The following is a 144,179-nucleotide window of genomic DNA, read 5'->3' as shown; positions in this document are numbered from 1 at the left end:
TAACATATGTTGAAAGGCACTTTATGAAGTGCCATGACTGTGATCCAAGATCACTACAGGCCTTTGTCATGGAACAGATCAAGATGGGTTTGAGAGGAGGAGATCTCCATCAGGAGCTCAAGAGGGAATCAAAGAGAATTCTCCTTATGGATTGTTTAGCTCTTATCTGATACAGGGCAACTCAGTTATGATATAATCACGATAAACATTTGACATTCTTATGATTCATATGAATACACTAATAAAAACTGTGTTTCATTTATCAAAGGTGATTGCTAGATATGGAAAGCAATTGTTATACAGAAAGGTAATTACTTGCAAACTAATAGATTAGAATGTATAATAGATATTTACTAATGGCATCATTTGGCATTACATATAGGTAATTATAAACTCCACATATCATTGTGTTCTCATTTTTTACACAACTTATGCACTTTCATTTTTGGGCTTTTATTACATTTTATTTTTGCTATCCACTCCATTGAACTCATCTGTGTCAGCAGTGTTTCACAGTCCTGATTTACAGCTCGATCTTGCTCCAGCACCTTCCCTTGTACTGTGTTGCTCTCTAGCTCCAACTCTACACAGTCCACATCTGGTATTATACCATCCTCTACTCTGCACTGCCAATCTGTTATACTGGTGACGGTTGGTACTGCATCCTGTTGCAAACTCCATATACCTGCTAAATTTGGTCCTGGTGCATCCTGCATCCCAGTTGCCATAGAGATCTCACCTCAACATCTCATTGCGTAGTCCTCTGTGGTGCCCACTTACCTGAATTAAGTTACCACTACTCGAGATTAAGCCCTGGGGACAACCGAGCACCGGCAAACACATCTGGTTCTATAGGAAAGGAGGTTGCTAAAGATGAAGCTCTCATCAACGACAGGTTCTGGTAACTGGTAGGGTGACTTGTGACAAAGTAAAAATATTTATATTGTGACTATTGTATCGCTGGAAATAGTGTTGATGAATGTGTGCTTTATTCCTGTACATGTCCGATACATCATTTTTGTATTAGCTTCTCAAGTCTTGTTTTTGGGATAAATAAGAATGTTTAGAGAGCTATGTTTATATTTGGATCAAAACTCTCAAAATTCATATCATGTATAGCTCTGTTTAAATTCAAGCCAAAATTTCATTTCAGAAGTTAATTTTTTTTTTATTATAGAAAAGTTTTATTTAGATTTATGCCTTATTTTAGTTTTTATAGTATCATAAACAAATCCGTTTAATATTGAGTTCAAGCCTCGTTTTGGAGCTCAACATAGCTGTAAGTATTAGCTCTGCCATATTCCAGCCCACGTCTCGTTTTAGTGCTTGAGGTCTTTATGTTTTAGCCCTGTTTCCATCTAAGTCCAAGCCTCGGTTTGGAGCTGAATGTGTTTGCGTGTATTAGTTTTCTTTTATTTAAGTCCAAGCCTCGTTTTGGTATTTATATGCATTAAATCTGGTTCTAAATCCAAACCTCATTTTTGACTCCATCTAAAAGAATGCAGCCTCACTTTGAATTTCCTTCAAGCCTCATTGTGAGTTAAGCGACGACTTCCGTACAGGATCTTTGTCTCCACGGCGGCACTTTATTGGCTGCTATACACTTTAAAAAGTCAGACAATTAGTAACATTGAGAAAGACTCAAATCTGAGGAGTCAAAACGCGTTGGTCACTGTGGTGATTCCTCGCTGACCAGGACGTTCACTTGGTTGGTGATTGGAAGGAGAATTCCGGGACTAATTTCAGCTTTACCTTCCTCCGTGTCTATTCATGTGAGCTTTGTGGTAGGGTCATCCACCCTATATTTATGTAGATGGTACCTATTTGTGCACCAGTTTTTATCTATATGGAATGTGAGTGTATTTTTAAATATTTGGTATCGGTGTAATAAAGAATAATGCAGTAGATATTTTTAGGTCTTTTTTCACATTTCCATATTGGGAGCTATATACTGAAAGAAGACTCTATGAAGATCAATGTAGAGAATACAACGCAATTAAACAAGAAGCTTTTAAGGAAGCACATTATATAAGGGGGTTACCCCATTCACCTACACGTGGTTCACTGGTTTCCAGAGACAACTGCACCACTAGGAACTGAACACCAGTTATTGTACAAGAAAAATCGTTAGTCTTTGGACTTTAATGCTCTTCTGGGTGGAGGATATTTAAGTGTGAACATACTACACTATGTGTTATATAATATCCAGCTGGGGAAGTGTTGCTTTATGAAGACTTCCACTGGTCTCTTAACCTACATATACTTGTGAGCGTCCAAGCACGTATATAATATATAATAATTATATATATATATATAATTATTTATATTATTTCACACCAAACCACATATACTATGTGTACCAGATAAATATAAATTATTTTGCTTATCTGTACAGGTTGGCTCAATATTGCTTGTCTAGTTCACACAATACATAGATATAAAGAATGAGAAATCCCATATAGTATATTTTCATAAAAACAAATTTATTGAATAATATAAAAATTGCACATTCACAAAAAATAAAAGAATCAAAGTCTTATCTGTAATCAAGGTGTAATTATACCAGTACTCACTGTCATTAGTCACCACCAGGGGCAGGCTGGGCTGGGGGGCACCTGCCCACCGGGCCGGTCACATAATGGGCTACCTTGGGCTGGATCACTTAGCCACTAGCCTTTTTTTCCCCTTTAAAATGGTCCTAATAGGCTGTTGAATCGAGGTTTCCCCCAGGGCTAAAATTTGCCACCCCTCCCCTGATCACCACTCAGTGGAGTCAGAAAACAAAAGATTGAATTACTGGTGGTTCAATTCCAATATTGGATACAGAGAAAGTTTGAGAAATATATCACATGTAATGACCTCAACACGTTTCGTCTACTAGAGACTTTATCAGGAGAACAAATTCACCTATATGTGCATTTATTACTTATACTATAACTGGTGGCCATTTTGCACATGCACAGTTCATATTCTTCAGTGCGCTTGCGCGGCTTGAGAATTAAGTGCAGATCGTTCGTGATTGCACCAAGTAAACACCTAGGAATGCCTCACATTACCTGTAAAATATATCAGAAACAGAGGCAGAGGATCTAAGAGACCTCATATATGTGGCTTAACAATTTCTTACAAGTGGCAGCCATAACAATTCCGTGCACGGCACCAGTTAGCTTATTGTGATGCACACCTGTCTCGTTCGCAAATTAGATAAGGGCAACATAACCAATATACACAGCCACAACATTAAAACCACCTGCCTAATATTGTGTAGGTCCCCCTCCCCTTGTGCCAACAAAACTGTTTTGACCATGCGAGGCATGGACTCCACAAGACCTGTGAAGGTGTCCTGTGGTATGTGGCACCAAGACGTTAGCAGATCCTTTAAGTACTGTAAGTTGTAAGGTGGGGCTTCCAAGGCTTGGACTTATTCTTACAGCATATTCCACAGATGCTCGAATGGACTGAGATCTAGGGAATTTGGAGGCCAAGTCAACACCTTGAACTCTTTGTCATGTCCCTCAACCCATTCCTGAACACTTTTTGCAATGTGGCAGGGTGCATTATCCTTTTGAAACATGTTACTACATTCAGGGAATACCGCTGCCATGGAGGGGTGTACTTGGTCTGCAACAAAGCTTAGGTAGGTGGTATGTGTCAAAGTAACACCCACATGAATGCCAGGACCCAATGTTTCCCAGTAGATTATAATCTAGAGTATCACAATGCCTCCACCGGCTTGCCTTCTTCCCATTGTACATCCTGGTGACTTCTCTTCCCCATATTAAACGATGCACACGCACCTGGCCGTCCACGATGTAAAAGAAAATGCGATTCATCAGACAAGGCCACCCTCTTCTATTGCTCCATGGTCCAGTTCTAGCGCTCACTTGCCCATTGTAGGATTTTTTGGTGGTGGATCATCATGAGCTCTCTAACCGTTCTGTGGCTACACAGCCCCATAGGCAGCAACCTTCGATCCACTGTGTGTTCTGACACCTTGCTATCATAGCCAGCATTACCTTTTTCAGAAATTTGTGCTATAGTAACTCTTCTATGGGATCGGACCAGCCAGGCTAGCCTATGCTCCTCATGCGCTTGGGTGCCCATGACCCTGTCGTTGGTTCACCGGTTGTCCTTTCTTGGACTACTTTTGGTAGGTACTAACCACTGCATACCGCAAACACTCCACAAGATCTGTCGTTTTGGAGATGCTCTGACCCAGTCATCTAGCCATCACAATTTGACTCTTGTCAAAGTCGCTCAGATCCTTACGCATACCCATTCTTCCTGCTTCCAACACATCAACTTCAAAAACTAAGTGTTGACTTGTTGTCTAATATATCCCACCACTTAACAGGTGCCATTATAACGAGATAATAACTGTTATTCACTTCACTTGTCAGCGATATTAATATTGTGGACGACTGGACTATATATATGTATTATATATACACACACACACGGATCAATTGTTTAATTTACATTAACAGTTAACTGATTTCACAATATTTGGAGAATTGCGGAAAACTTGTTTCATTTCCAATTGCTTTTGTCTTGTGTGAAATTTTTGATGTTCAACAAGTTTAAATTTCTGTGTAAAACATTTCCAACATTCAGAACATTTAAGGTTTCTCACCTGTGTGACTTCTCTGATGTTTAACAAGATTTGATTTCTCTGCAAAACATTTCCCACACTCAGAACATGTAAACGGTTTCTCACCTGTGTGAGTTCTCTGATGTCTTATAAGGTTTGGTTTATTTATAAACCATTTTTCACACTCCGAGCAAGGAAATAGTTTCTCACCTGTGTGAGTTCTCTGATGTTCAACAAGTTTAAATTTTTGTGCAAAACATTTCCAACATTCAGAACATTTATAAGGTTTCTCACCTGTGTGACTTCTCTGATGTTTAACAAGAGATGATTTATGTATAAAACATTTCCCACATTCAGAACATGGAAATGGTTTCTCACCTGTGTGAATTCTCTGATGTTTATCAAGATTTGATTTCTGTGTAAAACATTTCCCACACTCAGAACATGTAAACGGTTTCTCACCTGTGTGAGTTCTCTGATGTAAAACTAGATTTGATTTCTCTGCAAAACATTTCCCACACTCAGAACATGTAAATGATTTCTCACCTGTGTGAGTTGTCTGATGTCTTATAAGGTTTGGTTTATTTATAAACCATTTTTCACACTCCGAGCAAGGAAATAGTTTCTCACCTGTGTGAGTTCTCTGATGTTTAACAAGATTTGATTTACGTGTAAAACATTTCCCACATTCAGAACATGGAAATAGTTTCTCGCTTGTGTGACTTATCTGATGTTTATGAAGAGATGACTTAACCACAAAGCATTTCCCACCCTCAGGACATAGAAATATTTTATCATCTGTATGAGCTGTACTATGTGTAACAATATCTATGTTATCAGGAGAACATTTCTCATGATTAGAGACATCAGATGGTTTATCTGGATGTATAATTAGGGTAGTGGGGCTTCCTCCTGGGGAACCATGTGTGATGTTATCATCTTCTATTTCAAAATCTGTAGTAAAAATAAATTTTCCCTCTGAGATATTCCTGTGTTTGCATCCATCTGTTGGAAATAAAATAAATGTATGAAAATAAGACTTTGTATTTCACATTGATTGACATATTATAAAGACCAACATTTTCATACTATGAGTAAGTTGAAATGTCCAGCTGTTTAATTTCAATTTGTAAACTACAAACATTTCTTCACTATTAGAAAACTGCATTACAAGCACATTGCATAAACCCAGCCACAGTGACACGTAAATTACATCCAACTTGGACAATTCCAGCCAAAATGTGGACATTGGAGAGTAACATCTCCTAAGCATACCCATAGCCCAGCCAGCCTCCTACAACAGGAAGACTCATTAGCCAGGAAGCCTCATTGTCTAACTAGACTCTGCCATCACACGCAAACACTGGAGCTTCAAAAGTAGAGTACAGATAGGTTAAATGAGCAGCGAGTCCTGGATATGGGTTTACACTACTCTTGGTCTCACATCCTTGCACAGAACAGGACAGTATCAGAATAGAGTAAGACAATGGAGTAGGGCAGAGATGGGCAATAGAACAAAGTAAAGTATAAGAACAAAGCATGGAACAGAGTCAGATCAGAAAAATAAAGAACAACTGTCCAGAGCATCCAAGCACAAAGATTGGAGAGAAACTATTATGCAATGATGGGTGTATGTGTGAGAATGGGGAGATTGTGTGAAGAGAAGTTTGTGATGGGGTGTATGTGATCTTAGAGGGAGGAAGATAATCTCATGTTCTGCATTAGTATTACAGTGATAATATACAACGGAGGATCAAATATTCATGGTAATGTCACATGTGGTAATACAGGGAGATGGTTATGGATAATGTCACAGCAGGAAGTGTACAGGACATTCATGTGTAATTTCATGGAGTCAGACTGATGTCCCATGAGATAAACCAGACAGTGTGAGGAGGAGACTGGTCAGATCTCTGGGCTGGGAGCACACAATGATATGATGTGAGGAGACTGGTCAGATCTGTGGGCTGGTAGCACACAATTATATGATGTGAGGAGGAGACTGGTCAAGTCACTGGGCTGGTAGCACACAATGATATGATGTGAGGAGGAGACTGGTCAGATCTGTGGGCTGGGAGCACACAATGATATGATGTGAGGGGGAGACTGGTTAGATCTCTGGGCTGGTAGCACACAATGATATGATGTGAGTAGGAGACTGGTCAGATCTCTGGGCTAGTAGCACACAATGATATGATGTGAGGAGGAGACTGGTCAGATCTGTGGGCTGGGAGCACACAATGATATGATGTGAGGAGGAGACTGGTCAGATCTGTGGGCTGGGAGCACACAATGATATGATGTGAGGAGAAGACTGGTCAGATCTGTGGGCTGGTAGCACACAATGATATGATGTGAGGAGGAGACTGGTTAGATCTCTGGGCTGGGAGCACACAATGATATGATGTGAGGAGGAGACTGGTCAGATCTCTGGGCTGGTAGCACACAATGATATGATGTGAGGAGGAGACTGGTCAGATCTCTGGGCTGGGAGCACACAATGATATGATGTGAGGAGGAGAAGGGTCAGATCTGTGGGCTGGGAGCACACAATGATATGATGTGAGGAGGAGAGCAGAAGTCTACTAGGGACTGATGGCTCCTGACTACCCACTGGGCAAATACTTTTTTTTCATTAGTTTTTACTGACAGAGGAGGGTGTAGAGTAAAAGATTGTTTTAGTGTCTGAATAAGCAAAATATGTGACTCTTTTCTGTAATAAGTGTGTATTACTCACCTGTGCTGATATCTGTAGGGATTTCCTCCTCCTTACACTGCTGATCACCCCTCATATCCGTCTCTGTCTTTCCTTCTATAACTTCCACTTTAATATCTGTCAGGACATCGCCCTAAATAGTTCACAAAATAATACAAAAATATCATAATTAATAATCTGTGTGTAGAAGATCCACACCACTTTTTTACAGATCACATAATGAAAGGAAATTTTGGAATTTGGTGAGATCCTAAAATCTACCTGATACTGCTGTGGGATAATGAGATTTACCTGTGTACAATCTTGTAAATAAAGAGGACGGAGATATCTCTCTGGGGTATTTTTGTTACTGGATCCATCTGCAGGAAACACTGACTGATTACATTGCTTATATATGAGTACCAGATAATGTGTGTATCTAGATGGCCCTTAAGTCTCCTCTTACCTAGTGATGTGAGGGGCCGGGGATTCTCCATCTTCACGTCCTCGTACAGACCCTTGGGCCCTTCTAAATTCTCCAACTCATCCCGACACTGTATAGGAACCTGACATACACAATGACACAGTCATCATCCAGACACATGCCCTAATATTACTGTATTATGTCCCATTCCCAGCAGTCACCTCTCCGGTCACCAGCTGAACGATTTGTTTGGTCAATTCAAGGATCTTCTGGCCATTGATTTCTTCACGTATCAGTGATTGAGGTTCAGGCACCGTGATGGGGATCTGGGTTGTGCTCAATACTCCTGAAACACGGGGGCGGCTCTTGGGTGTCACTGTGTAATCCTGCGTATTGAGTGAGACATCAAAATAAATGAAGTGAAATGATCCATCTATTTAGAATTTTATTATTGGTTAATTGTGCAAAACAACCAAAAATGTTCTATTTTATAAATACGATCCAAAGCCTCTATGTAACTGTTTCCCAAATACAGGAAAGTGAAGTGTATATAGCATTTACTTCTCCTGCAGCTTCAGACAGTGAGCCCACCTATCAGAGTCCTCTATCTACAGCCGGCCCCCACGGATCCATCTTCTGCTTTGAACAAATTAGTGCAACCAGCAAAATGAGTTTAAAGTGGGGGTTAATAATAGACAGGCGACTCAGAATGGCCGACCTATGGAAGATAGTAGGTGAGGTAAGTGCAGATATAAAGAAGATAACAATTGTTTATTTATATTTTGTAGCTCTTTGGGCCGGTCCGTGGCCTCCGAGATAATTCTTTAATAAAGCTCTGCCTTAATCCCTCCCCGTTGCCTCATTTTCAAAGTAGGGGCTGTGCAGCCTATTGCTACAATGCACACCATCCTACGTCCTCTATTATGGCCTCCCCCTCCCCCACACATACTGCGGTGGGACCACTTCATATGCACTGAGGCCACGCTGTGATCTTCCTGGACATCCTATGGCAAGTAATATTTCAGAAACTACAGGTACACACACTAGACCAACACACACTGGGGACGCATACACTGCTAGACACTGGGCACGCATACACTGGTTCAGTACTGGGCACACATATATACGGCTAGACACTGGGCACGCATATACGGCTAGACACTGGGCACGCATACACTGCTAGACACTGGGCACGCATATACGGCTAGACACTGGGCACGCATACACTTGTTCAGTACTGGGCACGCATACACTGCTAGACACTGGGCACGCATACACTTGTTCAGTACTGGGCACGCATACACTGCTAGACACTGGGCACGCATATACGGCTAGACACTGGGCACGCATACACTGCTAGACACTGGGCACGCATATACGGCTAGACACTGGGCACGCATATACGGCTAGACACTGGGCACGCATATACGGCTAGACACTGGGCACGCATATACGGCTAGACACTGGGCACGCATATACGGCTAGACACTGGGCACGCATATACGGATAGACACTGGGCATGCATACACTTGTTCAGTACTGGGCACACACATACAGGGACAGACACACTGAGCACATATACACTGGTACAGACAATGGGATACATACACAGGGACAGACACTCCGGGCGCAAACACACAAGGACAGACACTCCGGGCGCAAACACTCAGGGACAGACACTCCGGGCGCAAACACACAGGGACAGACACTCTGCATTGTATGGCGGACACAAGGATGCTCTCGGCATTGTATGGCGGACACAAGGATGCTCTCGGCATTGTATGGCGGACACAAGGATGCTCTCGGCATTGTATGGCGGACACAAGCATGCTCTCTGCATTATATGGCGGACACAAGCATGCTCTCGGCATTTTATGGCGGACACAAGCATGCTCTCGGCATTGTATGGCGGACACAAGCATGCTCTCGGCATTGTATGGCGGACAAAAGCATGCTCTCGGCATTGTATGGCGGACACAAGGATGCTCTCTGCATTATATGGCGGACACAAGCATGCTCTCGGCATTTTATGGTGGACACAAGAATGCTCTCGGCATTGTATGGCGGACACAAGCATGCTCTCGGCATTGTGTGGCGGACACAAGAATGCTCTCGGCATTATATGGCAGACACAAGCATGCTCTCGGCATTGTGTGGCGGACACAAGCATGCTCTCGGCATTGTATGGCGGACACAAGAATGCTCTCGGCATTATATGGCAGACACAAGCATGCTCTCGGCATTATGTGGCGGACACAAGCATGCTTTCGGCATTGTAGGGCAGACACAAGAATGCTCTCTGCAATGCATAGCGGTCAAATGATCATGTAGAACAGTTATAAACCTTGCAATACATTTTGTATGGTGCATCCATGGGAGTATTTTCATTTAATTAAAAAATATATATATTTTTTTCATTGTTCATGCTAGTGTGGTTACAAGTAATCAGTTTTATTTAAAAGTATGTGTTATTTATCTTTAAAATCCCACCCAAACCCCAAGAAGAGGTACAGAGGGCACTTGGTGGGGTAGAGGGCTTTGGGAGGGTGGAAGGGCACACGCTACCATGGTTGGGACACCCTAAAGATTTGCGTACAGATGGGCAGAGGCAATCTGTTTAATGCTTTAATTTATACTTTTAGGGAGACTTCTAAACCTTTGGTAGACCCAACTACTAATAAATGAATGCTAAACCCGGGAACTCCCTGCTGCTGGATTCAGCTGCTCCACTTACATAACCAATGTGTGTCCTCCATCCACTGGTGTGCTGACTGCTTGTGGTAGCTCCGCCTACCAGTGCAATGGTTTGTGTGTTAGCGCTGCCATGTGTGACAGGACTCCACCTACCATTGCGTATTGCTTTTGTCTTGCCTAAATCAATGTGGCTAGGGCTAACGGTGTGCTAACTCAGCCTACTATTGGCCCCGCCTACCATTTATTGGTCCCTAATACATGAGGCCACTTTCAGAATTTTTCCCAGGGCCACTTTAAGTTCCCAACCCATCCCTGCCCAGAATCCCTACCTCTCCAGTCATGTCCCCGTTTTATTTATAACATTAGGTATGATGTCACTGTAACATTCCCAGAATCCCTCACCTCTCCAGTCATGTCCCCGTTTTATTTATAACATTAGGTATGATGTCACTGTGACATTCCCAGAATCCCTCACCTCTCCAGTCATGTCCCCGTTTTATTTATAACAGTAGGTATGATGTCACTGTAACATTCCCAGAATCCCTCACCTCTCCAGTCATGTCCCCGTTTTATTTATAACATTAGGTATGATGTCACTGTAACATTCCCAGAATCCCTCACCTCTCCAGTCATGTCCCCGTTTTATTTATAACATTAGGTATGATGTCACTGTAACATTCCCAGAATCCCTACCTCTCCAGTCATGTCCCCGTTTTATTTATAACATTAGCTATGATGTCACTGTGACATTCCCAGAATCCCTCACCTCTCCAGTCATGTCCCCGTTTTATTTATAACATTAGCTATGATGTCACTGTGACATTCCCAGAATCCCTCACCTCTCCAGTCATGTCCCCGTTTTATTTATAACATTAGGTATGATGTCACTGTGACATTCCCAGAATCCCTCACCTCTCCAGTCATGTCCCCGTTTTATTTATAACATTAGGTATGATGTCACTGTAACATTCCCAGAATCCCTCACCTCTCCAGTCATGTCCCCGTTTTATTTATAACATTAGGTATGATGTCACTGTAACATTCCCAGAATCCCTCACCTCTGCAGTCATGTCCCCGTTGTATTTATAACATTAGGTATGATGTCACTGTAACATTCCCAGAATCCCTCACCTCTCCAGTCATGTCCCCGTTGTATTTATAACATTAGGTATGATGTCACTGTAACATTCCCAGAATCCCTACCTCTCCAGTCATGTCCCCGTTTTATTTATAACATTAGGTATGATGTCACTGTAACATTCCCAGAATCCCTCACCTCTCCAGTCATGTCCCCGTTGTATTTATAACATTAGGTATGATGTCACTGTAACATTCCCAGAATCCCTACCTCTCCAGTCATGTCCCCGTTTTATTTATAACATTAGGTATGATGTCACTGTAACATTCCCAGAATCCCTCACCTCTCCAGTCATGTCCCCGTTGTATTTATAACATTAGGTATGATGTCACTGTGACATTCCCAGAATCCCTCACCTCTCCAGTCATGTCCCCGTTTTATTTATAACATTAGGTATGATGTCACTGTAACATTCCCAGAATCCCTACCTCTCCAGTCATGTCCCCGTTTTATTTATAACATTAGGTATGATGTCACTGTAACATTCCCAGAATCCCTCACCTCTCCAGTCATGTCCCCGTTTTATTTATAACATTAGGTATGATGTCACTGTAACATTCCCAGAATCCCTCACCTCTGCAGTCATGTCCCCGTTGTATTTATAACATTAGGTATGATGTCACTGTAACATTCCCAGAATCCCTACCTCTCCAGTCATGTCCCCGTTTTATTTATAACATTAGGTATGATGTCACTGTAACATTCCCAGAATCCCTCACCTCTCCAGTCATGTCCCCGTTGTATTTATAACATTAGGTATGATGTCACTGTAACATTCCCAGAATCCCTACCTCTCCAGTCATGTCCCCGTTTTATTTATAACATTAGGTATGATGTCACTGTAACATTCCCAGAATCCCTCACCTCTCCAGTCATGTCCCCGTTGTATTTATAACATTAGGTATGATGTCACTGTGACATTCCCAGAATCCCTCACCTCTCCAGTCATGTCCCCGTTTTATTTATAACATTAGGTATGATGTCACTGTGACATTCCCAGAATCCCTCACCTCTCCAGTCATGTCCCCGTTTTATTTATAACATTAGGTATGATGTCACTGTGACATTCCCAGAATCCCTCACCTCTCCAGTCATGTCCCCGTTTTATTTATAACATTAGGTATGATGTCACTGTGACATTCCCAGAATCCCTCACCTCTCCAGTCATGTCCCCGTTTTATTTATAACATTAGGTATGATGTCACTGTAACATTCCCAGAATCCCTCACCTCTCCAGTCATGTCCCCGTTTTATTTATAACATTAGGTATGATGTCACTGTAACATTCCCAGAATCCCTCACCTCTCCAGTCATGTCCCCGTTTTATTTATAACATTAGGTATGATGTCACTGTAACATTCCCAGAATTCCTCACCTCTCCAGTCATGTCCCCGTTTTATTTATAACATTAGGTATGATGTCACTATAACATTCCCAGAATCCCTCACCTCTCCAGTCAGCAGGTAGATGATCTCCAGGGTGAGATTTAATATCCTCTCACTCCTGTCCTTGTCCATCCTCAGGGAATCAGTGAATGATACAGAACAGGTTTCACCTTCATTTGACTTCTAGTAAAAGATCCTCTGATTTCTCACAGCTCAGCTGTCTAGGAATAAATATAACAATAATTATAAACATCACAGAACAGACATTTCACATAATTAGAAGCACTGAGGGCCTCATGTAGAGTTGGTTTTTTTGGTGCATTTCTTTGTGTAAAATACGTATTTCTGTACCTCATATGCACACAAATATGTGTAAGAGTAAGTCCCTATGTAGAGTGAGACATCTTATACTTACCATCCTGTACGCTTAGATAGGCTGAGCAAGGAAGGGAAGGGGGGAATGCACGCGCAGGTCAAGTACAGTAAGTGCATGTCGCATAATCTGTGTAGCATGTAGAGGTGGAAACACCAGCAGATAAGCCTGGAGGCAGCTTAACTAAGGATCTGGAGTTCACAGGACAACGGGAGCTAGCACTCCCCCACCACGGACATTAAGCGCGTCAACAACATGGCACCAAAACAAAGTGTGTTAATTGACATTGTGACTAACTTCAGAGATAAACGGTAAAGATACTAAGACATTTGTGTATAATCTCTAAGTAGACTAATCCATGAACATTGCAGATAGTTATACTGAACCTAACATCATTCTTATGTACTGTGGCTGCATCATCTGTTTAAGGAGCTTGGCTGTTGCGTTATGCAACTAATCATATATAAATTAACCTGAACACATTATAAAGACCTTATATTGTTATTTACTCGTCATTACAAACTGACTGTTTTGTGAGGCACAGTGGTAGAACGGTCCCCCCAGAGGGGTACACAACCGGTTGGTTTCATCCACTTAGCCCTGACCCAAAGATTATCTTGACAACAAAGCCAGAAACAGGGCTCTATATTCCAATATAACCACTATAAAAGCCAAGGGGCTGATTCATTAAGGAATGTAAATGCTGATATGTGCCGTATTTTGCATTAACTTGCACCGCGCCTGCCCAGAAATGGACTATTCACCAGTGAACACAAGTACAACTAATTCATCATTGATCACAAGGACACTTCAGGTAACCTAAGTTTTCATAGGTGGAACACAGAAGGAAGTCTCATTCAAGCTTTGGGCATCTCTAAGATACGTGTCTTTCAGTCGCACCATTTGCACCAGCTGCAGGGCAGGTGTAAGTGCACAGTGATAGTGATGATGGTCACATATGTTTGCTGCTAGAACATGTGTTTGCAATCAAGAGTTACCGTAAAAATGCATTTTTAAAAACCGCACATTAAGTTTGTTTTGTGTTCCGTAATGAATGAGGCCGACAGTGTTTAATAACCCAAACCTAGAAACAAGGTACAGGAGTTGTAATCACATCACTGGATACCATCCTTTCAAAAAGATTTCAAAGCCTTCATCACCCTACTAAGGCAACATAACATCAAATACGGGATGTACACACCCAGATCTCCCATCGAGGCCCAAGACCTCCTTCTTAAATTGGAAATTGCAACAGAGAAAGATCACCTACCCCAAAGACCCCCAAAAATGACTCCACAACATCTGCCCAAGGCGGAATGGGCCTCTGGGACTTGAGTAAGCATAAAGTGTCCTTCTCAAAATTGAAGGCAGATGTGGCCTCCTGGAGGTATTTCATCATCTACTGGTTGGGCAGGATCACAAGAGTCAAAATTAGTATTAGCCCTAAATGGTGGTTCCCCTCTCCCTGCTAAACAACGTCCATAAAGCCTATGTTCATATCATCTGGAACAAGAGGCCAACATCCTGAAGGAACCTATCACTAGAGGAGAAAGTGGATAAAATAAAGTACTATCTGGCTTTTAAACATTTCCGAAGTGGCTGAATCGTATGCCCACAGAGGCACATCCTCCTCGCTAGACATCGAATCCGGCTACCTAAACTGGCCTGACCTGACCCCACGTTTAGCAAAGGCTTCCAAATCTGCTACCAACTTTAAAATTCTCAACTAAACTCTGGGACTCATATTTGTTGAAACTGAACATCACCTCCCTATGAATTGTCTCTGGGGTAATTCTGCTTTCCGGCTGGGGACATCTATGGCCAAGTTTACTAACGACCTCTAAGCTGACCTTAAATTTCCCACTGACTTCAATCAGAGGTGGCTGTCCCTTGCTGACCTCTAAAAGAGTCACTCTCTCACATTCTAAACGCATTTGAATACCTTCAAATTTCTTGTACTCCCTACCTCCAACCCACACGCTTTGCGACCTCACTCCATTTGAAAGCATTTTCAGACCCCAGCCCACATGCAAGTGAATGAGATTCCAGATTGATGTCATTCCACTTGGCACTGCCCAACCTATGTGAACCCAGTACGAGGCGGAGTGGGAGAGGGATCTTGTCGCCCCACCACCAGATGAGGAGGCCTGGGAGGACACCAGTGACACTACAAATGATAGTAAGCACTGGCGCCCATGAATTTGATGGCGCTTGTAGTACTACAAGCACCAGCATGGAAAACACTCATAGGCTGTCAGTGCATGCTGACACTTATTAACTATCTTGGATGCCAGGCCTTTCATTACCTCCCTTCCATCTTATTCTTTCCCACCACAGCGCTGTCTGTCAATGCTACCTCCAATATCTCTCCCTCCTGACTGAATCAAGAAATAACCCCTCTCTACACATTAACTCTATTTACTATCCTGTTTTCACTCACTATTATTCTCTTGCTCCAACAACCCTATACTCAGTCATTTACACTTCAATCTCTATGCTTGAACTCTATTCTCTTTCCTTTGCTGCCTGTTGACCCTCTCCGTTCTCCTTTTCAGTCAATCCTTGCATCATCACCAGGCTTCTGTACGGTGCTAAATTCAACTGTGTCTGCTATATAAAAAAAACCTGAAATGACCGTGCAACAGTTTATATTGTCATGTGCAAGTTCCGGTGGAGGGGAGGGGGGGGCACAGGGAGAGAGACGCTGAAGGAGGGGAGGGGGACAGAGAGAGAGACACGCGGAAGGAGGGGGACACAGGGAGAGACGCTGAAGGAGGGGAGGGGGACAAAGAGAGAGAGAGAGACGCTGAAAGAGGGAGACACAGGGAGAGACGCTGAAGGAGGGGAGGGGGACACAGAGAGAGAGAGATGCTGAAAGAGGGGGACACAGAGAGAGAGAGACGCTGAAGGAGGGGGACACAGAGAGAGAGATGCTGAAGGAGGGGAGGGGGACACAGAGAGAGAGATGCTGAAGGAGGGGAGGGGGACACAGAGAGAGAGAGAGAGACGCTGAAGGAGGGGGACACATGAAGAGAGACGCTGAAGGAGAGGAGGGGGACAGAGAGAGAGAGAGATGCTGAAGGAGGGGAGGGGGACACAGAGAGAGAGAGACGCTGAAGGAGGGGGACACATGAAGAGAGAGACGCTGGAGGGGAGGGGGACACAGAGAGAGAAAGACGCTAAAGGAGGAGGACACAGGCAGAGACGCTGAAGGAGGGGAGGGGGACTCAGTGTGTGATACAGAGTGATATGGTGAAGGAGCGCAGTAATATGATGAAAGGGCACAATGTGAAGGGGTCTAAATAAATCTTACGTCATTTTGACCCAACCACTTAAAAAACGGGACTACCTGGTAATTATTTTGGCTATGGGGTGCCTTGGAAAAATGATGGTGACCCTAAGGGTGCCTCGAACTGAGAAAGTTTGGGAACCACTGCCCTAGTCTGTGTGTGTATATTAGGGAATTTAAACTGTAAGCCCCAATGGGGCAGGGACTGATGTGAGTGAGTTCTCTGTACAGCGCTGCGGAATTAGTGGCGCTATATAAATAAATGGTAATAATAATAAATTAATAATAATGTTAGTGGTACTTGGCGTGGGGGTGGTTGGGTAGGAGGTGATAGTAGGGGGGGGGGGCTGTGGGGTAATGGAGGGGTGGAAGGAGGGGGATTTGGGCTAGTCATGGTGTGTGAGCCCCTCTGTGGTGTATGGGGTGTAGCTGGTGTGGATATCCAGTCTCTCACAGCTCTGCCATTACAATAACCAGCTCTGCTATTACTAACAGCCCTCTGCTGACTGCAGCACGGAGCCCAATGAGGATTATGCAGCAGCTGATGCGGGAGCTCACACCACATGTATGAAGTCCTGATCGCTGGGAGGCTGCACATAAACAGGGGGTAATGGCCTCTATGGAGGTAATTCCCGCTGTCTGGTGCAGAAGGAGTAATATATTATTATAGGAAGAAATTACCTCCGACTTACACAGGTCCCGGATGTAGATGTTCCTTATAGATGATTGATGGCAGCTCTCCAGGTACTAACATGGCGTCTGAGAGACCATGTGACCACGCCCCCTGTGCAGCGTCACTAGTTCGTTATCTGTAACACCAATATTGTGTGTGGGAGACTAAGGGAAAATGGCCGCCGCTATTCTGCATTAAGGACAATACACTAACATACTGTTGTACTCTAGTAAATAATTGTTACGTGCTAGATCAGCGAGAGCTAACCTGTGACACTCCAGGTGTTGTGAAACTACAAGTCCCGGCATGCTTTGCCAGTAGATAACTAGCTGATAGCTGGCAGAACATGCTGGGACTTGTAGTTTCCTGGAGTGTCACAGGTTAGCCATCACTGTGCTAGATAAATGTCTTGCAGGAATATATTTGTACAAGATTAGTGTACTATAAAGATACTTGGAATTTGCTTATCTGAACACGCTCTAGAGGTCATCCAAGGTGTCTGGCAGATTCTTGTTGCATAAAAACACACATGGGGGAAATAACCATATAGTGTAGTCATTTTTAAACATGGGAGTTTCTCCCCTTCCAGAGTAAAGTATTTGTTTTCCTCTTAGAAGCCCTTGGTGTAACCACATAAAATAAACTATGTGGATTATCAGGTCCAGGGATCCGCCTGTAGATGTTTTTCACCTGCTCCAGGTGGTTGTACTCTGTATTTTCCCCCCAATATATGAGGGGATTCCAGCATTGTGTTGACCTGTGAGAGGGGGATATGTGGATGTTCAGAAGACTGGATGTATAAAGGCTATTTTAAGATAGGTTTTAGTAAGTGTAAGCACAAAATGGTGTTGGTCGCTGAAAACACTTTCTGAGCCGGTCAATATTTGAGAGTTAGAAGAATCACTGTCTGACTTTTTTTTATTACTTATTTTATAATATAAACTGCATTTTAGGTCTTAACAGCTGTACATTCTGTGGATCACTTGCAGCTCTGTGACACTAGATGGCGCCAGAGCCATTAAAGTGTGTAGAAAAGAGTGAGTCATTATAATCTCATATGCTGCAGGGGCTGTATGATATAGCTACTAGATCAGGGGTACGCAACCTGCGGCTCTCCAGGTGTTTGTGAAACTACAAATCCCAGCATGCCTTGCCACCGATCTGCTGGTTATCTACTGGCAAAGCATGCTGGGACTTGTAGTTTCACAAACACCTGGAGGGCTGCAGGTTGCCTACACCTGTACTAGATAGTACTTCATTCATTAGTGTGGCTGCTAAATTACATGAGGCTGCTGTCGTCTATTCACATGACTTTCTCATCATCTCCATTTGGACTGCAGCCAGAAAGGATTTTTATATGGGAAAATAACAGAAGTTTATATTTCATTTCACTTAATTTAATTGAATTTAATTTGCATTTGTGTTTTTATTTAATTATATTGTATATAGTAAATATGACTTGTGTATTTGACAATTTATTGTATGATTATATTGTGTACAAGGAGGGTAATGATTAGGGCAGTGATTTTAGCCTACTATCCAGGAATTTCCGGGAGGCTTCCGAATTTCGGGCAGTCCTCCGGGATTACTGGAAGAGTAGGCAAACCTCCCAGATCTTAGATTCACGGCATTGAATATCGGGGGTTGGGCTTAAGCTATTCATTGCTGTGAATTTCGGCATTTTATAGTGGGGACGGAGCTATGGTGACACAAAGACGTCACCACGCCCCCTCCTAACCCTGTCGCATGACCTGTTCTCCCGGAGGACAGAGTCAGAATGTTGGCAGGTATGATTTTAGCATTTACTGCTAACACCGTCAAGTCATTTCCCTATGTTTCCCCATGCTACACTTGCTGTTGACGTAAACCTATGCGCATATGTTAATGTTGTAGAGCTCCGGCTGAACGTATGCACATGTGTTTTTCGTGGATGCATCTGTTCCTACTAACATTCGAGTCGCAGCTCTACATGAGCCCCTGTATATTTAGTTTAGTGCAGTGGCGGATCCAGAGGGGGGCGATACCTTTACATGGCGGCCGAGAGGGACAGTCAAAACGAAGGAGGGGGCGAGGACCACCAATCAGAGTGCATGAGGGGTGTGGCTATGCTCACCCCCCACCACCTCCTAAAATAAGTCTAGGTCTGCCACAAAGTGGAGTTGCACACACAAAAAGGGTGTGACAATGCGACATAGGGTATATGGTCATGTCACAGGGGGTATTTACATGCCATGTTCCCCAGAGACATACTTAGCGCTTCATATATGCTAGGCCTTCCCCAACTACCCAGCAATGGTGGCAAAGGCGGCGACCCGGTGGTGTATTGGCGGGATGGTGTAAAGTAAGAGAAGTATTAGACTACGAGGACATGAACTGACACTGGGGGGAAGTAGGTTCAGAGGAAATGTGAGGAAAACTACTTCACAGAAAGGGTAGTAGATAAGTGGAATAACCTCCCATCAGAGGTGGTAGAGGATAATACAGTAGAGCAATTTAAACAGGCTTGGGATAGACATAAGGATATCCTTCCAGCAAAAAAAAAAAATAGATCTCGTATCTTAGGAAAGCAGGATATAATCATACTTGCCTACTTTTGAAGGCAGCTGTCCGGGAGGGGGTCCGCCGAGGGGGGCGTGGCCATGCACGGTGCACCGTTAGGCTCCGCCCCTGCCAATTTAAGATAATCACAGAAGGGGCGGGGCCACGATTGCGCGATTAGCCCCGCCCCCACCATAGGTGACAGCTGGATCCGGGATTTTTGTCTGCTCTCTCGGGAGTCCGGGAGAACTCCCAAAAATTTGTGAGTCTCCCAGACATTCCCGGGAGAGTAGGCAACAGGGCCGGACTGGCCATCTGGCACTTCTGGCATTTGCCAGAAGGGCCGATGGCTGTATGGGCCGGTACGGTCCCTGCGCTCCCAGTCCCGCAATTTTTTATTTATTTATTTTTATTTATTTATTTTTTATAAAACTTCCGCGCGATGACGTCACATCGCGCCGACGCAGCCGCCCAGGAGCCTTCGGTAAGTTGGTGCACTGTTTTTCTTTGTAATCCGTCCAGGGGATAGTGACAGGTACTGCGGAGGGGGGCTGTCCTGCACAGGAGAAGTGATGTCTGCAGGGGGAAGACAATGTCTGCAGGGGGAAGGGGGGGGGGGGTGAGTGACAATGTATGCATGGGAAAGGGGGGATGAGTGACAATGTATGCATGGGAAAGGGGGGGGTGAGTGACAATGTATGCATGGGAAAGGGGGGGGGGTGAGTGACAATATATGCATGGGAAAGGGGGGGTGAGTGACAATGTATGCATGTGAAAGGGGGGTGAGTGACAATGTATGCATGCATGGGAAAGGGGGGGATGAGTGGCAATGTATGCATGGGAAAGGGGGGATGAGTGACAATGTATGCATGGGAAGGGGGGCGGGGTGAGTGACAATGTATGCATGGGAAAGGGGGGTGAGTGACAATGTATGCATGGGAAAGGGGGGTGAGACAATGTATGCATGCATGGGAAAGGGGGGATGAGTGACAATGTATGCATGTGAAAGGGGGGATGAGTGACAATGTATGCATGTGAAAGGGGGGTGAGTGACAATGTATGCATGGGAAAGGGGGGTGAGTGACAATGTATGCATGGGAAAGGGGGGTGAGTGACAATGTATGCATGGGAAAGGGGGGATGAGTGACAATGTATGCATGTGAAAGGGGGGTGAGTGACAATGTATGCATGGGAAAGGGGGGGGTGAGTGACAATGTATGCATGGGAAAGGGGGGTGAGTGACAATGTATGCATAGGAAAGGGGGGTGAGTGACAATGTATGCAGGGGGAAGGGGGGTGAGTGACAATATATGCATGGGAAAGGGGGGGGTGAGTGACAATGTATGCAGGGGGAAGGGGGGGGTGAGTGACAATGTATGCAGGGGGAAGGGGGGTTGAGTGACAATGTATGCATGGGAAAGGGGGGATGAGTGACAATGTATGCATGGGAAAGGGGGGGGGTGAGTGACAATGTATGCATGGGAAAGGGGGGGGGTGAGTGACAATGTATGCATGGGAAAGGGGGGATGAGTGACAATGTATGCATGGGAAAGGGGGGGGGGTGAGTGACAATGTATGCATGGGAAAGGGGGGTTGAGGGACAATGTATGCATGTGAAAGGGGGGTGAGTGACAATGTATGCATGCATGGGAAAGGGGGGATGAGTGGCAATGTATGCATGGGAAAGGGGGGATGAGTGACAATGTATGCATGGGAAGGGGGGCGGGGTTAGTGACAATGTATGCATGGGAAAGGGGGGTGAGTGACAATGTATGCATGGGAAAGGGGGGTGAGTGACAATGTATGCATGGGAAAGGGGGGTAAGACAATGTATGCATGCATGGGAAAGGGGGGATGAGTGACAATGTATGCATGTGAAAGGGGGGATGAGTGACAATGTATGCATGTGAAAGGGGGGTGAGTGACAATGTATGAATGGGAAAGGGGGGGGTGAGTGACAATGTATGCATGGGAAAGGGGGGTGAGTGACAATGTATGCATGGGAAAGGGGGGTGAGTGACAATGTATGCATGGGAAAGGGGGGATGAGTGACAATGTATGCATGGGAAAGGGGGGGGGGTGAGTGACAATGTATGCATGGGAAAGGGGGGGGTGAGTGACAATGTATGCATGTGAAAGGGGGGATGAGTGACAATGTATGCATGTGAAAGGGGGGTGAGTGACAATGTATGCATGGGAAAGGGGGGGGGTGAGTGACAATGTATGCATGGGAAAGGGGGGTGAGTGACAATGTATGCATGGGAAAGGGGGGATGAGTGACAATGTATGCATGGGAAAGGGGGGGGGGTGAGTGACAATGTATGCATGGGAAAGGGGGGTGAGTGACAATGTATGCATAGGAAAGGGGGGTGAGTGACAATGTATGCATGGGAAAGGGGGGTGAGTGACAATGTATGCATGGGAAAGGGGGGTGAGTGACAATGTATGCATGGGAAAGGGGGGATGAGTGACAATGTATGCATGGGAAAGGGGGGGGGGTGAGTGACAATGTATGCATGGGAAAGGGGGGGGTGAGTGACAATGTATGCATGTGAAAGGGGGGTGAGTGACAATGTATGCAGGGGGAAGGGGGGTGAGTGACAATATATGCATGGGAAAGGGGGGGGGGGTGAGTGACAATGTATGCAGGGGGAAGGGGGGGTGAGTGACAATGTATGCATGGGAAAGGGGGGTGAGTGACAATGTATGCAGGGGGAAGGGGGGTGAGTGACAATATATGCATGGGAAAGGGGGGGGGGGTGAGTGACAATGTATGCAGGGGGAAGGGGGGTGAGTGACAATGTATGCAGGGGGAAGGGGGGTGAGTGACAATATATGCATGGGAAAGGGGGGGGGTGAGTGACAATGTATGCAGGGGGAAGGCGGGGTGAGTGACAATGTATGCAGGGGGAAGGGGGGGGTGAGTGACAATGTATGCAGGGGGAAGGGGGGGTGAGTGACAATGTATGCAGGGGGAAGGGGGGGTGAGTGACAATGTCTGCAGGGGGAAGGTGGGGGGCAAAAAAATATACCATTTTGACTTATTGGCTTAAATCAAAGTCACATAGATTTCACATTTTCCTAGAATTCACACGATTTGTAGAATTGAAGGGGATAGTCACCAATTGTGTTTATTCGGTATGCCACAGCCCCCCTCTGTGGACAGCCGCCTCTACAATAGCACCTAAAAACGCCACCTGAGGCAAAGTTACCTTATCTTTCATTATCACAGGCACTCACCCACGATGGAGGACATTTTATGAATACGTCGACAGGGTAACTGCAAGAAAAGCTGGTATTGCCCATAGCAACCAATCACATCTTTCCTCTCATGTTGTAACCTGTAGAAGAAAAGTGACAGTGAGGATTTGATTGGTTGCTATCAGTAACACCACCTTTTCTACACAGCTACTTGGCGTTTTCATAAATGCCTGTATATAATGCACAGTTAGCAATCTTGAAGTTACAAAACCAGCTCCCTCTCCCTTTTTTGCAATTATTTAATTATTGTACATTTACTTCCCACAGTATATATATATATATATATATATATATATATATATATATATATATATATATTTATATAGCTAGAGGGAAAACATTTGAATTCATTCTGTATTTAATAAAGCCTGTGGGAATCTACACGGTTAAACTCGCCCACCCCAAGTTCTCACCCCAAACTCCTCCCGTCCCATTAGTGTGTCCACAATCACTGTTTAAAACACATGTACGTTTTGCCAAATTGCATCCTTTGTAGAGTTTCCTTGTCAAAACTTCCTGTAAATTCTCAGTTCCAACACTTTTCCTGCACCCCTCCTCCCAGCCCCAGATAGCGAACAGCCTCTCTCTCTCCCCTAGTCATTTCTCAACTGGAGTCTAAACTTGTGTCCTGTATCACTGCCCCAGGATTTTATCAAGGGAGCTCACAATCTTTTCCATCTTCAGCCTTACTGAGGGAAATTCACCTTGCAGAGTGCAGGAATCTGTCTCCCCTGGCAAGGTTCATGGTCCCTAAACCCAACGTGCTCAACCAAGAAGACAGCCTGCAGAAACGTGAGTGCTGATCAATCTTACAACCTGCTTTGATGAAGGTATCGTGAGACAGGATGACTGTTTCTTAACTTCAAGCAAAGGATTCTGGGTAATACCTGATACAGGTGAACAGCTATCTATGAGTTATATAGAAAACAAAAACTTAAAGTGTTTAATTAATATCTGAAGTGCTAGATACATGAGACGATAACCGTTAAGAAAAGAATTATAATTCAGAAGAAGAAAGGTGTGGTAGAGGCTTGGAATAGATTCCCAGCGGATTTATTGAAAACAAATGAAGCAAGAATAGGCATAATCTATAGGGAAAGGTACAGAAATGTCTATACATGTTTGTGTTGGAAAACAAGCTGCCATTGTCTTGTGACTTTCCTCTGTGCTCCGACCAATCACCAATAAGTTGATAGCATTGTCTGTAGGTACCTCGGTCTCTGTTTTTTAACCAATGAATCTGATGAGATTTAATGGCAAAGAAACATACAATGCAACGTAACTCATGAGATTAATCGCCCACAGTAAACAATTAATACATCTTGGGCTAGATTTATTAAACTGCCGGTTTGAAAAAGTGGAGATGTTGCCTATAGCAACCAATCAGATTCTAGCTGTCATTTTGTAGAATGCACTAAATAAATGATAGCTAGAATCTGATTGGTTGCTATAGGCAACATCTCCACTTTTTCAAACCCGCAGTTTAGTAAATATACCCCCTTGTGTTCTGTGTTTCAATCTTTACTGCTCAGAATCGCACGAAATCTCCTAAATGAGTAATGAATCCCTCAACACATTAAACCCTATGGAAGAGATTATTTGCCTGAATTTCATGCAAGGTAATTAAATTGCGGCATCGCCAGGTTGCTGGGGATGATCAGGCAAAAGAGGTATTAAAAAATCACAGGTCACATAGGAAACAATACGTTACAACAATACAGAGATTAAAGCAACTAAAAATCACTGCTTATTGAGAACTGATTGCTTATTACTATTAATAATTAGCTGATAGTGCTGTCTATAGACCCGAGCATGCTGCAGATCCATTAAGTGAATATACCTAGATCATTTTATATATATATATATATATATATATATATATATATATATATATATATATATGTATGTGTGTATATATATATATTAGTTCAGCTTTATCGTTGGATTTTGATAATTGGACCTCTTTATTTTGTGAGATTTGTTTATATTTTGCAAGGCTTTTCCTATCAAACGTTTTGCAGTTCTGTGATATTTAATAAGATGCCATTAAGCTCCGCCCCCTTTTAAGGCCAATCCCTGCTCCTCTCGAATCAAAGTGCAGGAAACAAGAATATGCTAATCACCCTGCTTTATATGCATTGCACCATTACTATGAATTGATTCATAAATGCCCCCCCCCCATTGTGTTTCCTACCACTTCTCCACTTCATTCTTCGCTCCTTCTTCCTAATTACTGCAGCCAGAGATTATTCCCCCCACAACACACCCAGGAGAGGGGCCTAAATAGTGTCATCACCACCCTTGTATTCATCCCCATGGCACAAACACAACTGTGGGGCAGCTTTCTTTTCCCTCAATTAAAAAAAAAAGAAAGAAAGATATAATAGCACATCATTAAATAAATAGAACATTATTATATATAATATAACAGAGTGGGAAAAACATTCTAAAATGTTTAATTTATGTGTTAAAAAGTAATACCCTTATAGTATAATAATACACCTCTTTGAAATATTAGACTATTAAATTCACCTTGAAGTTTGGTGCCTTATAAAGGGCCCTATATGCTTATATTTCACATTAGGGGATGTATATTATCCGATATAAAGGGGCCTATGTATCATTATCATTAGTGCTTTCAACACTGTTGACCACCCTCTTCCTCCCCTTCACTCCCACTATCTGTTGGGGTCCCACGAGGCCCTGTTCTTGGCCCATTACTTATCTCACTGTACAACTCTTCTCCTGGGGAACTAATTCGCTCTTTTGGCCTCCGATACCACCTCTACGCTGATGGCACCAACATCTACTTGCCCTCCACTCACCTCTCCTCTTCCGTACTATCTTGTGTAACCAACTGTCTAAACATGTCCAAAACTGAGCTTATTATCTCCCCTCCTGCCAGAATCACCAGTTTCCCTCAAATCTCCCTCACTGTATATAAGACCACAATTTCCTCAGTCTCCCAAGCCCGCTGCCTTGGTGTCACACTTGACACCACCTTCTGGTTTATTCCTCACATCCAGTTTCTCTTCCAGTGCTGTCCCCTACACCTTAGAAACATTGCCAGAATACACACTTTTCTTACCCAAGATGCTACCAAAACTCTTATCCATTCTCTCATCATCTCCCGTCTTGACTACTTGATCTCCTCCTATCTGGCATTCCCGACACCCATATATCAACACTTCAATCCATCTTCTTTTGTCACAGTTCCACATCTGTTACACCACATTGCAAATCCCTACACTGGCTACCAGTTTCCTCCAGAATCAAATGACTCACCCTTACCTACAAAGCCCCCAACAATACTACCTCTTCATACATCTCAAATCTCATATCAAAATACTCTCCCTCCTGCCCTCTTAGATCTACCTCTGACCTGCGCCTTGTCTCATCTCTGGTAACCACTTCTCACTTCCACCTACAAGACTTCTCCCGTGCTGCTCCCCACTTATGGAATTCCCTACCACGACCCACAGCCTTCAAATCTTTAGACGTTCTTTGGAAAACCGTCACTTAGCCTCCTGCCCACTTAAATCTACCTATGAACAACGTCTTGCCTCATCTTTGGTATCCACCTCTCACTCCCGTGCCAATATCCACTTATGGAATTCCCTAACGCAACTGATCAGACTCACCCACAGCCTTCAAATCTTTAGACGTTCTTTGGAAACCCGTCACTTAGCCTCCTGCCCACTTAAATCTACCTATGAACAACGTCTTGCCTCATCTCTGGTATCCACCTCTCACTCCCGTGCCAATATCCACTTATGGAATTCCCTAACGCAACTGATCAGACTCACCCACAGCCTTAAATCTTTAGACGCTCTCTGAAAACCCATCTCTTGGGAACTTCCCCTGATACCACATATGTAACCCACACTAAAGCCCCCTCATAACTGCCCCAATCTCCACTCTGAGCCACACTCGCTCCTCTTGTTTCAGCTGTGCCCTCTTCCATTTAGAGTGTAAGCTCTCCAATGAGCAGGGTCCTCCATACCCTTTGTTTTCATGTCTGCATTCACAGTATTTTGTTAACATTGTACGTCCTTGTTTTATGTATGCTCTGTTTTCGCCACTGTCTGGCACTACGGTTCCTTTCAAAGCTGCGATATTAATAATTATTTGCAAAACAATGGGAGAACATTAGTTGGCGCCAATGGTAAACCCATTAGTATATTGAGAAGCCCTTTCACCAGTGAAAACGCCCAATTTTTGCCTGCAAAATGGCATTTCATGCTGTAATAATTAGGCCCTATAGTATATAATTTGCATGGAGTTTCTTTATAATATCGATTGCAATATATATTACATCTGCACAATGTCACATTAATTGCAACAGCCAAGACAGCTTTGTAGGATGAACAGCAGCTGAACAAGTGTGGAGGAGTTACTGGTTGGATTTCTCTGGCTGGGCACTGTGACCATAAACAAAACTGCGCACTTCCTGAGCAGCGTGTGGTGCGACAAACCCGTCTACATTAGACGTGGACCTGGGCGATGACAGCTGCACTCACTTACACTGAGCGATAGGAGAAGGGACAGAGTGACCTAGAAGTGCACGTAGAGCACCGTTATTAAGATGAGTGCTGCACAATATATTGTAGAGATTCATTTATTTTCCGTCATGGTTTTGCAAGGATCTATTTACCATATAGTGGGCAGCACGGTGGCTCAGTGGTTAGCACTTCTGCCTCACAGCGCTGTTGTCATGAGTTCAATTCCCGACCATGGTCTTATCTGTGTGGAGTTTGTATGTTCTCCCCGTGTTTGGGTGGGTTTCCTCCGGGTGCTCCGATTTCCTCCCATAATCCAAAAAAACATACTGGTAGGTTAATTGGCTGCTATCAAAATTGACCCTTGTCTGTGTGTGTATATGTTAGGGAATTAGACTGTAAGCTCCAATGGGGCAGGGACTGATGTGAATGAGTTCTCTGTACAGCGCTGCGGAATCAGTGGCGCTATATAAATAAATGGTGATGATGATATAGTCAAACTAGACACATGCCCGTGGCAGCGATGTTCCGGTTTCAGATCGGTAATGATGTTAAAGGGGTAGGAATTTCTCACCCGGGTCATATTTTTCTGTAAGCTACATAAGTTCTATCACAGTAAATGTCGCAATGTGTTTTGGGGGGGTCCTACCCCTAATGTGTTTTTTTTGGGGGGAGGGGTCCTACCCCTAATGTGTTGGGGTTTTTTTTTTTTTGGGGGGGGGGGGTCCTACCCCTTTCATCTCATTTACTTTCTTAATATTCTCTTTATCCTCTTTTTGATCTTTCTCAACAATTTAGTTATTCCTTGTAAAGATAACAGAGGGGGTGTTGTTGGTGAAAGGGACGTATTTGGGGATCACAGTTACTATTGAGGGTATAATCACATACAAAGTCCAGGACAACAATGTAAATACCAATTATCCCTATTCCCAGGTTGTCAGGAGTTGTCTGTGGAATTTTATATCTCTGGACATTTTCCCTCTTTTTACATATTTGCCAAAGGTACAGCACAATCCCTTTTATTCTGTATATCGAATGCCGTATCTCTTGCCCCAGCTACAGGGCTAGTCTAAGTCCTGATCAGTAGTGATGACAGCCTTGTATGCATGCTATAACATATGTTTGCAATCAGGAGCAACTCTAATAATGTATTGTTCAATAGACATTAAGATCATCCTAATATATGATGAATCAGGCTCTGAGATACCAAGGAGTAGATGTATCACAAACTTTCTAAAAAGGACAAGTGGAGGTGTCGCCCATAGCAACCAATCAGATCCTAGCTATCATTTACCTAGTACAGTCTAGAAAATGGTAGCTAGAATCTGATTGGTTGCTATGGGAAACACCTTCACTTCTCCTTCTTTAGAATGTTCTAAAACGCAGACATGTGCGTACACTGTAGTCTGTTCGATTGTTAACACACGGCAAGTAAAGTTTCGGCAGTTCGCACTTACACCCAGATTCAAATGGAAACGCATCTTGAGATCCGCTTGGATTTGAATACAGTCGGTACTCCGCTCAAGTTTTGCGCTATTTTTTAAAACGTAGCTTGTGTGCAAATTGTTTCCGAGCGGGAATCAGGCTCTAGGTGGGTACAGGAGCACCCAGGCAAAAACCAAGGTATTTTCCAGTGCTAGTCGGGTGTGCTTTCCAAATTTCCACCAGTCTGTAAGCAACATATTATTCACTTTAATAGCCATGTCAACAGTGACATGCAACGTCTAGTAGTTCATAATAAAGCTACATTAGGTTTTCAGATAGTCTGCTGGCATCTTCCTCCAGCGCTTAATGTTCTCATCAAATTAAATTTACTCTGGAAAAACATGAACCCAGTTTCCCATAAGCACTTTACATGTGAAGGGCAGCTTTAAATGTTTTCCCATAACCCCTTCTGACATGGTGACAGTGATCTCTGAGAATACAGTTTGTGATCTATTTTATCGAGGGCAAAAGTGTGACTTTGAGTCACCAACGATTACACAGGAGTCTAACAATGAAGTGTGAGAGGTTTTGGTGACGTCCTATAAGGACACCAGACCTTACTTCTTCTGTCGCTGTCCCCGGTCACAGTACACGGTATCAGCTCACAGCAGAAGAGGAAGTCAGATGTGACATTTATTAACTGCCTCTTATATGCAGAGTAAGATGCTGATATCAGGCACGTTAAACCTCGGCCCAAACAAGTATAATATTAGCACAAAATGAAGAAAGAACAAAAACGACCAAGCAAAATTAAAATAAAGGTATTTTATTAAATCATTTTGGGCTAAACAGCTCTATTTAATAGCGTAGTCCGAACCTTGAGCTTTGTCCTCACAGAGCGTTGGAAACACTTTGCTTAACGCATTTCATAGCTTCCCTGTAGCGTAGTGTAAGCTTGAATGAGAATTCCCATAGGAGTCTGTTGTAGCGCTTCTGAACGCTCAGCGAAATTGATGCAAAGTGAAAGCTTGTTAGAAAGTCTGTGGGACTAATTCATCAAGGCGATATCTGCCGGTATTCAGCGTATCGTCCGCAAAATCGGAAACGTCCGTGAACACAGCAAGCACAAAAGACTCTGAGCATTGCAGTTACTAGTTTGTCTGCCATATCTCTTGCTCCAGCTACAGGGCTAGTCTAAGTCCTGATCAGTAGTGATGACAGTCTGGTATGCATGCTATAACATGTGTTTGCAATCACGTTCAACTGTAAAAACTATATTTTATGCTCAATAGACATTAACATCATTATAAATTTAAAAACGCTTTTTTTTAAATACTGTTTTAACATCACTGCCTTTATTATTATTATCAGATGACAATAACGCAGCAAGATTTTTTTATTTTTTGGTGTGTTCCTTTGCCAATTTATAATCCACATAGGTATTGGACGCATCCCGCTGCATTCGGTATAGTAGAGCACAGCCAGTGGCGGATCCAGGGGGGGGGGCGATCGGGGCGATCGCCCCCCCCTAGCAGGGGCTTGCTGCCGGCGGCTGCACACTATGTGCAGATCCGTTCAGCAGAGAGAGTTAGGGAGAGAGTCCTGCCCAACTGCTCTGATTGACACAATCAGAGCAGCCGGGCAGGACTCTCTCCTTAACTCTCTCTGCTGAACGGATCTGCACATAGTGTGCAGCCGTCAGCAGCCTTAGGTGTCAAAAAGGGGGCGGGCCTAAATCGCCCCCCCCTAAATCGCCCCCAGTACAATTAACTTCTGGATCCGCCCCTGAGCACAGCAGACCTACCCCCGAGTTCAACAGCACAGGTATTTTGAGATCTGTGAATTGATGCATTCTGGCGGACACAAAGCCTAAACATGTACATATAATACTTACTGACCGCGGGTTACGCTCAGAATATGTGCCTTGATTAATCAGGCCCTGTTAGCGCAGACAGATCCACCTCCTATGAGGCTCAAACCGGCATTAATACACTTTAACAAAGTGTTTGCACAACACCTAACATGAAAGATCCTGCGTAGCAAGGTTGACAAAAGACATAGACAATTCAGTTTAATAATTTCCAGATGCTTTAATCCAGGCAAGACACAAAGCTCTTTGCGACAGATCCCGACTAGCGGAAATATTACTCTTGACCATAAAAAAAGGCAATCAGATAAAATCCCTGGATTGGTCACCACATAACGTCCTCTACTAATTATAGATACAAAGTCCACTCACTGCAGACTTTCACGTCCTGTTGCGTCACGGCGTAAACGTGTGGAAATCCGAAGTGACAACATGTTCAAGACGTCGGCTGCCAATTTCAGATATGATAAAATACGATCTCCAGATTACCAGTGGGAGAAGTGACACAGCTTTAAGCCTTTTTAAAAAGAAAATAAAAAATAAACATATCTGTGTCTGTTTGTATAGGATATAGGTTTCAACCATCGTATGATACAACACATTATATTAATATTATACAGTATTTAAACCATAGGTCAGGATGTTTCGTTACATTTACAGTATATGTCTTTGAAAATGTGCTATATGTTGTTTTATTTTTAATTAGATGTCTGTGTGCCTATTTTCAATAACTAATAATGATCCAGTTCCTATACATTATTGTAGCATTGAGCATTTAAAGACTGATCTTTTATTTACTCTTTATAGCGCTGTTTTCTTTATCTTGTTGTTAAGAAAAACAGTTACTAGTACAGAGTAGGAACACTATTGCACTTAGTGTTAGTGCAAAAACATCATGCGGCGTGACACTAGAACCAGATATAAGGGTGGCAGGACGCATATTTGGGGGAGTTCCTTTCCTTGTGGGGAGACGCAGGATTATTTTCTCTCTGCAGAAGGATTTTTGCACCAGCGCCGAATTGATGGGCAACGGGTCTCACCCATACTGTATACTTTTAATGGGAAACATCTTGCCCCTTCCATTTGCAATTTCGGGCAGAAGCGCTTGTCTAGGAGCACTGGGACTAGTGTAAAATCCTTAAACACACAACTGCCCTGAGAAGAGTGTTCGATCTTTGAAAGTAATTTGCTGTAAAGTGATTGGAAGTTGGATTTTTATAGTTTTGCACAGCGTTTTATTAGTCGATCCTGAGAGCGGAGAGTAGGGGTACAAATTGGCTGGACAGAGCCCCAAGACAAATGTGTTTGGCTCTGTGCTTTCCAATATAGATGCATAACAACTGTATATTTCCAGCTAGAACCTGACCATTATGGAAAAACAGAGGCATGGGTCTGATATATACAACAGATTCATAACTAGACGGACAGAACAGGGATTGGGATCAGGAGAAGACCACATAGGTCTTCAGGCATGGCTGCAATTTTGGAGTCTCCTGCTCTATTCTCTTCAGTACCGCTGCATATGAATATACCAACAGCGTGCCCTCATTCTTACTCTCTTGAGTGCCCAATCTCTCATAGCCCACAGCACACTCCCTGTCACCAGCCAAGATGAACAAACTCCTTTGCCCGACAATTTTCACAGACATCCAAGAATCCACGTGGCACATACCCCATCGCCAGGCACTTTGCAAAGAGACCCCATTACCCAGTTGCATGTTCTGAAGAGTGACCCAGTAGGCCGAAATCCCAGCAGTGCTGTGCACTGTACTTTCCCCACTTGATGTGCTGTCTGGAGGTACAAGTGTATTTCTGCATTTACAAAGCTAAAAGGCCCTTATATTGCTGGGACCTCTATGTACACTCCACATATATCATGTGGAACATTTGGTCCATTACACTTCGGTTCTACCTCTGCGATCATTCATGGATGCAAATTCACCAGTTGAAGTATGCCAGTGGTTTGGTGGTTGATTGCAGAAGTGAGTCCGGCGTCTCATTGTCACAAGACGGCCTAGGCGAGAATTATGTTGCTTTGCCAGTAAGTTGCAATTGACGCGAACTCTGAACTCTATCACCACCTATTAACTCGCTAATGGATCCATAGAGGATGCCTGAAGTTTAGAGGCTGTAATGGAGTTTAAATCTGGCACTTATAGCATTGCACTGTGAGATCAGGCATACACTAAGCGTTACATGATACATAGGCAATGCTCTGATTATAGACTTCTTTTAAAATAATAAATATTTTCACCTACTGTATAGGATGACGTTATTCTATGCATCTGGTCATTCCTGATGCCTACACCAAATCTTCTCTGCATCTTCTCCCCATAACGATCTATAAATATTCAGAAAGTTTCCATTACCAGTCTGGGTATTCACACTACATTCCATAAAGTATTTGAAGCAAGGGACATAGAGGGAATTCTGATTGCTATATAAACAACACTCGTTTACTTCATGTATCTTACCGAGAATTCAAACCTTTTGTGGAACATTCGTTATAGAGAGATGAGTTAGTAATAAATATCCCGAATTGCATGGCTCATGTTTCTCATCTCTTGTGTGGTTTCACAGAGCACCCGAGGGCATTCCTGTCAAAGGCCGCCTGTGGCACCAGGGGCACCAGCACCCACTCCGAATGACCTACCGCCATTCCTTCTCCAGGGCCTAAACACCTCCCGGAGCTCCTCATACAGTTACTTCATGAGGTAGAAGCACAGTGACAAGCACTGTACTCTTCCTCATGTCGTCACTGTATGAGAAGCACATTGGTGACTAACAACAGCCGGGGAAGCAGAAGAAGAAACCCCCATCCCCTCAACACGCTCTACTCCCGCTGTCATTCAAGATTGTCCTCTCGTAACACTGCAGAAGATTTGTCAGTGTGTGTCACTGCGCTCTTCCTCATTCATTCACTAATGTATTGTCCTCTCGTAACACTGCAGAAGAATTGTCAGGGTGTGTCACTGCGCTCTTCCTCATTCATTCACTAATGTATTGTCCTCTCGTAACACTGCAGAAGATTTGTCAGTGTGTATCACTGCGCTCTTCCTCATTCACTCACTAATGTATTGTCCTCTCGTAACACTGCAGAAGATTTGTCAGTGTGTGTCACTGCGCTCTTCCTCATTCATTCACTAATGTATTGTCCTCTCGTAACACTGCAGAAGAATTGTCAGTGTGTGTCGCTGCGCTCTTCCTCATTCATTCACTAATGTATTGTCCTCTCGTAACACTGCAGAAGAATTGTCAGTGTGTGTCGCTGCGCTCTTCCTCATTCATTGACTAATGTATTGTCCTCTCGTAACACTGCAGAAGAATTGTCAGTGTGTGTCACTGCGCTCTTCCTCATTCAATCATTAGCGTATGAGCAGTGCAGTGACACTGTGACCAGGATTAGAGGCCCTGGAGAGGTGGGTAAGTGGACTTAGAGGTGGTGCAGGAGATGAGAGCACCAAAGCCAGGAATGCTCAGAAGTGGCCCTCACACTTCTCTTCTGAGAACAGAACTGGGGCCCGGTAGGGTAGAATAGCATCACCGCCCCCCCCCCCTCAACAAATTTTGCTATTGTGTCAGGTGCTGCCCTGTTCTATCCCTGTAACCAGCCTATATTTTCTTTAAAACTAGATAGTTGTTGTGTAAAAGACTCCAGTGGTGGTGATTAGACCGATGTAACCTGCTAAACCTAATCCATACTTAGAATCTTGTCCAAACTAGAGATGAGCGGGCTCGGATTCCGCTAATCCGAGCCCGCCCGAACAGTGCGGATCCGAACGGGATCCGAGCACTGTTCGGATATTTCCGGCGGGCAAAAAATTGAAAACGAGGCTCTGTCGTCCAAGTCTCGCGTCGAATCTCGCGAGGGGTGGGAGGGAGGGCCCAGAACAATTCCATCTTGTACCTTTTTTTTGGGCATTATGTGCTCAAGCTACCTCGGTGCAACCTTTTGGCATAAAAACAATATTGTGAGGTGTTCAGAATAGACTGGAAATTAGTGGAAATGATTGTTATTGAATGTTGTTGAGGTTAATAATAGTGTAGGAGTGGAAAAAAAAAAACCACAAAACTGGTTTTTAGCACTTTTTATGTTTTTTTCAAAATAAATCCGAACCAAAACCTTTCGTCAGGTGTTTTGCGAAACAAATCCGAACCCAAAACCTCAAGCAAATCCGAATCCAAAACACGAGACACCAAAAGTGGCCGGTGCACATCCCTAGTCCAAACCATCAAATGCTTTCTTTGTGTTGGACATCAAGGATGAGTTGGAGATAATGATGGGGACGCGGAGGCTTTCAGTTGGACCAGTCTGGTGTTGATGGCTGTTGTATTCTTCCTTTGTGTATCACCGTTCCTGGATGATCTAAGTAGATGTTGGTGTATTACAGCCCTCAGTATAACATGCCTACTGAACATGGTTGTAGTCTAATTTGTTTGTATTTGACATAGTCATCCTTAATCATTTCTAAATTAGAAAGCTGATGGAGTAACAGTAGATAGTAAAAATTGCATTTATTGTAGAAAACAAAAACTGCAATGTACTGTTGGTGAATATTGAAAAATAGGGACACTTCCAGGGAGAAATTAAAATGGGACTGTCCCTGGAAGTTAATGACAGTCGTACAACCTTGAGGTATATAGCGGTCTTTGCAAGGTGTGTGCAGCAGATAAAATACAATATACCACGTGTATACACCTATCTATCTATCTCACAATAATTCAAGAGCCCTTGGACATTTTGAGAGAGTTGGCAACTATACACCTCTCTGTTGTACTTATATCACATAAACAGAATAGATTGTTAAAGAGCAGCGTTAATGTGTTCCTGTCACCTACACACGGTGCAGGCAGCCATTTTCTCTCAGCAACACCACTCAGCCATTTTGTGTGCTGAACCACTGTTCTTGAGACTACAGCCTATTGGTTCGTTCCTACGCAACACGAGATAAGTATAATGCACAACATATATATAGAGCAAAGTTTATTGTGTATTGTACATATACTATATATGATTACCTTTAAATATGACTGATGCATGTCATATCTGTGTTTCAGTTTATAAAAGATCTTTTTGATAATATTGTAATTATAAGATGGACTGTTTAAAAAAAGAGCAGAAGTATAAAACAAGAGGCGCGGACAGTTGTAGGTCACTTGGCTGATACTGAAATTGTCTTTTACACAAGACAAAACACAGACCACATCTGTCCTAGAAATTTCCAAACATTTCAAGAGTAGAGAGCAAAGCTTTATGGACACCATAATCTCATTTATTGCCAGTGTATCAAATATGTTCGTTGTATGACATTGTTCTAATACATACTTGCCTACTTTCAGTAGGTGATGTCCGGGAAAGGGGCGTGACTAGAGGGAGGGGGCGGGGCACCTTGAATCTCGTCATTTTGGCCCTGCCCCCACAAGTAAAATAATGTTTTGTCGTGGAGGGCGGGGCTAAAATGATGCGATTCTCTGTGAATCGCTTCATTTTAACGAGCGAATTGCGGGATGCAGGAGAAATGCCAGCTCTCCCAGTAGTCCGGGAGACTGACCTGAATTTCAGAAGTCTCCCGAACTTTCCGGGAGAGTTGGCAAGCATGTTCTAACACAGAGGCACGTTATAATAGAGTGCAGCTAGAGATTTTCCAAACGGGTGCACTGAATGTTTGCCCAAATACGCAACTGCAGCACAATTTTGCACATTTCACCAACAAAAATTGGCCTTAAATACTCCCAGTCATACCCCAAGCATACTACAGAGCAGAAAAAAGTAATCCCAGCTTTATTCATATAAATTCCGAGAAATGTGAATTGCAAATTCAGTGTGGAATGGGAAAGCAAAATTGGAACTTGAAGATATCTAAGTGTCACAATTCACAAACATTCCTCTATCTCTAAGGGCAGATACACATGAGGGCTTGTTTTGCGGCCATGGTATGTTCAGATTACGTTGCAGTCAGTGTAGCTTGAATGCTTTTGAAAATACTGATCATTGATCCCTACAGCAAACTGGATTTCAGTACAAATTCCCGAATGCCTGGTGGACAATAATCATTGCTTGTTATATTCAAAATTGACAGCCTGTCCATTCTCTGGATACCGATGACATCACTAAGAATGAAATCAGGACATTGGGAGAGATACTTATTCAACTTTTTATTATTTTGTTAAATACGTAGAAATTTTTGCCTCATTCTTCACCAAAGATTACTAAATTTGAGATTTTTCCACACATTTAAAATATTACAGATAAGAAGTTAAGAGGCGATTTAGTCACACAGTAAAACTGGACAATTTGGTTTCGGCCGCCTACATATTGTGCCAAAAAAAATCTGTCAAATGATTCAGTGAGTGTTGTGGATTAGCTCTGGTACATCTCCTCTCTAGATTGAAGTTGTTATCTCTAATTTGTGTTTACGATGCTACTGTGAAGTGTAGGCCGGAGTTTCCTGATAATCAACATTTTTGGCAAATCCAACGTTGTTTGAGCTTCGTGTACACACGAGCTGTGAAAACTAAGAACAACAACACTGTCCATCAATGTTTCAAAACAAGGGGCTATAGGGGGCCACACAAACGGGAAATGTACACTGATCTCAGTGAATGCTAAGAACAAATTTAGTTTATTGTGTACTGCAGGTGAGATCTAAGGCAGAAGGTCACACAACAGACTGCAAAGACCATCCCAGATAGTGACACATGTTATTACATTGACAGTGTGAGGAAGCCACGGCTGTGTCGTTAAGCTGTCCAGCTGAATTAGATGGCTGCCAATTAAAGCCAAACTCGAAATGGAATTCTAAGTAAGTCTTCTGTTTAAAAGTATAGTGGATGTCCATTTTTGGATCCACATCCTTTATCGTAAATTTCACCATGTGAACTGATGCAGACACCATCATTGTCTGAACCCTATAAGCCAGGGGTCAGGGAACATTTTTACCTTTTACCCCAAAATATATTTAGATTCGCTGACGTTACCCCCTTGATTTGAAAGGAAGGAAATCATATATTATTAATTATTGAAATTCCAAATTTTATTGAATCTATTCAAAATTTCTTTGGAAGCTTCAACTTCAAAAATTCAGGTTTTGGAGAAATGATGTTGCTTCATTTTTGATACGAGAGCATCAATATTGGGGCATTTTTATGTCAGAAAAATTTGGATACAGTCTTCAGCGTCCAGTCGATTTCTCTGCTTTTTTATGTTCTTTAAAGAGTGGAAAATCCTTGTTCGCAAAGGTAGGTTGTTGCAAAAGGCAGCAACTTTTTGACTGCCTCCTCATGTACAATTTTGATGCCTTTGCAGTAGAGATGAGCGGGCTCGGATTTCGCTAATCCGAGCCCGCTCATCTTCGGCCGCCGAATGCATCCAAAACGAGGCTATGACATCCAAGTCTCGCGTCGGATCTCGCGAGACTCGGATCTCATAAATGCCCCGCTCGCGGCCGCCATCTTCATTCTCCCTGTGGTTACTGAAAAGGGAGGTTGATGTGCTCTGTCCTGCTGATAACTTTACAAAAGTGGTGCTTTGTCCTGCTGAGTGAATTAGTAGTTTGTCCAGTGCTCTGTCCTGCTGATTTATTTAGTCTAGTGGTGCTTTGTCCTGCTGAGTGCAGTAGTACTTTTCCCAGTGCTCTGTCCTGCTGAGTCCAGTGGTGCTTTGGGCAGTGTCTGTGCTGCTGAGTCCAGTGGTGCTTTGGGCAGTGTCTGTGCTGCTGAGTCCAGTGGTGCTTTTGTCCTGTATTTGTTTCTGATAAGTCCATATCAATTTGTTAATTGGCCAAAAATCTTTTAAAAAATTAAAAAAAAATCTCCAAAAAAAAAATAAAAATTGAAAAAGTATAAAAAATATTATAGAGCAATATATTCTTGCAGTCCCAAAATAGAGGACCTGCCATTTCTATTACTACGTTCATTATTTCTGTAGTTCCAAAAAATAGGAACTGCCAGTTCTATTACTACGGTCATTCTTTAAGCAGTTCCAGAGAATAGGTACTGCAATCTATATTACATTTACTACGTTCATTCTTTAAGCAGTTCCAGAGAATAGGTACTGCAATCTATATTACATTTACTACGTTCATTCTTTAAGCAGTTCCAGAGAATAGGTACTGCAATCTATATTACATTTACTACGTTCATTCTTTAAGCAGTTCCAGAGAATAGGTACTGCAATCTATATTACATTTAATACGTTCATTGTTTTTGTAGTTACAAAAAAGAGGAACTGACATTTTTATTACGTTCTTTCTTTCTGTAGTTCCAAAAAAGAGGAACTGCCATTTTTATTAATACGTTCTTTCTTTATGTAGTTCAAATAAATAGTAACTTCCATTTATATTACTACGTTAATTGTTTGTGCAGTCCCAAAAAAGAGGAACTGTGGTCTTAACATCTATGTTGGTTTTAGACGTCCATCCGGTGTCCGCCATCTGTGCAGTGGAATTCAGACCTGTTGAGGGTGAATTGGGTACCGGGGCCACTCCACTACGCAGTCCAGATAGATGCGTATCAGATATTAAACTACATTCAGTGTTGGGGGCAAATCCAAAAATAATTAAAATGCACTGTCATGATCGCAAACAAGAGGTATTGACACGCTAGAACTCCACCCTCTATATGCTGCAGAGGATGGAGGAGCAGCCATATGTGCAGTGGAATTGAGACCAGTTGGAGGAGGTATTGTGGCCCCGGTACCAAATTGGGTACCGGGGCCACTCCACTACGCAGTCCAGAAAGCTACCGCGGTGCAACGTTTTGGACTAAAAAGAATATTGTGAGGTGTGAGGTGTTCAGAATAGACTGGAAATTAGTGGAAATGATTGTTATTGAATGTTATTGAGTTTAATAATAGCGTAGGAGTGTAAAAAAAAAACAAAAAAAATGGATTTTAGCGCTTTTTATGCTTTTTTAAAAATAAATCAGAACCCAAAACCCTAAATCAGAACCAAAACCTTTTGTCAGGTGTTTTGGCAAAACAAATCAGAACCCAAAACCCAAAACACTAAAAGTGCCCGGTGCACACCCCTACTTTGCAGCTGTTGACATCCAAAAATATGATAGATCTGCTTTGTGTTTAAATGCAATACATGCTTCATTATTGCATCCAAGTTCAAGAAGTAACTCTGCCAACCCTTGAGGCTCTTCTGGTACAACAGCAATTTCACTTTTAAAGGGGTCTACATTCCAACTGACAGCATGTGAATCAGCAGCATTACCCCCAGGAATTTCATTTTTACCCCATTTGGGGTAATTTACCCCTGTTCCCTGACCACTGCTATAAGGTGTAGTGCCATCAATTGTGGGTGTGCACTGAAAAGAGCGGCTGATTGGACAGGTGTCATCGGGATCCAATCAGATGCTGCTTTCAGAGCACACTTACCACTGACAACAATATTCATATGTGGTTCCGGTCATCTAGTCTGCTGAACTCAGAAACTGGTGGACCATGTGGGAAATACATGGTAACTTTCCATAATTTCCAACAGTCCCAGGATGTAACGACACGTACAAGAAAATGTCCTTGTTTCTCAGTATTGACTAATTGCACAAGAAGTATCCTATATTATTGCAATGTCATACCTCCCCAAATTAGGGAAATCATGACACAGCAGCAAAAAGGTTAGAGGGGTACAAAAGCCCCTGTTACGTGCCCAGCAATTTTGAAATGTTTGCATTGGCACCTGCCTACATTACAAGCAGTCAGGGCACAAATCCTGGCTTACGGGGTGACGTGACAGCCTATGAACCATGACATCAGAGAGGCATCTCAATGATGTCACTAGAATCAAGAGAAATAATAGGCTGAATTCTTATTAATGTTGCTTCGGCCAGAATTGGAACAGTTGAGAGTCATGCGATTTTAGGCACAAAATTGGTTGTAGAACTCTGCATAACAATGTTAATGAAACTTTTTTCATTTTTAGGTAGAGTTACATGTTAATTCTGCACATACGTGTTTATTTTCCACATAGCAGCACGCCCACATTCTGATTTTGGGAACTGCACCCTATTAAAACACATTGGGCCTGATTCATTAAGGAAAGTAAAGCAAAAAAAATGAGTAACTTTGAACCTTGGTAAAACCATGTTGCATTGGAGGGGGATGTACATTTAAAATGTGGGGACAGATTTATAGTTGGGGTAGGGCATGTCCTAGATCAGGCTTGGCTAACCTGTGGCACGCCAGGTGTTGTGAAACTACAAGTCCCAGCATGCTTTGCCAATATATAGCAGCTTATTGCTGGAAGGGTATGCTGGGACTTGTAGTTTCACAACACCTGGAGTGCCACAGGCTAGTCAAGCCTGTCCTAGATCAACATTAAATTTCAGTGCACAAATAACGCTGACAAGTATTTGTGTGCTACATAAAAAAAACAGCCAGTATTTATCTCATGTGCAAAATATTAAACTAATATGCACCCCTTGCATTGTAACATGGTTTTGTTCAGGAGAAAACTTACTAATGAATCAGGCCCATTGTAGGAATGCAGATCCAAAAATCAAGTACTTTTGCAAAGAGAAAAACCTTCTGTGGCCTCCATCAAACTCGGGAGTGCCCCTATAAACACTCTCTTGTTCCGCAAAACATGATGATAATGATAGTGTTGTATTAGTTGAATACACTTTGCTGTTAATTGGCTGCTATTAAATTGACCTTAGTTTCTCTCGGTCTGTGTGTCTGTGTATGTTATGGAATTTAGACTGTAAGTTCCAATGGGGCAGGGACTGATGTGAGTGAGTTCTCTGTACAGCGCTGCGGAATTAGTGGCGCTATATAAATCATACTTACCAACTTTACAATGTTGGTATCCGGGAGCCTGCGGGGGAGGTGGGCGTCACGGGTGGCGGGCCTCCAAAATCCGCATCATTTTGGACCCGCCCCCGTGACGTCATGACGCAAAAGGCGTCATTTGACAGTGGGGGGCGTTTGTGACCTTTTTCTGCCCACTTCCGATCCGGGATTTTGCCACACTCACCCGGGAGTCCGGGAGACTCTCGCAAAATGCGGGAGTCTCCCGGACATTCCGGGAGAGTTGGCAAGTATGATATAAATAGCTGATGATGATCATGATGATAACGTGGCACATTTGCACCACAATAGGCGAGTAACAGTTCAATTTGTAATTTGCATGGGGCTAGTTGTAATAACTGGGACTGTCACCTTGAATTAATTGTAATATCCCTTTAAAACAGACGTCACACACCAGTGATTCAGCACTGTGACTGGTGTCACTGTTGTAATAAGCTGTTTACTAATTAAATACCTCCAATGTGGTCCCATTCACACCAGCCCATAGCAGGATCCTGGGTAGGAAATGAGGCATTGTGGGAGCTGGGTGTAACCACTGTCACAGTGACCAGTGAGAAGAGACCTGTGATATTGTTCTGTTACTCAGATGACAGGAATTCCAAGTATGTTATCCACAATTAGAGCCCATTACAGGACAGTCTGTAGGACCACCACTGTACAGAGATGTAATTACTAGCATGTGTCTGACTGTATATAGAGCGGGGTCACCGGCATCCAGCGCAGGATATGTTTACTGGTGGGATAATCTAACACATGACGAGACGTTTCCAACAATGATGGATTTAATCAGCACCATACAACGCCATTTCTGGCAGGACAGTCGTATTTTGTGGAGGTCAAAATTGGCCTATTGGGCCGAAGACGCGACCGGCGCAAATTAGGGCGCTACTTCAGCGGAATGAAAAAAAAACAAAAAATGTTTTTGAGATTTTTAATTATTAAGGTGTACAGTATATAATTATTATAATAGTGGCTATAAATGACAACAATAATAGTTCCAAAGTGACTACTTTGAATGACAACTTTCAGTGCCATTTTTATGACTAATGTGTCTGCTAACGTTTAATATAGGGGAGAATTTTAATATTTAGAAAATATAAGAGCTAGATAGCCCAATGCTTAGAATACCCAGAATGCAATGCACTGCACAAAGCAATACATTGACGATTATTATGTACAAATGTGGATACAATGTGGTTTTATTAGTATATCTTGGTCAGCAAATACCTGCATGGTTTCTGTAGGATACAGGATAAGTCTTTTGGATTCTGTGACATCATCCCTGCTAATTATTTTAAAACATACTTGGATGTGAGGATCACTTGTGTAACTTGTGTATAAAAGGAATAATACACTCTCTACGGTAAAGTATAAAGATATCAGAAGACACCGGGCCTGATTCTTTAAGGAAAGTAAGGCAAAAAAACGAGTAAGTTTTCTCCTGGACAAAACCATGTTACAATGCAAGGGGTGCAAATTAGTTTATTATTTTGCACATAAGTTAAATACTGGCTCTTTTTTCATGTAGCACACAAGTACTTGATTATTTTTACACTGAAATTTAAAGTTCATCTAGGACATGTCCTACCCCAACTATAAATCTGTCCCCACATTTTAAATTTACCTCCCTCCAATGCAACATGGTTTTGCCAAGGTACGAAGTAACTCTCCTAACTTTGTGTAAAAACCTTTATAGGTCATTGGAAACCCCTCTGTTTAGAAAACCTGACCAGTCCTCCACTTAACCATGTAGTATACCTGACTCTCTTTCATCCTCCATCTCTCTCACTCTTGCTTCTTGCCCTCAGATCCCCTTACATTGGCTCACCCCCATGTGTCAACCGTCTGTCTGCCCCTTTCCCTTTAGATTGTAAGCTCTTGTGATCAGGGCCTTCTTCCCTCCTGTTCTCATAGCTTTTGCTCACCAGCTACACTGCGCACCTCCTCCTTGGGCTATCTGCCTATTGACTCTACTTCTCCATTGTCTTTGCACCTCTATCAGTGGCTCTAAACCTGCTAGTTGCGCTCACGCTAATGGTAGCTGAATGTACCCCTTCAGGGGCAAACGCAGTATTTGTATAGGGGGGTTTCCACACCACGCCGCCAGTGGGCATGACCAGCATGCATGGGGGTGTGGCTATAATATTAGACAGTGCTTGGCTGCTCAGCCACCTCAATTATACAGTGCCCCAGGCTTGGAGGGGGGTTTACAGGCACTAGGAAACCCCCTCGGTTTGCCTATGCCCTTGCACCCCAGTAGCTGTGCTGAAAATTGTAGTGTTATTTATTTATTATATTGTACGGTTATAAAATGTGCTGTCTTGTTGCTTTCCCTCTTTACAGGGCTGTGGACTACATGTGGCTATAAATAAAGGTTAATTGTAATACTAATAATAATATATATTTATACACACACTATCACATAAATGCAGAGACAGAGAGACAGGTTTATATACTAGTTATATTACTCAGCCTCTGATAGTAGATCACATGGTCTCCCATTGTCCCAAGGCCATTCCATCTCCTCTGTCACTGATTGGGTGCCGCTGCCATGCTTCCCTTCCGGTCATTAAGCAATGCCACGTGTGGTACCACCTGATGGTTTCCTTTTCCTTCCCGCGTCCCATAGCCCAAGACTTTCTTTACCCTCCCCCCCCCTAATAACTAGTGAGACAGTTTCCTGCTTTTCTTGTGATAGATTAAGATTTCCTCTCAGTACACAGGAATGGCTGCTCACAAACACGGCTCTTCCAGCCGGAGCCTTGGTAATATCTCAAGAATATGTGTCTGCTCATGTGTCATATCAGTAATGTGTAGTTATGGTAGAAGCAAAGGGCACCTGATACACTGCAGGGGGGATTGGAAAGGTAATATGCTTAAACTATCGAAGAATACCTAATAGGGTATAGCTAGTGGGCAAAATTATAATTTACATTAAGGTGTTTTGGTGGTTGTGAAGCTTTTTGTTTAATGCATTGAGGGTATTATTGTCATCATCATCTATTTATTTATATAGCGCCACTAATTCCGCAGCGCTGTACAGAGAACTCACTCACATCAGTCCCTGCCCCATTGGAGCTTACAATCTAAATCCCCTAACAGACACACAGACAGACCAAGAGAAACTAAGGGCAATTTGATAGCAGCCAATTAACCTACCAGTATGTGGGAGGAAACCGGAGCACCCGGAGGAAACCCACGCAGACACAGGGAGCACATACAAACTCCACACAGATAAGGTCGGGAATCGAACTAAAGACTCCAGTGTTGTGAGGCCAAAGTGCTAACCACTGAGCCACCGTGCTGCCCTATAATTCTGGTACATTATAAAAATCTCTGGCACTTCAGAGTCCTTCTTAATCCTGGAGAACCTCAAAAATACCAAAAAGACAATAAAAAAATCAAACTATAATACGAACACTATACAAAGCCACGTTTGCCTTTAAAGAAGAACTCCACCCCCAAAGTAACATTTGCAGTGATATGGATGTTGATTGGATACTTTGAAACACTGTTTTTATGTACTATTTTGCTTAATTAGAGTAAGTTATATAACAGCTACCCAGTATTTTTCATTGACAACCTCTTGCCTGATTAATGCAGCTATGTTGTCAATGACCCGCCCCCTTCTCCTGAATCACACATATGCAAGATACTGGTCCTCTGTGACGATAGATGAAAGCTTTGGACTCTGGACGTAATATTATGTAGGCAGGTAATGCAAAATATATTACAAACACGTTATAATTGGAGTTCCCCCTTAAAGTTTCCCTTGGCGGTCATCCACGTGGATGGAAATGGTCCACAGTGTGTTTGCCGAGAACTGTGGCGGAGCCTTCAGTGAAATATGACAAAACTAGGTTATAGCTGAGGTCTTATTAAGAAACAGTTTTGTGCTCTCAGAATTCCCCAGAGACATTCCACATAGATTACGTTTGTGGATGAATGTTTAAGTGATTGCCAGCGGGGGACCTGTGACAGTGGAATCCATCTTTAATAACAGAGCGATCACCAAAACACAGGACTAAATACATCCCCGAACAGACACGTACTCTGTGACGTCGTTCTTTTTTCCTTCTTTCATTTCTTTTGATATTTTCTTTTAATCCTGGCCGAGAGCCAACATAAACTATATTTTATGGAACAATTACAGGTTTAGTAGAACATCTATGATTCTATTTCATTGTATAGTAACTCACTTATGTAACAAAGTAATGCAGCTGTAATTCATAGCAACTGGCTACGATCAGCTTTACCGTGCAAAAGCCCAGACGATCACCATGGTAACGTAACCTACTAAATTACAGTAAAATTCCATGTTAGTTTAGGCTTTTACCATGGTAATCTCGGAGTTTGTTTTGCTTCTATTTGTCAGACTTTATAATCAGTAGTTTCTAGAGCAGGTTGAGCAAATGTCTGATTTGGTTATTATAGGTTGGCTCATATTTTTTCTGTGCACTATTTTCTCGCCTTACAGCAAAAACCAGACTTTCCCGTACTTTACCTGGTGCACAACGGTCTGCGCCGTTCTATCTGTTTACTTTACAGTTACATTAATTTAAGATTAAATTAACATTATTACATTATTATTATTATTATTATTATTATTATTATTATTATTATTAAGGTGGAGATTCAATCCAGTGAAACGTGTCTCCGGAACAGTCCACGAAGACCCATCATCACCATTTATATAGCGCCACTAATTCCGCAGCGCTGTACAGAAAACTCGCGCACATCAGTCCCTGCCCCATTGGGGCTTACAGTCTAAATTCTCTAACACACACACACAGACACACACAGACAGACTAGGGTCAATTTGATAGCAGCCAATTAACCTACCAGGATGTTTTTGGAGTGTGGGAGGAAACCGGAGCACCCGGAGGAAACCCACGCAAACATGGGGAGAACATACAAACTCCACACAGATAAAGCCAAGGTCGGGAATTGGGGAGTTTAGGTGTGAACATATATGTCTTAGATCACATTGGAAAGTCTGGAGCAATAAATGAGTGATATGAACTTGGGATTACTGATGCACTATCTGCCTGCACAAGGGAGCATAGTGATTAGCTTTGCTATCTTACATACCTGAAGCTATGGGTTCAATTCAAACCAACTATCTAAATGTAACTTGTATGTACTCCTCTTGTTTGTGTGGCCCCTCACTGGCTGTTCTGGTTTCCCCATATACTGATAGGTTAATTGGTTTTGACAAAAGGAGCTTCAGAATATATGGGAGAATCCAATTGCCGGCAATGTGGCGCACGGACAACGCGTCACGCACATTGCCGGCAATTACGGTACAAATCTTCTTAAGAGGTGCAAGGAAAATTGAGCAGAGATTTCTGTTAAAATCTCCAGAAGGGTCGCGAGACACTTTGTGGCTAATTGAATTCCCCCCCATTGTCTCTGGGGGGACAGAGTGAGATGCTGAAGGGGGGACAGAGTGAGATGCTGAAGGGGGGGGGGACAGAGTGAGATGCTGAAGGGGGGGACAGAGTGAGATGCTGAAGGGGGGGACAGACTGAGATGCTGAGGGGGCGGGACAGACTGAGATGCTGAGGGGGGGACAGAGTGAGATGCTCAAGGGGGGGGACAGAGTGAGATGCTGAAGGGGGGACAGAGTGAGATGCTGAAGGGGGGGACAGAGTGAGATGCTGAAGGGGGGGGACAGAGTGAGATGCTGAAGGGGGGGACAGAGTGAGATGCTGAAGGGGGGGACAGAGTGAGATGCTGAAGGGGGGGACAGAGTGAGATGCTGAAGGGGGGACAGAGTGAGATGCTGAAGAGGGGACAGAGTGAGATCCTGAAGGGGGGACAGAGTGAGATGCTGAAGGGGGGGACAGACTGAGATGCTGAGGGGGCGGGACAGACTGAGATGCTGAGGGGGGGACAGAGTGAGATGCTCAAGGGGGGGGACAGAGTGAGATACTGAAGGGGGGACAGAGTGAGATGCTGAAGGGGGGACAGAGTGAGATGCTGAAGAGGGGACAGAGTGAGATCCTGAAGGGGGGACAGAGTGAGATGCTGAAGGGGGGGACAGAGTGAGATGCTGAAGGGGGGGACAGAGTGAGATGATGAAGGGGGGGGACAGAGTGAGATGGTGAAGGGGGGGACAGAGTGAGATGGTGAAGGGGGGGACAGAGTGAGATGCTGAAGGGGGGACAGAAAGAGATGCTGAAGAGGGACAGAGATGCTGAATGGGGGGGACAGAGTGAGATGCTGAAGGGGAACAGAGAGATGCTGATGAAGGGGGGGCAGAGTGAGAGCTGATGAAGAGGGGGACACAGACCATGTGCTGGCGAAGGGGGACACAGTGATATGGTGACGGGGCGCAGTGATATGATGAAGGGGAACAATATGATGGTGAAGGGGCCTAAATACATCTTACATTATTTTGACTCAACTACCCGGTAACAAGTTTGGCTTAGGGGTGCCTTGGAAAATTGATGGTGACCCTAAGGGTGCCTCGAACTGAGAAAGTTTGAGAACCACTGGGCTAGGCTAACGTGTAAAACTGATGTGGTATTATTGTGATATTAGATACACAGCTATATCTAGGCTTATACATCCAGCTTGTCAGACTTAGCTGCAAATATCAGAACATTTGGCTATTACTGGCTAGTGCGGAGCTTGCAGAACTACACATCTGGTGTCTGTTGCAGTGCAGAAGGTCACTGTGCCAGGGTTCACCATACACAATAAGCTAGGTGACCTCCCAGTGTGATGCCCCTGTTCTCTGCAGTGTCCTGTAGGCACACTGGTCACAAGACACCAGCAGCATGTTTCCTACTGTCAGCGATCAGCCTATACTCACAACATCAACTAAATCAATCTGATGTCTTCAGAGAGAGAGAAAAAAAAAAACGCTGGCAGAATATTAACGTGCACTCAGCATTCCGGCATACAAGGGATTTATTCCAATTAAAACCAGATTGTATGTACAAATCAGAAGTGGGGATAGGTCCGTCTACTCCCACACAGTCCACTCCTTTGGCAGATGCTGCAGACGTTTTCTTCCACTGAATTCTTTCAATCTACCAGATATTAATACAGAAATGATCTTTAAAAGTCTGTTCATTAACTCATGTATTCTATCTTCTATTGTGTCACAAATATACTTATACAATATAAACAGGGGAGGGGTGGCAAATGTTAGCACCGGGGTGCAAGACTAGACTCAGCAGCCTATCAGGAACATTCTAAAGGGAAAAAAATGCATTTGACCCAACGCAAGATAGCCCGGTATGGGACCGGCCCGGGAGGGAAGGGGGATTTAAAGCAGATGCTCCCCTGCCCCCCAGCCTAGCCTGACCCTGAATATAGACTAATAAACATATATTAACTAATTCATCTCCTGTTTCATCAAATATTAGTGCTAACCACTTAGCACAGTGGCTCAGTGGTTAGCACTTCTGACTTACAGCACTGGGCTCATGAGTTAAATTTCCGACCATGGCCTTAGCTGTGAGGAGTTTGTATGTTCTCCCCGTGTTTGCGTGGGTTTCCTCCGGGTGCTCCGGTTTCCTCCCACACTCCAAAAAAACATCCTGGTAGGTTAATTGGCTGCTAGCAAATTGACCCTAGTGTGTGTGTCTGTCTGTGTGTTAGAGCATTAAGACAGTAAGGGACTGATGTGAGTGAGTTCTCTGTACAGCGCTGTGGAATTGGTGGCACTATATAAATAAGTGGCAATAATAATATAGGGCCTGGTTCAGAAAGGATCACAAGTGTAAGCATAACTTGCGATTGAAAATGTTGCATACCGGTGTGAATGAAGGCCTGAATGAGTAGTAGATGTCTTCGCCTGACAATGGACACACTTCCTTACTTACGTCTTATTAGCTATATTGTACAAAATCGCTATGAAGCATAATTAAAACTTGAATGACCTAGCTAATACAGTAGCAACATTCTCCCAACATGCATAAAAAATGTTTTTTGCACGTTTGATTAAACGCAAATCATTAATCTATGGCCGTGCGACTACTAAGGGCTCAATAACAGTTTGCAAGTTATTTGCAAAACTCTGTGACTGCATCTGGTTCTGATTCCGTCTGCATTTGCTCGGATGTGCCTTTAATGTACTTTGCCTGCGTTCCTTCTCCGTTGCACCTCTTCAGACATAAGAAGACATAATTGACAGAGGAGTATATTTACTAAACGGCGGGTTTGAAAAAGTGGAGATGTTGCCTAAAGCAACCAATCAGATTTTAGCTGTCATTTTGTAGAATGCACTAAATAAATGATAACTAGAATCTGATTGGTTGCTATAGGCTTTTACAAAACAATTGTCTAAACCGAGCCCTAATTCAAATTAAGCAAGTAGGGCCAAACTGATCATTTGTTATTTGTCATTACAACTACTGAAAGTGTGTGTTTTGCACAGTATAATGCTGTAGGGCCAATATACCAGGGTACAATCAGCAATAATGTGCTGTAAACCATTACAATCACAACAGCCAATCAGATATCAACTTGTAGCAGTCTAGTGTTTTCACACTAATGGTAGCTGCTATCTGATTGGTTGCTAGGGGTTACACCTCATCCTGGCTTTCTGAAATAACAAAAATAAAATGGTAAACAAAAATTGGGCAGATCATTTACTAATTGGAAGATTTAACTCAGCGATGCAGGAAAATAGTAGCAGGAAAATAACAGAAAACAATCTTAGAAAGTAGCTAAGTGGGTGATGCAAGAAAATTCTGCAATATAATTTAAATGACTCACCTAATGTAGCCTCAAAAGTGAAAACAAAAGTTTGTTGCACATAGATACAAAATGAATTCAAATGAAAAAACAAAACCAAGACTGTATCAATGTTATCTGTCAAGAGTAACAAATATAGTGAAACGTTATAATTCAGTAAAGTAAACATGTAACATTCCGTAAATATTGATATAGATATATATTGCACACACTCAGATGCTTGTTATTCATTAGTAGAATGTTATGACTGCCAGTATTCTATAATCCGCAGGGTGATTGCTCGCCCATCGTTGCTATGGACAACAATCATAACGGTTTAAATGTCTAATTCTTTTTTTCAAAATCAGACTTCACTGTCCAGACAAGAATATATTTCCCTAGACGCTGGATTTTAAATCTGACCATATATCCTTACAACAGCGAATGGCCCGAGGGACTGAAAGCTTCCAAACCACATGTAATTGTATAGCGTCACAACAGTAATACATAAAGTTAAAAAAATATATATATATATATATATATATATATATATATATATCTCAATCTCTTCTGGGTCTGATTAAAAACCTGCGTGAGTACAAACAGTGGCACCACAAGAAAATGGCTGATAACTAGCTCACCGTCGAGACGCAGAAAACCCAGACCTCACAGTAAATAGACGGATCTCACCTTAAGCCACACTTTAGGCACTCACTCTGACCCCCATTAATGTTATTAAAAATGTCAGACTATACAGTATTCAAAAAAAATTCTTCTACTTTGACACTTTTTCCAATATAAATACACAGACAGTCACATTGCAAATGATGAAGGTAAAGTATAGCCTGGACAATACTTTAACAAGGATACTTGTTTGGCTAAGTGCTGGTAGAGAACTACGGTATAGTAACGTGGACTATTGGCCAATCCAAATCCCTCCAATCAGATTCTAGCTGTCATGTTGTAGAATGTACTAAATAAATGATAACTAGAATCTCATTGGTTGCTATAGGCAACATCTCTACTTTTTCAAACCCGCAGTTTAGTAAATATACCCCCTTGTCTCTTGATGTTAAATGCTTACTGGTCACTTTAGTTATACATGGTTATTAAGATCAGAGCGTATACGGAGGGTTATACATTTAAGATATATACACACACAGATGGGGGTACCAATGTTTAACTAATAATGCTTTGTCACAAAGCTCCAAAGTTCGTTGACTTTGGTGTCATGGTCTACATGTCACACGTTTATCAAGTTACATGTTCTAAAAACAAAGATAATTGCCGTGTTGATTGTGTTTCATCTAGGAAACCATTGTTTTCTCTCTACATGAAATTCTGATTAAAACCATTCACGGTTTAAGGCCAGGAGAATCAGCCAAGCAACTCAAATGAGTAGGAGGAAAGTGCAAGCTGATCATTACATAAATCTGGTTTTGATTGTAGAATTGACCGGTTCCAGGAATCCATATTAGACACTCCCGTTTATCGTGACCACGCCATTGGAAGTAAATATATCCGTGATTACAACATTTGTGTGCAGTATGCATTGAAATAACAGATTATGGAACATTTATTAAAAAACAAGATATTTATTAATGACTTATTGAGCCGTCTTCTGAGCACTTTCGGACCAATCTTAACTTTAATATGTTTATCCAAGATTCAGCGCTCCATGTGGGCTTTAAAATCTATCTTTTGGCAATCCTACATTTGCTGAGTGACATATCCTGTGATATTCAGGTCCTTATTAAAGGGACACAGACCTTCATCATCATCATCATCATCACCATTTATTTATATAGCGCTACTAATTCCGCAGCGCTGTACAGAGAACTCACTCACATCAGTCCCTGCCCCATTGGAGCTTACACTCTAAATCCCCTAACACACACACAGACACAGACCGAGAGAAACTAAGGGCAATTTAATAGCAGACAATTAACCTACCAGTATGTTTTTGGGGTGTGGGGGGAAACCGGAGCACCCGGAGGAAACCCACGCAAACACAGGGAGAACATACAAACTCCACACAGATAAGGCCATGGTCGGGAATCAAACTCATGACCCCAGTGCTGTAAGGCAGAAGTGCTAACCAATGATCCACCGTGCTGCCCCGCCTAACATTTTTCTATCTTTATTTTTGATGTGGGTTTGTGTACACACAACAGGCAGCCATGATTGGTCCTTGGTTGCAGGGCCGTAACTACGGCTGTGTAATAGGGGCGATCGCCCAGGCCACAACGCTTGTGGGAGGAGTTTCCTGTCTAATTAGTTTGGTTATGCGAGTGATAAGTGAGCTGCGTGTGACAGGGTCAGTGTTATGATAGGAAGAGGGGAGTGGGGGTAACCATAGGGACGATTTATCAAAGGAGAAAAAAGGAAGGAGTTTTTACGGTAATAAGGCCTTTTTTTAGTTTTGCCCAATATCAAACGCTAATATTAGTGCCAGCGGAGCTGCACTCCAATACAAAGCAGCTGCCCCATGACCTGAGTGGTCTGCTTAGTGCGCTGGTGATGTCATCAGTGTCAGCCATCGGCACTCTGAGCTCTATCCTGCATGGGGCAGTAGTCATAGGTTGTGAAGACCAGAGAACTCCTTCACCAGACCTTACACCTCTGAGGGGGGGTGGATTTGGGGCATATACACATAAAGGGAAGAGGTTATATATATGTATGGGAGTGAGTCATATATGGCAATGGGAGGGATAGTGCATGTCATATGTGTCAAGGGAAGAATGGTGGGTGATCACATGTGACAATGGGAGATTCCAGGTCATGTGTGACAAGGGGCGGGAGGGTGGAAGAAATATGTGACACAGGGTTGACAGAGGGGGGGGGGTCATATGTAACAAGTGGAGGGAGGGTTGGGGGGAACGTGGGGTTTAGGAATGTTACTCAGAACTAGAGATGCTCACTGACCCCCGTGAACTGGTTTTGGTTTTGGATCTAGATTAGTTTCGTTTTTTGGTTTTGGATTTTTTAGAAAAAATCCTAAAATATGCTAGTCACATAATTTTGCTCTTTTTTTGTTCCTACATTATTATTAACCTCAATAACACTAATTTCAAGTTATTTGCAGTCAATTTTGACCACTTCACAGGTAACAGTATTATTTTCATACACTTTCAAACACATACTGCAGTGACCTGGCTGGATGGTAAGCGACAGAGCAATGACACAAACACACGGCAGTTGTTAGCACATCTAGAAAACATTGGCACACAGCAGTGGCAGAAAAGAAAAATGGTGCAAGATGGAATTGTCCTTGGGACCGCCCTCCCTCCCACCCACCATTATGTTGGATCTTAAAAAGGAATCCAAAAATCGCGAGGCCCGAGATCTGACAACGTAACGATGACGTTTTGCCTCGTTTTCAGATCCGAAAAAGCGCGAATTTGCTAAATTCGGGTGTGTTCAGTTGTCGGGGAACCGAGCCTGAGCATCTCTACTCAGAACAACGAGAGAGATGTGTGTGGCAGGACCACCAATATTACTCCCAATATGAGCACACGACAGGTACAGTTTAAGGGTGCAATATCAAGAATGACAGTATTTTGGGGATATTTTGGACCTTTAGCACACAGCTTACCATCAGGGAGAGAAATAGCCATTTATAGTCTGTATATTGTACAGGCTTGTGTCAGGAAACCTGTGGGCCCCTGGTGAAAGCTTTACTAGATTATTGAAAGGGAACACACAGGCAGAAAAGTGATATAGTGGAATCTCTAAGGAAGACAGGTCAGGGAATGGAAGGTATGTGACATGTCAATGTATTAGTGTAAGTCTGGCAACCCCCCCCCCCCCACTTGGTTGTCTTATAAAACCTGACTTGTGCTTTTATTTAATCGGCGCTGGTCTTACTCACTGTGTATTTATAGAAATATGACGCATTCATTGGTATGACTTATCTAATTAGCCCTGGATGCTTTATTTTTACATGTCTCGTGTGAACGTTTAGTTTACACCACCTAGAAAGTGTGGTTCAGTGAAACAGGAATATTACAGCTGAAAAGTGTGATACTTATTTCCAACATTTGATCTTGTTTCCATTTTATAATTTACCCCCGGTGCCATAGGTTTGACTGATTTTTGTATGCCAATCAGGAGCTGCCTTGGCTAGGGGGGGGGGGGGGGGGGGCAAGGGGACATTTGCCCCCCAGGCTGTTCCCATTGTGGGCTGGGTCTCTGGGCAACCTGCATTTCTTTAAAATGTTCCTAATAAGCTGTTGTGCTGAGTCTCGCCCCACGGGATAAAATTTGCCAGCCAGCTCCTGTTGCCAATGATAATTGACTAGCAGCTTCAGTGTATGCAAAGGATGTCGGCTAGCTCTTTGATTTTAGTTTAGCTATGGGGTCTTTTAAGGGCCAGTCAGAGCAATATATTTTCGTTTGTTACAAAATCCTGTACGTGTCCAGTCCTTGAAGTGTAGGCAGAACACTTAAACATCAATGTACATGATACAAACTCCTACTAATTTCATGATGGCCAGTGACTTCATTCATGCACGGTGGCTCAGTGGTTAGCACTTCTGCCTCACAGCACTGGGGTCATGAGTTCAATTCCCGACCATGGCCTTATCTGTGTGGAGTTTGTATGTTCTCCCCGTGTTTGCGTGGGTTTCCTCCGGGTGCTCCGGTTTCCTCCCACACTCCAAAAACATACTGGTAGGTTAATTGGCTGCTAACAAAATTGTCCCTAGTCTGTCTCTCTCTCTGTCTTTCTGTCTCTGTCTGTCTCTGTATGTTAGGGAATTTAGACTGTAAACTCCAATGGGGCAGGGACTGATGTGAATGAGTTCTCTGTACAGCGCTGCGGAATTAGTGGCGCTATATAAATAAATGGTGATGATGATGATGAGCCAATGCAACCAGACTTTCCCGGTTGTCAGCGTGGTTTGCGATTCCCGGTTGTCGGTGTGGTTTGTGTTTCCCGGTTGTCGGTGTGGTTTGTGTTTCCCGGTTGTCAGCACAGTTTGCATTTCCCGGTTGTCGGTGTGGTTTGTGTTTTCCCGGTTGTCGGTGTGGTTTGTGTTTCCCGGTTGTCAGCACAGTTTGCATTTCCCGGTTGTCAGCACAGTTGGCATTTCCCGGTTGTCGGTGTGGTTTGTGTTTTCCCGGTTGTCAGCGTGGTTTGTGTTTCCCAGTTGTCAGCACAGTTTGCATTTCCCGGTTGTCGGTGTGGTTTGTGTTTCCCGGTTGTCAGCGTTGTTTGCGCTTCCTGGTTGTCAGTGTGGCTTTTGTTTCCCAATAGTCAGTGTGGAGCACTGGTTGGGTGTGTCCTAAGCTGTATATGTCCCTGACATGGGACTCCAAACTTTTCTGCTTGGGAGGAGGAAGAATATAAGTTAAAAATACATTTTAGGTGGAGTTATCTTTTAAGAGAAAGATCAAAATATAATTTTAACCAGCTATGCTTGTGCCAGAATTCACAGTATACATAACTTCAATCATAAGATAAGTGTGGACTTATTTTGAACTAATAGCCATGACAGGTTGTAAATACAAGTTCCCTCCTGTCTTTTACCATTGGTTAGATACATTTTCTTACAGAGCGTATGTAACGGTACCCATATCTGAATACTACCCCCTTCAGTGGGAGGGGTTTATTAGGTGGTCCTCTGCCCAATGTCAGTGGGTTTGAAATAATTTCCGGTGCTGTTATGCAAACGATGTGGTCTGCATACGATCCCACGCTCCCTGAAAAGGTCTTCAAGCATAGATAGCATTTAGATACACTCATGCCTGAGAGTATATCTAACCAACAGTAAAAAAAAAAAAGGACTCGTGTTTACAAAATATAACCTTTGGCTTCATTACATCTATTTTCGCTGCAAAACAAACAAGTTACCTCCCTAATACAATTCCAAAAATATAGAGCTCATTTATCATGTTACTAATCTCCTGAAATACGCTGTGCTGCTGTGAATATTCTGATAATCTAACTGGTTACAGGTTGTCCTGCACCCCTGCTTCCAAACTGGAGTCACGCAGACACCCAGGAGATGACGAATAACAATAAAAAGGTGATCTGACACCAGTAACCTGCACCTTGGGCTTATCGTTTAAAGGTACAGCGTAATACACACTACATAAAATATATCCCGATACGATATAGTTAATGATTTTACCAACCTCTGAAAAAACTCCCGATCAGCAGCCGATTCCTGTGTACACACTATACACGTTTTACAAGATTTACCGTCAGATCTGTGCTCTTCATCTGTCATAACCATCGGGTAAAAAGATGGTGACTCTGCACACTCCATAGAGATCTATGGACACTGCCGGTCCTGAGTGCGTACACACTGCAGGATTGGAACGACATCGTTCCATCGTTGAACGACTATTTTAGTCCTGTTTAAAAATCAAATCAACGATACGATAATCGTTCATTGTCAGAGCGTACACACTAATGCGATATCGGTCCGAACGCTCTTTTATCGCGTGATTGTAGTGTGTACCTAGCTTAACAAGTATTTGACTTGTTTGCAAATATGAAAAACACCAATATGAAACATCAACATTTGACAGTGTTACACACAAAGTACTAAGTATATAACCTTTGTGGACACTTAGTACCGGTCTCTCTACTTCTGTCATCTTCCGTTCTAGTAATTACATTGGCCAGACTGGAGAGAAGATACCAACAGTACAGTACGGTGACCTATTCACAATCTGTGGCTTATTTAATTATTTTTTACACAATTCTCATGTTCACAGATACGTAATAATTTAACCTTTAATCCACACTGTTTATTGCAGTACTTGCAATCTTCGATATTCAGCCATAATTACAGTGAAGAAGAGTCAGAACAGCTGTGTTATTCTCTTGTGGTTTATGAAACTGTACGAGATTGTTTGGGGGGGGGGGGGGAATAATAAAAGTATTGACATGCACAATAGGGAGCCAGACACATTGTCATCTCATCTACTGAACATTGCCAGTCCAGATAAATTACGGCCAGAAGGCTTAACCTCCGCTGTACGCTAGCTGGCCTTTCCTCTGAACGGCTTCAGAAAATCACTAATAAAGGCCATGTGTTTCTGGAGTCTAAAGATTTGTCTATGGAAAATCCCTCAGGCCCAACAACTACCCGATTGAAATATTAATTCACCTTTCAGGGAGTTGACTCATCTCCTCCTACACAATCCATCTGGTTGCTTTGCCCTAGTGACCACTCTCTGCCAGAAGCAACGAACGTCCGACATCCCAGCAGTACTGACCATTAGTAATGTGGTCAATGACTGGAACAGTAAACCAACAGGGAAAATATCATAAGTACTGTACCGCTGTTAATGTCTATAATATATAGGAAAACTTCATGTCAAGCGCTGGCCCCAAAAAAACATTATTAACTGCGGTTTTGTGACTACACTCTGCCGACCAGTGGGAGATTGGGCCACGCACGTGTATACACTTGTATGGCCAATGTCCGGATTTGTTATAGCGCCATTAGAGAATGGATGCATACGCGTCCAATTGAAGTCATCGTCCAAACGGCTCTACCATCCATCCCTGCCTGACATCGGTTGGCTCCCCACCAGACAGAGAACGGGATTGGACGTCTTTTTGGATTTACACACTCTGAGATTTGCAACCAAGTAGTTCTTATTGACTGGCCAAATCGCTGCGTGTATGAGAAACTTTATACTCATGAAATGAACCTTAATTACTTGGAAATGTACGTGTAGACGGCCAACCATCATTCCTTTTGTGGATGAACAGTTCTGCTATCACCAGAAATAAGGCTGCAGACGACAAGCATTGTGCATAAATTGGGAAAACTTGTGGTAATATGGTAGTGATACTGCTTTCATTGTGTAGATATAAGGGCATAAAACAAATATTCAGAATGCAGTCATTGCGATTTATTCAACATCCAGCTCCTAGGTGTTGTTCCCAAAGCCGTCGGGGTACCTGCAAAGTGGGGCTTCCTTACCCATTCATACTTTGTTGGGTAGTATTTAATCAAGGGCATGAGCTACTGTTCCCCATATGACCTTAATTTTAAACAGTAACTATATAACGTTACTGCCACTGTCATACGTCCCAACATTTGGGTAGGCAGCGTCGGGATGGGGGCGTGGCCTCGAACAGATGGGCGTGACCACTCCCCCATGCGCTTCAAATGCACGGCTGCCCGTTCTGTCCTCGACCTCCACTCCAAACCCCTACATGCATAGCAGCAGTGAACGGGAGATACCTGCCAATTTTTCCACCAATCGAAGCAAAGCTGGTGACCGGAATGGTGGGGCAGAGCCCTCAAATTTGGGCAGTTTGGTGATATGCATGGTTACACTTATTCATGCTTGTCAACTCTCCCGGAATGTCCAGGAGACTCCCGAAATTCGGGTCGGTCTCACGGACTCCCGGGAGAGCTGGCAAGTCTCCCGCATCCCGCAATTGCGGGGCTAAACTGACGCGATTTGCGGTGAATCACGTCATTTTGGCCCAGCCCCCCACGACTAAACGGCCAAAATGATGCGTTTGGCCGCGCCCCGCCCCCTCCCGCCCTTTAGACACGCCCCTCACCCGGATACAACTTGCCAAAAGTAGGCAAGTATGCACTTATTTATCAGGTATGGAGCACTTGTAATTGACATTTAACATATTTGTGCCGTACATATCATTAGTTATTTTTTTTATTTGTTGATGTTTTTGAATGACAGTATAGGACAGTATTTTCCACTTTTGTCAATGAATGGTTTCTTATATTAACGGTTTCCTGTATTAACTCTTTGTCTATGAACACTGGAAATTGCCTGATGACATCACTATTACCATTCTTGCACAATATCCTTTATACGGTTTTGTCATGTATAGCCCTCTGTTTTATGATACCGCATGTTGGGCCTGAATCATTAAGGAGAGCAAATAAAAAAAGTACATTTAATCCTAGACAAAACCATGTTACAATGCAAGGGGTGCAAATTAGTTTATTATTGTGCACATAAGATAAATACTGACTGTTTTTTGTGTTGCACATAAATACTTGATGGCTTTATTTTTACCCTGACATATAAAGTTGATCTAGGACATGCCCAACCCCAACTATAAATCTGTCCCCACATTTTAAATTTACCCCCCTCTCCAATGCAACATGGTTTTGCCAAGGTGCAAAGTTACTCATTTTTTTTGCTTTACTTTCCTTAATGTCTCTGGCCCACTGTGTGTGAAAGTATAGAGTTATTTAGGCAAAACTATGTTAGGTTATAATTTAGATATAGGGGCGACACTAGCAGAAGTGACCTGGATGTTGCCCGTGAGAGAGATATAGTAACATGATTAAAAACCTATGAGCCAGCCAGTGGGACATGATTCCCACACTAGCTCCAGCTGTTTACAAGAGCCTGTAAAGCGTTTGTTTCCTGCATGGACTGAGAATAGAGAGAGACGGGGAACATTTTCATTCAGAAAACATAATGAGATCCAGAATGCCTCTTCATCACTTCAAGCAGCGCTTCATCTCCCTAACTGGGGCCAGATGGTAATTTTCCATAAAAAAAATCTTGCAGTTGGCAGATATTAATATTTTGAAGGGGTTGTGACCCCCCCCCCCCCTCTGTTGTTACCTGCAGCTGGAAGCCTGACTGCGCTAATTATGGGAAGGCGACTGCTATCTTTCACAGTGCGGGAAAACTCTATGGGATAGATTTACTAAACAGCAGGTTTGAAAAAGTGGAGATGTTGCCTATAACAACCAATCAGATTCTAACTGTCATTCTGTAGAATGCACTATATAAATGATAACTAGAATCTGATTGGTTGCTATAGGCAACACCTCCACTTTTTCAAACCCGCCGCTTAGTAAATATACCCCTATGAGATTCAATCAAACTGCATTATATTATTACTATTATTTATTTATTTATATAACGCCAATTGTATTACAGAGATTATTTGTCAGTCACATCAGTCCCTGCGCCATTGCAGTTTACAATCTAAATTCCCTGACACGTGCACACACTAAGATCCATTTTTGTCAGAAGCCAGTTAACCTGTAAGTATGTTTTTGAACTGAGCGAGGAGACCCACACAACCCACACAAACACGAGGAGAACATACAAACTCCACACAGATTGTGCCTTGGTTGAAATTAAACCCATGACCCCAGCGATATGAGGCAGCAATGCTAACCGCCCTGCAACCATGCGGCCCATTCATTATTTCTATGATTCAATTGGACACTGGGGGTGGGGGTGGTATTTTGGAGTATGCAGTGTAACAGCCAAGTTTCAACTAACATGAATAAATAGAAATAAATAAAAGATAAAGATAAAATAAATAAATAAAGATAAAATAAATAAAATATTTCATGCTGTGGAGTGAGATTAATCTAGGTACACTTCTCCCTACATGTAATAAAGACCCAATGTCCCTATGATTGATTTAAATCAGGAATGGCCAACCTGTGGTTATCCAGGTGTTGTGAAACTACAAGTCCCAACATGCACTGCCAGCTATCATCTTGCTAAATACTGGCAAAGCATGCTGGGGCTTGTAGTTTCACAACATCTGGAGAGCCGCAGGTTGGCCGGGCCATTGTTAATGTAATAAGAGGGGTGGTACTAAAGCGGATCAGGCACATAGTGCGTCTTTAAGATTCTCCCATCTTCCTAGAAACCAAGGTGCAGGTCTGGTTTGCAGAGGTGTCCCCCAAGAGGGGAGCTAAGGCCTAATCATTGAATCATGCTGGATAGATCATCCCAATTTGTTAATGAGGTCCTATGGAGGCAGCCATTGTGGGCTGAACCAGTATTCATTACAATCAGTGGCCGGTTCACCCTCCTGAGAACCTTATTTCTCAGGCTGTGCTGGCCCCGCGCTTGCTCAGAGGTGGACCCGGCTCAGCCCTTTTGGGTCTCAGGAGGTTGCCCGATGGCACTGCATTCTATATATTCATTGGGCACTAGTGCATATAAATCTGAAATATAATTTAATATACAACTTACCCTATATTATTTTCAAGTTCATTATTATTTAGAATTACCATTATGGGTTATATATATATCCCCCAACAGTCTCTATTTAGGTGGGACTGAACCAATTTTAGGACCCACAAAGGGCAGTGGCCTGGCAATGTGGGCGTGGTTTGGGCGAATCTGGGCATGTTCCAGCGGGTCACGATAGGGGCTGAGCCCACGATTTTGCTGCTTAAAACGTTAGGAGGTATATTTACGTAGTATGTAATACACATAGTTCTCGGAATGTTCGGAAGACTCTCGAATTTCTAGGAGTTCTCCTGGACACACCCTCCTTAGTGAAATGGGTGGGGCTTAACAACAGGATTCACATGCCTACCGGCCTCAGCACCAGGATACCCCGGAGGGGAGATAACAATTGTTGGCTAGTGTGGTAGTACAACATAGATTACACACTGTGAACAAGTATGGTGAAGAATGGCTGTTCAATAAGTTAAGCTCCAACAATAGCAGAGAACGTGTTAATTATACTTCTCACTGTGTCCCGGCTGTATTGTACAGATATTTCCATTCGCTTCTCTGTCTTTTGCGCTCTTGTCACAGAATGTTCAGCATTCTTCCAAAACAATCTGTCCGAGCACACGGGTACAGAGCCAAAACTCTGTATTTATGAATCCGGATTCAAACTTTCCATGACTCCAGTTTCATCCGTTCACGTTCGCTCTTTCCGATGCCCCCTCAGAACGGATGTATCTTTTTATAATGAGCTGTGACACATATTTATCGACTGATATATGCAAATGAAGGACTTTACGGAACAAATATACAATGGAATATCCACAGGGGCTTTGCTACTTTTATCAATAAATTAAAGCAAAATATACTGTTTACCGACATGTTTTATTTTCATATTTTCATTTTAAATATCACTGTAAAAAAATGACAACAATATTTTTTGGGCTCCCTTACCCAATAATATTCTATGCCAATAGAAGGAAGGAGACAGACTCACAAGGTATTGTTGTAGTTTAAAAAAAATGTAAACAACCCTGATTAGTTGATATATTGTAAAGAATAGTGTATTATGTTTTCTTGACTTTCCCAACTATAATTAGTCAGAAAATCATTTACAAATTGTTCAGTGTTCTCTGCCATATTTCTGTGTAATTCCTTAACCACATAAAGGTAGTGATTGACTTACTGGTATTGTCCCCCTAGGCAGGCTTTTTGGTGCTACCTTTCCCTGCATTCCCCCCAGCAGGTATTGCATACATTAAATATATGCAGTACAGAACTAATGTAATAAGCCAGGACTCAGGGATGGCAGTGGGGCCAGTGGCACTAATAGAAGTGGGATTGATGTAACGTGGCACGTAGGCAGGAAGAGGCCGTTCAGTCTCTCTGAGTGCCCTGCCAGGAACATGGCCACATCCGCTAACTGGTCTTTTATATACAGGGCTCAGACCTTCAGGCTTTTCAAAGTCACCCAAAAGTACCATGATCACCAATTTATATATATATATATATATATATATATATATATATATATATATATATATATATATATATATATATATATATATATATATATATATATATATGCTATTTTTGTAAGAAAAAAGGTGCCAGAACTTTCATCACATAGTCAATCACTGTACACACACCCACACATCAGTTGTGTAACGAAACATAATGGTCACCACCTGCAGTAAGCACCCAGCGCGCGACCACATGACCAATTACAAGCTAAGCAGCGCCAAAAGCCGAGCAGCGCCATCAGAGCCAGCGCGGACGAAGTACGCATGCATCGGACTCAACACACAAGCAGTTTCATGCACCGTTTTAATGATGTTGCCGCCGACCTGCTACGCTCGACAGGGCGATTCAAGTCCACGTGGACCAAACATCAAATGTTCAAACGTTACTTTTAAAACTTGGAAAATCCGTTGACAAAAGGTGCCAGAAAAATAGTCAAAATTGATTTATATAGTGCCAGCATACATCTTCCACAGCATTTTGCAATTGGTTGGGAACAAACAGGAAGTAATACAGTAAGACTGGGTACTAACAAATAGACAAAGGGCCCAGTTTTCAAGCTTACACTAATATACATATATATATATATATAGCTTGCAAACTAAAGCAGGGGGACAAGGGGTATAATGGTTATTGTCACGGATGTGAAGTATGAAAGTGCACGGTCAGCGTTCCTGGATATCATTGCTGCTGATAGATTAGCCGTCCTCCCACGCTCGGTGTCCCTCCTGCCACTCCTCACTGTACCTCTGGAAGCTATAGGCACAGATCCAACACATATGAAGAAAATGAGATGCCTGAACCAAGCCCAGATTTTCTTTTCCCAACCTCAAGACCCTTCCTGGCAGCCTCCCAACTTCTATCCTTTGGGGGGGGGATACACAGCCCCAGCCTGCAGGATGGATGCATGTAACTGCCTTAGTGAGGAACAGCAAATCCTGTCCTGTTAGACTGGGTGGTCTCAACATCCTCCAAACGTCTGTTCTAGGTCACAGAGAAACACTCCCCCATCAAACTCAATCAGCTCAGAAAACCTCAGCCGGTTTGTCTTTCCTGGGATGCAGTTTGAAAAATGAGTAAAAAAATAAATAAATAAATCTTTTATGGGTCTGTAAGTGGATCAAGATTCCCCCCTTGAATTTTATTAAACCCACTCAAAAGCTTTCATCTCTGCAAAGGGGGTCTGGGAAATTAGATTTTAAAACTCCCCCTGGATTCATAAGACGCTTTGTTTTAACTAGTAAAAAATAACTTGGTCTAATTTATGGTTCTTTTTTTCTTGTGTTTTCTCCTGTGTACCCCATGTCTATCTTATACTTGCCAACTCTCCCGAAATGTCCGGGAGAGTCCCGAAATTCGGGTCGGTCTCCCGGGAGAGCTGGCAAGTCTCCCGCATCCCGCGATTGCGAGGCTAAAATGACGTGATTCGCGGTGAATTGTGTCATTTTGGCCCCGCCCCCAAGACGAAACGGCATGTTTGTCGCGGGGGTGGGGCCAAAATGTCGCGTTTGGCCGTGCCCCTCTCCCGGATACAACTTGCCAAAAGTAGGCAAGTATGGTCTATCTGTCCACTCTGTGCTCCCCTCTTTGTCTATCTGTCCACTGTGTGACAACCCATGTCTGTCTGTCTGACTGTGTGCACTCGCACTTGCTCACACTATCGGAATGTCCGGGAGACTCCCAAATTCCGGGTAGTCATACTTACTACAAGCACCAGCATACCCATGGCTGCCAGGGCATGCTTGCCCTTGGAGAACCACAAGTGCCAGCATGCCCTAGCACCCAGAACCTGCTGGGACCTGTAGTGCACTAAGACGAAATTTAAATAAACCAATACTTTTCGTTTACAAAATAATTTTATTGGAATTTAAAAAAAAGATAAAAAATTAATGGTCGCCAAATTTCTGGTACTTCATCTGTAATCATTCCAATGGTCGGTGGTTGGCCCTTCCGTCCCCCCCTCCCCCACAAAAAAATACCTAGTTAATTGATTTCAATGGCCCACGTATGTGCCAAAAAAAACTATTAAAATTATTCCAATGGTCTATGGTTGTCCAAAAAACTAATACCTAGTAAAAAAAAAAGAATTTTCTTGGGACAACCACAGATCATAATGAAATAAGATTCATTAAATAATTTTACTAGGTATTTTTGGGGGGATAACCATGGCACATTACTGAAACAATGCAATCTAACCAATCATTTGGCATTGTCATCAGCCATGTTTGATAATGAAAATAATGTGGGTACATGGGAGATTGTAATTAAGCAAGTTGCTAGTGCATGCCTACACATAGAAGATATATACATCGGCCCTGAGTCATTAAGGGGAGCAAAGCAAAAAAAAGGAGTAAATTTGCTCCTGGACAAAACCATGTTACAATGCAAGGGGTGCAAATTAGTTTATTATTTTGCACATAAGTTAAATACTGGCTGTTTTTTCATATACTTGATAGCTTTATTTTTACACTGACATTTTAAGTTTATCTAGGACATGCCCTACCCCAATTATAAATATGTCCCCACATTTTAAATTTACCTCCCCCTCCAATGCAACATGGTTTTGCCCAGGTGCAAAGTTACTCCTTTTTTTATGCTTTGTTCTCCTTAATGACTCAGGCCCATCAAGCGCATATAAATCGTGTATCAAATACATAAAAAAAAAGCATTGCGGTTCATAGGTGTTATTACTTGTATTTTCATATGCGGTTAAAAAAAGCATTTTTAAACGTCCATGACTACGTGGCCTAATCCACGAGCTCTTTCACTGTATTTCTAAACATGACTTGTACAGTATAATACTCTTAAGACTCAAAAATGTAGTATTGACTTTTTTGGGATGAGGTTGTATTTAGGTTTAAGGATGATTTTCTTGACATTTTTCTGACTGAACGCCAAATCTTCCATCTGCCCAAACACGGCTGTCTTCAGCGACAAAACATCCTCCGTTTCAGCCGCTTCCTGTTTTCCATTCACTGGCGTCCTGTGTTTACAGCTCAGCCGAAAGCCGATTGGTGGACTGGAGTCCTCATACTTAAATTATGTTGTTAGAATAAAACCAGAGAATATAATGCTTTACTGAGGGCCTTGCGGAGTTCTAACATAAATATATATTTATTGCTTCATTTACAGGATGAAGATTCCGCAGACCCTCTCCATTATATCGTTTATGTTTTTGCTGGGGAGCGTACGGCTTGGCACATCTCTCAACCCAAATGACCCCAACGTCTGCAGTTACTGGGAGAGGTAAAACAAAACATTTAGCATTCCCCTCAGCATATAGAGCCAATGTACTTCATACATAGCGTTATCATCGGACAGACAGGAAGCAGCTTCTCACAGTCCTCCTCCCGCTTCCTGCATGGAATTCGAAAGCTGTCGCTTAATAAACTTTGCTTGTGCCCTTTGAAAGTTGACAACGTCATACGCTTTATGTCACAGCACAAAATCAGCACATGCCGTGTCGGAGGGTAATATTATAGCTTTATAAACACTGGATAGAATGTGCTGTGTCAATGTTTGTGGTGCTCTATAGAATCCCCAATCGCCTCTTTTGAAATTACAAAGTGGGACAGCCAGGTGACTGAACGTTTGTTTAGGACATAAAATACACTTTTGAGTCACTTACGGAGTAAAGTGTTATAGGATCCTATTCCCAGTTATTATGTCAATTTCACAACTCTAGATTAAGGGCCTGATTCAAGTTAAGTAAAAAATTGAGTAAGTTTCTCTTGGACAAAACCATGTTACAATGCAAGGGGTGCAAATTAGTTTGCTCTTTTGCACATAAGTTAAATAGTGTCTGTTTTTTCATGTACTACACAAATATCAACTTTAAATGTCAGGTTACAAATAATCTATGAAGTATTTGTGTGCTACATGAAAAAACAGACAGTATTTAACTTATGAGCAAAATAGAAAACTAATTTGCACCCCTTGCATTGTAACATGGTTTTGTCAAAGAGAAAACTTACTCAATTTTTTACTTAACTTTCCTTAATGAATCAGGCCCTTAAAGTGTTCAAGGTGAACTGTGCTGAAGAAACTGGGACAGGTAGGAGACCTAGTAATGCTCAACATGCTTCAAAACCACCCCAGAATAAAATAGGGACAAACACCAGAATATGATCCATTCCCCTTTGCCTCAGTCCACCCATTTCTTAAAGAAAGTTCCCCTATACCTGAACTAATTTCCAGTGTAATATGTAATATATTTCCCGTGCTTCACGCCCTACTCCACATTATTGACAATATCTTCCTAGGTTAATAAGTTGCCCCAATATTAACCTAAGTGAACAACCGACTGCCCCAAATATAGCTGGACAAATATGTCGCAATCTCACAAATGGCCCAAGAGCCGCGTGATAAGGTCACTAATTTGGCCATGGCGGTGGTTAAGTTGTACGTGATCCGGTTCCGGCGTCACTGGGCCTGTAGGTGTGGTCAGGAGGTGAATACCGATTGTGGTCACTGCATTTATCAATATGCCCAATAATTAGCCTATAGATTACTACCAAGACTTCCACCTATTTCAATATAGTGTATGATGTATATGTGTTTAGTACATGCATGTTGGAAAAATGTTTTTTACTGATAATATATGGAATGTGGGAAATCCTTTTGCTAATACTTTTCTAGTGTCATGAAATATTTTGATCAATGTAAATTGCTGCCACTAATGTGGCTCTGCATCCAGACCCTGAATAGTGCAGTACATGGGCTGTTGCAATATCACATAGGCGTATTTTAAGTTAACCTAGAACTAGACAGTTTCTACTTATATGGTCTCATAGGCAAACCAAGGGGGGTTTCTAGTGCCTGGAAACCCCCTTCCAAGCCTGGGGCACTGTATAATTGAGGTGCCTGGACCCTGCTCCCGCTTCACACACTGCTTGAAAAGGGAGAGCTGTGTGCACCTAACAGTAGTGCACGCAGCATTGCCCATGTATCTTATGGGGATAGGAAGAGTTGGAGAGCAGCCAAGCACTGTCTAATATTATAGCCACGCCCCCATGCATGCTGGTCACGCCCACTGGCTGCGTGGTGTGGAAATCCCCTTCTACAAATCCTGTGTTTCCCCCTGGGTCTGTCCGTAATTCAGAAATGAACAGACCCTAACTCCTTGTTACACGTGGATCCCCACATGTAGAAAATACTGATTAAATGCATCTTTAATCTATATATATAGTGTCTACCTGTTAGCCTTATTACTGTCGGTCTTGTGATAACATGCTCTGTCTCTGCCAGCTATACCACGGCAGTGAAGGAGTCGTACGCCCATCCATACAGCCAACCAGCCCCCGATTCCTGTGACAATACCTGGAACTACTTCAAGACATGCACACAGCCGAAGTAAGTAACGCCACGAGAGCGAGGAACTCTCTTTCTACCCTACGACCTCATCTCAGGAGACAAGTGACAGTTTGGGGTATATGTATCAATAGGCGGGTACTAAAAGCCCATCGGGATTTGCCTTTAATAAAATTGTCGTTTTAAATAACGACGGCAAACCATCGACAATCTGCGGTTTTAAGTAGCTGTTGATTGATGCGTTTACCCCTATGTGTAGCATTGCATTTTCCCATAGTCCTCTGCTGTGCTTACGTCCTCAGCATCCAGGCTATACAAATACTAAAATCACTAGACATATAAATTAACACCAGACACAACATACACACAAACAGCTCATCTACGCGCAGTCAATTTGAAATACGTTAGGTTGCGGTCAGTGTCTTTGCGCGCGGAGGTGACTTGGACATGGCTATGTAGTGTTGCGTGCCTTTGGCTTCTGCGCACGAGCAGTGTATTTTGGTGCTGACGATACGCACGCATTCGCGGTATATGCTAATTCATGGCTCAGGCCCTCTATGTACAAGCTGGGGTGCAATATTTGCCCACATTGTATAAGCAAAAAAATATGGATATTCTGTACTCACACTTACCTACAAAGCCCTCAACAACACTACCCCTGCATACATCTCAAATCTCATATCAAAATACTCTCCCTCCCGCCCTCTTAGATCTCCCTCTGACCTGCGCCTCGTCTCTGGTAACCACCTCTCACTCCTGCCTACAAGACTTCTCCCGTGCTGCCCCCCACTTATGGAATTCCCTACCACACTCAATCAGACTTTCCCACAGCCTTCAAATCTTTAGACGCTCTTTGAAAACCCATCTCTTATTTAGAGGTGACCTTATCCCCAATAACGCTATTCACACTAATGCATCCTCACAACTGTCCTAATCTCCACTCTGAGCCACACTCGCTCCTCTTGTTTCAGCTGTGCCCTCTTCCCCTTAGAATGTAAGCTCTCTAATGAGCAGGGTCCTCCATACCCTTTGTTTTCATGTCTGCATTTATATTGTCTACCTTGTATGTCCTTGTTTAATGTTTGTCCTGTTTTCCCTACTGTACTGCGCTGAGGAGCACTGTGGCGCCTTAAAATCTACCATAATAATAATAATAATATACAATTAATGCTGTTCTATCTACTTTTCTATATTAAAAACAGGGAATGTTAGTTCCACATATTGCAATCTATGTTAAGTTGACCAACTCACGCCAAAGCCTTCCCAGTCCTAACATGATCATTGCTATGCTTTTTTACCTAGCCTAAGGGCTTACCTGCACACAGATTTTAAAGGCAAGGCTTTCCCAAGCACTAGCTGCTACGGTAGACCTGGGGCTCACCTGACACAAGCTGGAATTAATGTAAAGTACTAAAAAATTGTGTGCAAGAGAGTTGGAAATAAGATCGTATCTGTTACAAAACATCATCAGTATGAATGTATATCAACATTTTTCTTCCTGTTCTGTTTTACTTTCTGAATGACCCTTATCTACGTTAAAATGCTCTGGGGGGGACTTAGAACAAAAGTATGACGCAGGTCATTACTGAGACAGGATCAGACAGTCATATCTGTCTATTTGTATTTTCTTACAGCTTGTTACTGTAGGTGGATTCTCAGTTCAGTGCCATGTTTTGAGTACCCAGTGGGCAAACAATTGCTGTATACCCAGAAGCCTTTGCTCCAGTAATGGAGTGACTTATGTACATCTTTCTCGCTAATGAGTTGCTTCAAACTCTCAGTAACTTTATTTATTGTTTTAATGAGGCTGCCTCTGGTCAACACTAAGTATTATTTTGCTTTTAGCAGAAATCTAATCCTGTGTTATACATATCAGTAATATCATTTATTGCATATTTCAGAATATAAAATGTAATAATAGAACAGTAGTTTGTACAAAGTGACAATAGGAACGAACAGACCTGTTCTCTTACATTACAAGGGTCACACTTTCCTTAACATAGTATAAACTATACTAATGCATAGTGACTGTACTGGCTGACATTAAGGTATATATTACGCTGCTGAAAATTAAAACCACTGGTACCAGCCTGGTATGGATTTTTTAAAGACAAGTTCACATTGGACCCCCTTCACATTTTTACCCTACTGTTGTTGTAAATGAAGGTCTATTGTGCAGGGTAACACGTGTATTTCTTATTTTAGGATTATGTATAGGACTGCTTACCGCCACGGAGTGAAGCTCGACTACAGGAAGAGGTTCCGATGTTGCCAGGGATATTATGAAAGCAACGATGTCTGTGTTCGTAAGTCACAATTTATTTTAAATATTATAAACAATCTGTAGTGAGTTCCATATGTTTTATGTCCCACAGTTTGGGCTCCCTGCATGGGTCATGTGGTGCAGGAGACGTCCAGCTCACATTGCAGAATCCCCACTATCGGAGGAGCAGCCAGGAGGACATTCCGGAGCGGAATATTTATTGTCTTATAGTTCTGGAGTTGACATCTATCCAGAAAATTAAGGCTTTTAAAGACTCACTGATTTCCATGGAGTTAATAGAACATACCCATTACATTAAACTACATTTCAGGTTCAATCAGTCTAATGAAAGTCAAAGGCTTAACATGTAACATTTGCACCAAGTTTATAGAACCATAGAATTTGACGGCAGATAAGAACCGCTTGACCCATCTAGTCTGCATATTTTTTACCTATGGTAACCTCAAACACTATTTAAATCTTAGTTCTTTATAAGGATATCCTTATGTCTATCCCAAACATGTTTAAATTGCTACTGTATTATCCTCTACCACCTCTGATGGAGGCTATTCCACTACCCTTTCTGTGAAGTAGTTTTTCCTCAGATTTCCTCTGAACCTACTTCCCCCCAGTGTCAGTACATGTCCTCGTGTTCTAATACTTCTCTTCCCCTCAGTGTCAGTACATGTCCTCGTGTTCTAATACTTCTCTTCCCCCCAGTGTCAGTACATGTCCTCGTGTTCTAATATTTCTCTTCCCCACAGTGTCAGTACATGTCCTCGTGTTCTAATACTTCTCTTCCCCCCAGTGTCAGTACATGTCCTCGTGTTCTAATACTTCTCTTCCCCCAGTGTCAGTACATTTCCTCGTGTTCTAATACTTCTCTTCCCCCAGTGTCAGTACATGTCCTCGTGTTCTAATACTTCTCTTCCCCCCAGTGTCAGTACATGTCCTCGTGTTCTAATACTTCTCTTCCCCCAGTGTCAGTACATTTCCTCGTGTTCTAATACTTCTCTTCCCTCCAGTGTCAGTACATGTCCTCGTGTTCTAATACTTCTCTTCCCCCCAGTGTCAGTACATGTCCTCGTGTTCTAATATTTCTCTTCCCCACAGTGTCAGTACATGTCCTCGTGTTCTAATACTTCTCTTCCCCCCAGTGTCAGTACATGTCCTCGTGTTCTAATACTTCTCTTCCCCCAGTGTCAGTACATTTCCTCGTGTTCTAATACTTCTCTTCCCCCAGTGTCAGTACATGTCCTCGTGTTCTAATACTTCTCTTCCCCCCAGTGTCAGTACATGTCCTCGTGTTCTAATACTTCTCTTCCCCCCAGTGTCAGTACATGTCCTCGTGTTCTAATCCTTCTCTTCCCCCAGTGTCAGTACATGTCCTCGTGTTCTAATACTTCTCTTCCCCCAGTGTCAGTGCATGTCCTCGTGTTCTAATACTTCTCTTCCCCACAGTGTCAGTACATGTCCTCGTGTTCTAATACTTCTCTTCCTTTGTAGAATGTTTCCCTCCTGCACCTTGTTATAACCCTGATATATATGAAAGTTTCTACCATGTCCCCCCTTTCTCTTCTCTGCTCCAAACTATACATATTAGGATCTTTTAGGCTTCCCGGGTAAGTTTTGTGCTGTAGACCATGCACCATTTTAGTTGCCCTTCTTTGTACAGTCTCTAATGTATTTATATCCTTCTGGAGATATGGCCTCCAGAACTGAACACAGTATCTAGATGAGGCCGTACCAGTGCCCTATACAGTGACATTATTACTTCTTTCTTTCTGCTACTGATTCCTCTCCCTATACAACCAAGCATCTGACTTCCCTTCCTCATTGCTTTGTTACGTCACCTGAAATAGTGACTCCCAGATCCCTTTCCTCCTCAGTAGTTCCCATTATAGTGCTATTAATACTGTATTTAGTCTTCAGGATTTTGAGACCCAAATGCATTTTTTGGCGTTAAAGTTGTAGTTGTCATGCAAACTATAACATTATATAAACATATTGTAGAGTAGGTGTAAAAAAGACAAAGGTTATCACCACTGTCCCAACTAGCTCGGCTTACTGTCATGAAGGACCACGAACCACCAAGGTGTAAACGTTTAGATATGAAGGAGAGTACCTTGTCCTTTAAGGGGCGGATTTAGAGCTGAACATAAAGAGGAACCATTTGTGTATGTGCAGAGATGGGTCTCTTTCTTGATTTTGAGCTGAGTGCGTCTATATGTGCAGCATTAAATCTATTATATAGATGCGTCGGGGGCACAGATCATCAACTCTAAACTTGTACCCTTACGTCTCATCTCTATCATCATTAGAGACCCCTGTAACCCAAAATAAGTTGCCTAACTTGCATCTACACCACTTGCGCGTTAAAACCCCTGATCCTCTTCTCAAAACGCCAGAACGAGATACGGGCAGCTCTAAATCCGTACACGAGTTGTACTCAAGCCCACATCTTTACATCAGGCAAATGTACTTGCATGCAAGTCTAAATCAGGCCCTAAATTTCTAAATGACTTAATCTGTTGTAACGCCAAATGTTTTTTTTTGGGGCAGGTTGTTGAGTATATTGCAGCCGCCATGAGTTAACTGTGTAACGTACTGTCTATTGTAATTACCGTATAGGTCAACTGGGACGATGACTAGGGAAGGAAGGAAATGTTTTCTGGTGAATTGTATTTACATTTTTCCTACGCTGATATTTGTTCTTTCATATTCCGCTAGTTTTTCCAGGTAATAACAATAATAGAGGAGGGGGTGTTGAATAGAAGTCCCTGAGCATGTGGGGAGCACATGCCATAAGCTAATTTAGGATACAATCACACATTTATTTATTTTTATTTATTTTTGAAAGCCTGTAAAATCAGTGCTCTCGTGCCCAAGTGTCTGAAAAAAATAAGTGAAAATTTAAAAAACCGTGCACAAGGGATGCAGAACTGGCCCTCCTAGAAAAAGGAAGGGCCCTAGTCCCCGACCCCCGGATCCAAAAGGACCCTTAGGGGGGCAAGGGTCTTCAGGCCCCCTTCGCCGCAAGGCTAGGGGGGCCCCTTTAGCCCCTGGGACCCGCCGAAACTTCACCCAGGGCTCAGCAACTTGTTCACCCCCTGAAGGGAGGACCCACAAAGTTTTTCAGGGGGGCCGGAACCTCAGGGCCACACAGCCCCCCCCCCCCCCTAGATCTTCGGGGGGGGGGGGGGGAAACAGCCCAAAGGCACCTATCCGCACCCTAAAATCCGTGAATAAAACATAAAAAAAAGTGGAGTGACAAACGGTGAGAAAAATAAATAGTGCCGTGCAAAGCGGCCCCAGTCTTTCGACCGAGATGTTAAAAATTATTCCTGTCTAGCCAAAAGGCCGGGGCAAGGAAGAGTATGTGACTTGAAAGTGAGGTTCGTGCATAGTGCCATGTATCAAGTGAGGGTCCCACGCCCCAAGTGAATTATGGCACCCCTGGGTCACCACTCCAGGGGCACTATCTCAGGCTTTCTAACCCACCGGCCTTCTGGCCAGACCAAGCTTTCCCATGGCCCTTTCAGGTGCAGGAATTCCCTACTCGGACAAGTACTCACTTGATCTTAGCCAAAAGGCCGAGAAGCGATACAATCACACATGGTTAGTCTCCACAGCGATGTTTGACTAATCTAATAGTAAGCCGTCGCCGGCGTGGAGAAGGTCGTAGGACAGAAAACGGTTATGTCTTTCAACTTTGGGAGAGGGAAAGTGTCTATTCAACACTGCCCACATTATATTTAATTCAATGTTTCATTTGTTTTTCCACTAAATATTTCTATGTTCTTATCATGTTTCCCCTTACAGCTGGTATAGAGATAAATTATAGAACAATGAAACAGTGGACTGGCTGTCATATCATAGAACATTTTATCAAGTGGTATTAATGGTGTGGTTACAGTTCCGTAGTTTAGCAGCTTATTTCAGCACAAAATCGCTTTCTCTGAATTAATATGAATGCTTCCTATGATAACTGGTGAACAATGTTATATGTGATGCTATAACTCGACGCCCTTCCGCTGATACTTCACCGTGGCTCGGACGGCTGTCAACGTGGCAGATATCCCGACTCACAGTCCTTGTTGTCCTTGAATGACTCTGCTATAGCAGTGCTGCCAGCCTTGGCTGGTGTTGGCACAATGGGGAAGGGGCAAACAAGTGGGGTCCCCCTGATATTTACCCTGGTCAGAGGAGGAGGACAGAGGGCAGATTAGGAGGACAGTGGAGGGGGACAGAGGGCAGAGGAGGGGGCCAGCGTGACAGAGGGCAGAGGAGGGGGCCAGCGTGACAGAGGGCAGAGGAGGGGGCCAGCGTGACAGAGGGCAGAGGAGGGGGCCAGCGTGACAGAGGGCAGAGGAGGGGGCCAGCGTGGCAGAGGGGGCAACGTGAGAGGGCAGTGTGCCTGGATGCAGAGGGGGCAGTGTGCCTGCATGCAGAGGGGGCAGTGTGCCTGCATGCAGAGGGGGCAGTGTGCCTGCATGCAGAGGGGGCAGTGTGCCTGGATGCAGAGGGGGGCAGTGTGCCTGGATGCAGAGGGGCATTTTTGCATACAACTAAATAAGTATTTCTGTCGTGACCTAAATACTTATTACAACTTTTTGACCCAACTACCTCTAAAACAGGACTGTTCAGTAATTATTTTGGAGGGGTGCCTTGAAAAAATTTGGAGACTCTAAGGGTGCCGCGAACTGCAAAAGTTTGGGAACCACTGTGCTAGATAATACTTTCAATACCAGAAAAATTGTTGTTTCACACTGGGGAATATGGGACTCTCCAAAGCACTTGTAGCGCAAAATCCAAACTTTATACTGCTGGTATATTTCTATTTCTGCAGGCAAAAAATAGTTTCTGGAGGAGGGAATATGACACCCCCAAACAGTTGGTAATTTTTGCAAAAATGTCTCCTCTATCCTCCTCTCTTCCTGCTATAACAAGTGCTAGAAGAATTGCTCTCTCCCTGTTCTAATGCTGCCTGCGACCTAACCCTTCATTCTCCCTCTGTCAAATGGCGATGGATTGCTGTGTAGGCGGGTATTTATGCATTTCAAATATCGCAAGAACCGAGCTCTGAGATCTGACGACGTCACGATGATGTTTTGCCTCGATTTCGATTCCAAATTGGCGCCAGAGTACCGAGCTCGGCTCGGTACTCAGATAGCTGAAGTTCGGGGCTGGTTCGGTTCTCGGGGAACCGAGCCCGCCCATCTCTACATCAAACCCTAAGTGCTACATCTGGATGTGTAGAAAGATTACTCTCAAGAGAAAAGCGAGTGAAATGCAGAGTATCCCACTACTAACTGACTCCAGATGGAGGGTTAGCTTTAACTTGTATCATGTCTTGTTCACAAATAAAATAGATGGTTACTTGATGTCTACATCATTTTATATGTATAAGTTAAACAAAAGGTTTTATTAGTAGCGTTCCCAGAAAGCACTGCAGGGTCTGCATGTCATTAACACTCCCAGAATGCACTGCAGGGTCTGTATGTCAGTCACACTCCCAGAATGGACAGAAGGGTCCACGGTGGCTAAGTGGTTAGCACTTCTTCCTCACAGCACTGGGGTCATGAGTTCAATTTCCGACCATGGCCTTATCTGTGTGGAGTTTGTATGTTCTCCCCGTGTTTCCGTGGGTTTCCTCCGGGTGCTCCGGTTTCCTCCCACACTCCAAAAACATATTGGTGGATTAATTGGCTGCTATCAAAATTGACCTTAGTCTCTCTCTCCCTCTCAGTCTGTCTGTGTATGTAAGGGAATTTAGACTGTAAGCTCCAATGGGGCAGGGACTGATGTGAATGAGTTCTCTGTACAGCGCGGCGGAATCTGTGGCGCTATATAAATAAATGATGGTGATGATGATGATGATGAAGGGTCTGTATGTCAGTCACACTCCCAGAATGCACTGCAGGGTCTGTACGTCAGTCACACTCCCAGAATGCACTGCAGGGTCTGTATGTCATTTACACTCCCAGAATGCTCTGCAGGGAGTGTGACATTCTGGGAGTGTGACTGACGTGCAGATCGCTCTTTCATACATTTACCCCCCAGGAGAACACTTCCTACTTGGATGCGCACTGCCAACTGTAAAATTTGTTAGAGGAGGAATAATGGTTTGGGGCTGTTTTTCGTGGTTTGACCTGGGCATTGTAGTTTCAGTGAAGAGAAATCTTAAGGTATACAATGACATTCTAGAGAATTATGTGCTTCCAACTTTTTGGCAACAGTTTGGAGAAGGCTCTTTCCTATTTTAGCCTGATGCCCCCATGCACAAAGCAAGGTCCACCAAGAAATGGTTTCTCGAGTTTGATGTGGCTAAATGGATGTGAATCCCTGCAGTCATATTCCAAAATTTATTGAAAAGAATTCCGAGAATAGATGCTGTTATAGCAGCCAATTGGGGCCAAACGCCATATTAATGCCCATAGCTTGGAATGAGATGTTCAACAATCACACATGGATTTGACCCACGTATTTTTAACCATGTAGTGTATCGTCATTAGGTCCACCAACAAAGCAGAAAGCTTTACTAGAAACGTTTTTAGCAAGAACATTTCATATATTATTTGTCTACTTTCCTCAAAAATCTGCTGCCTCAGTTTCCCTTATGGTTGGCCCACCCCTGGTCAGTACAACTCCCATAGAGTAGACAAATAAATTAATAGTAAGAGTCATTTAGGAAGATTGAGGAAGAGCAGTTAACATCAGTTCCTCCTTTCCTGATGTCATGCTGCTATTTTTTGCATAGTTGCAGCTATTTTCACACATTCGTAGCTGTTATCAAGATCATGTCAACTGCCAAGGGAGCAAATTTTAGCTGACAGGACATGGGTAGATTGGGATGTCCTATCAAGACTATGGGCTGGTCAGAGCATTGTTCCAGCTTCTACATAAAAGTTAAATAATTATTTTGTGGGATGAGAGTGTTCCCTCCATAGCGTGAGCCCACAAGGCTTTTAAACCCCAGCATTATGACCAGATATATACACAATCTGCAGTTATATTCATCATCATTATCAGCTATTTATAAAGGCCCACTAATTCCGCAGCGCTGTACAGAGAACTCACATCAGTCCCTGCCCCATTGGAGCTTACAGTCTAAATTTCCTAACACACACACAGAGACTGAGAGAGACTAAGAGCAATTTGATAGCAGCCAATTAACCTACTAGTATCTTTTTTGGAGTATGGGAGGAAACCAGAGCACCCAGAGGAAACCCACGCAAACACGGGGAGAACATACAAACTCCACACAGATAAGGCCATGGTTGGGAATCGAACTCATGACCCCAGTGCTGTGAGGCAGAAGTGCTAACCACTGAGCCACCATGGTGTAATGAGGTATTAACAACTGCTTAAAATGGTTCACCATTCATACTAACACATGCAAACAAAATGTCAATATACACAACTGTGACACTTAAAATGAAAGCTTTTCCAATGTGTCCTTACTGTCAGCAGTTATTTAGGACATTTTTACTACACATATTGCAAATGAGGCGCAGATGAGCTATATGTTATGATAAAAAAAAAAGAAAACGTAATTAATAAAGGAGTTGGTCCAAATGATCAATGGTCAATAGGCAGCACATGTTTGCAGATTCCTATCACGGACAGCAAAATGTTCTTCAAAGACCTTAAAAAAGTGTGCAGGAGTATACGTGCCGAGCGCATTAATATCACAATGTGGCGCAGCATTTCTTACGGTTCCTATATGTTCTGCCCAGACACATACGTTCGTTGGGGTGTGGACAAAATATATAAATCTCTTATATAAAGTAGGCTCTAAGTGGAAATCTGAAGTACATTTCCGCCTTTGACGCTGTTTTTATTTTGATTCGATTTGATGGAAAATGGTCGATAAATTTAATCTGTCGACAGCTGATATGTTGTTAGGAGAGAAGCGATATCAGATCTTAGCACCAGATACAACATCCTGGACTTTCTCCGGCTATCTCTTCACTCCGTCTATTTATCCTAACTCCCTGGTGCTGAGTTTTCAAAGACAGAGTCATTGATTCAGGCTCGGTGCCCATGTTACAGGCCAAAGGAGATTAGTAGACGGCCCCCATGTTGTTCCTGGCATGAGTTAAAGGAGCTCTGCTTCCCTGCTTGTCTTCTGCCTCCTGATTGACTCCAGCAGTCCTAGTTGGGAATCTGATTGGTTTATCTAAGGCAGTGTATGATACGGCACAGAGCGAGGTCACGGCTGACCAAAAACAGGTCACTGGTAGCAGTTGTTTCAAAATGGCCACTTCTAGAGATGAGTCCTGCGGGGGAGCACAAAGAATTTTGAACATAACAATGAAGTACTTGTTTTAAACCAAATCCCCAGATCCAGAACAAACACTGTTTATTCAAACTAGTATAAATCATCTTGATCACACACTTTATTATACTCCCAAGCTCCCCACACATTGTTTACTACAAATGAACTCCACAAAATGAAAGACATTAGAGGTCATTTCTGGAAGTGCAGAAAACGCCTCCTGCTATACGTTTTGCAGCCCCTTTTACACACATAGGGGTATATTTACTAAACTGCGGGTTTGAAAAAGTGGAGATGTTGCCTATAGCAACCAATCAGATTCTAGCTTTCATTTATTTAGTACATTCTACAAAATGACAGCTAGAATCTGATTGGTTGCTATAGGCAACATCTCAAGGTGGGTTTGCAGAGGCACTTACCTCTGACTCTGGGTTTTCTCAAGCTCTGTGGTGTAAAAAGACCCTTGTACATGCAAGTTTACATATGAAATATCAGGAGGGGCTGGCAAATTTTAACCCCGGGGGGCAAGACTCGACTCAGCAGCCTAATAGGAACATTTTAAAGGAAAAACAATGCAGGTGACCCAGCCGAAGGTAGTCCACTATGGGACCAGCACTGGGGGGCAGATGACCCTCAGCCCAGCCTGCCCCTGTGAGATACCCCTATCCCCAAGAGAACTAGTCAATTATATTTTGGGGTAGATATCTGTGGTGGTTGTAGTTATAGTAAACTATGTGGAGAATCATGGAAAAGTGTATTTTTAACTAGTTTAACACTTTTTTTTCTCTATATAATGTCATCAATTAAAATATATTTACCAAAAGAGAGACAATATATAATTCACTTGTGTGTACTAAGGAGTAAATCATACTTTGCAACTTTGGAGGTCACCCCTCCAGGAGATCTCCAAAGTTAGCCATGTCTTGGGGGCGTCATTAGGCCCCTCCCCCTGCGATACAATACCAATTTCTGCCTATTATAGCAGGTGGAAGGGCCAGGATGACACGATTAGCCACGCCCCCACCCACTTCACCAATGAAGCGAGCAGGATTCAGGAGGTTGCCCTGCTTTCACAGGAGTCTGGGAGAAATCCCAAAAATTCTGGAGTCTCCCAGACCTTCCGGGAGAGTAGGCAACTATGAAGTAAATAGGTTATGTTCACTTCAGTTGGAGGTATTGCAAATTTGTTCTGGCTGGTCATGAAGAGGAATACCTTGTGGTGGTTTATAAAAATATAACAAAATCTAGCTTATATACTCCCATTTCCCAGAGTCCTTTGCTGCAACACTCTCCTGGAATTTCCACGAGACTCTCAAATTCCGGGTTGGTCTCCCAGACTTCCGGAAGACTAAGCCTTTCTCCAGCATCCCGGGGCCTCCATGATGTTATTTCCCCACTGCAAAATGACGCCATTGTGTCATAGCATCACGGGGCAATGGCCAAAATTAGACAATTCGCCGCACGCTGTTCCCCTCCCCAGCCCCCAAAACGTGTTGCTGTAGAGACCATTTCGAAACTGTAGGTTGCAGTGAGTATTTAATTCTGTGTGGTTACTGAAATGACTGACCTTTTTATACATCTGTTCAGTGAAGCGTTAATATAATTCCGTACATATGTTGGCGAGTGTCACGGTTTGGTATTTTGGACTCTGGATCTGTTCATAGATGTTGTGGGAACAGATCCTCGGGGAGTGAGAATATGGTAGTACACTGGTAAGTGGTAATGATAGCCTGAGGTTCAATAGATGCCAGATGCAGGATAAAAGTACAATTAGTGGTTTAATGATGACTGGATGAATATACAGGAAAGTCTTGAGAGATATATATATATATATATATATATATATATATATATATATATATATATATATATATATATACACACACATATACATATACACATATACATATACACACACACACACACACACACACACACACTAGGAGCGTAGTACAAGGTGGGCGGAGCCACCGGCAATATGAACAATCAGCATATAATTAGATATGGTTTTGAATGCACAGTCCAGCAATAAGGTGGAAAGAATAAGGCAGCAGGTATATGGTATCACAGTAGAGCAACCCACATCAGAGGAGAGATTAACTGTCCAGGTAGCAGTATATGCACAATAGATGCAGCAGAAATCAGGAACCAAATAATGCCTTAATGCTTTCAATAATACATGAACAGTTCAGCCAGAGAAAAGAACAACAAGCAGCTTGATGATACGACCTGTGGAGTGACACACAGCAGAGATAGTTGCAGCATGAGCTGAATAGTCTGTGGAGTAGTACACAGCAGAGACAGTTGCAGTTTGATCTGTATGGTCTTTAACAGCAACACAGCAAGGCACTGACGATCCAGGTGAGAGCTCACAGAGTAGGTAGGAACCTAATCAGACTGGTAACATGATCAACAGGCCCAGAGGTAAGGAAGGAAGTGCCTTTTCAAGTCTGGAGCCAACGCAGGAACCAATAGGAATCTTAATTAGAAGTAGACAGGTAATCAGTCTGCACCTGTGCAGATCAGAACTTAGAGGTTTGAAGTCTGTTAATGAGACACCTGTGAGTGTCTCAGTCTTTGTCTGTGGAAGCCAAATGAGCAGCGTGTGACAGTGAGTGATAGTAAGACACCACTTGTTTCATTGTATATACAGCAGTACTGTGTATTCCATATATGGCTGGAGCAAGTATATGTTTATCAATCACCATAATAAATCCTATAATTGGGAGCTTAAGAGAACTCAGAGCAGTAATAAGCTGCACAAAAGTGGCCACACATAAGAAGAAGCTTCTAAAAATGGGTTTATTGCACAAAAAGATTAAAAACCCTTACAAGGTATTGGCGCTTACCCCAACATGTGTCGTAAGCTGTACTCTGCTACATGTGAAGCAGCGCGCCGGGTCTGGACCGGAAAGTGACGACAGCAAAAGTCCACAGGTTCAGCCAAATTAGAAAGCAATGAAGACACAGCGAGCGGGAACTCACCCTACGCGTTTCGCAAAAAAAAAAACTCACACCCCTGACGAAGTTGTTTTACGAAACACGTAGGATGGCTTCCCGCTCGCTGTGTCTTCTTTGTTTTCTAATTTGGCTGAACTGTTTATCCGTGGACCTCTGGTGATGTCACTTCTAGTGGTGGAAATGGGGGCGTATACGGTGGTATGCCTTACCGCCACTTCTCCTACTGTCTTCATTGTATAATTATAAATCCCATTCACTCACATTCCCGTTACTTTTATTATATCGCCACATCGAAATGTCTACTCCGAACACTGTATATATATATATATATATATATATATATATATATATATACACACACACAGTGTATAGATTATACATAATTATACAGTGTTTGAAGTAGACATTTAAAAGTGGCAATATGAAAACTCAATGGCACAATAATATTATATATATATATTATTATTTATTATTATTACCATTTATTTATATAGCGCCACTAATTCCGCAGCGCTCTACAGAGAACTCGCTCACATCAGTCCCTGCCCCATTGGGGCTTACAGTCTAAATTCCCTAACACACACACAGACAGAAACAGACTAGGGTCAAATTGTTAGCAGCCAATTAACCTACTAGTATGTTTTTAGAGTGTGGGAGGAAACCTGAGCACCCGGAGGAAACCCACGCAAACACGGGGAGAACATACAAACTCCTCACAGATAAGGCCATGGTCGGGAATTGAACTCATGATCCCAGTGCTGTGAGGCAGAAGTGCTAACCACTGAGCCACCATTCTGCCACAGTGTATCTATCTATCTATAGAGAGAGGGAGATATATAGATAGATAGATAGATATAGATATTATGTTGTTGATGGGTTATTCCCAAAATTCTAATTATAGTCTTGTTACAAACACCATGTGATATGTACGGATATATCTGATATAAGGCATGCATATGCATCCAGACAGTGGTCTTACAATCTTCTCTGTGTTATGCAGCTCACTGCAGTGGGGAATGTGTGCACGGCAGATGTGTGGCGCCAGACCAATGCCAGTGTGCACCAGGCTGGCGAGGGAAAGACTGCTCCAGTGGTAAGTAACTGCTGACTGTGTCATATACCTGTGTCACATTGTGTGCTACATATTGTGTAATAAATACATAACTTAGCCAACTTATAGATCCACTATGACTTCCCTTCAAGGATAAGGTGAGCAGAGCACTATACTGTTAGTCATGTAATCTAAAAAAAAACTGGTTCTGCTTTAGGTAACTGAAGGTTCTGCTATATGTATAACAAGGTGGATGGACTATCTTTTTTTAAAAGTCCGGCTAATGAAGTTGGGGTAGAGGAGAGATGGAGGGAGCCGGTGTGGAAGAAAGCACAGACCACTCCTGCTAACTATGTGGCCGGCTATACTAGACCATTTGGAGACCACTAAATGGGCAACTAGAGGTTCTCCTAATTCCAGTGAATTAATTATATTTCAGTATCACTCTTGTACTCTTGTATCACTCTTGTACTCTTGTATCACTCTTGTACTCTTGTATCACTCTTGTACTCTTGTATCACTCTAGTCATTGTAGCTCATTGTTAGGGAGTCAATCATCGTGAAAGAATCCCTGCTATGTCAATGTTCTAATGTTCTCAGTAAGTGACTGAAGCGGGGATTACACGTGTGGTTAGGGAAATGCCTGACTAGCTGAATATTCCCAGGACAGATGTCCCCGGGGAGCTGGTCGGTACACAGAGATGCTTGCAGCATGGTCAATGTTCTCGTAAACAGATTAAACTCTTCTTCAAGAGCGTTGTCATCTGGTATTGCAGTATACTCTGACTATAAACAGTAACGGCATGTGCTAATGGTAAATAATGACGGATCAAACGTCAACAAAGACTCAGTGGAATAGGAATTATCATTAAGTAATGTCCTACTGGAATTAGGACACAATTACCTTGCACAATATTTAATTAACAGAATATTGGACCAGTAAGTTCAAGGAATTCTGTAGAGAATCATGTCAATGACTTATGGTATGGTGTTAATCTGACACTTACAGTCTATTTTGTTACTAATAATTGAAGCTTTATTGCCCCCTAATCTAAACTGTTCCTTACTTTCCCTATAGTCCTGAGGGCTGTTTATTGCAGACAGTATTTCGGGGCTTCGTGGTTTGTCTCAAAGCCTGGGCCAAAACGTGGGGCTACGTGAGGCTGCACTGGGGGAGGAAGGGGGGGGGGGCAGAAAAGGGGGGGATTGTGGTTTCTGATCCGTTCTCCCGCTCACGTACCGCTTCTGCAGCAAAGTGGCAAACTTAAATATTATCCTCGGTTGGGTGGTACAGCAGCCTTAATCGGTACATCCATCCAAATAGTTTTACTAGGGCAACTGCAGTTGTAGCTATTTGTCATCACTCTTCTGATCCATGAGCGATGCACAGTCTACCCATGACAATGTCTGACTTTCCCAGATGTCCCAGCTAGAGGGACCTGAATAAAATTCTACACTAGGAATTCTGTCTTGACCAGGAGCATTGCTAGGACTACTGGTTATTTTGTTATATTGACAGTTATTTTGCATTGATCCATACAATTGTGTTGTGCTGTATGTATGCAAACTTTGACTTAAATACCAGTATGACTGAAACAACAGAAAGGTCCTTATATATTAGTGTAATTTGCCAACTTTCCAACATTATAAAAAACAAATTTGGGGCAAAATGAGCCTTGTGCATAGTCTTCCCAAGCCACACCGAGATCCACTGAACAATGCCCACACTGTCACGATGTTATGCCCACATTCCACCAAACAACATCGCTTTAGAGGTTCAAGAATTGGGACTATTGTTAGGTATGGTGAGCTTGGCGGTAGAGCCGTGGCCACTGTTGGACCGGGGCAGGACGGGCCCACCATAGATGGTAGACAGGTTGGCAAGTTCACGGCCTGGTTGTTATTTTCTTGCACAGTCAGGGGATAATATTAGTTTCAGTGGCTGTGTTGTTCTTGTGTTCACATGGACAAAAGTCCTGTATTGTTTATAGAGCGGTCACCCATATTTGATGGCAGATCGGGTAAAGGACTCTCCAAATTGGCAGCCGGTAGCTTGCAGAGACGGAGGTCTGTCGGTTCTGCTCATTCACTGTAGATAGAGCCACGGAGGATAGAGCCAATGGGGCCACCGTGGCTTTCCCTCGCACCCCTGTTGGCCACTCCAAGCCAGGCTGTGCCAGTGTCTTTTCAGAATCTAAATTTACCCCTCACCTTGACCCTCCATTTAACACCATCAATCGCATGTTTGTCCTGTTTGTGTTCGCTAATTATATCCCATGCTATTTTCTCAATTGTTTATGTGTCCAGATTGCAAACCTGACTTGTGGGGACCAAGGTGCAACAATTCCTGTCCTTGCCAAAATAATGGGGTGTGTGATGCTGTTTCGGGGTCCTGCATCTGCGCTGCAGGGTACATGGATCCATTCTGTGAAAAGCCATGCGGTGATGGCAGCTATGGGCTGAATTGTTTGCTGGACTGCCAGTGTAAGAACGGAGCAGGCTGTGACCCTGAGAGTGGAGTCTGTCAGTGCCCAGAACGATTCACAGGACCCTAGTGAGTGTACAACGTGGCATAATATTATACAAGCAGTGCTGAGTACAACCTATGGGCGTCCCAGTAGAGCGCTGGAAGCTTGTGTTCCATTTTCTTTATCCTATCTCTATCCCGTGTCTATACTTAAACTATAATTATACTATGATCTCTGGGAGTTATGTCATTCTATAAGTACATCGCTTATAGAAGAGAGATCTGGGCAATTTATTGTCCAGTAGCATTTGGCTAATTGCCCCAATGCCCATCATTGGCACCAGAGCCGTAGCTTAAAATTTTATCGCCTGGGGCGACAAACAAAGATTTATTGCCCCCTAGCCCTCAGTTTTGACCAAATGAACCTAAAATATTCTTGAACTCTGCCCCCCTTCAGCTTTGCGCCCTGGGCGGACGCCCCTATGGCACAGCCATAGCTACGGCCTTGATTGGCACAGTTTGAATATTACTAACAGTAAGGATGAGTGATCTGTATTATGTAAATGTAAGACATTGCAAAAATGTAACATGCAATGTTTAACTCTGGGGTCAATGATGGTTTTTATATGGGGTCAATGATGGTTTTTATATGGGGTCAATGATGGTTTTTATAACACGGCATAATATGTTTTTGTATCCTTGCAAAATATATCTGTGCCATTCAGAAAGAGTACAATTGCTCTGATTCACGCAAGACAGATGTTACAAACCAGCATCGGGAAGCATAGGCACAAACAGGAATATTTTAGTCTTTTCCATGAGATGTCCTGCCTGATATTCAATAAATTCTATCCACGTCTGGGGGATTTTACAATAACCAATAATAATCCGACTATTTTTATAAAATGTGGAGTTTTGGATGGGAGTGGGGGTTACATAATTATTTTAAAACTTCATTGCAGTTGGACGCATTTGCTAGTACACCCGCGATTAAGCAGGATAAGGGGCACATTTATCATTCATCGGCAGAATTGAGAAATAGTTATCAATCCTTATCGCATGGATAAGGATTGATCTATTTCTCAAATTTATTAAAAATGGAACACAGAAACAGCAGTTCCGAAAAACTGCTGTTTCTGTGATAAAAAAAATCATACCCCCCCCCCCTCTTCGGGACGCGCTGTCTCTAGGATCTCCTACTGGTCATCTTCGTTCCTCTTCTTCTTTCCATTGCGCATGTGCAGTTCCACAATTCTGCGAGCGGTGAGTGACAGGGAGGGATCATGTGATCCCTCCACACATGCACTGTCCAGCTCTGCTCTTCGGAGCAGAGCTGACAGCATTGGGTTTTTTCATTTCTGATAATGTACGCCAGCTTCAGCTGGTACATTAACATGACAAGTTCCCGAAAAAAATGTTTTTTCGGGACTTGTTAGATTGCGGCCGGGAGCAGTCACCATTCTGTTGAATGGTGACTGCTCCCAAAAACGAAGAGGAATGCAAAGCAGCAGATATCCATGATATCTGCTGCGATGCCCCCTTAATAAATTTGCGGAGGACACTGTGGGACTTTAATTACCCGTTAAAAGCACTATCGTGCTTTCTTAAATATGCCCCTAAATCCTCTTCCTTTCGCATAAACGTTTTTGTATCACACAAAAGTGCTCTCTCTGTAGAGTAAAATAAACCATACCTCCTAATACTGAAATGACAACTGTTTCTGCTCCTATCACAGCTGTGAGATCAGATGCACCGAGATTCAGCCTTCTGTGTTTCAGTGCCCTGAGCACTGCCCGTGCCAGGGTGGAGGCATCTGTAACCAGAGCACCGGGACGTGCATTTGTCCACCGGGATGGATGGTAAGAACATCCAGTCATTTCCTAGTTCAACGCATGGATTAAACTAATATATGAGAATGTGTGTAATGTGCTATGGTAAAAATGCTTCTAGGAAAAACAAGAAAAGACTTGAGAAAGGGAAAGTGAAATTAAAGCTTTAAAAGTTTATTTAACAAAAGCTAAAGTGTAAATGGGGCACAAACGTTTCTGCCATCTGATGGGAGCAGCTGGGTGGATCGGGAGCGTTGGTGGTGCCTACTCTTACACCAACTTGCCAAAAATGAGATTTCTGGTTTGCAGGCTGAGATTATTTGATTGAGTTAAATGGACGGTGAGGGCACCGTTACTCTCTGCTTTGTGGGAGGGCACATAGCCCTTTTCTCCTGGCAAAGGAGATGCCAGAGATTGTGCCATGTTCTTTACTTTTAATGGGACACCCAGGAGAAGTGCATTCCTGGTCATACTTCCAATAATGTACTACAAAACTTCCAACACACAATTCTTACATGTAATAAAGACCCAATGTCCCTCCCAATCATAATTTATTTAGACATAATTGAGGCTGTTTTAGGCCAAAAAAACAGAAACGTTTTAGTTAATGGTCAGACTCCGATGTGACATTTACACTGTTCACTGTGCGCGCCTAAAGACTTTTCCGCTTTCCTGCAAACATCGTGGCGCCTCTAGTTTGTGGGAGCTTCTCCAAGGACCGTAAAGTATGCGTGCATCTCAAAGTGCGCTGGGTGTCCAGATAGGTACAGTAGTCATTTGTACGGTGCAATCCTCACATTATTATCTTGTTATAGAAATCCAGCCTCTCTCTCTCTCTATCCCTGTCTGTCTCTCTCTCTCTCTCTCTCTCTCTCTCTCTCTCTATCCCTGTCTGTCTCTCTCTCTCTCTCTCTCTCTCTATCCCTGTCTCTCTCTCTCTCTATCCCTGTCTGTCCCTCTTTCTCTCTCTCTCTATCCCTGTCTCTCTCTCTCTCTATCCCTGTCTGTCTCTCTTTCTCTCTCTCTCTATCCCTCTCTCTCTCTCTCTCTCTCTCTCTCTCTCTCTCTATCCCTGTCTGTCTGTCTCTCTCTCTCTCTCTCTCTCTCTATCCCTGTCTCTCTCTCTCTCTATCCCTGTCTGTCTCTCTTTCTCTCTCTCTCTCTCTATCCCTGTCTGTCTCTCTCTCTCTATATCCCTGTCTGTCTCTCTTTCTCTCTCTCTATCCCTGTCTCTCTCTCTCTCTATCCCTGTCTGTCTCTCTTTCTCTCTCTCTCTATCACTCTCTCTCTATCTCTCTCTCTCTATGTCCCTGTCTCTCTCTCTCTCTATGCCTGTCTCCCTCTCTCTATGTCTCTCTTTCTATCCCTGTCTCTTTCTCTCTCTATCCCTGTCTATCCATCTCTCTCTCTCTCTCTCTGTCTCTCTCTCTATCCTTGTCTCTCTCTCTATCCCTGTCTCTCTCTCTATATATCACTCTCTCTCTCTCCCCCTGTCTCTCTCTCTATCCCTGTCTCTCTCTCTCTCTTTCTATCATTCTCTCTCTCTCCCTGTGTCTCTCTCTCTCTCTCTCTATCCCTGTCTCTCTCTCTCTCTCCCTGTGTCTCTCTCCCTGTCTCTCTCTCTCTCTCTCTATCTATCCCTGTCTCTCTCTCTCTCTCTCTATCCCTGTCTGTCTGTCTCTCTCTCTCTCTATCCCTGTCTCTCTCTCTCTCTCTATCCCTGTCTCTCTCTCTCTCTCTCTATCCCTGTCTGTCTCTCTCTCTCTCTCTCTATCCCTGTCTCTCTCTCTCTCTCTATCCCTGTCTGTCTCTCTTTCTTTCTCTCTCTATCACTCTCTCTCTCTATCCCTGTCTCTCTCTCTCTCTCTTTGTCCCTGTCTCTCTCTCTCTATGCCTGTCTCTCTCTCTATGTCTCTCTTTCTATCACTCTCTCTCTCTTTATCCCTGTCTATCCATCTCTCTCTCTCTTTCTCTATCCCTGTCTCTCTCTCTCTATCACTCTCTCTCTCTTTATCCCTGTCTATCCATCTCTCCCTCTCTTTCTCTATCCCTGTCTCTGTCTCTCTCTCTATCCCTGTCTCTCTCTCTCTCTCTCTCTCCCTGTGTGTCTCTCTCTCTCTCTCCCTGTCTCTCTCTCTCTATATCCCTGTCTCTCTCTCTCTATCTATCCCTGTCTCTCTCTCTCCCTGTGTGTCTCTCTCTCCCTGTGTCTCTCTCTCTCTCTCCCTGTGTCTCTCTCTCTCTCCCTGTCTCTCTCTCTATCCCTCTCTCTCTCTCTCTCTCTCTCTCTCTCTCTCTCTCCCTGTGTCTCTCTCTCTCTCTCCCTGTCTCTCTCTCTATCCCTGTCTCTCTCTCTCTATCCCTGTCTCTCTATCACTGCCTATCTCTCTCTCTCTCTCTCTATATATCCCTGTCTCTCTATCACTGCCTATCTCCCTCTCTATCTGCTATAGTGATAGAAATATATATATACACTCAATATGTTACTTCTTGTTTATTTTGACATTTCTGCACATAATATCTGATTTCATATGAAATCTATCACGTGTACGCAAAAATATTTGCATTTAATAAGACAAGTAAACCATTACCGTAGTAATGAACCAATGTATTTACGTTATTATCCAGTAATGGAACCAATTAAGCTATGTGGGAACCGTCCACGTCCACAATTACACAATCAAAGGAATCCATTTAGCAATCGCTTTCCTATTTAACCCCACGATGACTGGCATTAGCGGAACTGCTTTGTTAAAGGGGATTTCTAGCACCTGAAGCTATATCTTACTCGGGTCTCTGCAGTTTATGACCACATCACACTGCAGAAGTCAGTACAGCTTATACAAGTACACGTTATTGCCACATACAACCACTCGGTGCGGTTTTATCAGACATTTACAGGTATAGTTCACCCTCTGTACATTTTGAATAGTAGATTATTGATACGTGTTCGTGCAACCTCTGAAATGCACTTCCCTAATTATATATTCATTTATAGGGTCCTATATGCTCTATCCCGTGCCCGCCTGGATACTACGGACCCAGTTGTGAACAGGAATGCAACTGTCATAATCGCGGGCAATGTGACCCTGAAAATGGGCAATGCCAATGCTCTCTGGGGTACACGGGAGATCGGTAAGTTACACTAGGGTAAACATGCTATTGACAAGTTAGTATACTAACAAATATAAGTGCAGGATCGCAGGAGATCCAAAATAGGTTGAACTTGATGGACTCGTATCTTTTTTCAACGTCATCAACTATGTTACTATGTTACTATGTAATTACAGGTATGCTGGACACAGAAACTAGACTTTTAACTAAAACCAATAGCAGCCAATCAGCAATAAACGTCCATCGTCCTAGCCCAAGTTGGAGAATAAAAGCAGCCGTCTGATTGGTTACTATGGTTTACTGCAGATTTGAACATTGGTGCTTTATTAGAATAAAACACTTCTTGACAATTCACGGAGAAACATGCTAGCCTTAGGGGCCGCCGACTTACAACGTTTAGTCATCTCCGAATAAGTTGATAACTTGTTTTTCAAGGCACACTGGCCATTTTGTAAGAGGTGAATATATTATACCACAACTACCAAATGTCCTGGTTTTGGTGGGACAGTCCCGAATTGCAGACCTCAGAGGAGGTGGGGAATATGCAAAAAAAGGGTGGCATTTCTTTAAAAAGTGAGTGTTTTGGGAAGGATGTGGGAGGGGTTTAGGTGAATCGGGGATGGTGCGTATTTATTATACTATAATTATACTATTCCTGTGAGAGGGTGTTTCATAGCTCCTGTAAACGTGGTACAAACTCTAACTTTTAAGTTTGTCTTACCTGGAGTGCCACTGATTTTGTATTTGTGCCATAATCACATCTTCTCTATCTTAATCATGTGTGTAATCCTTTTATTCAAAATGAAAGCTTTGGGAGTATGTTGGCTAAAGCTGGGTACACACTGAAGAATTTTCCAACCGATGTGTTATCTCAAACGATTGTACCTACGACTGAAGGTCCGATCAGTCTGACGATTCATGCACACGGACACGATTTACCTTCATATCTGTGCTCTTCATCTGGTCCTTCATCTGGTCCTCTAGTCTTCAGAGAATGATAGCACAATATCCATTCATTCATTCTTGTCACATTGTCACACTGAATAAAACCACTTTGTTATTTCTATACACATGTCCTAACGAATTTCGTTAGCATCTATGACTCTGAAAGGAAACATTCTGTCTCAGAACGAACAAATGAATTATTCCTTCTACAGCACTCTCTACATTTATTCACTGGGACATTCATCGCTAACATCGGCTGAAAAGAGCATGACTCTGTAAACTCTATGGAGGTCGTGAGCATGAGTGCATACACACTACATGATCGGTCAGCGATTGGTCGGAAAATATTAAACAGTACGACCAACCAAATTAAACGATGAACGGCACTTTGGGACCACTTTAGATCATCGTGTCACTATATACACTCACACGATACAAATGGTAGGATGTCGGCTGATTTGTCCAATTATTTGACGAAAATCCTGTAGTGTGTACCTAGCCTTAGTAAGAGAGGACAAGGGCTGACATTATTGTTGGCAGGTGGACAGACCAAAAGAACCAAACATGGTAGAGAGTGGGCAAAGGTTAGAAAGACACAACCCCATAACTTTGCTTACAACCTGTGCAGAGAAATAACACACAACTATGAGTTGCATGTGCATTCCTAGATACTATGCACAATTAAACGATTTTTGTAAGCTTGGGTGTCTTTAAGGAATTGCTGAAATGTGCTTTTTATGCCAAAATCTCTTGGAAAATATGACAAGCGCAGAGGTTAAAGGTCAGCAGCTGCAGTCTATCCTTTTGGCTTGGAGTTTGGTTCTGTGCTTTGCGGCTAATATAAGCTTAGCAGAGCATTATTAGTCACAGCAGTGGAGTGTCCATAAGTCATACAGAGGTACAGAGTGACATAATAGTTCATATAAACAGTGCCACCAATAAACAAGTAAATATACAAACATCCTTTCCCAAAACTGTGAATGTGAGATGTAATATCTTTTGAATGAGAGATCCCCAAGTAATTTAAAATGCTTTACTAAATTAATATTTTAGGAAATGTTCGACTGTCTATTAAAACCTTCCCTTGACGGGCATTGCCAAGCTTATTTCCATTCTGAGTTGTGCCAGCATGCTGGGCTAATGTTGCATGCACTGATGAGCCTCTTTGTAGCCCGATGTTTACTCTGTATCTTACAATGTCTCTGTAGTTGTAGAGAGGAGTGTCCAATTGGAAAGTACGGCAGGGATTGTACAGAAACCTGCGAGTGTGTGAATGGGGTGCGCTGTTACCATATCAACGGAGCTTGCCTGTGCGAAGCCGGATTTTTTGGGGCCAACTGCGAGGAGAGAATGTGTGAATCCGGCATGTACGGAGTACACTGCAACCTGCGCTGTCAGTGTGGCCTCCAGCACACCAAGAGGTAAGTTTTTTCAAACCACTATTTATTTACATTTATTCTTTTTTCTCAATGTGATATTGTGCTCCCTCTCCAACTTGTTCTTGTCAGTGTCCTCGGCTCGTGCTGCCCACCACTAATTACACCTCTGATGACAATGTTCCTCATGCAGTTGTATCTGTTTACAGCTAAAACTAGCTGTTAACAGATTTTAGCTAGAATTTAGTTACCGGGACTCACTGCGTCTAGCTATTTGCTTTGCAAACATTCTCATGCTCAGATTGGCTGCAGATTGATCTATCTCTGAGAATGTTATAATGTTCTGAGTACCTACAAGTTTGTACAACTCAATAAATGTTCTATCGTTCTGAGTGTTTATACTTTTATCTAGCTCTGTGGATATTCTAATGCTTTGATTGGCCACAGGCTGGTTTAGTCCTATGGACATTCTAATGATTAGAGTGGCTAGAGGTTGGTTTAGTACTATGGACATCCTAATGGCTACAGGTTGGTTTAGTACTATAGACATTCTAATGGTTAGAGTGGATACAGGTTGGTTTAGTACTATAGACATTCTAATGGTTAGAGTGGATACAGGTTGGTTTAGTAGTATGGACATTCTACTGATTAGAGTGGCTACAGGTTGCTGTAGCCTTGTGAATGTTGTAATGTTCTGATTTGCTACAGGTTGGTCTAGAGCTGTTGGTGCTCTAATGCTCTGATTGGGTAAAGTTTGCTATAGCTCCGATGATTGGCTACAGGTTGATATAGCTTTGTGATTGTGTCTAATGCTTTCAGTCACTACAGTCCTGTGAACATTCTAATGCACTGATTGGCTACACGTACGTTTAGCCATGCAATTTGAGTTTTTCAGCAGAATGGGCCGTTTGGAAGGGTACAGTCTGGTGATAAATCTTCCAATGCCTATCTTCAGAATGCCATCCAGCACTGTATTGCTAAATCTGTATTGCGCAAAATTCATAGTCTCTGAATAGACCTAGGAAGACGTCCGTCAATGCAATCTGCTGTATGGTGTAATTCAGATAGGACTTGTAACACCTCTAGCCAAATTCTACCATTCAACCGAGCACAATTTTATGGTCAAAGGCGGAGTGAATATTTTGTGGAACAATTTTGAAATTTCAAGTGCTCCGGCTATGAGTTGTTGCAGCTCTGTCAAAGTAATACTCTGATTGGCTGCAGTATGGGCTAGCCCTGGGAACAGTCAAGGAAGCATTGCTGTTGAGGGAAGTGTAGCGGCTTTGAGGCCACTCACCCCCGCGCCCTGTAGCCATTGCACAGAGCATGCACTGTTGCTATAAGATTGGCAAAACCACTGAGAACATTCTGCTGTTTTGATTGGCTTCAGGTTGGCCAGGTCTAGCCCTGTTCTAATATAGTGGTTATATGTTCATTCCAGTCCAGTAGCTTGTATACAATCATATATATCAATAAAACATGCACATGTTATTCTACAGAGACAGTGGCCCTTATATAGGGACATCTCTAAAAAGAAGGATCAACTAAATATTCCAATGTAACAGCGCCCCACTGTGGTGAAATTGCTACATAAAATAGTAAAGTTTGCTTGTCTTATTACAGTACGAGCAATGTATATGTTAGATGTGAAAATATCAGTGTAATATGAATTACTATATCATTATTCAGTTATTTTCACTAGGTTGCACCGATGTTTGAACTCTACAAAATACCCACTCTGAGAGCGTCTTGTATTATGTCCAAAGCACTTTATTTCTCTGTTCCATTTCCACCAAGTGGCTGCATCATTATCCCACCACGGAGATACCAAGCAGATTGTGGTATTGCAAAGTAAATAGAGTTTTATGGTGAATTAAAAAGTAAATGCTGAAAGTTATATTGTTTTATATGTCATGTGTAATGTGAGTTCTCAAATACGAGTGTGCTGCTTGGGGGTATATTTACTAAACGGCGGGTTTGAAAAAGTGGAGATGTTGCCTATAGCAACCAATCATATTCAAGCTATCATTTATTTAGTGCATTCTACAAAATGAAAGCTAGAATCTGATTGGTTGCTATAGGCAACATCTCCACTTCTTCAAACCTGCAGTTTAGTAAGTCTAGCCCTTGGTCTTTTATCACGCAGCCTCTAATGATAAATGCTGCTTGCTGTAAAAGTACACACTTTGCTTACACACAGCGGATCTGATTTGCAACGCGAAAAATCGTCAGAGGAGCCATACAAAATTCTCTTGGGTGACCTCACGCGTTTCAATTTGCTTTGGTGCAACTAGATTTAAGCCAACTGCATGGATTAGCGGCATTTGTGGAGTAGAAATTTGCAAAGGTGGAGGAACTACACTGGCAGGTGCTTTTGCCTCGGGGCACCTCTCAGACGGAGTGGAAAACACTGAAAAAAATACTCAAAAATGCCAAACGCAATGGAGACACTGCTGATGTCCCATCACTCTCAGGATTAATTTCAGACATAAGTGAGGCTAAACTAAGTAGTATTTTAGGTAAAATACTGAAAAGTCTTAGATAATACAATAAGAAGTGCTGATTTTTATTTCTTGTTGTAAAGTTTACACTTGTGCACAGTGCACCTCTAGTGCACGGCTAGTTTGTGCACTGGGGTCATGAGTTCGATTCCCGACCATGGTCTTATCTGTGTGGAGTTTGTATGTTCTCCCCGTGTTTCTGTGGGTTTCCTCTGGGTGCTCGGGTTTCCTCCCACACTCCAAAAACATACTGGTAGGTAAATTGGCTGCTATCAAATTGACCCTAGTCTCTCTCTCTGTGTATGTTAGGGGAGTTAGGCTCTAAGCTCCAATGGTCCAGGGACTGATGTGAGTGCTGTGGAATTAGTGGCGCTATATATATATAGCTGGTAATGATGATTTTGGCGTCTCCAAAGACCTGGAAAGTAAATGCATCTTGACCTATATCATACCTGCCTATTCTCCTGGAATTTCGGGGAGGTTCATGAATTTCGGGGAGTCCTCCTGGACGAGTAGACATCCTGCCAGCTGTTGGTGGAGGTGGGGCCTAATGGCGCTATTGGCATCACCAATCACCCCTCCCCCGCCGTGCAATGCCGTGAATGTCAGGGGGTGGGGCGATGGTATCACCACGCCCCCTACTGCACTGGTCACCTGACCAGGAGGGGAGGTGATAGAAGTAAGTAAGTATGATCTATATAGGTGTAGTAGTTCTGGGAGCAACCATTTGTGGGGTGTTCTAATATTCATTAGAATGTTGGCAATCCTTTGACTTAGAACTGTCTGCCTCCGGTCTGTGTGTATGTGAGGTCCACTTATACTCTCACAGCCACATAACAATGCTCAGGTCACACTATAAAGCGGTCAGAGAATATTATTAACCCTGCGTGTTCCTGTGTTTGCAGCTGCCATCCGATGACCGGAGAGTGCACCTGTATGACGGGCTGGGCAGGCCTGTTTTGTAACGAGACGTGCCCCCACGGATACTTTGGAACCAACTGTCAGGAGCCATGTCTGTGCCTCAATGGGGGGTCCTGCGACAGCGAGACCGGTCAATGTCGCTGTACCCCAGGATTTTCAGTAAGCCTTCCCTACAGCACTGTAAACACTGCTATCTAATGTAATGTACTTTACAGTGTTTCGTTTTAAATTTTCTATGCTTTTACGTGCCCTCCTTCTACTTTCACTAAATAAATAGCTATTCTACATCTAGCTTTCTCCCGAGCTCTTCAGCCATGTCTTTATATCATGAGACATATTTCATTGCCCTCTAGATACAGTTGTGTCAAGTACATAGTGGCAATGAAAATAACCTCTGCCTGATTATATAAATACATGGCTGAAAAGCTTGTCCACTAAATCACTTTGTAATTCCAATAAGCATTATGAGTGAGGATTGTTTCTTCTACTTAGAATTGAAAATAACATGTGAAGTTACTCAGTGATGAAGTCCATATACGGTGTGAAGCAGGGCCGGACTGGGACTAAAAATCAGCCCTGGCATTTATATCGCACAGGCCCACCTGTGTTCATGAGCAGGGAAAAAAACGTGCGCTGCAGCGCAGTGGCTGCGCCGCCAAGGGCGTGGCCACATTATGTTGGGGGCGTGGTCAAAATGGTGTGTTGATACATACATTATAATAAAACAATACATATATCAGGCCCTCCCCATTCACATCACACCACCCCTTCAGACACATTATGACACCCCCAGTCCACTGTACCTATCTATGCTTCTGATCTGTCAGGGTGGGAACTTTCTCTTAGTCTCACGAGATTAATAAATCTCATGAGACTTAGAGCTCCTCGGCTTGCTCTGCAGGCTGTGTCCTGTCCGGGACTGGGAGCACAGATCCCTCCTGCTGACCAGAACTGGATTAAGGCTCGGGGGCCAGGACACTTAAGTCAGGGGGGCTCCTATGATGCAATATGGTTATTATACACATTTTCGACAAATACACAGGTAATACTGTGAGCACTACTGTTAGGTGCACGCAGTTCTACCTTCACAAGCAGTACAGTGTGAAGCAGGACATATCTCCCAACTGTTCTTGTAGTCAGACCAAATCCTGACTAAGCGGGACAGTCACCCACCAAATTCAGGACAGTTGGCAGACTGCCCTGGTCTCTCCTACCTGTCTTGTCATTGTCACCACTTGTGGCTGCTGGTGTCTTTAGATCCGTTGCTGCTTGTCTGGATCCTGGAATGTTGGATGCCCTATTTGGAAAAAAAATGAGTACATTAAATTTAGAAAACTTCAACCAGCACCGCTGTTAAATTAATATAGCACCCACATTTGAAAATTAGGCCTCCCTCCAGCCTCAACATTAAAATACTAGTACTTACATTTGATAAATTCATCTATTTCCCTCCAACTAACCCTGACATTAAATTAATAATATTCCCATTTAATAAATAAACCTATTTCCCTCCCTCCAAACGACCCAAGCTAGAAATTGACATTCAATTAACAGCGCCCAAACCACGCCAGCATTAAATTAAAAATCCAATCAATTTAAAATCAACTCCAATTCATCTTAAATTGATAGGCCCCACTATTAAATTAAATTGCCCCACCATCACCCCACAAATAAAATAGCACCCAATAATTAGCCCCCCACCTGCAATTCACCATTAGATTAATAGCCTACCTCTCACATTATATTAAGACCCCCCCTGACACTCACACATTATAGTCATACACCGGCCCTCACACACACATTATAGTCATACACCGGCCCCCACACACACATTATAGTCATACACCGGCCCCCACACACACATTATAGTCATACACCGGCCCCCACACACACATTATAGTCATACACCGGCCCCCACACACACATTATAGTCATACACCGACCCCACACACACATTATAGTCATACACCGGCCCCCACACACACATTATAGTCATACACCGGCCCCCACACACACATTGTAGTCATACACTGGCCCCCACACACACATTATAGTCATACACCGGCCCCCACACACACATTATAGTCATACACTGGCCCCCACACACACATTATAGTCATACACCGGCCCCCACACACACATTATAGTCATACACCGGCCCCCACACACACATTGTAGTCATACACTGGCCCCCACACACACATTATAGTCATACACTGGCCCCCACACACACATTATAGTCATACACTGGCCCCCACACACACATTATAGTCATACACCGGCTCCCACACACACATTATAGTCATACACCGGCTCCCACACACACATTATAGTCGCACCGGCCCCCCCCCCCACACACACACACATACTATAGTTCATACTTACCAACTTTCTGTTGGTGAAATCCGGGAGCCTGCAGAGGAGGTGGGCGTAACAGGGGGGCGGGGCTCCAAGTGGCGTCATTTTGGACCTGCCCCCATGACGTGATGACGCAAAATGCGTCATTTGACAGCGGGGGGCGGGGCCAAACGCCGCGATTCACCGGGAATCGCGGCGTTTGGGACTTAATTCTGCCCACTTCACTAGGAAGTGGGCAGAATTATCCAGATGCGGGGGATTGCCACACTCGCCCGGGAGCCCGGGAGACTCTCGCAAAATGCGGGAGTCTCCCGGATATTTCGGGAGAGATGGCAAGTCTGCTATAGTTACACTGTCACACACAAAACATACCCTGTCACAAACAAAACATACTATAGTTACACTATCACACATAAAACATACTTTAGATGCACTGTCCCACATTAAACACTCTTTAGATGCACTGTCCCACATTAAACACTCTTTAGATGCACTGTCACACATAAAACACTCTTTAGATGCACTGTCACACATAAAACACTCTTTAGATGCACTGTCACACATAAAACACTCTTTAGATGCACTGTCACACATAAAACACTCTTTAGATGCACTGTCACACATAAAACACTCTTTAGATGCACTGTCCCACATTAAACACTCTTTAGATGCACTGTCACACATAAAACACTCTTTAGATGCACTGTCACACATAAAACACTCTTTAGATGCACTGTCCCACATTAAACACTCTTTAGATGCACTGTCACACATAAAACACTCTTTAGATGCACTGTCACACATAAAACACTCTTTAGATGCACTGTCACACATAAAACACTCTTTAGATGCACTGTCACACATAAAACACTCTTTAGATGCACTGTCACACATAAAACACTCTTTAGATGCACTGTCACACATAAAACACTCTTTAGATGCACTGTCACACAAACTACCCTCCCTCACCTTGTTTGCTCTGCTCCGCGGCGCGCTCTGTAGTCTCCTTTAACACATGGGACGGCACCGATCACATGGTGCGCGTCCCATGTGATACTGATCGCCGAGAGCTTCATAGGGGAGGAGGGGAGGAGGGGAGGCGGGGAGGAGGGGAGGCGCAGCAACAAGGAAGTTAGTGTAGGGCCGGCCCCATTGCTCAGCGCACAGGCTGTCATGCTGGAATTCGGCATGACAGTCTGTGTGCTGAGCAGTGGGGTCGGCCAGCTAGTAACCGGCCCATCTGGTCATCGGCCCTTCTGGCATTTGCCAGAACTGCCAGATGGCCAGTCCGGCCCTGGTGTGAAGCGTCTCACACGGGCACTACGGAATCTGCTGGCGCTATATAAATAAATGATGATGATGCTGATGTAGTGTCCTGCCTCCCAATATGGTGTTATCATCATCGTTTATTTGTAGGGCACCAGAAAAATCTCTTCAGCCTTGGGCAGTGGGTATAGCAAACATAAAATAAATCCTATATAAAACAGAACATGCACATAGGAGTTGGACGAAGAGGGTAGAGAGGGTCCTGCTTCTTACGATGCAGAGTGAGGTGTCTTACACTGTGACATGTTCTCCTTCCAGGGAAGTCACTGCTCCGTCTACTGTCCGGAGGAAACCTACGGAGACAGATGTTCTCTGAAATGCAAGTGTAAAAATCACCTGGCGTGTTCCCCCATTGATGGTACCTGTGTGTGTAAGGAAGGTAAGTACCAAGAAACAGAAGTGTATTCACTAAGCAATGTATAGGAGACAAGCTACAAGAGATACTGTAGATTTATCAAACTTTCTGAAAAAGAAGCGTTGGTGTTGCCCATAGCAACCAATCAGATTCCAGCTATCGTGTTCTAGAATGCACTAGATAAGTGGCAGCTAGAATCTGAATGGTTGCTATGGGCAACACCAAGACTTTTCCTTTTTAGAAGTGTTGATTATTCTACCCAATATGTGTAAAGAGAGTACAGAGAATGAGACACTTTGGGCTAGATTTACTAAACTGCGGGTTTGAAAAAGTGGAGATGTTGCCTATAGCAACCAATCATGTTCTAGTTATCATTTATTTAGTATATTCTACAAAATGACAGCTAGAATATGATTGGTTGCTATAGGCAACATCCCCACTTTCTCAAAGGCGCAGTTTAGTAAATATACCCCTTGGACTGGCCATTGAGGTTACCGGGTAATTGACCATATTAGTTATGCTTAACAAGGAAAACAATAGGTGGCTTTGTTTTCTAGAGATGTGTCATATTTTATACTGTTGATCAGTTTGCATTTACAATACAAGAGTTTAAGTGGATTTACATGTATTTAAAAAAAATCTAAACCTTTTGGGCCTGATTAATTAAGTCACGCAGAGTGAATGTGTTTTTTTTTAAGAATGTAATCCGGGTATACGCGAGGTGTATTCAACTGCAAGTGGATCTGAAGAAATATCTCTTGTTGAATACAGGTCTAGGTGCGCTCTGCTCTGACAGACATAACACACTGCAGGATACGTCCAATAGATATGTAGAATATAAAGTTCCAGGTGAATGCACTGAAAAAAAATTCAATTAACATCACCTGTTAATAATATATAGTCATTAATGGAAAAACATTTTAAAAAAAGTTTTTTTTCCATTTAATACACTTATAAGAAAGTTATTAATGTCTACTGCACATAAATTCTATTTGTACAGTTGCTCCTGGTTGTAAACACATGTTCTAGCATGCAAACACATGTTCTAGCATGCAAACACAGCCGTCATCACTATCACTCAGCACTTACCGTATTTCCCCATGTATAAGACGCACCTATATAAATCATGTGAAAAAATTGAGGATAAACATTATCCTCAATTTTTTCACAGAGTAATTGTGCAGCTTATACAGAGGAGAGACAACGCTATAGTAAATTCTGCCTTACCCTGTCAGATGCTTCCTCTGTCCGGTAAAGTCTTCTTTCTTCTGTCCATTCTGATCCTGATGCTGAAAGCCGCTTAAGGTCCTCTCCGCGATGACCTTTCAGGACCTTGTCAAGGTACTGAAAGGATCCTATCAGGACCTTGTCGCGTCGCGAAGAGGACCTTAAACGGCTGTCCAGCATCAGGATCAGACGGACAGAAGAAAGAAGACTTTACCGAACAGAGGAATCATCTGTCAAGGTAAGTGCTACTACCCCTGTATAAGACGCACCCAGTTTTTAGACCCAAAATTTGGGGTAAAAGGTGCGTCTTATACATGGGGAAATACGGTACATCTGACCTGTAGTTGGTGCTAGTGATACGGCAGAAATACACATAACTTAGAGATGCCCAAAGCTTGACTCCAGCTTGAGCGCCCTGACTGTACACTGACTATGTGCACACGCCCAGTCCCTCCCCGTTCCGCCCATGAAATCGTAGGCTGTCGTATAAGTGTATTTTGCGCTCAAAGATGATTTGCATGTTCTTCCATTCACTGGCGTATGGACCGGTACTGGGTGATTTACACAATATACGGCACATATCGCCATTTACGTTCCTTAAGAATCAGACCCTTTATGTTGTATTATGTTTGTAGATTTGTTTACTGTTATACTAAAACCTTTTTTATATTATTTGAATGTCATCTTTGTAAAGAATAAAATTATTTCATTTTGACTGTTTTTAAGCCACATCCACCAATATCACTATGGAATAAAATATTTGTGAAGCTGAATCAAATGAAGATCACAAACATTTTTGTCCCATTCCCTGATTAACCCTGTCCAACCCGGGATACATATATAACACACTGAGAAGATGCTGCATATCTCTACCTGTAAATTGTGAGACGTCTATGACTATCTTGTATTAAATATTCACTTTAACCCAGGCTGGCAGAAAGGAGACTGCTCGGTGCCGTGCCCTAACGGAAGCTGGGGCTTCAACTGCAACAGGACATGTGAATGTGCCAATGGGGCTTCCTGCAACCGCGTCACCGGACAATGCTCCTGCACGTCTGGCTGGTTCGGGGAGAAGTGCGAGCTGCCGTGTAAGGTACGTAGCAGACTGGCCCTTGGTGATGCACATTCCAATTGGTCACTCATTCTGCCACTATATTGACACACCTACACCACCTAATCTGTATATTTACCAACATTTAAATCCAGAAGCCCGAGACAGTTTACAGTGCGTCTCTCAACAATGGATGATCACTAACATGTCAAACATGCAAATGTACACTGTCTGCAAAGCATCACTATGCTCTCAAATCCATCCCACTTCTGACACCATCAGGGAGAATTCTTTGTGTGTAGTAAGAGAATACAAGCATATATGATACATGTAATATACGTGCTGCTTATAATTGCACCAAGCACACAGACTTTGGGAAGTAGTACTGTGCAATTGTCCATACATGCAAAATAAGAGCAAATGCTAAGAATTACACACAGGATTCAGAACTTGTGACCTTGTGTCATTATCACAATATACGGCATCATTGGATACTGAGAAAGAATAGATACTGAGAACTAAATACAGAACGGAAGTGGTCCTCTGCAGTTGTACATAGATGGAAAATTAAATACTGGATTTTAGAAGCCATTACTAACCCTAATAACATGTTATTCTGCATATAGTACAAGGGCCTTGTCCAGTAATGTTTGAGTTAAAGAGACCTTTTCTTAACCTAGTGCTGCCCAGCTTCTTCAACTAACTACGTGGGGATCCTATTAAAAGATGATATTGTACAATAGATTTTATCTGACTTACTTTTTAGATCACATCAGGCAGTTACATACATCAGTCAGTTATACAGTGTGGGCATCACGGTGGCTTAGTGGTTAGCACTTCTGCCTCACAGCACTGGGGTCATGAGTTCGATTCACGACCATGGTCTTATCTGTGTGGCGTTTGTATGTTCTCCCCGTGTTTGCGCGGGTTTCCTCCGGGTGCTCTGGTTTCCTCCCACACTCCAAAAACATACTGGTAGGTTAATTGGCTGCTATTAAATTCCCTTAGTCTCTCTTGGTCAGTGTGTGTATGTTAGGGAATTTAGACTGTAAGCTCCAATGGGGCAGGGACTGATGTGAGTGAGTTCTCTGTACAGTGATGCGGAATTAGTGGCGCTATATAAATAAATAGATGATGATGTAGAGAAGCACAAGAGCACATTCACATTTTGTATAATGGTTATTTTGGCATGAATGCCTGGCAACATTGACAAGCCAGAGACACGTTTTTTGGAGTAAGTAAAGGAAGAAAGGACGCCGGTATTTGGGTCTTATTAGTATTTACTTCCACAGTGTAGTTATTAAGTTGTGGAGTTGTGTCTATGAATCAGTTAGTAAAACCAATCCATTGTCTCCACTTATCTACACAGACTGGAAGCTTTGGTCCTGGATGCGGAAAGCAATGTGAATGCAAAAACTCAGAGGGCTGTGACCCCGTCTCTGGGACGTGCAAATGCTTCTCTGGATGGACAGGTCAGTGGACAAGATAAAGTATTTCTTTTCTGACCAAACTCTGGATCTATACCTATTGGTACGACATCCCTTACTGGCTGGTTTTATACCACCTGCGCTCTATTCATCAAAGGATGACGATCGAGGAAGCAGATAAACAATAGATCTATTGCAGCAATCAAAAATATAGTTTGGGAACTAATTATAACAATTACACCTTTCTCTCCAGTAATAGCTATTGATGCTGCCTCACCGCAGTGCCAAAAGTTTTCCAAATGCTTGTCTTAAACATTTCAGCATCTTGGACAGTGGGCGGTTTAGGCCATTCAACCTTCCTTTGTAACTAATATCTCGGTCTGTTTGGCATCTTGATATTTACGGTTGGTATCTGATGTCACTAAAGATGAGGATTGGGGAAATGACCCGCAGGGACACAATGCAAAGGCAAATATTAATCATCTTAGTCACGGTGGGCCTGATTCATTAAGGATCTTAACATAAGAAACTTCTTATTTCAGTCTCCTGGACAAAACCATGTTACAATGCAAGGGGTGCAAATTAGTATTCTGTTTTGCACATAAGTTAAATACTGACTGTTTTTTCATGTAGCACACAAATATCAACTTTAAATTTCAGTGTACAAATAAGCTATCAAGTATTTGTGTGTTACATGAAAAAACAGACAGTATTTAAACAAAAAAACTAATTTGCACCCCTTGCATTGTAACATGGTTTTGTCCAGGAGACTGAAATAAGAAGTTTCTTAAGTTAAGATCCTTAATGAATCAGGCCCGGTGTGTCTACTGTATCTGGCCGCCCTAAGCGAGATATTAAATTTATTTCATCGCTTACCAATAAACATTGTCCGCTGCGAATTGTGTGGTTCCAACACACAATTAGATTTAATAGCAAAAAGTTGCAGAGTAACAATTAACAAAATAAGTACGGACGATTACATATGTAGGCGCCCTGGATCCAGCATACAGTCATTCAGTCCTGAAATCTGTGGTCAAGAAGAATGTATGATAGTCCCAGAGCCCAGTTTATATACAGTAAGTGATACATTGAAAACAATGGAAATGATTTGGCATGTTTCCATTGGTTCAGGATTCAGGACAGTCCAGTATAATGCAGATCATTGGTCAGTTCAAACGATGCCCTCCAAGGGTGGGGGTCAGCTCTCCAACAGCTGCATACTAATCTTCCTGCCGAAAGCTAGTTCAAACTGGTCTATTGACATTACACACACAATACCATTCTGATCATTAATTCCCTATACTCCGTAACTCACATACGCAAGGTGCGATCTCTTAGCCGATAGGAACCGATCTCTGGGAATAAATAGGGGATTAGAATGATACCAAACATGATATGTTTCCTGTATCCTGAACCTTAGATCTCAATAAAGTGCTTTTAACATTATTATATATAACTTTAAACTCTATTGCATTTGATTATAAACGACTGTGTGTTGGAACTATATTTAAGGTGAACTATTTACAAGTGAATGTGTCAGTGTAAGTGTGCATTATTTATTGCACGATTGCGTCATAACACGTTGCGTACTGATTGCAATCGCACGGTAAAACAATATTAATCAATATGGTTCACTTCATCAAATTGTTTGACTTCGACAGCGTGAACTGTAGCCACATACCTGTGCTAAGGGCCTGTGATCTAGGGCTGCAGAGGCAGCCAAGAAAGGGACACTCGGCACGAATAACTCATCACTGCAGCCCAAGTAAATGTTGGAGGCTGTTTTCGTTTTAGCATATCTCTAAATGACAAAAGTCATCATAGAGTTCCCTATCAGTCCATTGAGGCACATGGTAACAGATCAGTGACGGAGTACCCGATACAGGTCATGTGCGGCCCTACCACCTCCAAACGGGCTGCACAGTACCCTTAATTTCAATCCAACACTGGCACTTCCACATCGGTCAGCCCAAAAAGCACCCACATGAACACTTGCTCCAAAATTTCATCACATGCGCTCTGACCCCCACTTGTCACAAAACTCCCCCACAGGCCACTCAGACCCTCCCACATGCTCCTCCCATGCCTTCGATGACCTGTAGCAATGAATGTCTAACGCCATCCACTGATCAATTTCGAAATTTCCCATTCACCGGAGATAAGGCTTTTCACCTAATAATAACAGATGCCTAAGCGAGCAAAGTAGGTACAATAGAGCTGATGGAGAGTTGGAAGGTACTCATCATCATCATCATCATCATCACCATTTATTTATATAGCGCCACTAATTCCGCAGCGCTGTACAGAGAACTCACTCACATCAGTCCCTGCCCCATTGGAGCTTACAGTCTAAATTTCCTAACACACACACACACACACAGACAGAGAGAGATACTAGGGTCAATTTGTTAGCAGTCAATTAACCCACCAGTATATTTTTGGGAGTGTGGGAGGAAACCGGAGGACCCGAAGGAAACCCACGCCAACACGGGGAAAACATAAAAACTCTTCACAAATAAGGCCATGGTCGGGTATCGAACTCATGACCCCAGCGCTCTAAGGCAGAAGTGCTAACCACTAAGCCACCGTGCTGCCCAAGGTACTCCCCTTTGCTTAGCCAGAAAGACCGGAGAGGCTGAAAGTAATGCTAGTAGTGTCTTCACACAAGAGCGGACTGACAAAGACCTGCGTGGAGATGCACTTACCCATGTCAGGTGCCATCTTTTGCCCCCGCTAGTGGGTAAGTGTAAGTAACCACTGACGATGGTGATGGCCGCCTGCACTAGCTAGACGCTTCTTATTGGCTGATTGTGAATTCACCTCTGAAGCTGATAGGTGCTTTCATCATTGCTTGAGCCTATATTTCAGGATTCTGTGGGCATATTTTGGAGGCACAGACCCTTCTGTCTACCTCCTGCCGCCAACTACGGTATCTTCTTGCTGACATCATTAGCTTTAAAACAAAAAAATAAATGAGCGATAGGTAATATTTTAATTTCTTATAAGCACAAAGAGGTTGCTTGATCATCCGTTATAGACATAAGGAGGAACCAATGTCCAATAAATATTTTCCAAACCCCACTAACTAGTTGAACTGGTGGTCGCTCCCGTCATCCAATCATTGCCCAATAATCATTCCCAAAGCGACCCTACACATGACGGATATCGGTCAAGGGGGGCACTTAGTAAACAACAAGGGAAGTGATTGTAAGATGGTCTATACAGCATTTATTGATATAAGGGAGGCTTTTAAGCACATAGAATGAAACTTGATAAACATTGATAGACATGAAGGAGCCCCTAGTACGTTTTTATAAACATAATTGGTAGTAATCATTTATAGAATGTTGAGTAGTCCGTAGAGGGCAATGTTTATACATCTGTATATTCCGGTCAGGGTTGTGTAGATCATGTGAACCTTTGGTCTCCTCTCTTAGGTGTGAAGTGTGAGCAGACCTGCAAAGAAGGAAATTGGGGGAGGAACTGTAACATGTCCTGTACCTGCAAAAATGGGGCTTCCTGCTCCTCCGAGGACGGATCATGCTCCTGCCCTGCTGGATATGAGGGCACTGACTGCGAGAACAGTAAGAGAATCACTGTAACGTTCAACGACGTACTAAGCCGATCGAAGTTTCTTTAGATTTAACGCCATCTGCTGTCCATTTAGCCCCTTGTTTCTTCCTCGGGACATTTAATAAATCAGATTAAAACTGGGCTGTTTCCCTCCAGCCCTCCAAGACATTTATTGCCCCCCTCCTCCCCAGGTTAGTGCCTTGTGGCTGTCAGCATTCACTATTTCATGTAGCATCTGTCAGAAGCTCTATTGCCAATGTAATAATCACTGATATAATTACTACACAGTAGAATCTACAGTGACACTCTTGTAAATATATTCAGTGATGTCTATCTTCTGTTCCAGGTTGCCCTGCGGGACGGTATGGGAAGAAATGCACATTTGCTTGCAAATGTTCCAGCCACTCTACCTGTAATGCCACTGACGGCTCCTGTAAATGTTTCCCTGGATGGAAAGGCAACGACTGTTCTGAGCGTAAGTCCCTCAAGTCTTCTCATGTACATTGGTAGAACAGTCTTCTTAAGATCAGAAGCTTGATATATAAAACAAAGTGGATGTATGTATATTTAAACCGTTTAACCCATCTAGAAAGTTTGGCACACAGCTTTTATGGTACAATTGACAGGACAAATCCAAAATAGCTTGATTGGAGCCTGGGTTTGAGTCTATGAAGTGCTCATTGTTTCCATGTTAGGAGATGTGGCACTGGATCCGTTCTACGTGTGATATGAAGATTCTATTTTATAGAACCAATAACATCACTCCTGACCAGCTTCATATTCCCTATAGGCTTTTCCCCAATAAAAACTCCTGTGGTGTACAAAGAGTCCAACAAAAGATCAATGGTGTGGCTTCTGGTGTATCTGGCTGTTGGTATTGCCCTTGGCCTAAACCCTTACCAACTGGCACTAGATATATCATCCATGTGCTCCCACATGAAGACCATTTTTGAATCCAAATCCCTGTCGCTTAACAGTTGCTAGTAATGAGACGTGTTCAACGACACCAGTCAAAAAAACAGGTGTAGGCTTAAAAAAGTCAAGAGGGCGACTCAAGACTGTGTCTGCTTATTTTGCAAATGAATCAAAAAAACGAAGCATTCCCAAAAGTCCAAGGAAGCAAAAGATGAGAGAAATTCCAGGTTGAAAGATATCAAAGAGAAAAAACGTGAGTGTCAGGGTCTCGGAAACCTGTTTGGTTTTACCGATGTAGCTGAAAAAGTCTATTACTGGCAACTGTGAGCAGAAAAGTGCTCACGCCCAAATCAAGCGCACCTTAAAAACAATACATTCAGTTTCGGAAGATCTCTATATTAACTGGTGCCTTTGCATTGTTCTGTTCTCAGCCTGTTCTCCAGGATTTTGGGGGAAGGACTGCGCCAACACCTGCTACTGTGAACACGGAGGACACTGTAGTCCTACTGTTGGGAAATGTGACTGTCTACCCGGCTGGGCGGGAAAGACGTGTTCTGAAGGTATTTCTGCTCTTTATACTTTATTCATATCTAATCCAAACTCCTGCGTGTTGACCACATTCATGACATCAACGTACACAAGCATTCACCGTATAGTAGTGTCACACGCATGTTGACCCTAAACGTTTTGTCACAGCACATCTTAACTGGGCATGCATGCAAACATATAGAAAAAAAAATAGAGGTCTAGGTTAACATGGGTGTTGGACCTTGGCAGGGCATCACTGGCACGCCTGGGCATCGATTCTGTCCAGCCACCGTGGAATGTCTCCACAATCTGACAGACAATGGGCAGCTTGAAATGAAAGATATTTGTTGTCAAAGAGTAAGTTCATATGTATAAAATCGTTGGAGTTATTGGCTCTAGACACTTGTGTCATGTGCTCAGCCCTAGTAGTAGATGATTAGATAAAATAAAACTATTATAGTCAAACTATAGAAACCTGAAACTATGTTATAAGTCAAACTGTACCTGGAAGATATTGGGGCAGGTAATAGGACAGTCACACTGTAGTCCTACTGTTGGGAAAAGTGATGACTAATGTAATGGCTGGTAGAGGATTTACACACACATCATCATCACCATCACCATTTATTTATATAGCGCCACTGATTCCGCAGTGCTGTACAGAGAACTCATTCACATCAGTCCCTGCCCCATTGGAGCTTACAGTCTAAATTCCCTAACATACATACACAGACAGACTAGGGTCAATTTTTGATAGCAGCCAAATAACCTACCAGTATGTTTTTGGAGTGTGGGAGGAAACCGGAGCACCCGGAGAAAACCCACGCAAACACGGGGAGAACATACAAACTCCTCACAGATAAGGCCATGGTCGGGAATTGAACTCATGACCCCAGTGCTGTGAGGCAGAAGTGCTAACCACTGAGCCTATAGAACGGACATCTATAGAAGCTGGACAAACCCAAATAGCCTATAGAAAACATTAAAAGGAAGATGTAGTCTACTCTATGGTAAACCATTAACTATACTCCTTATATTTAGTTTTTCTTGTGTTCTAGAAAAAAATGAATAATACATTGTAAAACAGTTGTAGTCACTAAGAGTCTGAATTTACTTTTTATTTGATATTTCGTCAGCCTGTTCTCTGGGATTTTGGGGCAAGGACTGTGCCAATGTCTGCTATTGCCAAAACGGAGGACACTGCAATCCTGTGAATGGGACGTGTATCTGTCCCCCGGGATGGATGGGGAAGATGTGTTCTGAAGGTAAATCCAATCTATCTCCTTGGATTCTCAGTACGCCATTCACCTTGGTGCGTCCAGAACTTTCTCACTTTAATGCTGGCCACACGATCACCAATCGGATTATCGTATTGGTCATTTTTTTTAACCAATTGGCCCAAAGTCATAGCGTAGATGACATCAACCACTAACAGCCATCCTGACCAATCAACATATGCTAAGATTTTCTTTAGGATGGCTGAAAATGGGTTGAGGGATACAATGTCGTGGGTGTGGTGTCACAGGCCCACTGGATTGTATGGGGTTGATCAGCTTGATTACTTTATGACCAGATCAGTAAAACGTTACCATGCTGTGCATATTAATCACAGATCTGGTCACAATAAGATCCCAAATGTCCAATAATTCCAAAGAAATACATATTCTTACTTGTTGTCATCTGTTTTCTTTGTGGCTGTGTCCCGTTGCTTAGGGATAGTATTTTATGAGGAAAATGTACCAGTTCCCACCCTGTTTCACACTTCCAGCGAGCTGACTTCCAGTAATCACAGGGAACACGCAGGTTTTCCCAACTCTCCTGCTGAGACCTCTGTTGGTGAAGTTAAATCTTAATAGCTCACATTGCGAATTCACAAATGTCTCTTCAATTCCAATGAACCCACATTCACAGTTATATATTTTATTGTTTTTTTTAGCACAGAAATGTTAAAAAAAACCACATAATTTCTTTTAGTGAATTTGTCAATGCATTAAAGGCCTGGAAAACACAGCATTATCCATATGGCAATGTTGAAAGATACACTTTAAATGAAGAAAGTAAAATGTCCTCTTTTTTTCTTGAAAGAAATGCATTTGTTAATTGTTTAGGAATTCCGTGGCAATGGAAAATTTGTTAAAACATATGTAAAATCTTTATGAATTCCGCCGTCTCCTTTAATAGCTGCCACATGAAAAAATAATTCCATACAGTGAAAATAATGATGTCAAGTACGTATTAATGTCACGGTTGTGGGACTTCATTATAAACAATCTGTTTTCTTATGCATAGTCTGCCCCCTGGGGTCATACGGAGATAAATGCATGAGTAAGTGCCGATGCCAGAATGGAGCGGAGTGTGAACACAAGACTGGCACCTGCTCCTGTCTGCCAGGATATTATGGGTCCTTCTGTGATCATAGTAAGTAGGCATTGGTTATAAAGGGGAAGTGCAGTAATGTAATAACTATTAGATCATAGGCACCCCGGGGGGGGGGGGGTTCCTAGTGCCTGGAAGGATGTCTTGAATAGAGTGCGTACAGAGAAGGTCACCAAAATTAATAAGGGGTATGAAGATCCAAGTTATGAGAAAAGACTGCTCTTGTTACATTATTTACAGGAGAGATGCTTGATGGGGTATACAACTAGGTATAAATACATTAATGGATGCTACAGAATATCCTATGACAACCTGTAAGTTCCCGGAAGAAAACACAAACTCAACCCTTGTTGGAAGAAAAGAGATTTAATCTCCAGCTGCGGAAAGGGTTCTTTACAGTAAGAGCAATGGATTTGCGGAATGCACTCTAACAGTATTGGTACAGACGAAAATAGGAGCCAACTCTGGGTGTGCTTAAACACTCCCAATATGTGTGTTTCCGCAGCTACTATTTGTGTCTATAAATGGCATTTTTCAGTCGTATGAGGAGATGGGATGACGTGAGTATACCCAATTGTTTTAAAAAGTTGTCTCTCATGCTGACAGTGTAGATAGATGAGACTTAAGAGAAGTTTGGTTAAAGGGAGAGGAGGGGTGAGGTAGACCAACACCTCAAATATTTTAAGGCTTCACTATTTCCTAATACTTTTACATGTATAGGTCTTGTACATAAAGCATTTCGTATTTAGGGGTTAGTGGTCTTTTAGTAAAGTAGGTTAGTCCCATCTCATGATGCATCTATTCATATTTCCTAAGATCGTTGAAATGTGGCTTGGTGCACACTGTTTTGACCAGTGCTGTTGTCTGTCTTCTCCACCCACAGAGTGCCCACCTAGGGTCTACGGGTTGAAATGCCACCAGGTCTGCGACTGTCTCCACAACGCCACCTGCGACCACGTGACTGGCCATTGCCAGTGTGAGGCTGGCTGGTCTGGGACACGCTGTGAGAGAGGTATGGAATGCTGGGTGCTAAATGCATGGAAGACGTGATGACTTGTTAGTGTCTAAATGTAAATGATATATAGATCACTGACTGTTTCACCTATCAGTTTCTGTACAGACTAAGAGTTAATCTTAACTCTCACTCCTATCCAGAAGGCCTGCGGGCTCCCTTTTTATATGGCCAGTTTAATATACGTGATCAAAACTGGCATTATAACAAGGTGGTGTTATAAGGAGGGAGCCGTTTATTTTTAAATGTATTTTAAATGGCTGTAATATCTTCTCAACTAAATACAAGGCTTGTTTTACACAGCTACCACTATGGACGTCACAATGGTACCGAAGACCTCTGCGGGCGCAGATTCCATTGGGCCCATGATTGGCATCATTGCCTTAGTCATTTTGATGGTGGCGCTAATTGCTTTCTTTCTGGCGTACCGACACTGGCAAAGAGACAAAGAGAGCCGCAACCTTGCCGTGGCGTATACCGCTACCAGACCGGCCAGCTCTGAGTATGAAGTGCCAGGTAAAAGACTCTACGAACTGTTCCAAAAATGACAATAAATACATATGATACAGTGGCCTTTTAATATGTCTTGCGATTAGCCCAGGTAAGTAGATTAGGCGTTTGTATACGGTAAAGGTCGTTTTATAGAGACAAAGGTAACGTTTCCTAAAGAAAAGGCCTGTAAAGTGTATTTCTCCTCTATGTGATTTAAGTGCAGTGTCCCTTTAACTACTGATCATTTTTTTTATCCAACATTTTATAGATGTCCCTCCAAACTATATGCATTACTACTCCAACCCCAGCTATCATACGTTGTCTCAATGTGGTCCCAACCCTCCCCCGGTGCCCAGAAATCCGGATAGGCCAGGTTCTAAAAAGGTAATTGGGTCTCAAATTGTATTTGTTGTTCTGGATACAGGGTGTACTAAGATAATATTCTTTATTTTAGGAAGTTGTGAGTATCAAGGGTATTATAATATTCGTTCCTACATAACGCTAATTGGACTTCTTCTATAGATGAACTGCAATCCACATTTCTCCAATGTGATGAACGAGGAGAGGGAAAGAATGAGCGTCTACAGCCCAGAACACAATGCCACCTTGCCAGCTGACTGGAAACACCAGGGTGCACCTATGAATCACAAAGGTACGTGACATTTGAAGACAAATGATAGCCCGCAGTTAATTACATGAGTTATCATTGTAATTTTGTGTTGCTGATTTATGGTAGAAATAAAGCACTTGCTCTTGCTGTTTTACTCATCCACTGGATGCAGGATGATCCGCTGGATGCAGGATGATCCGGTTGACCTTTTCATGTGAATTATAAAGGTCCTTTGACAAGCTTGACTAGCTTTTGAAGCCTTTCATAATAACGGATATTAGAAGGCAGCTGGTCCTTATAACTCAGAACTGCTGGAACACATTGGGGCTTATTTCGAGTTAGGGCCAAATTTTCGCAGTATCTGCGGCTGAACAAACCAGGGTGCACTGCAAGAGGGGTAAATGCAAACATTTTTTTGCATGCATGGAAAATACTTCATACAGTTGCTGTACATAATGGCAAGCTATATTTTGATTTGCATTTTGAAGTTGGGCACGGCTGCAAGCCCCTCACAACTCTACAACAGGTTGTACAAATATATATGCTCTATTTCAACCAGAGGGCAACAGCTAACATAATAACAAAGAATTACTCTTTAAAAAAAAGACAAAAACTTTATCTGTACCTGTTGAGGTTGACAACTCATATATAAATATATATATATATATCATTTTGTTTGCAGGGAGACACTGCATAGACAGAAGTTACAGTGTTGGAGTTTACTATAATAAGGGAAATGGTGAGTATTCAATGTGTTATTGACTGTAGGTCAACTAATTATGCTAAAAGTAAAGAATCCTAAGAATATAATTGTATTTATGTACATTTACCCTTGATATAAAATTTTTGAAATATTATAATTATGAAATGAACTTCAATTTCCACTCTCTACAAATACATTCTACAGAAATAAGTTCACTGTGATAATATCTTAGACATCAGACGTCCACCGATTTGGTAATAGACAGAACTGATTTTTTTTTTAGTTTTAGAAAATGTAATGGGAAATACTTATACTATATACTTATATTATCTGTTCCAGAGTACGTGAAAAATTCCACTCTTAGTATTAGTAATAGCTCCTTGAACAGTGAGAATCCTTATGCCACCATCAAAGATATCCCGATGCTGATGTCCAAAACCTCAGAGGGGAACTACATGGAGATGAAGTCCCCGGTCCATCGGGAAATGTCGTATGCGGAGATCGGACTCTTTGATGAGGACGCCATGTATCAGGTGGACTCACAGGAACAAGGTAAGATCTTTAGAAGAAGTCAAGTTGGCCCAGGGGTGAAGTTGTGTCATGCTGGTAAGATGTGTTGAATACACAAATAACATTACTAATATTTGTTTTCCCGGTTGTAGACAGCTTTGTACGAGGAGCAGGAGCAGCATCCACCAGTTCCCCTCGAAACAGTCTCCCAACAAACCACTATGACTCTCCTAAAAACAGCCACATCCCCAGTCACTATGACATGCCTCCGGTCCGACAGTATCCCCCATCTCCCGTAGCAAAGCGGAAAGCCCGATGAAGGAACTTCTTCTGGAAAATCTTCACTTGGACCTGATTATATCAACAGCATTAAAGCCCAAGCTGGAATTTGTGGGGCGTTGTTGATTACAGCCATTAACTTCATGATCTGTGAAAGTACTTTTTTTTTTTTGCTTTGTTTACAAAAACTTGGTTCCACTGTTTCAGTTGGGTACAGTATAGGTGGATCACATGGCTATACTCACAGTGAATTAACTGCACGGATGTAAATTTACATTTGGAATTTGGAGACTGGTCTTTCTGATGCGGAAATCCTTTTGAAAGCATCTACGGCATCTTGTGAAGGAGAAGTCAATGTCTGTGGACATCTAAGCTGGGAAAGACATGTAACTCCTAGACTGTGAAGCAATCTCCTTGGAGCCTTCCAGATGGTGTTTATCATTGTTGAGACGGGATAATTAATACATGACTTATTAGTGTATCCTAGAACTGTACTTTTGTGTATATATGGACAATTTTATCTTCTGCCACTCAGCCTATGGTTTATTGCTTCCTCAAGAGAAGAACCAGACAGAGCGCCTTACATAAATGGTCAAGACAACTTATGTCAACAAAGAATAAAGAGGTCTTACTTCGTTTGTGGTAAATCGGACCAGAATTTAAGTAAATGTGTTGCTTGAACATTTTATTGGCAGCTATAAGCAATGTCTAGGGGCAGAGCTGGTGCGTTGTTATCTGAATTATTAACTTGTACTAGTAATAAGGGTAAAACCGAAGCTTATACCAAACATTTCGGCCTTGTTTGTAAAGTGTAGATCAGAAGATCTCATGAACATCCCAACCTGCACTTATTATATGCCGGTTATTATTAAAAAAAAAAAGGCCAAATCAAAGCAAAACCAAACTTGTGGTCTGTTAAAGTATCTTTTCTATTTTGTGCAAGTATAATATACAGGATAGAACTATGGACTTGTTACTTTCAGTAGTTTTGGGTGTGGGGTTTACAGTGCATTCCACATCATGGTAAACTAAGGTTTCTGCTAAACCTCTAACTGAAATAAATGGAGGAAAACATGAACGTGATTTGTGTGTGTGTATCCTTGTTTGTATACTTGTCTACTTTATGGACACCCCCTCCCTCCAGAAGATCCTGCAGGGGACGTCTAAGGGACAAGTGCGTGGGGCGTCATGATGTGGTTTGCATTATCACGACTCACCCCTTCACCACGCAACAGTGCTACCAGCGGGGGACGGGCTATGAATCACCTCATCAAGGCCCCGCTCAATTCAGAAGAGGCAGGGACATGAAGTGGCAAGGATAGAGGGACGCGAGGAGGCAAATTGTGTCATTTAGTCCCTGTCCTATGTGGCAAAATGCTGCGATCACGTCATCTCGCTGCAGGGTCAAAATTACGCGATTCACGGGAGTGGGTGGGATCCTGGTGAAAGGCCTCCTTTCCGGGGGATGCGGGAGAGCTACCCATAATTCGAGAGTCTACTGGACGTTCTGGGAGAGTAGCAAAATGACCTTTACAGATAAAGAGTTTTAGATATGGAGCCCGTGGTATTCTGACGTAGTTTTGTTTGTTAAAAAATGTATTTTTTTATTTAGTTGTATTTTGGAATGTGAGGGAAGTACATGGATTGTGAGGGAAGTGCATGAAATGTGAGGGAAGTACATGGATTGTGAGGGAAGTGCATGAAATGTGAGGGAAGTACATGGATTGTGAGGGAAGTGCATGGAATGTGAGGGAAGTACATGGATTGTGAGGGAAGTGCATGAAATGTGAGGGAAGTACATGAAATGTCAGGGAACTGCATGGAATGTCAGAGAACTGCATGGATTGTGAGGGAAGTACATTGAATGTCAGGGAACTATGTGGATTGTGAGGGAACTACATGGATTGTGAGGGAAGTACATGGAATGTGAGGGAGCTGCATGGATTGTGAGGGAAGTACATGGAAAGTGAGGGAACTGCATGGATTTTGAGGGAACTGCATGGATTGTGAGGGAAGTACATGGATTGTGAGGGAACTGCATGGATTGTGAGGGAAGTACATGGATTGTGACTGAACTGCATCGATTGTCAGGGAAGTAAATGGAATGTCAGGGAACTGCATGGATTGTGAGGGAACTGCATGGATTCTGAGGGAAGTACATGGAATGTGAGGGAACTGCATGGATTGTGAGGGAAGTACATAGAATGTGAGGGAACTACATGGATTGTGAGGGAACTACATGGACTGTGAGGGCAGTACATAGATTGTGAGAAGTACATGGAATGTGGCAGTACATGGAATGTGAGGGAGCTGCATGGATTGTCAGGAAAGTAAATGGAATGTCAGGGAACTGCATGGATTGTGAGGGAACTACATGGATTGTGAGGGAACAAACATGGATTGTGAAGGAGCTGCATGGATTGTGAGGAAACTGCATGGATTGTGAGGGAAGAACATGGAATGTGAGGGAACTGCATGGATTGTGAGGGAAGTACATAGAATGTGAGGGAACTACATGGATTGTGAGGGAACTACATGGACTGTGAGGGCAGTACATAGATTGTGAGAAGTACATGGAATGTGGCAGTACATGGAATGTGAGGGAGCTGCATGGATTGTCAGGAAAGTAAATGGAATGTCAGGGAACTGCATGGATTGTGAGGGAACTACATGGATTGTGAGGGAACAAACATGGATTGTGAAGGAGCTGCATGGATTGTGAGGAAACTGCATGGATTGTGAGGGAGGAACATGGAATGTGAGGGAACTACATGGCTTATGAGGTTACTACATGGCTTGTGAGGGAAGTACATGGAATGTGAGGAAACTGCATTGATTGTGAGGGAACTACATGGCTTGTGAGGGAACTACATGGATTGTGACTGAACTGCATTGATTGTCAGGGAAGTAAATGGAATGTCAGGGAACTACATGGATTGTGAGGGAACTGCATGGATTGTGAGGGAACTGCATGGAATCTGAGGGAAGTACATGGAATGTGAGGAAACTGCATGGATTGTGAGGGAAGTACATAGAATGTGAGGGAACTACATGGATTGTGAGGGAACTACATGGACTGTGAGGGAAGTACATGGATTGTGAGGGAACTACATGGATTGTGAGGGAAGAACATGGAATGTGAGGGAACTACATGGCTTGTGAGGGAAGTACATGGAATGTGAGGGAACTGCATGGATTGTGAGGGAAGTACATGGCTTGTGAGGTTACTACATGGCTTGTGAGGGAAGTACATGGAATGTGAAGGAACTGCATGGATTGTGAGGGAAGTACATGGCTTGTGAGGTTACTACATGGCTTGTGAGGGAAGTACATGGAATGTGAGGGAACTGCATGGATTGTCAGGAAAGTAAATGGATTGTGAGGGAACTACATGGATTGTGAGGGAACAAACATGGATTGTGAAGGAGCTGCATGGATTGTGAGGAAACTGCATGACTTGTGAGGGAAGTACATGGAATGTGAGGGAACGACATGGATTGTGAGGGAACTGCATGGATTGTGAGGGAACTACATGGATTGTGAGGGAACTACATGGACTGTGAGGGCAGTACATAGATTGTGAGAAGTACATGGAATGTGGCAGTACTTGGATTGTGAAGGAGCTGCATGGATTGTGAGGGAACAAACATGGATTGTGAAGGAGCTGCATGGATTGTGAGGGAAGAACATGGAATGTGAGGGAACTGCATGGATTGTGTGGGGACTACATGGATTGTGAGGGAAGTACATGGCTTGTGAGGGAAGAACATGGAATGTGAGGGAACTACATGGCTTGTGAGGTTACTACATGGCTTGTGAGGGAAGAACATGGAATGTGAGGGAACTACATGGCTTGTGAGGTTACTACATGGCTTGTGAGGGAAGTACATGGAATATGAGGGAACTACATGGATTGTGAGGTAACTACATGACTTGTGAGGGAACTACATGGATTGTGAGCGAAGTACATGGAATATGAGGGAACTACATGGATTGTGAGGGAAGTACATGGAATCCCTCACAATCCATGCAGTTCCCTCCTCAGAATCTGAATCACACTGCAGCTCACCTTCCTTCTAAGAGGAATACTCAAAGCCTGTGTTCTGGTTGTGGGAAATCCCTCATTAATAAATATGATTGTACTGCCGCTAAGAACTTATGGAGCTTTTAATGAGGTAGTTTTGTGTTGTCTTATTTTTTTTTTTTTTTGAAAGACCCGGGATCTAGAACAGATTAAGAGGATGTTAGCCAGGCACGGGCTGGGAGGTATCAGCCCGGGGGGCACATAGTCGGCCGCATCGCGTGTCTTGTGATGCGGCCGCCCCTGCGCTGACGCGGCCGCATCGGAAGCGGCCCCCGGTGACAAAAAAAAAATGACTGCATCCACGGCGCGGGACGGGGGGAGGCGGCCGGCCCGAACAGCCACTAGACTGAGCGGCCCGGGTGCCTGCTGCCCCTCTGCCCCCCGGTCCAGCCCGCTCCTAATGTTAGCGGTGCCCATGTGGATTCAGGTGAGATAATAAAGAGAGTAAAATAGGGAGGTCAAGTGAAGTTTTTGCGCGTCCTCGGATCTAAATTGAGGCAAAACATCATTGTTGCGTTGTCGGATCTCACAGGTTTTAGATTCCATAAGTACCTCCCTCCCCAGGAGATCCAACGCCATTGCTCACACAGAAACGGGGGTAGCAGTGTTCCTGTCACTCTCCAGTCTCCAGTGACATTGCTCAGTGCCATTGCTCACACAGAAACAGGGGTAGCTGTGTTCTTGTCACTCTCCAGTCTCCAGTGACATTGCTCAGTGCCATTGCTCACACAGAAACGGGGTAGCAGTGTTCTTGTCACTCTCCAGTCTCCAGTGACATTGCTCAGTGCCATTGCTCACACAGAAACGGGTAGCAGTGTTCTTGTCACTCTCCAGTCTCCAGTGACATTGCTCAGTGCCATTGCTCACACAGAAACGGGTAGCAGTGTTCTTGTCACTCTCCAGTCTCCAGTGACATTGCTCAGTGCCATTGCTCACACAGAAACGGGTAGCAGTGTTCTTGTCACTCTCCAGTCTCCAGTGACATTGCTCAGTGCCATTGCTCACACAGAAACAGGGGTAGCAGTGTTCTTGTCACTCTCCAGTCTCCAGTGACATTGTTCAGTGCCATTGCTCACACAGAAACAGGGGTAGCAGTGTTCCTGCAACGCTCCAGTCTCCAGTGACATTGCACAGTGCCATTGCTCACACAGAAACAGTGGTAGCAGTGTTCTTGTCACTCTCCAGTCTCCATTGACATTGCTCAGTGCCATTGCTCACACAGAAACAGTGGTAGCAGTGTTCTTGTCACTCTCCAGTCTCCAGTGACATTGGTCAGTGCCATTGCTCACACAGAAACGGGTAGCAGTGTTCTTGTCACTCTCCAGTCTCCAGTGACATTGCTCAGTGCCATTGCTCACACAGAAACAGGGGTAGCAGTGTTCTTGTCACTCTCCAGTCTCCAGTGACATTGCTCAGTGCCATTGCTCACACAGAAACGGGGTAGCAGTGTTCTTGTCACTCTTCAGTCTCCATTGACATTGCTCAGTGCCATTGCTCACACAGAAACGGGGTAGCAGTGTTCTTGTCACTCTTCAGTCTCCATTGACATTGCTAAGTGCCATTGCTCACACAGAAACAGTGGTAGCAGTGTTCTTGTCACTCTCCAGTCTCCAGTGACATTGCTCAGTGCCATTGCTCACACAGAAACGGGTAGCAGTGTTCTTGTCACTCTCCAGTCTCCAGTGACATTGCTCAGTGCCATTGCTCACACAGAAACAGGGGTAGCAGTGTTCTTGTCACTCTCCAGTCTCCAGTGACATTGTTCAGTGCCATTGCTCACACAGAAACAGGGGTAGCAGTGTTCCTGCAACGCTCCAGTCTCCAGTGACATTGCACAGTGCCATTGCTCACACAGAAACAGTGGTAGCAGTGTTCTTGTCACTCTCCAGTCTCCAGTGACATTGCACAGTGCCATTGCTCACACAGAAACAGTGGTAGCAGTGTTCTTGTCACTCTCCAGTCTCCAGTGACATTGTTCAGCGCCATTGCTCACACAGAAACAGGGGTAGCAGTGTTCCTGACACTCTCCAGTCTCCAGTGACATTGCACAGTGCCATTGCTCACACAGAAACAGGGGTAGCAGTGTTCTTGTCACTCTCCAGTCTCCAGTGACATTGCACAGTGCCATTGCTCACACAGAAACAGGGGTAGCAGTGTTCTTGTCACTCTCCAGTGACATTGCACAGTGCCATTGCTCACACAGAAACAGGGGTAGCAGTGTTCTTGTCACTCTCCAGTCTCCAGTGACATTGTTCAGCGCCATTGCTCACACAGAAACAGGGGTAGCAGTGTTCCTGTCACTCTCCAGTCTCCAGTGACATTGCACTGTGCCATTGCTCACACAGAAACAGTGGTAGCAGTGTTCTTGTCACTCTCCAGTCTCCAGTGCCATTGCTCAGTGCCATTGCTCACACAGAAACAGGGGTAGCAGTGTTCTTGTCACTCTCCAGTCTCCATTGACATTGCACAGTGCCATTGCTCACACAGAAACAGTGGTAGCAGTGTTCATGTCACTCTCCAGTCTCCATTGACATTGCACAGTGCCAGTGCTCACACAGAAACAGGAGGGGTAGCAGTGTTCTTGTCACTCTCCACTCTCCAGTGACATTGCTCAGTGCCATTGCTCACACAGAAACAGTGGTAGCAGTGTTCTTGTCACTCTCCAGTCTCCAGTGACATTGCTCAGTGCCATTGCTCACACAGAAACGGGTAGCAGTGTTCTTGTCACTCTCCAGTCTCCAGTGACATTGCTCAGTGCCAGTGCTCACACAGGAACAGGGGTAGCAGTGTTCTTGTCACTCTCCAGTCTCCAGTGACATTGCTCACACAGAAACAGGGGTAGCAGGGTTCTTGTCACTCTCCAGTCTCCAGTGACATTGCACAGTGCCAGTGCTCACACAGAAACAGGAGGGGTAGCAGTGTTCTTGTCACTCTCCACTCTCCAGTGACATTGCTCAGTGCCATTGCTCACACAGAAACAGTGGTAGCAGTGTTCTTGTCACTCTCCAGTCTCCAGTGACATTGCTCAGTGCCATTGCTCACACAGAAACGGGTAGCAGTGTTCTTGTCACTCTCCAGTCTCCAGTGACATTGCTCAGTGCCAGTGCTCACACAGGAACAGGGGTAGCAGTGTTCTTGTCACTCTCCAGTCTCCAGTGACATTGCTCACACAGAAACAGGGGTAGCAGGGTTCTTGTCACTCTCCAGTCTCCAGTGACATTGCACAGTGCCATTGCTCACACAGAAACAGGGGTAGCAGTGTTCTTGTCACTTGACAAATAGTTATTGAGGTTAATAATAATGTAGGAACAAAAAAAAGAGCCAAAGTATGTGATTTTAGGAGAAAAAAATAGTAATTTTAGAAAAAAATAGGGATCCAAAACTAAAACACGTAAGGGCGGTTTTGCCAAAACCAAAACCAAAAAATAAAGTTAATCCAGATCTAAAACCAAAACCAAAACATGGGGGTCAGTGAACATCTCTAATTAGAAGCCAACGTGGAACAAGTTTTTGTGCGTGATCAAAAGTAATTTGAATTGAACTGAAAGAATTTAGAGGAAGAGCTTCCTCTGTTAACCACAAGCTCGAACTTTAAATATCACAAAAGACACCTCCTGATGAAGCCTTTCTAAATGTGACGACAAAGATTAATCCTTTGTCTCTGGGACGCAGTCATTAATAAATTATAAGCGATCATAAGTCATCCTGCTATTCATCTGCTCGAACAATACCTGAAAGGGGACAAGATACTGATATCACCTCTGACATTTGGTATAAGGAGCTGTGAGCGGGCAGACTGGCCTGTCTACAGATGAGCAGGGATGGCAGGTGGCTGAAAGCACCATATATAAATGACTTAGCTGTTGTATTAAGTCACCATGGTCAAGACATACGTTCAGCAATAAGTTTCATAAGCCTCCTGTTTACATACACAAAGGATTTCCTCGGGAAAGGAGAAAAACAATTATATTTACAGCAAATTACTGAAAAATGACACCATTAGACAAGTGGAGAAGGTATGTTTTTTTAAGTATTTTGAATTCAACAAATAAATAGTAATTGTGCATTAAAACTCTCAGAAATATGTCATATTTAATTTTGTTTAATTTAGCTTTCCTGTGTCAAACTTGCAGCTAGCCGCCATATCTGCTCACCCATTTAGGGTTGGTAACTAACAGTCAAAGCCTGGTTATTTGTTTAGGCACGTCCTATAGCTTGCAATTTTTATTACTGATATAATTAGTAAACACTGTACATGAATTAATAACCCTGTTTTTAATAATATAATTATCTTACTTTAACTGTCTTTAACTGCTAATAACCAATTTGTTAATGATAAAAAAACATACGAGATTACCAGATTAAATATGTAATTATTTGCAATTGTGATGTGATGTAGCCACTAATGACCAAGGGGTATATTTACTAAACTGTGGGTTTAAAAAGTGTAGATGTTGCCTATAGCAACCAATCAGATTCTAGCTATCATTTATTTAGTATGTTCTAAAATATGACAGCTAGAATCTGATTGGTTGCTATAGGCAACATCTCTACTTTTTCAAACCTGCAGTTTAGTAAATCTAGTCCCTAGTGTTCCAGGAGATCATTATATTATAGAAGTCATTATAATCTGAATCAAGGCTGTCCAGTTAGTCTATCTGGCAGCCTAATGTGGCCCAATAGATTCTAGAAGTCATTAAGAAACCTACTTTTATACCCACATTACGTTTTTGGTACCCAAAATCACTTTGCTCTCACTTTTCCAATATTATGGGTCCATATGGAATTGCGCATGGTGAAAATCCCCTTAAATAATAATAGTTTTTTTTCTTTTTTCTCCTTAAACATTGCTCCGCAAAATATACATTTTTGCCTTCCATAAGATTAACATCAGAAAAGGCTTAGCATGCATTTGAATGTTTTTACTACCTTTGTAGAACGGCGTCTAAATACACATTCTTACATGATATGGACCTGGAGGGTGCAAATGTACCCCACTGGGAGTATAATCCGAAGCCCGATATCTGCCACTTCCAAGGATGTGTCAAACAAAATCTTTTTGCTTGAGGATAAAGGGTCTGAGGTCGCACTTTGTAATGTATTTTCACAACTGCGGTCTTTTGCCAATACATTAGAATGCAGACATTTTTTATTTCATGGAACTATATGTGGAATATGCACTAAAATGGGAAAAATACACATTTCCATTATAGTTTCACATTATAACAACCCCATTTATTCACCCTGAATTTGAATCAGCTCTTTATCCAGAGGCAGAGGGGTCCAAGTTCAGTCCTCAGGGGCTACTAACAGGTCATGTTTTCGGGATTTCTGTCTGTAGACACAGGTGGGATAATTATTGACCCAGCCACAAAGATTAACTCACCTGTGCATGATGAAAGATATCCTGAAAACATGACCTGCTGGTAGCCTGTAAGGACTGTACTTGGACACCTCTGATCTAGGGCATGAGAACACCACATATGTCTAAAGGGATTGATACAATTATATAGGGTTCAAGAATTAATAATTTGGTATATATAAATATATATAACACCCTTCAACAATCCCAAACTCCTTCCCCACCACAGACAGACAATGTACGATCCCCTCCTACTGAAATATGAAATCGTATATTAATATATATATAAATATATATACATATATATATATTCATATATATATATATATATATATATATATATATATATATTCATATATATATATATATATATATATATATAAAATATATATAAATACATATATATATATATATATATATATATAAATAAATACATATGTATATATATATATATATATATATATATATATATATATATATAAATAAATACATATATATATATATATATATATATATATATATATATATATATATATATATATATATTTATGGTTAAATTCTTACTTAAATAAATAGATGTATCTTTATTTTCCAATAATAGTGCATATAGCAGCTCTTGGCTGTCATAAAGTTATGTTGTATTAGAATAATACAGCCTCCAGCCCACTGTAAGTCTATGTGGCCAGTCAGGGGGTGGTTAATTGTCATTCAGCCCCCCCCCCTTGGTTGATTCACAAACCTTACACGTCAATCATCCCGGCTCCTCCCACACCTCGGGAGCTGAATGGTTGACGTTCCCCGAGCCGCGCAGACAGGAAGTGCCCGCCTCCTGACGGTTTCCATGGTGACGGGACGCTGAGGCTGATCTACCATTAGTGTTATAGTAACTGTGGTAACAATAGTACTTATAGGGAGTAATCATTATATTTATAGTCCAAGCATGCCATGCCAGCCTGCTGGGACTTGTAGTGCCACAGGCAAGTCCTGGAGCCGCAGGTTGCCCATGCTTGTCTAAAGAGCTGACACTTCTTCTCTTGCAGCCTCATAAGTGCTTTGGCTATGGGGAAGAAGACGGACAAGGCGCTGAAAGACAAGACACCCAAGGACAGCAGTGAGGACGACCCCAAAAACACAGGTACCAGCATTAAAAGCCATGGCCAGCATCAACACAGCTTTATTTCAAATATTGCATCTGGGTTAAGCAGAAAAACAAATGTTTCCCATTTGCTTTGGTTATACATTTTTTTTAATTAACTATAATCCATTGCTACATTAAATGCCCTCGTTAATTTAATTCAGAGATATTTAGTATTTTGTTTAAAAAGAAAAAAAGGGTACATTAAAAATAAATTCTATGTATGGAACTTCACATCACGTCTCTGTGTTGTTGGCTTACGTTGCTTCTTTCGCTTTCTCTCAGTCTATGGTTTCCTGCTGCCTCCATTCCCCTCCTCACATCATGTCACTGCCCCTGTCACATACAGCTCTGTCCTCACTAACACATCACTCATCTCCTGATATACTCTGTGCTGCTGGGGGACCCTGCTCCTTCCCCTATATAACTCTCAGTCTGTGGCTTCCTGCTGCCTCCATTCCCCTCCTCACATCATGTCACTGCCCCTGTCACATACAGCTCTGTCCTCACTAACACATCACTCATCTCCTGATATACTCTGTGCTGCTGGGGGACCCTGCTCCTTCCCCTATATAACTCTCAGTCTGTGGCTTCCTGCTGCCTCCATTCCCCTCCTCACATCATGTCACTGCCCCTGTCACATGCAGCCCTGTCCTCACTAACACATCACTCGTCTCCTGATATACTCTGTGCTGCTGGGGGCCCCTGCTCCTTCCACTATATAACTCTCAGTCTGTGGCTTCCTGCTGCCTCCATTCCCCTTCTTCCGTCATGTCACTGCCCCTTTCACATGCAGCTCTGTCCTCACTAACACATCACTCGTCTCCTGATATACTCTGTGCTGCTGGGGGACCCTGCTTCTTCCACTATATAACTCTCAGTCTGTGGCTTCCTGCTGCCTCCATTCCCCTTCTTCCGTCATGTCACTGCCCCTGTCACCTGCAGCCCTGTCCTCACTAACACATCACTCATCTCCTGATATACTCTGTGCTGCGGGGGACCCTGCTCTTTCCACTATATAACTCTCAGTCTGTGGCTTCCTGCTGTTTCCATTCCCCTCCTCACATCATGTCACTGCCCTGGTCACATGCAGCCCTGTCCTCACTAACACATCACTCATCTCCTGATATAATCTGTGCTGCTGGGGACCCTGCTCTTTCCACTATATAACTCTCAGTCTGTGGCTTCCTGCTGCCTCCATTCCCCTCCTCACATCATGTCACTGCCCCTGTCACATGCAGCCCTGTCCTCACTAACACATCATTCATCTCCTGATATACTCTGTGCTGCTGGGGGACCCTGCTCCTTCCACTATATAACTCTCAGTCTGCGGCTTCCTGCTGCCTCCATTCCCCTCCTCACATCATGTCACTGCTCCTGTCCCATGCAGCCCTGTCCTCACTAACACATCACTTATCTCCTGATATACTCTGTGCTGCTGGGGGACCCTGCTCCTTCCACTATATAACTCTCAGTCTATGGCTTCCTGCTGCCTCCATTCCCCTCCCCATATCACATCATGTCACTGCCCCTGTCACATGCAGCCCCGTCCTCTCTAAAATTATAGGAGGGAACAGGCTACTGCCTCATACAAGTACAGCACACTCAATTCTTGAAATACACTGTGCTGCTGTGAACATTCTGAAGATCTCATTGGACAATAAATTATATGCACAAATGAGCAGATGAATATTGACTTCAATAGGGTGACACGTTCTGTAATTCTATGCTGTGCTGTTTGTTTTCATTTGTAGGTGTTGGTTATCAAGACAAAACGTTACTGACAGCCGGTAAGAACAACATAATTACCAGTATCTTAATTAGATTTTTTGTAGAAAATGCTTTGTTTCCTGTATATAAAGGGTATTGTTCTGTTCACATATAACCTGACTCCTTTCTGACAGAGGACTACCAGTGCACCGGAAATCTGGAACAAGATTTCACAGAGCTCTGCAGCCGCTCGGGTTATATAGAAATCCCTAAAGTTATTACCCGACCACATCCGCCCGGTACTCCTGCATCGGAGAAAAATGTTTTTGGTGAGCTTAATTTGATACCATTCAAGCTATACACAAGGAGGAAACACATGAGGTGTTGATTACCAATATATGTCATTTTTAGTATAAGAATGAGACATTTAGTCATCCAGGCCCCTCCTTCTTTTTTAAAATTAAAATTAGGGCTTGTATTTTGGTCAAATATTTTGTAAAAGGGTTCAGTATTTGGGTGAATCTTTTGGATTTCATACATCCTTAATATCTGTTATAATGGAAGGGCGGGTTTTCAATGTGATTGATGTTGTGCCAGATTTAGGAAATTTAAATGGTCCTGATAAAAAAAAAAAAGGCTTTTTATGAGGTGGTTGGGTGACATAATATTCAGTGTATTCAATATCCTTTGCGCAACATTTTCGTCTGTAATCCATTTCAGACATATGTGTTTTTACATTACTTTAACTGCATGGATAAGACTATTTTATAGGAAAATGCAAATTATACGTAGAACATAAAACCCCACCTCCCTCTTTTACATCAATTCATCACACCCCACGGCTTCCAGTCAGCTCTCCTACAGAAGTCCCAGCCCCTCCACCCCCCCAAAAAAAATAAATCGTGGCAAAGCCCTTTTATATACGTGGCTTTGAAGGTGCCACGGACTTCAGATATCAGCAAATAAATGATTTCTTGAGTAAACAAAGCTGTTCTGACATCCAAGAAGAAAGATAAAACGGATGTTTCTCTGTGATGTTAAGAAGTGTCTTAGTTAGGGACACCAAGGAGCCAGCCATGAGGCTGGAGCTGTAACCACTCTGCACTTTTTTATTTTTCTATTTATTACACCTTGTGTTCGTCACTGTTACTTTTATGTTTTTTTCAGTTTCACGGCTTTGGCCTCCCTGAACCCATAATTTTCCCTCCCTCGGGGGTGGGCCAGTTATCGAGCCCTGGGCGAAGCTTCGTTGGATCCCAGGGGCTAAAGTCACCCCCTTAGCCTTGCAACGAAGGGGGTCTGAAGACCCCTGCCCCCTAAGGGACCTTTTGATTTTGGAGGGTCGGGGACTAGGGCCCTTCTTCTATAGAGAAGGGACCATGTACCGCACCCCTGTGCACATTTTTACGTTTTCACACTTTTTTTTCAAGCACTTGGGCACGAAAGCACATTTCAGGCTTTCAATAACAAAAACAAAATTGGACCAATTTCTAATAAGCTAAAATCCAACAATCACTGCATAGATGTTGGTGCATAAATAGACATAAATGATTGCACATAACAGACGTTGACTCTCTATGTATGAATTTATGTTTCTTAAAGTACTGATAGACTGTGCATTGTTTTGGGTATTTCTAGTGCATCCCTGTATGTGTTATCCTGTTTAAATTGGATTCTACTTGTGTCCTTCTTCGCTAGAAGCTCCATACATTGGGATTTCTACTGCTACACTGTGATTACTGCTACACTTGGATTTTAGCCTCCCCCCGTTCTGCTTTACGGGGTATAATTGTAACATAAAAAGATTCTTCTTCTATAGACTCAATGTTTAATTATTGGGTGTTCACTACGGTTTCTCCATTCTCACATGATAATAACGCAGTGCTGTGATTCTCCGGCAGATGACGTAGATTGGGCATCGGAGAACGACAGCCACATTAGCCAAAGTCACAACTCTTATCTCAAACCGTGTATCAACGTAGAGCTGGAGAGAGAAGATGGCCGATCCGTCCAAGAAATATCCATCAGAGGTGATTGACAGGTCCATTAATTTCATCTTGTTCCTTGACATTGGGCAGTATTGCAATCTATATACTAAGTGTCACAATAATTTTAGCACATTGCTATAATTAAAAGTACAATGGGTATTATGTATAAACAAGGAACTGGTCACCTTTAAAACATTTTTAAACATCTGCCATAGAAGCACATTGTACTTCTATGGCAGATGTTACCCGTTAGATGTAAAGGTTCCTAAATAGAGAGTTAACAAAATCATCATCACCATTCATTTATATAGCGCCACTGATTCTGCAGCGCTGTACAGAGAACTCACTCACATCAGTCCCTGCCCCATTGGGGCTTACAGTCTAAATTCCCTAACATACACAGAGAGAGAGAGAGACTAGGGTCAATTTTTGATAGGAGCCAATCAATTTACAAGTATGTTTTTGGAATGTGGGAGGAAACCGGAGCACCCGGAGGAAACCCACGCAAACACGGGGAGAACATACAAACTCCACACAGATAAGGCCACGGTCGGGAATTGAACTCATGACCCCAGTGCTGTAAGGCAGAAGGGCTAACCACTGAGCCACCGTGCTGCCCAAAATGCTACTTATCTTTCATAAATGTCACCCCCGCAGGTATCTGTGGTCTTGTGAGATCGTGACCTCACCCCCTGACAATGACGAGACCCCATAACCATCTTTTACAAATGTATCATTCATAAATGGGAAATTACAGATAATGGGTTAATTCTCTTTTGCATTTTTTAAATGTCCCAAGTGTTTCAACAATACTTAAACTAACATTTAATTAAAGTTATATCATTATACAGTATTTGCAGTATATAGTGCTGGCATTTTGTAGAGGGGCAGCGTACAGGGAGCAAAAGGTAAATGGACGTTAAGGGCACTGGGCGTGAGCGCTTCTAATCTAAAAGGGTGGATTTGTGTGCAAGATAAGAGTGTAATTTAGAGACATTGTGCTAGATTTACTAAACTGCGAGTTTGAAAAAGTGGAGATGTTGCCTGTAGCAACCAATCAGATTCTAGCTGTCTTTTATTTAGTACATTCTACAAAATGACAGCTAGAATCTGATTGGTTGCTATAGGCAACATCTCCACTTTTTCAAACCAGTTTAGTAAATCTAGCCCCCTGACCAAAAAAAAACCCAACACACGCGAGTGAGCTTCTGCGCATGCACCCGCACCTGCGCAGCACCTCCGTTTCGGCACTGTACTATACAGCAGCCGCGGCGCTGTCAAAGAAGCGTCTGCGGCGGTGCTGTACGCTTCTTTGACAGCGCCGCGGCTGCTGTATAGAACAGTGGAGCTATGGTGGGCACTTAGTGGAGGGGGGGGGGGTTTCTGGAGACCCATAAACCCCCCCTGTGTGCGCCACGGTCTCTCTGCTTCCAGCAAAGTGCAAAACTACAGCTTTTTTTTTTTACATTTCATATACTTTATAGAACAAACTGAATACATATAACTAACCATACCCTTAGGTGACCAAACTAGCCGTCAATTTGCTGCTTGTGCCGCTGTGTGTAAATGACCACCTTTAAGGTCAGGTGATGATTCCCTGCGGCTATGAAACCACAATGTCCCTCTCTAATTACAGGGTGGAAGATCGATGATAAAATGATAGGAATATTTGCTAAGTGTTTGCCAGCTCTCACCAGTCTCCAGAAAATCAGGTGAGGCACCCCCTACACCAGTGTTGGCTAACCTGTGACACTCCAGGTGCTGTGAAACTACAAGTCCCAGCATGATTTGCCAGTAGATAACTAGCTGATAGCTGGCAAAGCATGCTGGGGCTTGTAGTTTCACAACACCTGGAGTGTCACAGGTTAGCCATCACTGCCCTACATACTCCGATGCTCTCACTCGGAACAAAGCACATTTGTGGTGTACTATAACGTGTCATTACTCTGACAGCAAGCCCTGTGTGTATTCTTGCAGCCTGTGGAACGTCGGCCTAACAGACAGCACCTTCTCCTCCTTCCTGGCCATCCTGCAGCTTTGCCCAAGTGTCAGGTAAGAACGGAAGACACTATTTGTGATAGGAACTAAGAGAGAACACAATCGTCATCATTTATTTATATAGCGCCACCAATTCCGCAGCGCTGTACAGAGAATATTTGTCGTTCGCATCAGTCCCTGCCCCATTGGAGCTTACAGTCTAAATTCAAACACACAGACTAGGGTTATTTTTTTGTCTGCAGCCAATTAACCTACTAGTATGTTTTTGGAGTGTGGGAGGAAACCGGAGCACCCGGCGGAAACCCACGCAAACACAAGGAGAACATACAAACTCCACACAGATAAGGCCCTTTGTAGTCAAACTCATGACCCCAGCGCTGTGAGGCAGAAGTGCAAACCACTGAGCTCAAGACAAACAGAGAATAAGTGGATATGCAACGTTAACTCATTTTGGCATAAGTCTATTTTCTTTACGAATATGATGACAAATACGTCTCCTTTTCTATAATATGTTATCTAATATATAAAAGCCTAGTGGCGTGTGTTAGTGTGTGTGTGTGTGTGTGTGGAAAAAACTACCGGGTGACAGAGTGCTCAAGCTGCAGCGCCACCTGCTGGGCGGAGTTATATACTACACTGACCTACTAAATTCTTAGCATTATCTAATATATAAAAGCCTAGCGGCATGTGTGTGTGGCGATGAAGATGACAAGAACCTTTTTAACACCTTAAGTAGCTTGATTTGACTAGAATGCATGAGTATCATGCACGGGTTAACTTGTAGACATATAATAGTCCACATTAACGTTTTTTTTCTTTCTTAATCAGGGTAATTGCACTGGAAGGTAACCCGCTGCCTAATCAATCCTACTACAAGTTGATCTCGGATGACTTAGCGTAAGTAAATCGCATACAAATAAGTAGTAGGAATAGCAATATTATGTGATCCCATATTGCAGTATATGTTGTGGGTCAGGGTGGTAGTTCTATGTAGTAGTCATTGGGCCTGATTCATTAGTGATCTTATCCGCCGTTTTTTGCTTATCTTAAGCAAATCCACTCTGTGCATGCTCAGAAAAGGGAGATAAGAAGCAAAATCCACTGCGCAGGTGAAGAATTTCTTAAGTTAAGATGAAAATCCATCTTAACTTCACTCTTATCTCCCCGTTTCTTCTTAAAATAAGCATCTTAACTTTTGCACAAGATAAGATCACTAATGAATCAGGCCCATTATGTTTTTGTTACTTAGATAGTTTATTGGGTGCAGTCACTAGAGGCGTAGTCTGATGCTCCTGCCTTTCCATCAATACAGGTTGGCCCATATATCCCTCAGAAATAACCAAATTGACGATGAAGGAGCCCGACTCATCGGCCAAGCTGTACGATCCTTGAAGATGACCAACAAGAACTTGGTGTCGCTTGTCCTCAGCTACAATCACATCACCGACCTGGGGGCAGGTTACATTGCACAGGTAGGGGAGAAACTCCAAGAGACCCAGGCGTCTACTAAAGACGGTGTCAATCGGGCGTTTTATAATGGGGCAGGAAGGAACAACTGCGACAGACCAGGAAAGAGCGGGTTCCTCCGTCACACCATAGCCATTTCGCTGTCATAACACCGGATGAGACAAAGGAACAGCATTCAATGTAACACCGAGCTGACCGAGCACATCCTGCAGCGTTCCGATATGTTTATCTGACACTACCCTAGAGCCGGCCGCACACGTAACGTTTGTGAACAATTGTAGTTGTTCACAAAAGTCACATCACATGGTCCCAAATCCCGTATGACATGGCGTGATTGTGTGATTTGGCGGGTCTATCCTAAGTAACTTTTGAAAGGTGACAACTGTAAGAAAAGAAACGGCTATAGAATTTCGGGACAGATTTCGTTAATTATAAGCAACTTAGCTATATTAATGATCTGAGTATAGGCAGCTTACCAGTTGTTTAAGTATTCTTTTACCTTTTAGGCCTTAAGATTGAACCGATCTCTGCTCTCCCTGAATCTGTCAAGTAACCAGATCGGAGACCGAGGGGCGCTGGCATTGGCCGAGGTGGGTGAGGATTTAGGTTGTCCTGATTATGCTCTCACGTAAGTGCAGAAAATCTAACGCTGTGTCATGTTCGGAGATAGGTGCTGGGACAGATGTCATTAACACATACCGAGATTGTGGAGAGGAGACGACTGTTACTGGAGAAGGAGGTTCAGGAACAGCCAAGATCGGTGAGGAGTGTGTAAAGTCCTCCCCCTCAATAACTGCTTTTCTGTTAAGATCTATATAATTTCTACGTTTGTATTATAGACCCATTATTCCTGTTAGCGGATAATCTGCATGCATTGGTCTTGCCCGTCATTGGCCAACCACAACAACGGCAGGATCTTAACGCTCTTCTCTAGGAATTACTTATGGTCTTTTTCCACAGCCGGTCACGTCCCGGCACGCCGATTCCAAGAGCGAGCGATCAACCATCGCAGCTGCCGAAAAAGCAGACAAGGCCGCTCTGAAGGCTAAACCGAGTGTCACCAAGAAGAAGGAGAAGGTGAGGCGACATCTACCGCTTAAATATGATCTCGTCGTCCAACCAGACCCCTTCTAAACCCAGTACAAAATGGCTCTGCCCCTGAACTGCCCACTTAACATAGGCAAACCGAAGTGGGGGTTCCTAGTGTCTGTAAACCCCCCTCCAAGCCTGGGGCACTGTATAGGTGAGGTGGCTGGACCCTGCCCCCGCATCACACAGCTCTGCTCGAAAAGGGAGAGCTGCGTGCACCTAACAGTAGTGCACACAGCATTGCCCATTTATATTATGGGGATAGGGAGAGTTGGAGAGCAGCCAAGCGCTGTCTAAAATTATAGCCACGCCCCCATGCATGCTGGTCACGCCCACTGGCGGCGTGGTGTGGAAACCCCCCTCTACAAATCCTGCGTTTGCCCCTGCTTAATTCATTGATGAGATGGGTGTTTATAAGAATTATTTAAATAAAATTGACTTCTCTGCCAGCTCAGAACTGCTGTGTGTTCAGCAGATCCTCTTAATTAGATGAGGAACCTGAGCTGGAAGAGAGAGAGAGAGACTAAACCAACGAGTGTTCTATAATCATCGTGTATGTGACCTTTTGTACCGTGCTGTATGTATGAGAGCAGAATGCGACATAAATAACCAGTAACGATTGATGGCTCAGCAAGTCACATGTCATCGTGCCCTACGGTCAAATACGTCACAATCTCAGGACTTTATCGCTAGTGTTGAGCTTTTCATGCATGTAGATTTCTTTTTTTTTTTTTTAACACACAATTTCCTGCCCAGTTGAGCTAGCAATCTAGTTTTCTCTTTCATCCGATGTGGGGGACACCGCTACCTTGGGGTATAGAGGGAGATGCAGGAGCTGGGCAATTAGGAGTTAACTCACGGAAATCAAAAGCTCCTAATCTCTACAACCCCTCCCCAACTGCTCCTTCTAATTCCCCTGGAGCTTGGGTGATTTTATACAGAGGTGCCTATAGCAGCTGAAGATAATTTCTTTAATTTTTTCTTTGTTTTTCTTTATTTTACTAATTGTGATTGCACCATTGCAAAGAGTCCGCTATTATTAGCACCAACGGGCTCTTTGCAAATAATTTTATATGGCCGTGCTCTGGAGCCTATTGGAGGATGTCTTTTCCAGCTAGTGACAGCAACAGATGGCGTCAGTGGTCAGCCCCGGTCACAACTCAGCAGCCATACTGATTAATGGAGTTTCGGACAGGTCAGGCAACAAACCCTATAGCAGAAATATTTCCCACTGGGGACAAATTTGGCAAGGGGAAGCTGTTTTACAGCAACCAATGGTGGACTAGACCCAGGGGGAGGGGCATCCCCAGTGTTGTGGCTCCTCCTCCTTGGCGAGCTGTACCTCACTGAGGAAAGCCAGCCAAAATCTGACACTATCACAGGCAGCTTGGGATGGACACGGCTTGAGTAAAAGTTCCTCTCCTTAACGTCTCTCTATATATCGAAGGCTCCTTGCTTAAGGGGGGATTCGCCGAAGGGTATAAATATATTACATTATTCTGGTTTTGTTACATTCTTCCACCTCCCTCTACACCCCATGTTAGCAGTCTCCCCCCAAATGGAATCAGGGAAATGGATTTAACATAAGAGAGGCAAAGAAGCTTCTCCGAGGTCACAATGATGGTGGCTCAGTGGTTAGCACTTCTGCATCACAGCGCTGGGGTCATAAGTGTAATTCCCGACCATGGCCTTATCTGTGAGGAGTTTGTATGTTCTCCCCGTGTTTGCGTGGGTTTCCTCCAGGTGCTCTGGTTTCCTCCCACATTCCAAAAACATACTAGTAGGTTAATTGGCTGCTATCAAATTGACCCTAGTCTCTCTCAGTCTGTGTATGTGTGTTAGGGAATTTAGACTGTAAGGGGCAGGGACTGATGTGAGCGAGTTCTGTGTACAGCGCTGCGGAGTTAGTGGCGCTATATAAATAGATGATGATGAATAAGCCGGCACAAGGATTGAAACGGGGCCTTCAGAAAGTAATTGAAACATGCTCAGCCCTCTCACAACAAATACAGTACCCTGTGCTCTGATCTCATTTCTCCCACTCATTTTACAATTGCTGGAGGTAGGACCAAAATTAAATAATTATAAAAAATAGGCAAAAGATGAATGCAGGAAAATGGGATTCGTGATGAAAACGGTCATGTTGGAAGGTGCTGATAAACCCATAAAGTGACATAAATCAGTTGTCATTATCCTGTTAAATACATGCAGACTATTTGCTCCTTACAACAAAAATATTTACCACAGGAGCCCCAGAAGAAGGAGGATAAAACTGCTGTCAGCAACACGGCGATCGTAGCGCCCAGCGCGGTGAGTCAAACTGGGCCAGCTAAGAAAGAGGACCCCAAAACGGGCAAGAAACGTAAGTCATATGGCGGGACCGCGATACTTTGGGCTAACGAGAGATCGTTCTGACATTGGCGGCTGGGACAGGAAGATCCATCTGGTCTGTGTCAGTGCTAGATGCCGCTACCGTTACCGTAGTTCTGAGTATGAAGAACTGATGTGTCAGTATCCTCTTATTGTGTAATAATGACGTGCCGTTACCTTACAGAACTAGTCATCCCTGACCAAAAAAGCACACGTGTAAAAGGAGCTAAATCTGCCACAAAACGAGCGCCCCTGACCGAGCAAGAGGTAAGGGGGGGGGGTTAACCAAATCCAGGCTCTTCAGCTGGTACCACGGCTTCAATGAAGTTGTTGTCAATGTGATGGGAGACCATGACTGATATAATGTAATGTCATGTAATATGATGGCAGACACTGACTCGTGTAGCCTCAGTCTTGTGTTATATTGGAGTACACTGTCCTAAGCAGATTTACAGGGTCCTAAATAGTCTAGTGGGGTAACAGGAGGCTCTCACCTAGTTTTATAGTTAGAGGCCGTTCCCCATCTGGCATTTTATCCAAGGGTTTAATGGGAGATGATGGTCCAGAAGCCTCTACTTTCTAGTAATAGTAGAGGTATCACGGCAGACCGTGGCCTCCTATTTAGAGGTATCACGGCAGACCGTGGCCTCCTATTTAGAGGTATCACGGCAGACCGTGGCCTCCTATTTAGAGGTATCACGGCAGACCGTGGCCTCCTATTTAGAGGTATCACGGCAGACCGTGGCCTCCTATTTAGAGGTATCACGGCAGACCGTGGCCTCCTATTTAGAGGTATCACGGCAGACCGTGGCCTCCTATTTAGAGGTATCACGGAGACCGTGGCCTCCTATTTAGAGGTATCACGGCAGACCGTGGCCTCCTATTTAGAGGTATCATGGCAGACCGTGGCCTCCTATTTAGAGGTATCACGGCAGACCGTGGCCTCCTATTTAGAGGTATCATGGCAGACTGTGGCCTCCTATTTAGAGGTATAACGGGAGACGGTGGCCTCCTATTTAGAGGTATCACGGCAGACTGTGGCCTCCTATTTAGAGGTATCACGGCAGACTGTGGCCTCCTATTTAGAGGTATCACGGCAGACTGTGGCCTCCTATTTAGAGGTATCACGGCAGACTGTGGCCTCCTATTTAGAGGTATCACGGCATACCGTGGCCTCCTATTTAGAGGTATCACGGCAGACCGTGGCCTCCTATTTAGAGGTATCACGGCAGACCGTGGCCTCCTATTTAGAGGCATAGTGCAATTGTAGATCACTGTAGCGTCAGAGGAACATTATACTTATGTATTTCCCATGGCCTGTAAACTGAAGAAAATACTGTGAACTTCCAGAATTGTGGGATTTAAAAAACACATGAAGACAAAATTTCCTTGAGCACCATAATGCATGAAAATCACGTGAAACGCGTTGTAGACACGTACAAACACAACTAAAGTCATTCAGACACCTGCGTCTACACTTCTGAGTGCATTTTAACACATTACCAAAACAGATCTAAATTTATAGCCAATCTGTATCTTAAATGTCAGTTACTGAATGCAATATATTGTGCTATTTATTCCTCTAATATCATATATGTACCTTCTAGCAAGTGGAACCTGCGGAACTAACCAACCCTTTACTGGAACCAGCTGAATTCAGACATGGGAAAGTATTTCTCCCTGGAAATAAAGTTCTGATCAGTCTCAACCTTTCACGTAAGTTACATTAAATACAATGCTATGATTCTGGAGCCACGTCGTCTCCGGAGCGGCACCGTCATGGCGGAGCCACGGTCAGCCTTGTATATTGTGTAACAGAGCAAGTTAGGAAGGGGATGTAAGTTCTGCAGCTCCTCTGGCTCCCTCGTTCTCCCCTGTGATGTCCTACACTAAATTCCTTATGCTGCTTGTGTTATCCACACTTGTTTATCTGCAACCTGTAATTGCTCAAACATTACTCATACTTTTATCATGTCTGCTATTATGCTTAATTGTGTTTGTCATCATATTTACGTGTCTGTATGCGGACTGTCTGGCGCCTTATAAGTATAGCCGTAGAATGACCGACTACGGCACTGTGCGCGTTATGTTGTGGCAAGTCAAGCCATGGACTTTCCCGGTTTAACAACTCCTTTAAATGAACTATCATGCAAATGTTCATTTATTATGCTTGTAAACGTAGGGTAGTGTGCGGTAATCAGTATTACAAAAATAGAATGTAAACTCAATATTTGTCTGTTTATCAGTATACCGGTGTCTCCACAAGACCTATGTATAGCAGTCAGGTCTTAGGCTGGTTACACACTACAGGGTTGTCCGCCGATTATCCGGTCAAATCACAGGATAAACGAGCGTTCCGCCCGATATCGCTCCAACGATGAACGATTATCATTCCAAAGCTCATCGTATGGTTTCATTTGATTTTTAAACCGGACGATAAATCTCGTTCAACGATGGAACGATGTCGTTCCAATTCTGCAGTGTGTAAGCACTCAGGACCGGCAGTGTCCATAGATCTCTATGCAGTGTGCAGAGTCACCATCTTTTCAGCTGATGGTTAGGACAGATGAAGAGCACAGATCTGACGGTAAATGGTGTAAAACGTGTGTAGTGTGTACACAGGAATCGGCTGCTGATCGGAACTTTCAGTCGTTGGTAAAATCGTTAACGATGTTGCATCGGGAGACATTATCTGTAGCGTGTACCCAGCCTTACTTAGTGGTATCTGCCCTATTCACCCAACCGCAGACTCTGAGCTATAGACAACCAGATGATAACTGATAATACAGCCGTCAGGTCTCCTTGGTGATTCCTATTACTAATTATACACAATGGATCCTTCAGCTAATTGGTGACACTACAACTATAGACAACACTCACTGCAGCTTCCTATAGTTTTGCAGCACAGGGACAGGCCCTGGATACAGAGAGAGAAACTAGAGACAGCAGCTTCTCCACCTTGTACTTTTCTTTTATTATTGAAACAGTAAAATACAGACATTGCGTGCAACATATCTGCAGGACGATAGACGCTTTAGCCTCATTAAATGTATGTTTAGAATGGAATGCATTTCGCTCAGTGAATGACACGGTGTCCGTTTCCTACAGGGAACAAGATCACAGAGGACGGGTTGAAAGGCTTCCTGACAGCACTGGAGACCCAGGTTCAGGAGACCAAGCCAATTCCTGGCACCAAGAATCACACCGGATTAATGAGGCTATATCTGGGGGTGAGTACTTTGTATATAGCTGGAGAAGGCCATAGTCTGTGGGCCGTGGTTGGCTCCACTATCGAAGAGGATACAGATAAAAGGGCTCAGTTCGCACCTTGGCGTCTGGTGCTTGACAACCACCAAGCAGCGTCAAAATTAGGGCAAGGCCTTCCGACCAAACAAATTACTTTGTGGCATAACCATAGCGTACAGAAGATATCCTATTCTGTACATACAATTGGCGGGCAGAAGAATGGTTACCGCCCTGTAAACGCTCCACGAAGAAGTAAACGCTGATCTCTAGTGCCAAGTAAATAACATTGTCAGCGCGCAAAGGGTTCAATTGAAGTGAATCTATAGAATGTAGAAGGTAAAGGGACGTTGTACTAGGACATTCATTACAACAAATCAAAATACACTATTTTTCTTGCCATGTCAAAGGGTCCCACCCGTATGTATTCAGCAGCCCAAAATATATTGCCTTATAAAGCAGTGGTATTCTGTCATTGACCACTGGGTGGCAGTGTTATATTGAAGTCTATGGTTTACAGTTACATTGACAGAGCAATCTAGGTGGCAGCTGCCATTACTGTTAACTACTATCTATCTATATATTTTATAATGTATATATGTGACAGGAGGGACAGGATGGACCCTGTCTGTTGTTGCTGGGAACCAGCTGGACTTACTTTGCCACCGTTCCCTTTCGTTATCCCAAATGCGCCCTCTAACCACAGTAGGAGGGGCTTCCTAATGTGCCACCACTGGACTCCTTACCGGCATCCAGAACAGTTTCTTCCGGGTGACTGACGCTGGTGACTACACCAATTACATACACTGTTATTGGTACACCTGGCCTGGTACCCCTGACCTCTTACTATGGATCAGGGTTACTGTGGATGGATCCCCTCTGTCCTATCACACTGGCCAGAGCTGCTGGGTAGTGGGCAAAGTGGTGGTACCAGAAAGCTGGGTCCAAACCTCAGAAACAGTCGCGAACGGATTAGATTTTTGGTCTAATCTGTAGGTCACAGGGATAGAGAAGTTTCTAAGCAGGTATTTGTGATGTTTATTTACTCACACTGGTTGGAGGTACCAGTGAGCAGGTCAGATGAAACAAGAAGAACAATTTCCAATACAAAACAGTGCTTTTTTTTAATACAGTTATGGACACAGCCTCACTGGGTAAGCCAGCCCCTGAGGTCTTTATTATTTTTAGTATCATCATCACCACCATTTATTTATATAGCGCCACTGATTCTGCGGCGCTGTACAGAGAACTCATTCACATCAGTCCCGAACATACAGGATGCAATGTGTTTACCCAAACATGGATTTACATGCAATGCAAAGCTAACAATATTTACACTTAGCTGTGATATCCTAAAACTTGCTGTGATTTCCTGCATCTTGTTTTAGACACAGAGGAAATCTAACAGCAAGTCTCATTAAACCTTCCTGTGCCTTCAGGTGTTGGACCCTCACACATCAAAAGGTCTAATTAACATGAGATTAACATGGGTTCTTTCTTCAGACAGTGGCAAAATACACATTCTCTCCGCTATATTGCTAACTTGAGAATTCCCAAATAAAAGTTACAAGACCCCAAACAAATTATTTTCCTACACCAAAATACACAAAAGATTTCCTCAACAAATGCTTATTGTATCACGTATATAGCTCAGAAATAATGAATTTCCTCTAGCAAAGTTAAAACAAAAAACGAATTTCCGCCCCTGGTCTCAGAAATAAAGATATTTCCTTTACCAAAATACACACAATATAAAAAATAAGTACATTTGCAATTATATAAATAAGTGCCCTGCGCTATTTCCTTTGTACATGTATACCATGAGTCATTTATAAGTGAACCAGTCACAATATACACACATTTGTCTCATATATATATATATATATATATATATATTATCACTCTCTAGAATGTACCAGATAAATGATAGACTGGTTGCTACAGGCAACATCTCCACTTTTCCTTTTCAGAATGTTTTCTATATTTACCCCTTAGTGTTGTTTAAATAGCAACATTCCAACTTTTTCAAATTCTGAATAGATTGTAAAAGGTTACAGCCTTTAAATGGACCCAAAAAAAAAACAGCTGACCAATATTTATTAAAATTCAGCCTTTGCCTTAGACTCAGTGACGTCACTGGCGTATATAACGTTCCCAGCTTTTAGGGCCTAATGGTTTGGAAAACACAAAGTCTATACCTACTGTGTTTAGGTGACAGGTAAAAACTTATATTAAATGACAAGTTATTTTTGGCAGATGTGCACGGATGTTTTTGGAAAGGTCTTTACCAAGATCTTCGTTTTGGCTTTAACATTAAGTAAATCAGCTTATTATAATGGGTGTACGACAATTAAATATGATTCCCATAGGGATGGTACAGAGGGAAGCAAAAATATTTATCTGTATTTACGTAGATCAACTATTGATCTTCACTCTCTATATAAAAGGTTACAAATCTAATGCTGTATCATTTAGAGTCTTTCAAATAATACAAATTATAGAACTAAATCCTACGTTCATACTGATGAATATAAAATAGCCATGTTCAGACAGTTTCTACCTTCGTCATATACCGTATTTCCCCATGTATAAGACGCACCTTTTCCCCCAAAATTTGGGGTCTAAAACATGGGTGTGTCTTATACAGGGGTAGCGGGATGCAGGGAAGGGGGAGGGGGGGCAGCATTATAGTGACAGCGGGGGGATCGAGGGGAAGCGGGGCAGCATTACAGTCACAGCAGGGTGATCGAGGGGAAGCATTATAGTCACGGCGGGGTGATCGAGGGGGAGCATTACAGTCACAGCAGGGGGATCGAGGGGAAGCATTAGAGTGACAGCGGGGGGATCGAGGGGGAGCAGGGCTGCATTATAGTCACGGCGGGGGGATCGAGGGGGAGCAGGGCTGCATTACAGTCACAGCAGGGGGATCGAGGGGAAGCATTAGAGTGACAGCGGGGGGTTTGAGGGGAAGCGGGGCAGCATTACAGTCACAGCAGGGGGATCGAGGGGGAGCAGGGCTGCATTATAGTCACGGCAGGGTGATCGAGGGGAAGCATTAGATTGACAGCAGGGTGATCGAGGGGGAGCATTATAGTCACGGCGGGGGGATCGAGGGGGAGCAGGGCTGCATTACAGTCACGGCGGGGGGATCGAGGGGGAGCAGGGCTGCATTATAGTCACGGCAGGGTGATCGAGGGGGAGCAGGGCTGCATTATAGTCACAGCAGGGTGATCGAGGGGGAGCAGGGCTGCATTAGAGTGACAGCGGGGGGATCCAGGAGGAGGTGGACAGAGGCACAGTAGCAGCGGGGGGGGGGGTGATTGCAGGGAGAGTGTGCACAATCAGAGCAGCCGCCCATTACACACTCCCTGCCTTTTTTGACAGCTACCGTAATTATTTTTTTTTTTAAATTTTGGGGCCAATATTAAGGTGCGTCTTATACATGGGAGCGCCTTATACATGGGGAAATACGGTATATAGAAAGAGCTAAATACAGAATGTCTTCCCCTAGTGGGTAGATAGAGGATTACAGGACCATTGCTACATATAGTTGTGTAATAATGAATAATCTGGTTGTGTTGACCACAGCTATATCATTTCTTGTTTGAATCTCACACAATGCAAATAAACAGCTGTTAACAGGCTGAAGACACTGTAGTGTGTACCCAGTCTTACAAAGAGTATAAGTGTTTCCAGTTTTTGGATTTAGATCCTTGTTATCATAGGTGTGCAATGTAATCTTCTACAATGACAAATCTTCCCTTACCTCTAGAACAACTTCCCAGCAGAGTGCTCAACCCTTGCACAGATCCAGCAAATAATGCTTCCCCGGGACCCTTTCAAACGCTCCCGATCTTCTGAGGACGAGCAGCCGGTGTGAGAGGACACGAGGAGTAGACGAGTTTACCAGGGATGGCAGAGAGACCATTCTGATGAGGAAGAAAACATCATACTCGCCCCTATGGAGGGACTATAACTCTTAATTTAAGAAATTAATTTGTAAAAATATTCTTGTTACTGAGCTTTTCCTAGGTCCTATAAAAGTGCAGAGCTGAATATTACATAAAGTATGACTGGTCTCCCATAATTCCTTCTTAAACAGACGTTATAATCTCTCAGTACATGACGATGGTGGTATAAGATTGTGGCATTATTATGAATAGGGCAATCAATCACAGGGGCCAGGTCTGGAATATGACACTATGAAGGAGCAGACAGAGAGTCGGAGGCTCAAGAGTCCCCTTAATAAATAATCGTAGAACAAGCAGAGGCTGTTGAGTATAACATTCATAACAACTAAGCAATAAGCCAACAATACAATTTAATTAGGATATGAAGCAAATTAAATAAAACAGGGTCTTTACAGTTTTATCTCTTTTCTAGTTAAATCAATAGTCTATAAACTATCTAGGAACTAGTGACATTAATGAGTCATAGAGGGGAATTCAATTAGCTGCGAGGTGCCACGATGCGTCTAAGGAAAACAGTCCACGTTGACACTTTGTCTTGATCTTTTTACTCAGAGCGATGCTCATTTTCCCTTGCGTTCCATAGAGATGCGATGAGAATATAGAAGGAATAAAAGGCTGGAGTCTTAAGAACCCCCTGTAGAGTCAGGACCTCTGGAATATTAGCGAGCTTCTGAAAGAAAATCGAGCGGACAACCGGACCCTTAGAGAACCTAATCTTAGTCCACGGTCTAAACCATGCTAGAGTAAAGCGAGAAGATGAGACAAATTGAAAACTGAAGTCTGCACACTTCTATGTTCACACCTTAGCAAATAGGTCTCCAAGCTGACCATACAAGGCAGAAGAAGGTGTTCGAGCTGTTAACATAAACTGGACAACCCTTTCGAAGAACCTCTCGAGCCTTACAATCTCTAGCCATGCCGTCAAACCGAGTCGGGCTAAATCAGGGTGTAAAAACGGACTCCGAGAGATGATCCTCTCTTGCTGGAAGTTGCCATCCTGGCTTGGCTGACATCCTTAGGATGTCCCTGTACAAAGTTCTTTTTGGCCACTCTGGTGCCACCAAGATCACCTGGGCTTTTTCCTTCCTGGCTTTCCTGAGAACCCGAGGCAACATGGCTGTTGGAGGGAAGACATATATTAGATGGAAATTCCAAGACACTGTGAGAACATCCACCAGGA

The 144,179-nt window shown here is 43.1% G+C and overlaps 4 protein-coding genes across 6 annotated transcripts; 2 read left to right on the top strand and 2 right to left on the bottom strand.

The window, feature by feature from the left end:
* Positions 1–3,899: 3,899 nt before the first annotated feature.
* Positions 3,900–7,428, bottom strand: LOC142109116 (uncharacterized). The gene is made up of 2 exons (XM_075193165.1): positions 7,329–7,428; positions 3,900–5,596 (listed from the first exon to the last, which is right to left on the bottom strand). Exons 1-2 carry the CDS (start codon positions 7,381–7,383, stop codon positions 4,620–4,622), a joined length of 1,032 nt encoding a protein of 343 aa, XP_075049266.1. The 5' UTR covers positions 7,384–7,428; the 3' UTR covers positions 3,900–4,619.
* LOC142108370 (gastrula zinc finger protein XlCGF53.1-like) lies at positions 7,404–17,426 on the bottom strand. The gene is made up of 6 exons (XM_075191995.1): positions 17,282–17,426; positions 12,991–13,148; positions 7,932–8,096; positions 7,753–7,852; positions 7,569–7,666; positions 7,404–7,424 (listed from the first exon to the last, which is right to left on the bottom strand). The coding sequence occupies exons 2-6, from the start codon at positions 13,057–13,059 to the stop codon at positions 7,404–7,406; spliced, it is 453 nt and encodes a 150-aa protein (XP_075048096.1). The 5' UTR covers positions 13,060–13,148; positions 17,282–17,426.
* Positions 17,427–23,414: 5,988 nt separating this feature from the next.
* On the top strand, positions 23,415–114,753 carry PEAR1 (platelet endothelial aggregation receptor 1). 2 transcript variants are annotated; one of them, XM_075192656.1, is made up of 25 exons: positions 23,415–23,853; positions 65,954–66,067; positions 68,069–68,173; positions 70,337–70,437; positions 82,637–82,729; positions 84,995–85,241; positions 86,890–87,013; positions 89,982–90,118; positions 92,251–92,463; positions 95,825–95,999; positions 99,783–99,903; positions 102,036–102,199; positions 103,527–103,629; positions 107,022–107,168; positions 107,504–107,632; positions 108,504–108,632; positions 109,737–109,865; positions 110,890–111,018; positions 111,860–111,988; positions 112,292–112,504; positions 112,749–112,864; positions 113,003–113,132; positions 113,773–113,829; positions 114,133–114,345; positions 114,456–114,753. In XM_075192656.1, exons 2-25 carry the CDS (start codon positions 65,955–65,957, stop codon positions 114,620–114,622), a joined length of 3,384 nt encoding a protein of 1,127 aa, XP_075048757.1. In that variant the 5' UTR covers positions 23,415–23,853; position 65,954; the 3' UTR covers positions 114,623–114,753. The 2 variants fall into 2 exon arrangements, with proteins under 2 accessions (XP_075048757.1, XP_075048758.1); XM_075192657.1 differs by lacking the exon at positions 113,773–113,829.
* Positions 114,754–124,842: 10,089 nt separating this feature from the next.
* Positions 124,843–143,095, top strand: LRRC71 (leucine rich repeat containing 71). Of its 2 annotated transcripts, none has more exons than XM_075191857.1 (17): positions 124,843–124,920; positions 125,069–125,163; positions 126,918–126,953; positions 127,068–127,202; positions 128,775–128,903; positions 130,498–130,573; positions 130,839–130,913; positions 131,688–131,756; positions 132,172–132,331; positions 132,833–132,916; positions 132,997–133,086; positions 133,287–133,403; positions 135,663–135,777; positions 135,970–136,052; positions 137,393–137,501; positions 138,894–139,015; positions 142,801–143,095. In XM_075191857.1, exons 2-17 carry the CDS (start codon positions 125,088–125,090, stop codon positions 142,906–142,908), a joined length of 1,584 nt encoding a protein of 527 aa, XP_075047958.1. In that variant the 5' UTR covers positions 124,843–124,920; positions 125,069–125,087; the 3' UTR covers positions 142,909–143,095. The 2 variants fall into 2 exon arrangements, with proteins under 2 accessions (XP_075047958.1, XP_075047959.1); XM_075191858.1 differs by having other exon boundaries at positions 124,893–124,911.
* Positions 143,096–144,179: the final 1,084 nt, after the last annotated feature.

This window comes from Mixophyes fleayi, chromosome 12 (genome assembly GCF_038048845.1).
Source record: "Mixophyes fleayi isolate aMixFle1 chromosome 12, aMixFle1.hap1, whole genome shotgun sequence".
NCBI classification, from domain to species: Eukaryota; Metazoa; Chordata; class Amphibia; order Anura; family Limnodynastidae; genus Mixophyes; species Mixophyes fleayi.
This window is presented reverse-complemented; position numbering and strand designations above follow the sequence as displayed.

Coding starts and splice junctions, on each gene's coding strand:
- LOC142109116 (XM_075193165.1), bottom strand. CDS start 7,383: ATGAGGGGTGATCAGCAGTGTAAGGAGGAGGAAATCCCTACAGATATC. Junction 5,597..7,328: donor CCCTACAGATATCAGCACAG/GTGAGTAATACA, acceptor TATTTCCAACAG/ATGGATGCAAACACAGGAAT.
- LOC142108370 (XM_075191995.1), bottom strand. CDS start 13,059: ATGGACAAGGACAGGAGTGAGAGGATATTAAATCTCACCCTGGAGATC. Junction 7,853..7,931: donor TTCAGCTGGTGACCGGAGAG/GTGACTGCTGGG, acceptor TGTGTATGTCAG/GTTCCTATACAGTGTCGGGA. Junction 7,425..7,568: donor TTATCCCACAGCAGTATCAG/GTAGATTTTAGG, acceptor ATGTCCTGACAG/ATATTAAAGTGGAAGTTATA.
- PEAR1 (XM_075192656.1), top strand. CDS start 65,955: ATGAAGATTCCGCAGACCCTCTCCATTATATCGTTTATGTTTTTGCTG. Junction 99,904..102,035: donor TACCTGTGTGTGTAAGGAAG/GTAAGTACCAAG, acceptor ACTTTAACCCAG/GCTGGCAGAAAGGAGACTGC. Junction 113,830..114,132: donor TTACTATAATAAGGGAAATG/GTGAGTATTCAA, acceptor TATCTGTTCCAG/AGTACGTGAAAAATTCCACT.
- LRRC71 (XM_075191857.1), top strand. CDS start 125,088: ATGGGGAAGAAGACGGACAAGGCGCTGAAAGACAAGACACCCAAGGAC. Junction 132,917..132,996: donor GGGCGCTGGCATTGGCCGAG/GTGGGTGAGGAT, acceptor GTTCGGAGATAG/GTGCTGGGACAGATGTCATT. Junction 135,778..135,969: donor CCCCAAAACGGGCAAGAAAC/GTAAGTCATATG, acceptor GTTACCTTACAG/AACTAGTCATCCCTGACCAA.